Here is a 144,179-nt window from a genome sequence, read left to right on the forward strand (position 1 = left end):
AAAAATTTACCACCATGTTAAAGTAGAATATGTCACGAAAAAACAGTCTAGGAATCAGAATGATAACTAAAAGAATTCCAGAGTTATTAATGTTTAAAGTGACAGTGGTCAGATGTTCAAAAAAAACGCTCTGGTCCTAAGGTGTAAAATGGCCTGGTCCTTAAGGGGTTAAAGGGGTACTCCAGTGAAAAACTTTTTTTTAAATTTTTTTTTAAATCAACTGGTGCCAGAAAGTTAAACAGATTTGTGAAATATTTCTATTAAAAAAATCTTAATCCTTCATGTACTTATTAGCTGCTGAATACTACAGCGGAAATTCTTTTATTTTTGAAACACAGAGCTCTCTGCTGACATCACGAGCACAGTGCTCTCTGCTGACATCTCTGTCCATTTTATGAACTGTCCAGAACAGCATATGTTTGCTATGGGGATTTCCTTTTACGCTGGCAGTTCCTAAAATGGACAGAGATGTCAGCAGAGAGCACTGTGCTCATGATGTCAGCAGACAGCTCTATGTTTCAAACGGAAAAGAATTTCCATTGTAGTATTCAGCAGCTAATAAGTACAGGAAGGATTAAGATTTTTTAATAGAAGTAATTTACAAATCTGTTTAACTTTCTGGCACCAGTTGATTTAAAAAAAAAAGTTTTTCACCGGAGTACCCCTTTAACGACGAAGGATATATACGTATATGTATGTCCTCCGCCGGCTCCCGCGATATGTCGCGGGGTCACGCGGTGTCCCCGCGTCATATCGGGTCAGTCCCGGCGGCTATCAACGGCCGGGACCTGCGGCTAATACAGGACCTCACCGATCGCGGTGATGCCCTGTATTAACCCTTCAGACGCTGCGATCAAAGCTGACCGCCGCGTCTGAAATGAAAGTGAAAGTAACGCGGCTGCTCAGTCGGGCTGTTCGGGACCGCCACTGTGAAATCGTGGTGTCCCAACACAGCTTACAGGACACCGGGAGGGCCCTTACCTGCCTCCTCGGTGTCCGATCGACGAATGACTGAGATCCAGGCAGCAGTCGTCAAGCGCCGATAACACTGATCACAGGCGTGTTAATACACGCCAGTGATCGGCATGAGAGATCAGTGTGTGCAGTGTTATAGGTCCCTATGGGAGCTATAACACTGCAAAAAAAAAAAAGTAAAAAAAAAAAAGTGTTAAAGGTCATTTAACCCCTTCCCTAATAAAAGTTTGAATCACCCCCCTTTTCCCATAAAAAAATAAAACTTTAAATAAAAATAAACATATGTGGTCTCGCCGTGTGCGTAAATGTCCGAACTATAAAAATATATTGTTAATTAAACCTCACGGTCAATGGAGTTTATGTAAAAAAATTCCAAAGTCCAAAAAAGCGTATTTTTGGTCACTTTTCATACCATTAAATAATTAATAAAAAGTGATCAAAACAAAAATGGTACCGATAAAAACTTCCGATTACAGATGAGCGAACTTACAGTAAATCCGATTCGTCACGAACTTCTCGGCTCGGCAGTTGATGCCTTTTCCTACATAAATTAGTTCAGCTTTCAGTTGCTCCGGTGGGCTGGAAAAGGTGGATACAGTCCTAGGAGACTATTTCCTAGGAATGTATCCATCTTTTCCAGCCCACCGGAGCACCTGAAGGCTGAACTAATTTACGCAGGATAAGTCATCAACTGCAGAGCCGAGAAGTTCGTGACGAATCGAATTTACTGTAAGTTCGCTCATCTCTACTTCCGATCACGGCGCAAAAAATGAATCCTCATACCGCCCTGTACGTGGAAAAATAAAAAAGTTATAGGGGTCAAAAGAGGACATTTTTAAACGTATAAATTTTCCTGCATGTAGTTATGATTCTTTCCGAAGTACGACAATATCCAACCTATATAAGTAGGGTATCATTTTAACCGTATGGACCTACAGAATAATGATAAGGTGTCATTTTTGCAGAAATATGCACTGCGTAGAAACGGAAGCCCCCAAAAGTTACAAAATTGTGTTTTTTCTTTGATTTTGTCGCACAATTTTTTTTACTGTTTCGCCGTGAATTTTGGGGTAAAATGACTAATGTCACTGCAAAGTAGAATTGGTGACGCAAAAAATAAGCCATAATATGGATTTTTAGGTGGAAAATTTTAAGGGTTATGATTTTTAAAAGGTAAGGAGGAAAAAACGAAAGTGCAAAAACTGAAAAACCCTGCGTCCTTAAGGGGTTAAGCATTGATAACTCTGGGATGCTTTTACCTTTCTGATTCCGAGATAGTTTTTTCGTGACATATTCTACTTTATGTTAGTGGTAAAATGTTGTCGATACTTGCATAATTTCTTGGTGAAAAATTCCATACCATGATGAAAAAAATTTTGCATTTTTTTTTACTTTGAAGCTCTCTGCTTATAAGGAAATTAATATTCCAAATAAATTATACATTGATTCACATATACAATATGTCTACTTTATGTTTGCATCATAAAATTGACATGTTTTTACTTTTGGAAGACATCAGAGGGCTTCAAATTATAGCAGCAATTTTTCACAAAATTTTCAAAATCAAAATTTCTCGGTCGCTCTTCATTGGGGGACACCTTACTGATGGGTATATGCTCTTGCCACTAGGAGGCGCTGACACTAGGAAAAAAAAGTCGGCTCCTCCCTGGCAGGATATACCCGCCCACCTGCAGTGAAGTAATCAGTTTTAACTAGTGTCAGTTAGGAGGCCAGACATGGTCTTTGGGTCTACCCAGACCTTGTCTTTTTTCTCTTTGTTATTTTCCTAGTTTTAGGCTAAAAGTTTAGTTTTTCTCTCCTTTTTTATTTTTTCTAGCATGGGGTGACAGCAGCATGCTGCCGACTGATCCCCCACATGCGAGCTAGGGGCACAGTGCATTGGAATGGGAATGACCCGTTAACGCCTCCTCGCCAACAACCAGCGCTGGCGGTGTACCCTGGGTCCGGGTCCCCCATTCGCCATGTCGGCAAAAGGCAGGTGGCACTAGCTGGTCGAAGACTTCGAGGGAGAGTATGTGGCGGTTGAGGTAAGTACTCGCCCCCCCTCCCTTCTAAAGAGGGACTCTGTCCTTTATTGGGGTCCTTATGTGTGGGGGCTGTGTTCTGTACTCTGAGGGCAACCGCCGGCCCCATGCAGCGGCTCCCTCCAGCGGGTGTTGAGGGGATTATGGCTTCCCTGCTCATCTCCGCAGGTGTCTTTGGGGGTTGACTGTGGTATGGGGGTCAGGGCGGGACATGGCTCTGCCCTTCTTCTCCCCCGCGCCAGCGCGCGATCTCATGATGGCTGCGCTGACAGTGAGACCATGTCAGCGCCTCCCCTCCCAGGTTCCCTCTCGGAGGTACATTCTATCGACCGGCAGGCACTTCCCGCGGCCATTTCTCCTTTCTCTTTCAGGTACGAAATGCGGAGTTTAGCACCGCCCCTCCACCAAGCACGGGTCGGCCCCCGTAAGCCGCGGCCCGGCGGGAACTCCCCCCACCCGCCGCTCACTTACTTAACCCCTGAGCGGTGGGGCGGCTTAGCAGGCGCTTCTAAGCGCACTGCTTCGCTGTCGCTGCTCCCGGGGGCTGCCTTGTGATGGCTCACGGGTGCTTACCCGCAGCCTTCACTCTGCTCTCCTACAGCGGAGTATAGCTCTGCCCCTCCTCCTTGTGGGGGGGGGGGGGGGCGGCACCGCTCTTCATCAGAGCGGCTCCGTCAGCCTCCCTGAGATGCGGCCCGGCGGGAGCTTCTCCTATCTGGGCCGCTCTGTTTCCCTAGCCTTGGAGCTACTTGGCGGCTTAGCAGGCGCTCCTAAGCGTGCTGCTCAGAGCTGTCGCCGCTCCTGAGGCTACCCGCTGTGTGTGTGTGGTTTTCTTCTGCTTATATGGTTGGACTGCTCGTGGAGCAGTCATACTCCTCTGCCTCTTGTTACTACACATGGGGTGCAGAGTTCAAGTCCCCAGTGGACCAAACTGTAATAATGTATGCAAAATTTCATTTTCACATGCCTTGGAGAAAAAAACAAAAACAAAATCCACACACATTTCCTGGCTATGACAATTTGGTGTTCTTTGGCACCCTCTTGCGGCCAATTCTTGTATGGCACTCTAATTCTATTACAGCCTTGGCCGGGCAGCCATATCTTTTCTTCTCAATTTAATATCTGCAGTCCTTCCTAGGGTCTGTGTTGTGGGCTGCTTTGTTATTTTGGTCACCCTAGACTGTGACATGCTATACACTATAAATTAGCTTGGTCCCTTGGAAACTATGGGGGATATTTTCAAGCAAGCTATCCCTTCCCCACAGGCTACGGCATCTAGTGCTCTGGATCCTCACATCCAGCGCTAGGTCTCCAGGGAAATATCCCTGTGTGGGCATGGTTTGGCCCTGATACACTATGCCAAACAGTGATCTCGCCTGTCACTCATCTCACGGCCGCCGCATTGGCAGCTGGCACTCCGATACCCCACTGCTGAGTGCGAGGTGTCCCAAGGCATGCCCTGTTGTCTCTAAGGTCCTCTCCCAGTCAGTCAGACAGTGGTCTGCATGGTTTCCTCTGCCGCCTGTCACACAGATGTATTTTCCTGCGGCTGGAGTCCCGGAACCTCACTACTGTGTGAGGTGTCTGATGGAATGACTCGTCTGCTCTGGACCCATACCAGTCAGACAGTAGTCTGCATGATTTCCTCTGCCGCATGTCACACGGCTGAGGTGTCTGTGTATGGTGTTCTGATACCCCACAACTCTGTGCGATACACGTCAAACTGATCCAGTGTGTCCTAAGGACCTTATGACTTATCTACATGAACCCATACCAGTAAGCCAGACAGTGGTCTGCATGGTTTCCTACACTGCGTGTCACACATCACATGGCTGATGTATATGCGGCTAGAGTTACAGTACCTCATTACTGGGCGAGGTGCCGATTAAATCGTTGTCTACTATGGACCTGTACCAGTTAGACAGACAGTGGTCTGCATGGTTTCCTCTGCCGCCTGTCACACGTCTCACGGTTGATGTATCTGTGGCTGGAGTTCCTATACCCCACTGCTGGGTGTGGTATACGGTGACCTGACCCAGTGTGTCCTACGGACCCAATGATTCGTTGTCTACTACGGACCCATACCAGTACGCCAGGCAGTGGTCTGCATGGTTTACTACACCGCCTGTTATACATCACACGGCTAACGTATCTGCTGCTCGAGTTCCAGTCCCTCACTGCTGGGTGAGGTGACTGATGGGATGTCTCGTTGTCTACTATGGACCCATACCAGTAGGCCAGACAGTGGTCTGCAGGGTTATCTACACTGCCTGTCATACAACGATCGGCTAATGTATCGGCAGATGCAGTTTTGATACCTAACTTCCGACCGAATGACTCGTCGTCTGTGGACTCATACCTGTAAGCCAGATAGTGGTCTGATTGGTCCTCTACACCACCTACCTTACATCACATGGCTGGTGTATCTGTGTCTGGAGTTCCGGTGCTTCACTGTGGGGTGAGGTGTTCGACGGAATGATTCGCTGTCCATTCTGGTTCCATACTAGTAGACTGGACAGTGGTCTGCATGGTTTCCTACACTGCCTGTCACATCTCACGGATATTGTATCTGCTGCTGGAGTTCCGGTACCTCACTGCTGTGTGTGGTGCCGACGGAGTGTCTCGCGGTCCACTATAGATCCCTACCGGTAGGCCAGACAGTTGTCTGCATGTCTGCCGCACAACCTCTCCCATGGGGTGGGTTTCTATGCTTACCCGCCCTCCCACCTATGGCAAAGGGCACAGTTATCGCCTGTCCGCTTGTTCCCTTTTTCGCCATCCGCCTGGGGTTGTTCTTGTTCATCCTGGCTTCTGTCTTCACTGTTGCCGCCACCATCGGTCTTTGACCTCTGGGCTGCCACGGACATTGCCAGGTTTCCATTGCCTCACCGCTGGGTGGGGGTTCTGGAGCATATACCTGCAGGTATTCAGGATTTCTGCCAGTCGGACAATCCCTCGCCTGTTGGTTTTCTACAGCACCAGGGCGCCCCTTGGTTGGGCTGCACTCTAGTACCCCACCTTCTGGGGAAGGTTGACTGGAGTGACCCTGGGTGCTCAGGACTCATATGCCTTCCAGCCAGACGGTTTTTCCGCATGGCTTGCTACTGTGTCGGGTCACCTACCGTACACTTCCACCTGTGGATGGTAGTTCAGGTTACCCACTGCCATGAGATGGTTCCGGGTGTGTCTCCCCATCTCACCCCTTGGGCCTTATACAAGGCACACATACTAGGTTTGCAGGGTTACCTTCTTGGTCTACAGGCTGATATCTCACTCCACTGCTCCACACTCCTTCACCCCCTGGGTCTGCATCTGCAGCCTTGGTGTCTGACACCATTAGGAGATGGGGTGGTGGCTTCTTTTTTGCAGGTCCCAGGGACTTTCTCAGCAATGGCAGCATCACTCTGTTCTCCTTTCTTAAATTGCACTGTTGGTCTGCTAGAGGCATACCTCCCTGCCTGCTGGTTCCTTGGGTTTCTGTGGTCTAGTTCATGTCCGCAGTCTTAGTACCCCACCACTGTTGGAGGGTACCCATGTCTGTGTTCCTACGTATGCTAGTTTCACCCTGTTGGTGTGGAGCCCACCTTCCTTTTGTTCGGTGGGGTGTGCCTCGGGACTTCCGGTGGTTTTGTTCCGCAGTCCTGCGGCGCTTGTGCACTTCTGTTCTGTCATGGGGCCTGCTGAGGCGGCAGTCAGTTCAGCTCCTCCCTATGCCTCCAGGGGTGTTTCCCAGGATTTCTGTCCGGGATGGCTCAGGTACCTACTCATCACTATCTGGAATGGCTCTCCACACGTCTTGCACCTTTCGCACTGCTACAGTGTACTGGATTCCGATCCGGCTTGGAACATGAGGTGACTTCTCCTGACAGCGATGGGTTGCCGATGGAGCCTGGGGGGGGGGGGGGGGTCCGTCCTCCCAGTCCTTATTCCGTGGGGCAGAATTTCCCTGCTCCTCCTGCGCCTGGTGCGCTTGCCATTCCCCTTTCTATAAGGGGTACAGGGCTCAGGATGCTTGTCATGGGTCTGTACTTGAGTTTTCCTCTCGTCCTCTCTTGTTTTCCCTCTTCTGAAGGGACTATTTTGTTTATTCTTTTCTGCCACCCAGTCGTTGCCGTCTCGCCGTTCCCACTGTATTGGTGGAGTATCTGGCGGGGCCCTTGGTTTTTGCCGATTGCATTCCACAGGGTCCTTTTCCTGCCTATGCTCGTTGGCTTCCTGTCCACTATCGCAGCTTGGCTCTTCTTTGTTGGAGACGTTTGTACAATCTACATGGAAGAGGTGTGTTCTTCCTTCCCTTTTGTCCGTGTCGGTTGTGCTGCACTGCCACCGAAGTCGTCTGGAGTCAGCCTTCCTGTGCCCAGACCCTGAGATTTCCAGCTGGGTTCTCGTTTGGTTCTCCCTCCGTTCCCATTCTGGCGGGATGTCTCTTTATTGTGCTCTGGTCCGCCCAGACCACCGAGTCTAGGGCTGGTTGGTCTCCTTGGCTTGGACTCTGTCCTAGGATGCTGTGGCGTGCCTTCTTTTTAGGCGGCTCTTCCGGTTCCTTGGGCCTGGATGATTGTTCAGGTCTTGGGCATGTGTAGTGTTCCGGCCAAGACTTCTCCGCGATCCCATTGGTCAGGGCAGTCTTTCAGTTCTGCACTCCTTTGCTCCTTCATGAAATTTTTGTTGCTTGGGGATTTTTTAGCAGGTCTGTTTTTCTTACACTTCAGGAGATACCCCCCTTTTCTAGGTGTTTGTTGCTCCTTTCTTCCCTCGGGGTCCAGGTCCTCCCAAGTTGGAGCACGTTCAAGTTATCCGCCTTACCCCAGTACGGCTCTTTCGCCTTATGGGTGCCCATGGCGGGCCTCTGGGTCAGCGGTTTTGGGCCTGCTGCTGTTTTGGCCTTTGCTCTCATGCATTGGCCCTTTCCAGGACAGCTTTCAGTCTTTCCTGTGGTTCCTCGTCTCTTCAGAGGACAGCCTTTATCTTGGCGTCTTAGTCCATCTCCTTGGACGGGGGATCTGCCTGGAATTCCATTGATGGGCCTTGTGTGTCTCCGTCGGAGGGCTCGTCCGGAGGCCTTGTGTACAAGTGATGTCAGTCTCTGGACTGATTCCTTCTCTCTGGTGGTTGTATTTTTCCCACCCTAGGGGACTGCGTTGGTACGTCCCATCAGTAAGGTGTCCCCCAATGAAGAGCGACCGAGAAAAGGAGATTTTTTTCTACTCACCGTAAAATCTCTCTCTCGTAGCTTTCATTGGGGGGACACCGCACCCACCCATTTCTTCATCTTTTTCCGGACTATTCTTTCCGGTTCTTGGGTTGTTTATCCGGGATTCCTTTCTAGGGTCCTTCGGACGTATGTCTTTGTTGGCTTCTCCTACTGCTTTGTGACAAAACTGATTACTTCACTGCAGGTGGGCGGGTATATCCTGCCAGGGAGGAGCCGACTTTTTCCTAGTGTCAGCGCCTCCTAGTGGCAAGACCATATACCCATCAGTAAGGTGTCACCCCAATGAAAGCTACGAGAAAGGGACCAGTTCAGGTTTGAAGTGGATTTGAAGGGCCTTCTTAGTAGAAATACCCCATAAATGACCCCATTATAAAAACTGCACCCCTCAAAGTATCCAAACGGACATTCAAAAGGTTTGTTAACCCTTTAGGTGTTTCACAGGAATAGCAGCAAATTAAAGGAGAAAATTCAAAATCTTCATTTTTTACACTGGCATGTTCTTGCAGACCCAGTTTTTGAATTTTACAAGGGGTAAAAGGAGAGAAATCTTCCTAAAATGTGTAACCCAATTTCTCTCGAGTAAGGAAATACCTCAAATGTGTGTGTCAAGTGCTCTGTGGGTGCACTTGAGGGCTCAGAAGGGATGGAGTGACAGTTGGATATTGGAGAGAGTTTTTCTGAAAAAGTTTTTGGAAGGCATGTCACATTTAAGAAGCCATTTGGTAACAGAACAGCAAAAAAAAAAAAAAAAAAAAAAAAACACATGGCATATTATTTTGGAAACTACACCCCTCAAGGAACGTAACAAGGGGTACAGTGAGCCTTAACACTCCACAGGTGTTTCACAACTTTTCGTTAAAGTTGGATGTTTAAATTATTAATTTTTTTCACTAAAATGCTAGTTTTCCCCCAAATATTACATTTTTACAACGGGTATTAGGAGAAAATGCCCCCAAAAATTTGTAACCCCATCTCTTCTGAGTATGGAAATATCCATGTGTGGACATCAAGTGCTCTGCTGGCGCACTACAATGCTCAGAAGAGAAGGAATCACTTTTGGAAAGCAAATTTTGCTGAAATGGTTTTTGGGGGGGCATGTCGTATTCAGGAAGCCCCTATGGTGCCAGAACAGCAAAAAAAAAAAAAAAAAAAAACCTACATGGCATACTATTTTGGAAACTACACCCCTCAAGGCACGTAACAAGGGGTACAATGAGCCTTAACACCCCACAGGTGTTTGACGACGTTTTGTTAAATTTGGATGTGTAAATGAAAAAATAAATTCACTAAAATGCTGGTTTTTCCCAAAATTTACATTTTTCAAGGGGTAATAGGAGAAGATGACCCCCAAAATTTGTAACCCAATTTCATCTGAGTATGTAAATACCCCATGTGTGGGCGTCAAGTGCACTGCGGGTGCACTACAACGCTCAGAAGAGGAGGAGCGCCATTGAGCTTTTCGAGAGTGAATCTGTTTGGAATGGAAGGCAGGGGCCACGTGCGTTTACAAAGCCCTCCTGGTGCCAGAACAATGGACCCCCCCCCCCCCACGTGACCCCATTTTGGAAACGACACCCCTCATGTAATGTAATAAGGAGTACAGTGAGCATTTATGCCCCACAGGTGTCTGACAGATCTTTGGAACAGTGGGCTGTGCAAATGAAAAATTACATTTTTCATTTTCACGGACCACTGTTCCAAAAATCTTTCAGACACCTGTGGGGCGTAAATGCTCACTGTACCCCTTATTACATTACATGAGGGGTGTAGTTTCCAAAATGGGGTCACATGTGGGGGGGGTCCATTGTTCTGGCACCAGGAGGGCTTTTGTAAACGCACGTGGCCTTCAATTCAGGACAAATTTTCTCTTCAAAAGCCCAATGGCGCTCCTTCTCTTCTGAGCATTGTAGTACACCCGCAGAGCACTTTACATCCACATATAGGGTATGTTCTTACTCAAAAGAAATGGGGTTACAAATTTTGGTGGGCTTTCTTCCTATTTTCCCTTGTGAAAATGAAAAATTTAGGGTAACACCAGAATTTTAGTGAAAAAAATGTTTTTTTCATTTTCCCATCCAACTTTAACCCCTTAAGGACTGAGCCCTTTTTCACCTTAAGGACTCGGCCATTTTTTGCAAATCTGACCACTGTCACTTTAAACATTAATATTCTACTTTAACGTAGTGGTAAAATTTTTTGGTAACTTGCATCCTTTCTTGGTGAAAAATCCCAAAATTTGATGAAAAATTTGAAAATTTAGCATTTTTCTAACTTTGAAGCTCTCTGCTTGTAAGGAAAATGGATATTCCCAAATATTTTTTTTTTATTCACATATACAATATGTCTACTTTATATTTGCATCATAAAATTGATGAGTTTTTACTTTTGGAAGACACCAGAGGGCTTCAAAGTTCCACAGCAATTTTCCAATTTTTCACAAAATTTTGAAACTCGCTTTTTTTCAGGGACCAGTTCAGGTTTGAAGTGGATTTGAAGGGTCTTCATATTAGAAATACCCCATAAATGACCCCATTATAAAAACTGCACCCCCGAAAGTATTCAAAATGACATTCAGTAAGCGTTTTAACCCTTTACGGGTTTCACAGGAATAGCAGCAAAGTGAAGGAGAAAATTCACAATCTTCATTTTTTACACTCGCATGTTCTTGTAGACCCAATTTTTGAATTTTTGCAAGGAGTAAAAAGGAGAAAATTTTTACTTGTATTTGAAACCCAATTTCTCTCGAGTAAGCACATATGTCTTAAAACCACATATGTCTTTGTAAAGTGTTCGGCGGGCGCAGTAGAGGGCTCAGAAGGGAAGGAGCGTCAAATGGTTTTTGGGGGGCATGTCACCTTTAGGAAGCCCCTATGGTGCCAGAACAGAAAAAAAAAACACATGGCATACCATTTTGGAAACTAGACCCCTCGGGGAACGTAACAAGGGGTAATGTGAACCTTAATACCCCACAGGTGATTCACGACTTTTGCATATGTAAAAAAAAAAAAAAAAAATTTTTACCTAAAATGCTTGGTTTCCCTAAAGTTTTACATTTTTAAAAAGGGTAATAGCAGAAAATACCCCCCAAAATTTGAAGCCCAATTTCTCCCGATTCAGAAAACACCCAATATGGGGGTGAAAAGTGCTCTGCTGGCGCACTACAGGTCTCAGAAGAGAAGGAGTCACATTTGGCTTTTTTGAAGGAAATTTTGCTCTGGGGGCATGCCGCATTTAGGAAGCCCCTATGGTGCCAGGACAGCAAAAAAAAAAACACATGGCATACCATTTTGGAAACTAGACCCCTCGGGGAACGTAACAAGGGGTAAAGTGAACCTTAATACCCCACAGGCGTTTCACGACTTTTGCATATGTAAAAAAAAATAAAAAAAATGTACCTAAAATGCTTGGTTTCCCAAAAAATTTACATTTATACAAAGGGTTAAAGCAGAAAACACCCCAAAAATTTGAAGCCCAATTTCTCCCGAGTACGGCGATACCCCATATGTGACCCTTAACTGTTGCCTTGAAATACGACAGGGCTCCAAAGTGAGAGCGCCATGCGCATTTGATGCCTAAATTAGGGATTGCATAGGGGTGGACATAGGGGTATTCTACGCCAGTGATTCCCAAACAGGGTGCCTCCAGCTGTTGCAAAACTCCCAGCATGCCTGGACAGTCAACGGCTGTCCGACAATACTGGGAGTTGTTGTTTTGCAACAGCTGGAGGCTCCGTTTTGGAAACCGTGGCGTACCAGACGTTTTTCATTTTTATTGGGGAGGGGAGCGGGGCTGTGTAGGGGTATGTGTATACGTAGTGTTTTTTACTTTTTATTTTTTGTTAGTGTAGTGTAGTGTTTTTAGGGTACAGTCACACGGGCGGGGGTTCACAGTAGTTTCTCGCTGGCAGTTTGAGCTGTTGCAGAAAATTTGCCGCACCTCAAACTTGCAGCCAGATACTTACTGTAAGCCTCCGCCCATGTTAGTGTACCCTGTACATTCACATTGGGGGGGACATCCAGCTGTTGCAAAACTACAACTCCCAGCATGCGCTGACAGACTGTACATGCTGAGAGTTTTAGTTTTGCAACAGCTGTAGGCACACTGGTTATGTATCACGGAGTTTGTGACCTTACTCAGTGTTTCAAAACCAGTGTGCCTCCAGCTGTTGCAAAACTATAACTCCCAGCATGTACGGTGCATGGTGTAAGGTGACTGCTGGGAGTTGTAGTTTGCAACAGCTGGAGGCACACCGGTCGTGAAACACTGAGTTAGGTAAAAAAAAAACTCTAAGTTTCACAACCAGTGTGCCTTCAGCTGTTGCAAAACTACAACTCTCAGCAGTCACCGACAGCCAACGGGCATGCTGGGAGTTGTAGTTATGCAACCAGCAGATGCACCACTACAACTCCCAGCATGCACTTTAGCTGTTTGTGCAAGCTGGGAGTTGTAGTTATACAACAGCTGAAGGTACACTTTTCCATAGAAAAAATGTGCCTCCAGCTGTTGCAAAACCATAAGTCCCAGCATGCCCATAAGGGAATGCTGGGAGTTGTGGTGGTCTGCCTCCTGCTGTTGCATAACTACAGCTCCCAGCATGCCCTTTTTGCATGCTGGGAGCTGTTGCTAAGCAACAGCAGGAGGCTGTAACTCACCTCCTGCTGCTGCTCCATCGCAGGCTGTCCCTCGCCGCCGCCGTCGCTCCTGGGGCCCCGATCCCAACATGGACACCGGGGATCGGGGTCCCCAGCACCCGGGGTCGTCTTCCCGCACCCGCTCACGCACTCCGGAAGAGGGGCGGAGCGGGTGCGGGAGTGACGCCCGCAGCAGGCGCCCTGATTGGTCGGCCGGTAATCCGGCCGACGAATCAGGGCGATCGTGAGGTGGCACCAGTGCCACCTCACCCCTGCAGGCTCTGGCTGTTCGGGGCCGTCAGAGACGGCCCCGAACAGCCAGTAATTCCGGGTCACCGGGTCACTGGAGACCCGATTGACCCGGAATCGCCGCAGATCGCTGGACTGAATTGTCCAGCGATCTGCGGCGATCGCCGACATGGGGGGGCATAATGACCCCCCTGGGCGATATGCCGGGATGCCTGCTGAACGATTTCAGCAGGCATCCGGCTCCGGTCCCCAACCGGCTAGCGGTGGGGACCGGAATTCCCACGGGCGTATGGATACTTAAGGACTCGGGATGCAGGGCGTATCCATACGCCCTGCGTCCTTAAGAGGTTAATGAAAATTCTTCAAACACCTGTGGGGTGTTAAGGCTCACTATACCCCTTGTTACATTCCGTGAGGGCTGTAGTTTCCAAAATTGGGTCACATGTGGGTATTTATTTTTTTGCGTTTATGTCAGAACCGCTGTAAAATCTGCCACCCCTGTGCAAATCACCAATTTAGGCCTCAAATGTACATAGTGTGCTCTCACTCCTGAGCCTTGTTGTGCGCCCACAGAGCATTTTACGCCATCGTATGGGGTATTTCCGTACTCAGGAGAAATTGTGTTACAAATTTTGGGGGTCTTTTTTTTCCTTTTACCGCTTGTGAAAATAAAAAGTATGGGGCAACACCAGCATCTTAGTGTAAAATTTTTTATTTTTTTTTACACTAACAGGCTGGTGTAGCCCCCAACTTTTCCTTTTCATAAGGGGCAAAATTTGTAGTGCAATTTCTCCCGAGAACGGAAATACTTCATATGTGGTCCTAAACTGTTGCCTTGAAATACGACAGGGCTCCGTAGTGAGAGAGTGCCTTGTGCATTTGAGGACTGAATTTGGGATTGCATAGGGGTGGACATAGGGGTATTCTACGCCAGTGATTCCCAAACAGGGTGCCTCCAGCTGTTGCTAAACTCCAAGCATGCCTGGACAGTAAGTGGCTGTCCGGAAATGCTGGGAGTTGTTTTGCAACAGCTGGAGGCTCCATTTTGAAAACACTGCCGTACGATACGTTTTTCATTTTTATTGGGGGGCAGTGTAAGGGGGTGTATATGCAGTGTTTTACCCTCAATTATGTGTTGGTGTAGTGTTTTTAGGGTACATTCGCACTGGCGTTGGTTTACAGTGAGTTTCCCGCAAGAAGTTTGCGCTGCGGCGAAAAATTTGCAGCAGCTCAAACTTCAAGCAGGAAACTTACTGTAAATCCACTAGTGTGAATGTACCCTGTACATTCACATGGGGGGGGGGGGGGGCAAACCTCCAGCTGTTTCAAAACTACAACTCCCAGCATGTACTGACAGACCGTGCATGCTGGGAGTTGTACTTTTGCAACAGCTGGAGGCACACTGGTTGGAAAACCTTCAGTTAGGTTCTGTTACCTAAATCAGTTTTTTCCAACCAGTGTGCCTCCAGCTGTTGCAAAACTACAACTCCCAGCATGTAATGACCGCCGAAGTGCGTGCTGGGAGATATAGTTATGCAACAGCTGGAGGTACGCAACCACAACTCCCAGCATGCCGAGACAGCTGTTTGCTGTTTCGGCATGCTGGGAGTTGCAGTTTTGCAACATCTGGAGGGCTACAGTTTAGAGACCACTGTATAGTGGTCTCAAACTGTAGCCCTCCAGATGTTGCTAGGCAACTCACCGGCTTCCGTAGGATCCAGGGAGCCAGCCGCACGACATCGCCACCCTCCCGTCGTCTGATGGGTAAGTAGATCTTCGGTGCCGGTCCTCTGTCGGTTTCCCCGTTCTGCCCCGCCTAGTGTGGGTGGGCAGAACGGGGAAACCGATATTTAACCCTCCCCCCGCCCACGATCTGCTATTGGTCGTCGCTTCTTGACGACCATTAGCATGGATAGGAGGGATGGCCACCCTGCCATCTCGCTCCTATTCCTTCAGGGGGATCGTGGGTCTTTGACAACTCCGATCCCCCTTATTTTCCGGGTCACCATAGACCCGAATGACCCGGAATTGCGCAAATCGCAAGTGTGAATTCACTTGCGATTTGCGGCCCCCCTGGGCATTTGCACGGGATGCCTTTGTACGTCATGGGTCCTTAAGTACCTGGGTGCCATGACGTACGCGTACGTCAAGGGTCCTTAAGGGTTTAAGGTAGTCTAGTAGGTAAATGCTGCCAAAAAAAGCAGTTAGACAATATTGTTTGAAATCCATTTCATTTAAATATTTTTAAAATATAAAAAAAAAAAAATAATGATTTGTTGTAAAACTATACACAAAAGGATTTCTTTTCTGGTATAATTTCATCTCGAAGAACAAAGCCTTTTCCTGGTGACACTCCAGCTTTCAGTGCTTCCGGCCAGCTTCGTGTTTCATAATAAGTGTGTAAAATATCGAACACTGTGGAACAGAACAAACAAGGATTTAAATTTTGGAAAACATTGTTTTAAAGGCAGCTATGAAGGTGAAAATAACTCGGGGACATTTATCAAAACTTGTGTAGAGTGGTGCAGTTGCCCATAGCAACAAATCAGAGCTTTCATTTTTTTACTGTCCTTTTCGAAAATGAAAGCAATCTGATTGGTTGGTATAGGCAACTCAGCAACTTTTTCTCTGGATAGGTTTTGATAAATCTCCCCCCCCCAGTCCCTGCTCTTTAACTGAACCAAGCTTAGATCACCTTTTAGTGACCCAAGTTCAGCCCTCAATAGCCTAAGGCCCAATCCACACTGCGGACATTCACCCAATGGAATTATTAGTGGTAGGACCGTGTGGACGTGTGCCGTCTCATAGGCGGCAATGCAGTCCGTCACATTTCTGCCCAAAGAATGAACATGTTCATACTTTGGGTGGAAAACCAAAATTAGACTAAAATTTACACAAGGAATCAACAGAGGTAGGACAGGCTTTTAAATCACAGTGATGCCGTACGTGGAGTGATACTTCTTCTTTCAGATGAGGAGATGTAGCTGTCTCAATGCGTTTCCTCGCTTAAGTCGTCAGGAGACTGATGAAAGCATGATGCCGTGAGCACGCTATAGTCTTAAATGATGGTCCGGATGGTTCAGTGGCTGACTAAGACAGGTGGGGGCTGGTTTAAATACCAGGTGGAACGCACATACCTGTAGCTTATTCGTCGCCTAAGACCCGTATGATATCGTGAATACCGGAAGTGACGTGGCGGTGTAAACAAAGAATGATGCATGCCGAGATGCCGGAAGTGACGTGTTAAGCGTCATTGTCGGTCATCATGTTGCTAAGTAGCGCCTGTCACAACATAAATAGCTGGGAGGGGTCTACTCGTGTAGACGCCGGGCGGGAAGGCGTCTAAAACATATTGATAAATAATTTAATAGATGATAACCAAATGTCTTACATTGAAAATAACGAGGATTCCCAAAGTTGGCAGACATTAGGTTCAAAATATTCCACAAAGAAATAATTTTTACGACAATTTGGTTAAAGTTCTATTATATATAGGATATAGATAAATAAAGTATGCTAAACTTGTTAGGATGTAATATTGCTCAGCGGGTCCTATATGTTGTCCAATAAAATGATAAACATTATAAAGCAATTAGATTTGGAGAGTGTTGTAATTTATACAACAGGTATTACTCTCCTGGATAATCCCTAATAGACCATGGATTAGGGATAAATGTGGTGCTTTTATGCACCAACTGGCTAGGTTTCCAAAAATTATTTTATTTAACATCGAATGCCATAACTAGTATTACTATATTGGGACCGGTCAGGATTTAACTTCAGAGAATCTTAAAACAGCCAATAGATAGGACCTCGTTGAGGCCATATGGGGTATACGAGGAGTGCATACGATATATCCGCCTAAGTTCTCGCTGTAGCAATAACCTGTTGTAGTCACCCCCTCTTGGTGATGGTGTTACCACCTCAATTACCATGAATTTTATGCCACTCACATTGTCCTGATGTTTATCATGCATATGTCTGGCAATTGGAGTGTTGCACATATGCTTGATATCCCCCAAGTGTTCCCCCCACACATCTTCTCAATTCTCGGAACGTCTTTCCCACATAGTCCATGGGACATTGAAACTGGCATAGATATATCAAGCCTTTGGTTTTGCAGTTGGTCAAGTTCTTGAAAAGAACCTTTGCCCTGTAGTGGAACTAGTCCATTGGTTAGAACGCATAATATACGGGCATGTGACGCAGTCATTACATGTAAAATTTCCAAATGTAGTTCTTTTCTACCAGGTACCTTCCCCCTGGGGTCTAGTATAGTGACTGTGTACCAATCGGTCTTTTAGGCTTCTGCCCTTGCGATATGTGACCAATGGACGCTCCTATATCACATCACTGATCTGAGGGTCGGTTTGCAAAATATTCCAGTATTTTGAGATGATGTTGTATACTACAGAGGATTTATCATCATATGTCCCAATAATGCGGAAAGAACAGTCAGTATTTTTGGGTTCTCGGGGTGTGAGTAATTGGTTCCTATTTAGACTTTTAGAGAGTGTGTTAAACAGTACATAGGGTATCCCCTTGCTCTGAACCGATCTCGCAGATTCCTTGTCTGCTTGAGAAATTCAATATCGGACGAACAATTTCGCCGGACCCGCATATACTGGCCCTTGGGGATGCCACGTTTTAGTGAGGTGGGGTGATGGCTAGACCAGAGGAGCAAGGAGTTGGTGGCAGTGAATTTCCTATACAAAGTAGTGGATAATGTGACAGATTCATCTTTGGTTATTTTGACGTCAAGAAAAGATAATTCTTATCAATCGAGTGCAGAGCACACAGATCAATGGAGTTCTATGGAACCACATTGATCTGTATGAGGAATCTAATGATTCTCCTCCTAGAAGTCCCTAAGGGGACTAATAAATTGTTAAAAAAAAAAGTTATATAAAAGTTTAACCTCTTAAGGACGCAGGGCATACCAGATCGTTGTGCCGCGCACTATTAACTCTTCAGATGCGGTGATCAAAGTTGATCGCCGCGCTGAAAATGAAAGTAATCGTTTCCCGGCAGCTGTGTCGCGATGTCCCGATCAGCTAGGACGCGAGTGGAGGTCCCCTTCGTCGCGTCTGATCGGCGTTAGATTGCTCCAAGCCTGAGCTACAGGCTTGAGGAATCGATACCCTATCTCGCTGATCCATGCAAAGCTATGGCTTTGCAGGGATCAGGGTAAAAGATCAGTGTGTGCAGTGTTATAGCCCCCTATGGGAGCTATAACGCTGCAAAAAAAAGTGAAAAAAAAAGTTAGTAAAGGTCATTTAACCCCTTCCCTAATAAAAGTTTGAATCACCCCCCTTTACCAATAAAAAAAAAAATGTGTAAATAAAATTAAACATATCTGGTATCACCGTGTGCATAAATGTCCGAACTATAAAAATATATCATTAATTAAACCGCACGGTCAATGGCGTACATGTAAAAAAATTCCAAAGTCCAACATAGAGTATTTTTGGTCACTTTTTATATCATAAAAAAATGAATAAAAAGCGATCAAAAAGTCTGATCAATGCAAAAATGGTACCAATAAAAACTTCAGAACATGGCGCAAAAAATGAGCCCTCATAATGGCCCGTATGCAGAAAAATAAAAAAGTTATAGGGGTCAGAAGATGACAATTTTAAACGTATACATTTTCCTGCATGTAGTTATGATTTTTTTCAGAAGTACGACAAAATCAAACCTATATAAGTAGGGTATCATTTTAATCGTAGGACCTACAGAATAAAGATAAGGTGTCATTTTTACAAAAAAAATGCACTGCGAAGAAACGGAAGCCCCCCAAAAGTTACAAAATGAAATTTTTTCTTCAATTTTATCGCACAATTAATTTTCTTTTCCGTTTCGCCGTGGATTTTTTGGTAAAATTACTAATGTCACTGCAAAGTAGAATTGGTGGCGCAAAAAATAAGCCATCATATGGAATTTTATGTTCAAAACTCAAAGTGTTACGATTTTTAGAAGGTGATGAGGAAAAAATGAAAATGCAAAAACGGAAAAACGCCTTAAGGGGTTAAAAAAAGGGGTTAAGAGTCCTTAAGGGGTTAAAAAAAAAACACCCATTAACCCTTTTCATATAATTTTTTTTTAACTAAATTCAATATAAAAAATATGTAAGCATACTAAAAATAAACATATGTGGTATCTCCACGTGTGCAAATGTCAGAGCTATAAAAATATAACATTAATTAAACCGCATGGTAAATGGCGTTTACGTAAAAAATTATCAAAAATTGCGTATTTTTGGTCACTTTGTATACCCTAAATTTTTTTATTTTTTATAAAAAGTGATCAAAAAGTCCTATCAAAACAAACATGGTAGCAATATAAACTTCAGCCCAAAAAATGAGCCCCCATACATACCCGTATACGGAAAAATAAAAAAGTTATAGGGGTCAGAAGATGAGAATTTTAAAACATACTAATTGTGGTGCATGTAGTTATAATTTGTTTTATCTCGACCGAGTGCTGGACGATACTGCGCATGCACGGGATTTCCTACTATACCCGGAAGCTGTCTTCAGCGTTTGAAGCAACGATGAAGACAGCTTCCGGGTATAGTAGGAAATCCCGCGCATGCGCAGTATCGTCCAGGACTTGGCCGAGATGAGACGGAGAGTGTAAGACAACGTATGAATATTCCTTAGCCGGGCGGTGCTGCGGGCCGGGCGGCGGTTACGTCACAGTGCCAGTTGAAGGCAGTAACCCCGCCAGTGCCAGTTAGCAGCTAATTTGAATATACTGAAAACCAGCTATAATGGGCAAAACGGCGCAACGGATCCGGGCAAGGTAGGACTCAAAATGTTCAGCGTCTCCTGCACTATCCACAGGTACCCGTGGATAGTGCGGGACAAAACATATGACAGTTTTCCTTTAAATGGGCACAGTCATCAACCTTTTTTTTTGATATGTTGTAGTACTTATGTAATACAACATATTCCTAATATACTTAATTTTTTTATTATGTACTTTTTTTTCCCATTGAAAATCCGGTCACTAGAAGGTCTCCCTCCTAGTGACCGGCTGCAGAGCGGCTGAGTCACAGATGAATTCGGACTGATCCCGGCCGGACATCAGTCCTAATTTAGTCAGCCAGAACTCGCTTCCTCCCTGTCAATCAGACAGACGGGAGCAAGTGCTGTGAACGCCGAGGCGGCGCGCATTGTCTCCCTGGCCTTGCGTGCATTTGCTCCGCCCCCAGCATGTACAGTCTGGTGGCAGTGCGTGCACTGAATCTCAGTGTCGCACTGATGCTACAGGACTGCACATGTCCTGGTGCGTTAAGTACCACCTCACCAGGACATACATTTACGTCCTGCGTCATTAAGGGGTTAAAGACTTTTCTGACTCACCTTGATTGATAGCCAGTATCTGAGAGTGGAAGTTTTTTACATTGTCCTTCTTAACCATGTATTCCTGTATTGGAAGTCGAGCAGTTTGCAGGCCATTGTCTTTAGACTTCTGATACGTTACTTTCTAAAACATTGAAAAGTTATGTTTTGTTATAAGATGGAAAAAATATGTGGTAAAATAAGCACAGGTCAAAACTGTATGTTTATTCTGCTTCTTGTTTATAGATCTGGTCATTCTGGATAGAAAGACACTAAAGTCACCTAAAGTAAAAAGAGAATTCACTCCTTACTTAGTACCAGGTGTAAACTGGATCCTACCTGGTTTCTGCTAAGTAGCTGTGTAGACACTTTAATGAAGGATAATTCCAGAAAGTACAATCTCTTGATCTGTCATTAGTAAATCACAAGGTCATAGGTGAAATCTGTCATCTTGGACAATCGCTGCTTTACAGAATAAAACTGCTCTAAAAATTTGACATGTTCAAGAGGGCATTTTATGGAAACGCTTAGGCTAGTTTCTCCCTGGAAAAATTCGGTCTGGAGATCCCAAGTGCACCCATCACCGACTGAATAATCCAGCGCTACTATTGTGTGTATGTTGCCGTCCACATACATGGCGATGCATTCCAGGCAGATTTCACCGCTAAAATTTCGTAGTGTGCACTGTGGAGCAGAATCATACTGCCAGCAGGAATTTTCAAGTGGAATTTCACACAATAATTCTGTAGTGTGAACCTAGCCTTAGGGTATGTTCACACTGAGGAATTGGAGAGGAATTTCCATGAGTAATTCTGCTCGCTTTTTCTTGTTTCATGGTCTTTCTTTCAGGCGGAATCAGCGTTGTTCTCCCATAGAGATCAATGTTATTTTTTTTTCCAGTCAGAAGCATTTCCACGCGGAATTCGCGCGGAATTTCCGCATGAAAAAAAAAAAAGAAGAGTATTTATGAATAAAAAAAATACATATATTACGCACACTCTCCACCCACTTTTTATTCAGCAGCCATTTTGAGATTCTCATTTCTGATTCTGTGACTGTATTCAGAGTCTGTGAATAATCTCTCTCTGAGAAAAACACAAAATTTTCACCAAAAATGAGTGGAAACACCCCTGAAAATCAGTCTGTGGAAATGGCCGCTGGAACTCCTCCCACTCTTGATACTCCTCCTCTTTTCCTCCTCCGCATGAAACCTGCATTTCCGCGCGAAATTGCTGCTAATTCTGTGCGGAAAAAAAACTGTATTTTGGGGTGGAAATCTTCAGCGTGATTTCGGTCCCAATTCCTCAGTGTGAACATACCCTTAGGATCCATGCACACTGAGGAAATTTTGCTTTGAACGTTCAAGAGGAAATTCTGAGGGGAATCCACATACAGCAGGCTCCCATTCTTGTGTGTATATTATGCAGAATCGGGCACATGTACTTATGTTTTCAGTAGTATAAATTTATCATTAGAAGAAAAGCAAACAGTGAATTCTGGGTTAGTCATTATTTAGGATCCAGATAAAACAACAATACCACAAACTGCTGATATTTCTTTCATGAACACACCTTCTGAACGCTCTCATCTACGAGTCCTCCAAGGACATATACTTTTGCAGGATCAATGTTTTCCAGGACTTGAAAGAAAAAAAACATTAGACTTATTTTCCATTTCTAAGCAATTGTCTCATGCAAGGTGCATTAATACAATGTTAAACAACTTAAAAATAAATCCTTGAAAAGCAAAACCTGCATTAAAATAATTAAAAAAAAAGGAAAAAACCTATACACTAAGCCCAGTTTTCTAAGGTCTCTGGGGGAGATTTATCAATACCTGTGTAGAGGAAGAGTAGTGCAGTTGCCCATAGCAACCAATCAGCTCACTTTCATTTTTCACAGGCATCTTTAAAAATGAAAAAAGCGAGCTGATTGGTTGCTATGGGCAACTGCACTACTCTTGTTAAATCTCCCCCTCCATGCTTCTGTTCTTCTGCTAAAAATAACCCCCCCCCCCCCGTTATATCCTCCATGCCCCATATCATATAATAAATATTAAATGGTATGTAGTCTCCTGCCCCATTCACCTCCTACTTTGAATATATTTTGCTTTTTTCTTGCTTTTTACTTCTGATAAAAAAAAAACATTTTCCATGTAGGTCTTTATTAAAAAAAATTGTCTGACTTTCCCTTCTACAGCTTCCAAAAGGGTCTATAATAAAAAAAAATAAACAAAAAATAAAAAGTGTATACAGTTATTTTTTGGGTTCCAAAGCACTGGCTGCCAATTATTTTGATTGATAACAGTACGCTCTAAAATGAATAAAACGTAGTCACTAGTAGAATGTTTGGTTCATTGAACTCGCCTAAGCCGATTTATGTCACCATCAAAGCTGATCTGGTCATAATTCAGCTTAAAAAATTCCTTCAGAAAAGGAGACATTAGACTTCTGTGATGGACTTTGCTTTGAGTAGGACATGAAAGGAGGCTGTAAAAAGGAAAGTGAATAAAAATAAAATCTTAATATCGACATATTTTTCTGCACAGTATATACAATGCAAGAATAAAAAAAAAAAAAAAATTAATTTAAAAAAAAAAGCCTTTAACCCCTTAAGGACCCGGGGTTTTTCCGTTTTAATTTTTTCCTCCTTACCTTTAAAAAATCATAACTCTTTCAAATTTGCACCTAAAAATCCATATGATGGCTTAATTTTTGCGCCACCAATTCTACTTTGTAATGACATCAGTCATTTTACAAAAAAATCTATGGCGAAACGGAAAAAAAATCATTGTGAGACAAAATTGAAAAAAAAACGCCATTTTGTAACTTTTGGGGGCTTCCGTTTCTACGCCGTACATTTTTCGGTAAAACTGACACCTTATCTTTATTCTATAGGTCCATACGATTAAAATGATACCCTACTTATATAGGTTTGATTTTGTGGTACTACTGGAAAAAATCATAACTACATGCAGGAAAATGTAAACGTTTAAAATTGTCATCTTCTGACCCCTATAACTTTTTAATTTTTCCGTGTATGGGGCGGTATGAGGGCTCATTTTTTTGCGCCATGATCTGAAGTTTTAAGCGGTACCATATTTGAATTGATAGGACTTTTTCATAATATAAAAAGTGACCAAAAATGCACTATTTTGGAATTTGGAATTGTTTTGCGCGTACGCCATTGACCGTGCGGTTAAATTAACAATATATTTTTTATAATTCGGACATTTCCGCACACGCCGATACCACATATGTTTATTTTTATTTACACTGTTTTTTTGTTTTTGTTTTTTTTATGGGAAAGGGGGGGTGATTCAAACTTTTATTAGGGGAGGTGTTAATGATCTTTAGCCACTTTTTTTCACTTATTTTTTGCAGTGTTATAGCTCCCATAGGGACCTATAACTCTGCACACACTGATCTTTTACATTGATCACTGGTTTCTCATAAGAAACCACTGATCGATGATTCTACCGCTTGACTGCTCATGCCTGGATCTCAGGCACTGAGCACAGTGAGGAGGCAGGTAGGGATCCTCCGGCTGTCATGTAAGCTGTTCGGGATGCCGCGATCCCAAACAGCTCCCTGAGCTAACCGGCATGGTTTCACTTTCACTTTAGACACGGTGTTCAACTTTGAATGCAGCGTCTAAAGGGTTAATAGCGCATGGCACCGCGATCAATGGCGCGCGCTATTAGCGGCCGGGCCCGACACGCCGTGGCCCCGCATTATAGATCGGGAGCCTGAATTCAGACTGATGCTGGCCGGGCATCAGTCCTAATTCATTCAGCCTGCGCTCGCTCCCTGCCTGTCAATCAGACAGGCAGGGAGCGAGCGCATTGGCTTCCTGGCCGGCCGGCCACTCCTCCTGCACATGATGCCGCCACTGCTGCTGCCCCTGCACGTTGGTGTGAGGTGAAAAAATCAAACCCGTGGAAACATCGGACCGCTCTGCAGTATGTATGGATCTATTTTAGGGAGAGCGGGGGTTGGGGGAAAGCGGGGATCGGCATTTTAAACACCCGGGGGGGGGGGGGGGAAATCGGGGAACTGACAGAGGGAACGGAACGGGGTAGCGCCGCGCCCATGGCCCTAACTAACTGATTTCTGCACAGGGTGCCTCCAGCTGTTTCAACACCACAACTACAACTCCCAGCAAGGATGGTGGGAGCTACTCTTAAGAGGTTAAAGGGGTTATCCAGGAAAACACATTTTTTTTTAATATATCAACTGGCTCCAGAAAGTTAAACGGATTTGTAAATTACTTCTATTAAAAAATCTTAATCCTTTCAGTACTTATGAGCTGCTGAAGTTGAGTTGTTCTTTTCTGTTTAAGTGTTCTCTGATGACATGTGTCTCGGGAACTGCCCAGTTTAGCAGCAAATCCCCATAGCAAACCTCTTCTACTCTGTGCAGTTCCCGAGACAAGCAGGGATGTCAGCAGAGAGCACTGTTGCCAGACAGAAAAGAACAACTCTACTTCAGCAGCTGATAATTATTGAAAGGATTAAGATTTTTTAATAGAAGTAATTTACAAATCTGTTTAACTTTCTGGAGCCAGTTGATATAAGAAAAAAAGTTTTTTCCTGGAATACCCCTTTAAGGCTTAAATTTTGTTATTTCACTAAGGAGTTAAAATGCTAAAATGCACCAGCTTTATTTGAGACTTAAATTTAAGGAGAATCTGTCAGTTCTTTTGCCTACTATGAGCAGCAGCCATAAGTGAACAGGCATTGAGGCAAGAAAAGTCAGTTTTACCTGTGCTGCAGCTAATGGCCTTTTCATGAGTTATAAAATCCAGTATATGTCCCTGGCACAAAAGTCCGGGAAGGGCAGCAGCATTCCCTTCTGCATGACTGACAAACAGCGCTTGGCCAAGCCCTGTCTCCAGATAATGTGTTTGCACTATATTACTAATAGCAGTGTATGCATAGTGATGCCCTGAAGCCTTTCACCAAGTCCTGTATAGGAGTCATACAGAAGAGGAAAGGGAGGGGAGCAAGGAGACAAGCCATGCTGCAGACACCTGCACCCAGGACAACAACTGGATTTGATAACTTATGAAAAGACCATCTGCTGTGGCATAGGCCACAATATCTATTCACTCTGTAAAATCTACAATAAAGGCTCATTTTAAGAATTTCATTAATCAGGGGGTTAGGGGAAAATATTAAGTAATTACGACTGTCCTGTAAAGTCTTATTGTAAGTAAAGTGGGTCCTAGAAAAAGTCCTTCCTACTTACCACAGTCAGAATCTGGAGTGAGATAAATAATTGTCTCCAATGGAAACAGATCAAGAAAGCTATCTTCTGTGGATTCAACCTAAAAGTAGAAAATCCAATGTATTACTGTGTTACAAAAACTGAATCTAAATTCTCTGTGGTTAATAAAACCAGTACAGTGATCCCTCAACATACAATAGTTTCAACATACAATGCTCTTTTCTGGACCATTGTAACTTGAAACCAGACTCACTATACAATGCTACAGATCTGTGAAACGTGTCAATGACTGGAAGATCTGACCAATCAGAATGGGCATTCACTGTAAAACCCCTGTATTACTGAAGCGTATGCACTGACTGGTGTCTGGTAGCTCCTCCCTACAGTACAGGGAGGTATTACATGTTCTGTACTCTTTACCTGTGCTAGGGTTAGCTGCTCCTTCGGACACCAAGTAAGGGCGGCTCCATTTGACTTTTTTAGGACATTGTGTGTACTGTACAGGACCCTGAAGAAGTTCCTGTCCTCTACATAGACCAGGCATAGGCAACCTTCGTCACTGCAGATGTTTTGGACTACATCTCCCATGATGCTCTTACAGCCAAGATGCTGACAAAGCATCATGGGAGTTGTAGTCCTGTGCCTGACATAGACAGTGATTTACAGCTCCCAGCAGCTCTTTCTTACTTTTATATGTAAGGACTTACTTTATCTATATTAGTTATCTACTTATTTTTCTATAATCCTCACTTTTTCATAATTTTGGATCACATTTTAGGGCTTTAGAAAAAATTACCAGGTTTCCATAGAGTTTTGGTCTCAACATACAATGGTTTCAACCAGGGCCGGCCTTAGGTGTTCAGGCGCCCTGTGCGAGCTAACCTTGTGGCGCCCCCCCCCCCCCCCTATTACCCCATAAACATACACAAAGAGGAAAAAAATCTTTGTTAGGCTGGGTTCACACTACGGTTTGTCATTACGGTTCCCGTATACGGCTGGGAGGAGAAGTGGGCGGGGCTTAATCGAGGCACCCGCACTCAGCCGTATTCGGGAACCGTAGTTAATGTATGTCTATGAGCCGACCGGAGTGAACCGCAGCCCCCGGTCGGCTGCTTTTTCGGCCGTATGCGGTTTCCCGGCCGAAAAGCAGCCGACCGGAGGCTGCGGTTCACTCTGGTCGGCTCATAGACCTACATTAACTACGGTTCCCGAATTGGGCTGAGTGCGGGCGCCGCGATTAAGCCCCGCCCACCCCTCCTCCCAGCCGTATACGGGAACCGTAATGACAAACCGTAGTGTGAACCCAGCCTAACAAATGTTTTTTTTATATATTTAATCATTCCCCTACCCCCTTAATCAGTCCCATGTCCCCCTTAATCAGATGCAGTATAGTTCCCCCACATTAGGTGCAGTATCGTTCCCCCACATTAGGTGCAGTATAGTTCCCCCCATTAGGTGCAGTATAGTTCCCCCCATTAGGTGCAGTATAGTTCCCCCCCCCACATTAGGTGCAGTATAGTTCCCCCCCCACATTAGGTGCAGTATAGTTCCCCCCACATTAGGTGCAGTATAGTTCCCCCCACATTAGGTGCAGTATAGTTCCCCCCACATTAGGTGCAGTATAGTTCCCCCCACATTAGGTGCAGTATAGTTCCCCCCACATTAGGTGCAGTATAGTTCCCCCCACATTAGGTGCAGTATAGTTCCCCACATTAGGTGCAGTATAGTTCCCCACATTAGGTGCAGTATAGTTCCCCCACATTAGGTGCAGTATAGTTCCCCACATTAGGTGCAGTATAGCTCCCCCACAATAGGTGCAGTATAGCTCCCCCACATTAGGTGCAGAATAGTTCCCCACATTAGGTGCAGTATAGTACCCCACATTAGGTGCAGTATAGTTCCCCACATTAGGTGCAGTATAGTTCCCCACATTAGGTGCAGTATAGCTCCCCCACATTAGGTGCAGTATAGTTCCCCACATTAGGTGCAGTATAGTTCCCCACATTAGGTGCAGTATAGTTCCCCACATTAGGTGCTGTATAGCTCCCCACATTAGGTGCAGTATAGTTCCCCACATTAGGTGCAGTATAGCTCCCCACATTAGGTGCAGTATAGTTCCTCACATTAGGTGCAGTATAGCCCCACATTAGGAAGAAGCAGTTCCCCACATTAGGTAGTAGCAGGTTCCCCAAATTCAGTAGCATTGTCGTCGTCCCCCCCCCTCACCGACTCACACACACACACACACACACAGACAGGCAACCACACATGCACACACAGACAGACAGACACCCACACATGCACACACAGGTGCAGTATAGTTCCCCACATTAGGTGCAGTATAGTTCCCCACATTAGGTTGGCAGTATAGCTCTTCCACATTAGGTGCAGTATAGTTCCCCACATTAGGTGCAGTATAGCTCCCCCACATTAGGTGCAGTATAGCTCCCCTACATTAGGTGCAGTATAGTTCCCCACATTAGGTGCAGTATAGCTTCCCCACATTAGGTGCAGTATAGCTCCCCCACATTAGGTGCAGTATAGTTCCCCACATTAGGTGCAGTATAGTTCCCCACATTAGATGCAGTATAGTTCCCCACATTAGGTGCCGTATAGCTCCCCCACATTAGGTGCAGTATAGCCCCACATTAGGAAGAAGCAGGTTCCCCACATTAGGTAGTAGCAGGTTCCCCAAATTCGGTAGCATTGTCGTCGTCGTCCCCCTGTCCCCTCACCGACACACACACACACAGAGACAGGCAACCACACATGCACACACGCACACACACACACACACACAGACACACTTACCTGCCCTGCGCTTCTCTTCTCTCCAGCCTTGGCCTGACGAGTGACGTCACTGACGTCCTCCTGTGCGGGTCTGCGGAGGTACGTCACATGCGCGACGTCCCTCTTCAGACTCCGGCCGCCAGCCAACCAGAGACGCGGAGGAGGGCGGGGTAAGTGAAACCTCCCTGTGTAATGAAGAAAACTGTGCCCTGAAGCGGAATGTGACCCTCCGCATAGGGACACAGTTGAGGGAGCGGCCTGCAAAGCAGAAAATTGTGTCCCTGTGCGGAGGGTCACATTCCGCTACAGGGCACAGTTTTCTTCATTACACCGGCATACTTGGTGCGAGCTGTGTCGGCCGCCCGGCGGCCCTGTTGCTATGGCGCCCTGTGCGGCCGCACAGCTCGCACACCCCTAAGGCCGGCCCTGGTTTCAACATACAATGGTCATCCCTGAACCAATTAATATTGTAACTTGTGGGACCACTGTATTCTTTTGGAAGACAAAAAGGGTTAATATTCCAGGCAAAATGAGTCTCAGGCTAGGCTAACACAAAGGAGGAGATTTAAAAAGTGTCTTACGGCTTGTTCACATGCGCGTACTTCCTTTTTAAATTCGCAGCGTGTTTCCCACCAGCTCTCCGCGTGAAATTTTCGGCAGCAGAATATTCACCACAGACCCCATTAAACTCAATAGGGTCTGCAGCGGATTTTCAACAGCGTAAATCTGCTGCTGAAAATCTGCAGACAGCCAGCCCAGGGAGAGCCCGCCCCCTTTCAAACTTGCAGCGGTAAAAGGTAATACACTCGCGTGAAAGCACCCTTACAGTAAGATTCTCTGCTGCCAACAAGTGCTCAGCTTTTATTTTACCAGAACCATTTAAAAAAACAAAGCTGAGCTGAGCTGTGATTGGTTGCTATAGGGAACAAATAATATTACCATAAAGATAATGCAATAAATCTCCTCCATAGTAACTTGGTCAGTATTTTTTAAGCAAGACCAGGAATGGGTTAAATACACAGAATAAGCTGAAAATCTTTCCATTATTATTTTTTCACTGTCAGTTCCACTCTGGGTTTGACTAAAAATGTTGACTAACATGGTGTCTGGTTTATACGGATTTACCTTCTATTTGAAGGCAGACAACAATTAGTCTAATTAACTGTATGTGCATCTGCAGTAAACTTTAGGATAGCTTTCTGATGGTATTCGGATGTATACCCACGGCATACAAAATGTGATCAATGCCTTCCCCTATTAGGTATACAGGCTCAGCACTGTTTTTTTTTTAAGTTATTCAAACTTTTAGTGTCAATTTTTCAACATTTGGAGCCAATGACATTTTTTTTCTGATTTAGACATTTAGGTCCTCCCCCCCAGTGTAATATAGAGAGGGATTATCTGTTTTATATTATTGGATTAAGTATTATCAAGTATACAAGCTGTATGGGACATAGAGATAGTGTGTGATGTCTAAACACACTGCTGATTGACAGATTTACAAGCACAAGTCTGTATTCGGAAAGAGTAATGAAATAGTGTGCGGATGGAGAAGCAGGCCTCTCTAGAAGCCCAGGCAGCATTTCAACAGCTTTTAACATGAAAGTACTAAATCAAATCACAGAAGACAATATATATTTGAGATATACATCTTCTCATACATACTATGCTATCAATAAAGTGAACCTGTTCGCTCCATGATGAGCTAAAAGTTCTCCCCAGTACTTCATAGCTGTTGTGCCCAGAGTTTTAATGCTGCGTGTGGAGATCCACTATAGAGGTAGCCGGAGGACTTACCTCTGTTCCCTGCTGTCCCGCTCTGTCATTGATAGAGCCTGGCTGGACTAGGCTCTATCAATGGATCACAGAGCACACAGATCAATACAGTTCAATAGAACTGTATTGATCTGTATAAGGGATCTAATGATTCCTCCTAAAAGTCTAAAAAAAACGTTTTAATAAAAGTTTAAAAGACACACATTAACCCCTTCCATGTTAAAAGTTCAAATCACCCCTTTTTCCTATATAAACACATGTAAACATAATAAAAATAAATATACTTAGTTCACTGCGTGTGTAATTGTACGAACTATTAAAATCTAATATAATGTATCCTGTACAGTAAATGACGTAAATGCAAAAAAAAATAAAAAATACCAGACCACAGAATTGCAATTTTTATAATATGAAATATATGAATATAAAAGATGAGCCCTCATACAGCCTGGTATGTGCAACATATTTTTTTAAAAGGCTACAGGGGTCAAAAAATTGGAATTAAAAAAATTCAAAAAAGTTCAGATTTTTTTTTTAAATTAGTAAAACATGACGGAAACTATAGAAATCTGGTATTGCTGTAATCAGGCGACCTAAAGTATCAAAACAACATGTCATCTCAACCACAAGGTAAATGGTGTAGAAAAAAACCCCACCAAATTTGCTAAATTATCTATTACTATTTCAAATTCACCTCACCGATATATATATATATATATATATATATATATAGATATATATATATATACACACACACACACACATTTCTTTTGGGTTCGGAGAATATGTTATTGAAAAATTGAAAAGTATCATTATAGTAGGTAGTTATGGCTATTATAGGGCGAGGAGGAAAAAAATAAGAGAGTGTAAAAGCGAAAATTGTCCCAGACAAGTGGATCGTCATGAGGGACAAGTAGATTTTGCTCCGTTTTAGTCCCGTGGACAAGTAGATTTTTTAATTAAACTGTGTACCTGTGAATTGACCATTAAACAGCATTGCATAGATAACCCAACAGATCATCTTTAAAGGGGTACTCCCATGGAAAACTTTTTATTTTTACTTTTTAATCAACTGGTGCCAGAAAGTTAAACAGATTTGTAAATCTTAATCCTTCCAGTACTTCTTAGGGGCTGTATACTAAAGAGAAATCCAAAAAGAAATGCATTTCCTCTGATGTCATGATCACAGTGCTCTCTGCTGACCTCTGCTGTCCATTTCAGGAACTGTCCAGAGCAGGAGAAAATCCCCATAGCAAACATATGCTGCTCTGGACAGTTCCTAAAATGGACAGCAGAGGTCAGCAGAAAGCACTGTGGTTATGACATCAGAGGAAATGCATTTCTTTTTTGGATTTCTCTTTAGTATATAACACCTAAAAAGTACTGGAAGGATTAAGATTTTTTAAAAGAAGTGATTTACACATCTGTTTAACTTTCTGGCACAAGTTGATTTGACAGTAAGCAGAGATCATAAAATAGAGGCAAACTAAAAAAAATAAAAAATTAAATTAAAAAAACTCCCTTAAAAGGGGTTCTCAGGTGCTTACACATCTTTTCCCCTATCCAAAGGATAGGGGATAAGATGCCTGATCGCGGGAGTCTCACTGCTGGGGACCCCCGGGATCATGCACGCGGCACCCCGTTTGTCATCAGTCCCCGAAGCGTGTTCGCTCCGGATCTGATTACAGACGACCACCGGGCCGGTGGCGTGTGATGTCACGCCTCCGCCCCCGTGTGACGTCACGCTCCGCCCCTCAATGCAAGCCTACGGGAGGGGGCGTGACAGATCCCGGGGGTCCCCAGTGGCGGGATTCCCGCGATCAGGCATCTTATCCCCTATCCTTTGGATAGGGGAAAAGATGTGTAAGCACCGGAGAACCCTTATAAGTGCAGATCCAAAAGGCTTATAATTCAAGGGGAAGAACTTACAAGATAGTGGACAAATCCGTCATTCATTCTCACACATTCATAATATAATAGACTGTTTTCTACAAAACTTGTCAGGTATAGCCAAAACGGTTTTGCAGCTTTCTTGTTTGACCCATAAAGTCTTCTTATTTGTGCAGCAAGACGACTTAACTCCTAAAAAAACAAAAATTAACAAATAAATCTAAAACATATTCTTTCCCCACAAATTACACTTGTCTATTACAAATGAAAGTGTTGGTGATGGTGAAATGAATAAGGTCCACAAGCATTCTACAGGGTGGGCCATTTATATGGCTACACCTCAATAAAATGGGAATGGTTGGTGATATTAACTTCCTGTTTGTGGCACATTAGTATATGTGAGGAGGGAAACTTTTCAAGATGGGTGGTGACCATGGCGGCCATTTTGAATCCAACTTTTGTTTTTTCAATAGGAAGAGGGTCATGTGACACATCAAACTTTTTGGGAATTTCACAAAAAAAAAACAATGGTGTGCTTGGTTTTAACATAACTTTATTCTTTTCATGAGTTATTTACAAGTTTCTGACAACTTATAAAATGTGTAAAATGTGCTGCCCATTGTGTTGGATTGTCAATGCCACCCTCTTCTCCCCCTCTTCACACACTGATAGCAACACCGCAGGAGAAATGCTAGCACAGGCTTCCAGTATCCGTAGTTTCAGGTGCTGCCCATCTCGTATCTTCACAGCATAGACAATTGCCTTCAGATGACCCCAAAGATAAAAGTCTAAGGGGGTCAGATCGGGAGACCTTGGGGGCCATTCAACTGGACCATGATGACCAATCCACTTTCCAGGAAACTGTTCATGTAGGAATGCTCGGACCTGACACCCATAATGTGGTTGTGCACCATCTTGCTGGAAAAACTCAGGGAACGTGCCAGCTTCAGTGCATAAAGAGGGAAACACATCATCATGTAGCAATTTCGCATATCCAGTGGCCTTGAGGATTCCATTGATAAAGAATGGCCCCCTTAGACTTTTATCTTTGGGGTCATCTGAAGGCAATTGTCTATGCTGTGAAGATACAAGATGTGCAGCACCTGAAACTACGGATACTGGAAGCCTGTGCTAGCATTTCTCCTGCAGTGTTGCTATCAGTGTGTGAAGACTGGGAGAAGAGGGTTGCATTGACAATCCGACACAATGGGCAGCACATTGAACACATTTTATAAGTGGTCAGAAACTTTTAAATAACTCATGAAAGAATAAAGTTACGTTAAAACCAATCACATCATTGTTTTTCTTGTGAAATTCCCAATAAGTTTGATGTGTCACATGACCCTCTTCCTATTGAAAAAACAAAAGTTGGATTCAAAATGGGCGACTTCAAAATGGCCACCATGGTCACCACCCATCTTGAAAAGTTTCCCCCCTCACATATACTAATGTGCCACAAACAGGAAGTTAATATCACTAACCATTCCAATTTTATTAAGGTGTATCCATATAAATGGCCCACCCTGTATAATAGAGAAAACAATGTGCTGGTCTATAAAGGACCCTGAGATCTAATGTTGTCATCTCTGCTGAAAGTTCATGTTGCCGAGCAGCCTCCAGAAGGTTTTCAGAGTTCTTAGCTTATAACTACCAAAAAACTAAAGATTTCACTGTAGTTTCTTTGCAGATATTTCTGTATGTATGTATTGTTGAAAACATACTGGATTTTCTAAAGAGGTGTATCAGCGTGTGATAAAAATAATAAGCTGCAAAACAATGACAGTACAGTGAACATAAGACAAAAGACTTGGCACTCAAAGTTGCAGTTTAGATGATTTATTTCATATGCAATCCACAAGGTAAATAGATAACGTTTCGGTCAAACATTGACCTTCATCAGATCAAGGATTGCTGCGGAGTTTGAAGACGTCGGCCTAAAGCCGTGAAACTTGGTGCGACACTCGTATAGCGGCGGCTGTAGCACCAAGTTTCACGGCTTTAGGCCGACGTCTTCAAACTCCGCAGCAATCCTTGATCTGATGAAGGTCAATGTTTGACCGAAACGTTATCTATTTACCTTGTGGATTGCATATGAAATAAATCACCTAAACTGCAACTTTGAGTGCCAAGTCTTTTGTCTTATGAATTTAAGGAGTGGGGTCCTACTTGTGCACCTACACCGATCAAGAGTGCCATATTCTACTTCTAGAAGTACAGTGAACATAAATATAAAAGTGGTTTTACCTTCTTGCTCATGTGATCGGTCATACTCAAGTCAATACAAAGTCTAGGACCAGAATCTTTAGCTTCTATGAGACGTTCTTTGGTTAATGCTTTCACAAATTTTTTGCTGTGTTGTTGTTGGTTAGCACCTGGAACAAAGGGATGAGAAGATAGTTAAAGGGGGGGGGTTAACTGCTGGGACCAACATAAAGTTGCCCCCAAAAACAAACGTAGAGCACGATACATACATTGCCAGCACTCCAGTCAGTCAGAAAAAGAGTACATATCACCAAACTAAACTTTTAATATATTGTTCCTTATGTAATTATAAGACACTTTGCTATTTACTTGCTGTTAAAATTCTCAACCTTTATATATTTTTAATGTGATAGGTGGCTCTGTTCTGTTCCCTGCACAAGTTAAACAGTTAGTTTGGTCTCCACCCGGACATGCAGAAGTCCAGACCCAGGAAGTGCATGCAGGGCATGGAGAGGCACAGCTCCCGCAGGCTTCAGTGACGTTGCCCCTGCTGGGGAACACCCACTTTCTCCTGGCGGAAGCCCTGACAATGTAAGCAAATGGGATCTGTATGATACAGAGCTTTTTAGAGCTCGGAATTTTTTTTAGGCAGGAAGGGTGTTAGGAGTAGTTAGTGAATATTATCTGAGTTAGTTTAGAAAATATGGTTTGATGACAGGTACTCTTTGATGTTTCTAAGCACTAAACTCTGAAAAGTTCAGTGGCCTCATTAAAGGAGAACTATAATGCAGGACAACTTATCCTGTATCCAAAGGATAGGTGATAAGGGTCTGATCACAAGGGGTCCGACCGCTGGGACCCCCGCAAGGCACACTGGCTCTCCCAAGGAACAGGGCGTGTCAACCCCCCGAATGAAAAGGCGTCTGCCACACCCTCTCCATGTATCTCTATGGGAGAGTTGGAGATACAGCATTCAGATATCTCTGGCTCTCCCATAGAGATACATGGAGGGTGAGTGTCAGCCACTGCTTTGTTTGGGGGTAGACTCGCTCCGTTCCTGGAGACTGCGGGGGGGGGGGGGGGGGCTGTGCAGGAGTTCTCGGGGGTCCCAGCGATCAGACACTTATCCCCTAATCTATGGATAGGGGATAAGTTGTCCTGCATGATAGTTCTCCTTTAATCTTCTGGTCTACATTTTTACATGTAAAAATGCATTGTCAACCACACTTTTAAATACATAGGCATACTTCTTAAAATACATACCCTGCCGTACACAATATTTTACACTGGAAGTCAATGGGCCCGTAAGACAAATAGCAACATACCATCCAGCATATACATTGATGGAGGAATGGAGACTCATTTTAAACAAGGAATTTTTTTCCACTTCTTTCATTTTGTGCTGCCAAAGCAAGCGATGATCTTAGTACACCTCTATGGGCATGGCCACGTTTTTTTCACCACATCCTAAACATTTCCAATAGGACAGAAAACATAATGAAATTTACCTGCATTGACATCTCCACACCGGTTTGCTTTTCGTCTCTCTTTTTCCTGTCTTCTTTTATTTTTTTTGGCTGCAACTATTTTTTCCCAGTGTCTCTGTTTTCTCATTACATTTCTCTAAGGAGAATTTTAAACAAAAAGGATATTACTCATTATGTGTAACTAAACACCAACGTCCTAATGAATATTCTGAGTTCTGTTATAGAAGTACAGCTTCCAAAGAAAATATGTGTTTTAGGTAAAATTACTTTGCCTTGAACTGTCAGCATAAGCCAGTTAACCATTTAGTAAAGGGGTTCCCCCCAAAATCAAAACTTACCACCAATCCACAGGATAGGTGATAAGTGTAAAATCAATAGGAGCCTGACTGCTAGGACCCCCACTGATCACAAGAATGGAGGTCTAGCGTCACTTGTGTGACTGGAACAGCTGTCAAGCATACACACTGCTGCACCCTTCAAAGTCTAGGGGGGACATTTATCAAAGCATTTGGTAGTTTTTTTTGCTTAAAATTGTCGCACGTGTGCCTACGCTCTTTTTTGTGGGACTTTTTGCTTGTTCAGTGTCCTAAGCAAAAAATAAAAATCTTGCTTACCAAAGCAAAAAGTGATTTTTGACTTGCAGCGGTCAGAGATTTATCAAGTGCGAAAGTCGCAAAAAAGTTGCATCGCATGAAAAAAACCTCATAAATTTACTCCAGCTCAGACATGGAGCAGAAAAAGCCACTACCAAAGAAAGAAAATCCCACAGTTTGGAGCTCTATAGTTTTTTTTTCTATTATTATGCAATAACAGGCATCCAGACAACTAAAATGGCTCATTTTGACATTAAACTGCTTGCTGTAATGCGTTCTGCTGACCATTCTCCTATAAAATTGCCAGCATATTCTCCTATACAAGGGTTCTCAACCCCCCCCCCCCAAGGGAGGCTTGTATGTCTAGCGTATATGTCAGGAAAATCTACTGATGAATAGCTCCTATGTATGGCAAACTGTTGCATAAATTGCTCATTGGTTCAAGAAATGTATCTTAAAGGAGTACTCCAGGATGCTAAAATTGTGTCCCATACTGCCGGCAGTAAAAAATTAAAGGAGATCTGTAGTGCTGTGAACTTATCCCCTATCCGAAGGATAGGGGATAAGTTATAGATCGCAGGGGGTCCAAGCGCTGGGGCCCCCCGCGATCTAGTGTACGGGGCCGCGACAATATACAGGAAAGGGAGTGTTCCGTCCTCGCATGACGCAGCAGCCGGCACGTCCCTCCATGAATCCCACAGAGATACATGGAGGACGGCTGCTGCGTCATGCGGGGACGGAACACTCCATTTCCTGTACATTGTCACAGCACCGTACAGGAGATTGCGGGAGGCCGCAGTGCTCGGACACTCCTGCGATCCTCCATGACCCTCCTTCGGATAGGGGATAAGTTCACAGCACTACAGATCTCCTTTAAGAGACACATACATGCTGCTGCTCACCAAGTAACCCGTTTCGGCCTCCGCCACGATCCTCTTCCTGGTTGCCAGTGAGTAATAGTGCCAATCACCAGCCACAGCGAAGTCCCACCTCGGCCGGCTATAGGCTGAGCGGCAGTGTGACGTTTACGGTCCCCAAAAACTGGTGCCGGAGCCGAAAATGTCACAGTGCCGCTCAGCCTATCGCCAGCCGAGGTGGGACTTCACTGCGGCCAGTGATTGGCTGAGTGCACTATGACTCACCGACCACCGGCAACCAAGAAGAGGATCGCGGCCGAGGCCGAAATGGGTTACCAGGGGAGCGGCAGCAGGTATGTATCCCTTTATTTATTTATTTTTTACTGTCGGCAGTGTAGGATATCATTTTAACATCCCGGAATACTCCTTTAAGGGTATGTTACGCAAGCAGAGATTTCATTTGGAACACACAGCCCTCTGCTGTCACCATTGACGGCAATGTAGTGCGCACCCAATTTCGCCAAAAGAATGAGTATGCTCATTCTTTTGGAGGATCAATTTCAATGTCAACCGGTCTGTGGAAGACCCATTCACACAAATACAAAGGTTCACACCCCGGAATTTTGGAGAGCAATTCTGTGCATGGAAATTTCACAGGAATTCCGTAGTGTGAACATACCTTAATGTAGACTGTATTGGACATTTCCCACCATGATACTATATATGTTAAAAATAATATATATAACTACACAGCGCTTTTCATAGTAATAGATGCTCTATTTGCTGCTATGAGAATAATATATGGTTCCCTATTTACCATATAAAAGGTTGTAATTTGTATAAATAGTGTATTCAAAGCACAAAAATAGGGCGTCTCGACCTAAAACCTTTCCCGCTGAAGTCCGTGTGTTGGTTCGAGTGACGTCACTACTGTGAACCTGAAGGGTCAGAAAGCCTTTCTGACCCTTCAGGTTCACAGTAGTGACGTCACTGGAACCAAACACACAGACTTCAGCGGGAAAGGTTTTACATGGAGACCCCGCCTGGCGGGGCTGTTTCCCAAACCTCTCCAAACTCGGACTATCAAACATTACCTGCAAGGACATCGCTATATCCACATCATCTGGAGGACAGTAAATCGGTACATAGTCTTATTGGGTGGGATTCTCAAGATTGAATTTCTGAACACTAGCTCAGAACATCGCATCTTCATAGTAAGTTGTATTATATACATAACTTCACAAAGTCCCTATTTTTGCACTTCGAATATACTATATATATATATATATATATATATATATATATATATATATATATATATATATATATATATATATATATATATACATATACACACACACAGGAAAAAAGAAAGATAGCCGGCACAACAGCCTAATACACGGGTGCACACTGCCATGGCATCAGAGTATACAAAAAAAGAGGATTGCAGCAGCACACATTGGTCAAAAAAATTGAGGCTCTTAGCGCACTTTTTGATCAAAACGTGTCCCCCATCCACCACGGGGAATTGGCCTCATTTAGGATGGGAACCTAGCACAAATTCTGAGCCTAACACTCAACTATCCACTCACCTCTGCTGGGCATATAGCCTCTGACTGGGTGACATGCTGGATCCATTTAAAACTCCACCTGTGAGAAAGGGGGAGGGGTGCACAGCTAAACAGGGTGCCATTACCCCCTGAATTGTACACACAAGAAAAAAGAAAGATAGCCGGAACAACAGCCTAATACACAGGTGCACACTGCCATGGCATCAGAGTATACAAAAAAAGAGGATTGCAGCAGCACACATTGGTCAAAAAAATTGAGGCTCTTAGCGCACTTTTTGATCAAAACGTGTCCCCCATCCACCACGGGGAGGTGGCCTCATTTAGGATGGGAACCTAGCACAAATTCTGAGCCTAACACTCAACTATCCACTCACCTCTGCTGGGCATATAGCCTCTGACTGGGTGACATGCTGGATCCATTTAAAACTCCACCTGTGAAAAAGGGGGAAGGGTGCACAGCTAAACAGGGTGCCATTACCCCCTGAATTGTACACACAAGAAAAAAGAAAGATAGCCGGCACAACAGCCTAATACACGGGTGCACACTGCCATGGCATCAGAGTATACAAAAAAAGAGGATTGCAGCAGCACACATTGGTCAATTTTGACCAATGTGTGCTGCTGCAATCCTCTTTTTTTGTATACTCTGATGCCATGGCAGTGTGCACCCGTGTATTAGGCTGTTGTGCCGGCTATCTTTCTTTTTTCTTGTGTGTACAATTCAGGGGGTAATGGCACCCTGTTTAGCTGTGCACCCTTCCCCCTTTTTCACAGGTGGAGTTTTAAATGGATCCAGCATGTCACCCAGTCAGAGGCTATATGCCCAGCAGAGGTGAGTGGATAGTTGAGTGTTAGGCTCAGAATTTGTGCTAGGTTCCCATCCTAAATGAGGCCACCTCCCCGTGGTGGATGGGGGACACGTTTTGATCAAAAAGTGCGCTAAGAGCCTCAATTTTTTTGACCAATGTGTGCTGCTGCAATCCTCTTTTTTTGTATACTCTGATGCCATGGCAGTGTGCACCCGTGTATTAGGCTGTTGTGCCGGCTATCTTTCTTTTTTCTTGTGTGTACAATTCAGGGGGTAATGGCACCCTGTTTAGCTGTGCACCCCTCCCCCTTTCTCACAGGTGGAGTTTTAAATGGATCCAGCATGTCACCCAGTCAGAGGCTATATGCCCAGCAGAGGTGAGTGGATAGTTGAGTGTTAGGCTCAGAATTTGTGCTAGGTTCCCATCCTAAATGAGGCCACCTCCCCGTGGTGGATGGGGGACACGTTTTGATCAAAAAGTGCGCTAAGAGCCTCAATTTTTTTGACCAATGTGTGCTGCTGCAATCCTCTTTTTTTGTATACTCTGATGCCATGGCAGTGTGCACCCGTGTATTAGGCTGTTGTGCCGGCTATCTTTCTTTTTTCTTGTGTGTACAATTCAGGGGGTAATGGCACCCTGTTTAGCTGTGCACCCTTCCCCCTTTTTCACAGGTGGAGTTTTAAATGGATCCAGCATGTCACCCAGTCAGAGGCTATATGCCCAGCAGAGGTGAGTGGATAGTTGAGTGTTAGGCTCAGAATTTGTGCTAGGTTCCCATCCTAAATAAGGCCACCTCCCCGTGGTGGATGGGGAACACGTTTTGATCAAAAAGTGCGCTAAGAGCCTCAATTTTTTTGACCAATGTGTGCTGCTGCAATCCTCTTTTTTTGTATACTCTGATGCCATGGCAGTGTGCACCCGTGTATTAGGCTGTTGTGCCGGCTATCTTTCTTTTTTCTTGTGTGTACAATTCAGGGGGTAATGGCACCCTGTTTAGCTGTGCACCCCTCCCCCTTTCTCACAGGTGGAGTTTTAAATGGATCCAGCATGTCACCCAGTCAGAGGCTATATGCCCAGCAGAGGTGAGTGGATAGTTGAGTGTTAGGCTCAGAATTTGTGCTAGGTTCCCATCCTAAATGAGGCCACCTCCCCGTGGTGGATGGGGGACACGTTTTGATCAAAAAGTGCGCTAAGAGCCTCAATTTTTTTGACCAATGTGTGCTGCTGCAATCCTCTTTTTTTGTATACTCTGATGCCATGGCAGTGTGCACCCGTGTATTAGGCTGTTGTGCCGGCTATCTTTCTTTTTTCTTGTGTGTACAATTCAGGGGGTAATGGCACCCTGTTTAGCTGTGCACCCCTCCCCCTTTCTCACAGGTGGAGTTTTAAATGGATCCAGCATGTCACCCAGTCAGAGGCTATATGCCCAGCAGAGGTGAGTGGATAGTTGAGTGTTAGGCTCAGAATTTGTGCTAGGTTCCCATCCTAAATAAGGCCACCTCCCCGTGGTGGATGGGGAACACGTTTTGATCAAAAAGTGCGCTAAGAGCCTCAATTTTTTTGACCAATGTGTGCTGCTGCAATCCTCTTTTTTTGTATACTCTGATGCCATGGCAGTGTGCACCCGTGTATTAGGCTGTTGTGCCGGCTATCTTTCTTTTTTCTTGTATGTACAATTCAGGGGGATATGGCACCCTGTTTAGCTGTGCACCCTTCCCCCTTTTTCACAGGTGGAGTTTTAAATGGATCCAGCATGTCACCCAGTCAGAGGCTATATGCCCAGCAGAGGTGAGTGGATAGTTGAGTGTTAGGCTCAGAATTTGTGCTAGGTTCCCATCCTAAATAAGGCCACCTCCCCGTGGTGGATGGGGAACACGTTTTGATCAAAAAGTGCGCTAAGAGCCTCAATTTTTTTGACCAATGTGTGCTGCTGCAATCCTCTTTTTTTGTATACTCTGATGCCATGGCAGTGTGCACCTGTGTATTAGGCTGTTGTTCCGGCTATCTTTCTTTTTTCTTGTGTGTACAATTCAGGGGGTAATGGCACCCTGTTTAGCTGTGCACCCCTCCCCCTTTCTCACAGGTGGAGTTTTAAATGGATCCAGCATGTCACCCAGTCAGAGGCTATATGCCCAGCAGAGGTGAGTGGATAGTTGAGTGTTAGGCTCAGAATTTGTGCTAGGTTCCCATCCTAAATGAGGCCACCTCCCCGTGGTGGATGGGGGACACGTTTTGATCAAAAAGTGCGCTAAGAGCCTCAATTTTTTTGACCAATGTGTGCTGCTGCAATCCTCTTTTTTTGTATACTCTGATGCCATGGCAGTGTGCACCCGTGTATTAGGCTGTTGTGCCGGCTATCTTTCTTTTTTCTTGTGTGTACAATTCAGGGGGTAATGGCACCCTGTTTAGCTGTGCACCCTTCCCCCTTTTTCACAGGTGGAGTTTTAAATGGATCCAGCATGTCACCCAGTCAGAGGCTATATGCCCAGCAGAGGTGAGTGGATAGTTGAGTGTTAGGCTCAGAATTTGTGCTAGGTTCCCATCCTAAATGAGGCCACCTCCCCGTGGTGGATGGGGGACACGTTTTGATCAAAAAGTGCGCTAAGAGCCTCAATTTTTTTGACCAATGTGTGCTGCTGCAATCCTCTTTTTTTGTATACTCTGATGCCATGGCAGTGTGCACCCGTGTATTAGGCTGTTGTGCCGGCTATCTTTCTTTTTTCTTGTGTGTACAATTCAGGGGGTAATGGCACCCTGTTTAGCTGTGCACCCCTCCCCCTTTCTCACAGGTGGAGTTTTAAATGGATCCAGCATGTCACCCAGTCAGAGGCTATATGCCCAGCAGAGGTGAGTGGATAGTTGAGTGTTAGGCTCAGAATTTGTGCTAGGTTCCCATCCTAAATGAGGCCACCTCCCCGTGGTGGATGGGGGACACGTTTTGATCAAAAAGTGCGCTAAGAGCCTCAATTTTTTTGACCAATGTGTGCTGCTGCAATCCTCTTTTTTTGTATACTCTGATGCCATGGCAGTGTGCACCCGTGTATTAGGCTGTTGTGCCGGCTATCTTTCTTTTTTCTTGTGTGTACAATTCAGGGGGTAATGGCACCCTGTTTAGCTGTGCACCCCTCCCCCTTTCTCACAGGTGGAGTTTTAAATGGATCCAGCATGTCACCCAGTCAGAGGCTATATGCCCAGCAGAGGTGAGTGGATAGTTGAGTGTTAGGCTCAGAATTTGTGCTAGGTTCCCATCCTAAATGAGGCCACCTCCCCGTGGTGGATGGGGGACACGTTTTGATCAAAAAGTGCGCTAAGAGCCTCAATTTTTTTGACCAATGTGTGCTGCTGCAATCCTCTTTTTTTGTATACTCTGATGCCATGGCAGTGTGCACCCGTGTATTAGGCTGTTGTGCCGGCTATCTTTCTTTTTTCTTGTGTGTACAATTCAGGGGGTAATGGCACCCTGTTTAGCTGTGCACCCCTCCCCCTTTCTCACAGGTGGAGTTTTAAATGGATCCAGCATGTCACCCAGTCAGAGGCTATATGCCCAGCAGAGGTGAGTGGATAGTTGAGTGTTAGGCTCAGAATTTGTGCTAGGTTCCCATCCTAAATGAGGCCACCTCCCCGTGGTGGATGGGGGACACGTTTTGATCAAAAAGTGCGCTAAGAGCCTCAATTTTTTTGACCAATGTGTGCTGCTGCAATCCTCTTTTTTTGTATACTCTGATGCCATGGCAGTGTGCACCCGTGTATTAGGCTGTTGTGCCGGCTATCTTTCTTTTTTCTTGTGTGTACAATTCAGGGGGTAATGGCACCCTGTTTAGCTGTGCACCCTTCCCCCTTTTTCACAGGTGGAGTTTTAAATGGATCCAGCATGTCACCCAGTCAGAGGCTATATGCCCAGCAGAGGTGAGTGGATAGTTGAGTGTTAGGCTCAGAATTTGTGCTAGGTTCCCATCCTAAATAAGGCCACCTCCCCGTGGTGGATGGGGAACACGTTTTGATCAAAAAGTGCGCTAAGAGCCTCAATTTTTTTGACCAATGTGTGCTGCTGCAATCCTCTTTTTTTGTATACTCTGATGCCATGGCAGTGTGCACCTGTGTATTAGGCTGTTGTTCCGGCTATCTTTCTTTTTTCTTGTGTGTACAATTCAGGGGGTAATGGCACCCTGTTTAGCTGTGCACCCCTCCCCCTTTCTCACAGGTGGAGTTTTAAATGGATCCAGCATGTCACCCAGTCAGAGGCTATATGCCCAGCAGAGGTGAGTGGATAGTTGAGTGTTAGGCTCAGAATTTGTGCTAGGTTCCCATCCTAAATGAGGCCACCTCCCCGTGGTGGATGGGGGACACGTTTTGATCAAAAAGTGCGCTAAGAGCCTCAATTTTTTTGACCAATGTGTGCTGCTGCAATCCTCTTTTTTTGTATACTCTGATGCCATGGCAGTGTGCACCCGTGTATTAGGCTGTTGTGCCGGCTATCTTTCTTTTTTCTTGTGTGTACAATTCAGGGGGTAATGGCACCCTGTTTAGCTGTGCACCCTTCCCCCTTTTTCACAGGTGGAGTTTTAAATGGATCCAGCATGTCACCCAGTCAGAGGCTATATGCCCAGCAGAGGTGAGTGGATAGTTGAGTGTTAGGCTCAGAATTTGTGCTAGGTTCCCATCCTAAATGAGGCCACCTCCCCGTGGTGGATGGGGGACACGTTTTGATCAAAAAGTGCGCTAAGAGCCTCAATTTTTTTGACCAATGTGTGCTGCTGCAATCCTCTTTTTTTGTATACTCTGATGCCATGGCAGTGTGCACCCGTGTATTAGGCTGTTGTGCCGGCTATCTTTCTTTTTTCTTGTGTGTACAATTCAGGGGGTAATGGCACCCTGTTTAGCTGTGCACCCCTCCCCCTTTCTCACAGGTGGAGTTTTAAATGGATCCAGCATGTCACCCAGTCAGAGGCTATATGCCCAGCAGAGGTGAGTGGATAGTTGAGTGTTAGGCTCAGAATTTGTGCTAGGTTCCCATCCTAAATGAGGCCACCTCCCCGTGGTGGATGGGGGACACGTTTTGATCAAAAAGTGCGCTAAGAGCCTCAATTTTTTTGACCAATGTGTGCTGCTGCAATCCTCTTTTTTTGTATACTCTGATGCCATGGCAGTGTGCACCCGTGTATTAGGCTGTTGTGCCGGCTATCTTTCTTTTTTCTTGTGTGTACAATTCAGGGGGTAATGGCACCCTGTTTAGCTGTGCACCCTTCCCCCTTTTTCACAGGTGGAGTTTTAAATGGATCCAGCATGTCACCCAGTCAGAGGCTATATGCCCAGCAGAGGTGAGTGGATAGTTGAGTGTTAGGCTCAGAATTTGTGCTAGGTTCCCATCCTAAATAAGGCCACCTCCCCGTGGTGGATGGGGAACACGTTTTGATCAAAAAGTGCGCTAAGAGCCTCAATTTTTTTGACCAATGTGTGCTGCTGCAATCCTCTTTTTTTGTATACTCTGATGCCATGGCAGTGTGCACCCGTGTATTAGGCTGTTGTGCCGGCTATCTTTCTTTTTTCTTGTGTGTACAATTCAGGGGGTAATGGCACCCTGTTTAGCTGTGCACCCCTCCCCCTTTCTCACAGGTGGAGTTTTAAATGGATCCAGCATGTCACCCAGTCAGAGGCTATATGCCCAGCAGAGGTGAGTGGATAGTTGAGTGTTAGGCTCAGAATTTGTGCTAGGTTCCCATCCTAAATGAGGCCACCTCCCCGTGGTGGATGGGGGACACGTTTTGATCAAAAAGTGCGCTAAGAGCCTCAATTTTTTTGACCAATGTGTGCTGCTGCAATCCTCTTTTTTTGTATACTCTGATGCCATGGCAGTGTGCACCCGTGTATTAGGCTGTTGTGCCGGCTATCTTTCTTTTTTCTTGTGTGTACAATTCAGGGGGTAATGGCACCCTGTTTAGCTGTGCACCCCTCCCCCTTTCTCACAGGTGGAGTTTTAAATGGATCCAGCATGTCACCCAGTCAGAGGCTATATGCCCAGCAGAGGTGAGTGGATAGTTGAGTGTTAGGCTCAGAATTTGTGCTAGGTTCCCATCCTAAATAAGGCCACCTCCCCGTGGTGGATGGGGAACACGTTTTGATCAAAAAGTGCGCTAAGAGCCTCAATTTTTTTGACCAATGTGTGCTGCTGCAATCCTCTTTTTTTGTATACTCTGATGCCATGGCAGTGTGCACCCGTGTATTAGGCTGTTGTGCCGGCTATCTTTCTTTTTTCTTGTATGTACAATTCAGGGGGATATGGCACCCTGTTTAGCTGTGCACCCTTCCCCCTTTTTCACAGGTGGAGTTTTAAATGGATCCAGCATGTCACCCAGTCAGAGGCTATATGCCCAGCAGAGGTGAGTGGATAGTTGAGTGTTAGGCTCAGAATTTGTGCTAGGTTCCCATCCTAAATAAGGCCACCTCCCCGTGGTGGATGGGGAACACGTTTTGATCAAAAAGTGCGCTAAGAGCCTCAATTTTTTTGACCAATGTGTGCTGCTGCAATCCTCTTTTTTTGTATACTCTGATGCCATGGCAGTGTGCACCTGTGTATTAGGCTGTTGTTCCGGCTATCTTTCTTTTTTCTTGTGTGTACAATTCAGGGGGTAATGGCACCCTGTTTAGCTGTGCACCCCTCCCCCTTTCTCACAGGTGGAGTTTTAAATGGATCCAGCATGTCACCCAGTCAGAGGCTATATGCCCAGCAGAGGTGAGTGGATAGTTGAGTGTTAGGCTCAGAATTTGTGCTAGGTTCCCATCCTAAATGAGGCCACCTCCCCGTGGTGGATGGGGGACACGTTTTGATCAAAAAGTGCGCTAAGAGCCTCAATTTTTTTGACCAATGTGTGCTGCTGCAATCCTCTTTTTTTGTATACTCTGATGCCATGGCAGTGTGCACCCGTGTATTAGGCTGTTGTGCCGGCTATCTTTCTTTTTTCTTGTGTGTACAATTCAGGGGGTAATGGCACCCTGTTTAGCTGTGCACCCTTCCCCCTTTTTCACAGGTGGAGTTTTAAATGGATCCAGCATGTCACCCAGTCAGAGGCTATATGCCCAGCAGAGGTGAGTGGATAGTTGAGTGTTAGGCTCAGAATTTGTGCTAGGTTCCCATCCTAAATGAGGCCACCTCCCCGTGGTGGATGGGGGACACGTTTTGATCAAAAAGTGCGCTAAGAGCCTCAATTTTTTTGACCAATGTGTGCTGCTGCAATCCTCTTTTTTTGTATACTCTGATGCCATGGCAGTGTGCACCTGTGTATTAGGCTGTTGTTCCGGCTATCTTTCTTTTTTCTTGTGTGTACAATTCAGGGGGTAATGGCACCCTGTTTAGCTGTGCACCCCTCCCCCTTTCTCACAGGTGGAGTTTTAAATGGATCCAGCATGTCACCCAGTCAGAGGCTATATGCCCAGCAGAGGTGAGTGGATAGTTGAGTGTTAGGCTCAGAATTTGTGCTAGGTTCCCATCCTAAATGAGGCCACCTCCCCGTGGTGGATGGGGGACACGTTTTGATCAAAAAGTGCGCTAAGAGCCTCAATTTTTTTGACCAATGTGTGCTGCTGCAATCCTCTTTTTTTGTATACTCTGATGCCATGGCAGTGTGCACCCGTGTATTAGGCTGTTGTGCCGGCTATCTTTCTTTTTTCTTGTGTGTACAATTCAGGGGGTAATGGCACCCTGTTTAGCTGTGCACCCCTCCCCCTTTCTCACAGGTGGAGTTTTAAATGGATCCAGCATGTCACCCAGTCAGAGGCTATATGCCCAGCAGAGGTGAGTGGATAGTTGAGTGTTAGGCTCAGAATTTGTGCTAGGTTCCCATCCTAAATGAGGCCACCTCCCCGTGGTGGATGGGGGACACGTTTTGATCAAAAAGTGCGCTAAGAGCCTCAATTTTTTTGACCAATGTGTGCTGCTGCAATCCTCTTTTTTTGTATACTCTGATGCCATGGCAGTGTGCACCCGTGTATTAGGCTGTTGTGCCGGCTATCTTTCTTTTTTCTTGTGTGTACAATTCAGGGGGTAATGGCACCCTGTTTAGCTGTGCACCCCTCCCCCTTTCTCACAGGTGGAGTTTTAAATGGATCCAGCATGTCACCCAGTCAGAGGCTATATGCCCAGCAGAGGTGAGTGGATAGTTGAGTGTTAGGCTCAGAATTTGTGCTAGGTTCCCATCCTAAATGAGGCCACCTCCCCGTGGTGGATGGGGGACACGTTTTGATCAAAAAGTGCGCTAAGAGCCTCAATTTTTTTGACCAATGTGTGCTGCTGCAATCCTCTTTTTTTGTATACTCTGATGCCATGGCAGTGTGCACCCGTGTATTAGGCTGTTGTGCCGGCTATCTTTCTTTTTTCTTGTGTGTACAATTCAGGGGGTAATGGCACCCTGTTTAGCTGTGCACCCCTCCCCCTTTCTCACAGGTGGAGTTTTAAATGGATCCAGCATGTCACCCAGTCAGAGGCTATATGCCCAGCAGAGGTGAGTGGATAGTTGAGTGTTAGGCTCAGAATTTGTGCTAGGTTCCCATCCTAAATGAGGCCACCTCCCCGTGGTGGATGGGGGACACGTTTTGATCAAAAAGTGCGCTAAGAGCCTCAATTTTTTTGACCAATGTGTGCTGCTGCAATCCTCTTTTTTTGTATACTCTGATGCCATGGCAGTGTGCACCCGTGTATTAGGCTGTTGTGCCGGCTATCTTTCTTTTTTCTTGTGTGTACAATTCAGGGGGTAATGGCACCCTGTTTAGCTGTGCACCCTTCCCCCTTTTTCACAGGTGGAGTTTTAAATGGATCCAGCATGTCACCCAGTCAGAGGCTATATGCCCAGCAGAGGTGAGTGGATAGTTGAGTGTTAGGCTCAGAATTTGTGCTAGGTTCCCATCCTAAATAAGGCCACCTCCCCGTGGTGGATGGGGAACACGTTTTGATCAAAAAGTGCGCTAAGAGCCTCAATTTTTTTGACCAATGTGTGCTGCTGCAATCCTCTTTTTTTGTATACTCTGATGCCATGGCAGTGTGCACCTGTGTATTAGGCTGTTGTTCCGGCTATCTTTCTTTTTTCTTGTGTGTACAATTCAGGGGGTAATGGCACCCTGTTTAGCTGTGCACCCCTCCCCCTTTCTCACAGGTGGAGTTTTAAATGGATCCAGCATGTCACCCAGTCAGAGGCTATATGCCCAGCAGAGGTGAGTGGATAGTTGAGTGTTAGGCTCAGAATTTGTGCTAGGTTCCCATCCTAAATGAGGCCACCTCCCCGTGGTGGATGGGGGACACGTTTTGATCAAAAAGTGCGCTAAGAGCCTCAATTTTTTTGACCAATGTGTGCTGCTGCAATCCTCTTTTTTTGTATACTCTGATGCCATGGCAGTGTGCACCCGTGTATTAGGCTGTTGTGCCGGCTATCTTTCTTTTTTCTTGTGTGTACAATTCAGGGGGTAATGGCACCCTGTTTAGCTGTGCACCCTTCCCCCTTTTTCACAGGTGGAGTTTTAAATGGATCCAGCATGTCACCCAGTCAGAGGCTATATGCCCAGCAGAGGTGAGTGGATAGTTGAGTGTTAGGCTCAGAATTTGTGCTAGGTTCCCATCCTAAATGAGGCCACCTCCCCGTGGTGGATGGGGGACACGTTTTGATCAAAAAGTGCGCTAAGAGCCTCAATTTTTTTGACCAATGTGTGCTGCTGCAATCCTCTTTTTTTGTATACTCTGATGCCATGGCAGTGTGCACCTGTGTATTAGGCTGTTGTTCCGGCTATCTTTCTTTTTTCTTGTGTGTACAATTCAGGGGGTAATGGCACCCTGTTTAGCTGTGCACCCCTCCCCCTTTCTCACAGGTGGAGTTTTAAATGGATCCAGCATGTCACCCAGTCAGAGGCTATATGCCCAGCAGAGGTGAGTGGATAGTTGAGTGTTAGGCTCAGAATTTGTGCTAGGTTCCCATCCTAAATGAGGCCACCTCCCCGTGGTGGATGGGGGACACGTTTTGATCAAAAAGTGCGCTAAGAGCCTCAATTTTTTTGACCAATGTGTGCTGCTGCAATCCTCTTTTTTTGTATACTCTGATGCCATGGCAGTGTGCACCCGTGTATTAGGCTGTTGTGCCGGCTATCTTTCTTTTTTCTTGTGTGTACAATTCAGGGGGTAATGGCACCCTGTTTAGCTGTGCACCCCTCCCCCTTTCTCACAGGTGGAGTTTTAAATGGATCCAGCATGTCACCCAGTCAGAGGCTATATGCCCAGCAGAGGTGAGTGGATAGTTGAGTGTTAGGCTCAGAATTTGTGCTAGGTTCCCATCCTAAATGAGGCCACCTCCCCGTGGTGGATGGGGGACACGTTTTGATCAAAAAGTGCGCTAAGAGCCTCAATTTTTTTGACCAATGTGTGCTGCTGCAATCCTCTTTTTTTGTATACTCTGATGCCATGGCAGTGTGCACCCGTGTATTAGGCTGTTGTGCCGGCTATCTTTCTTTTTTCTTGTGTGTACAATTCAGGGGGTAATGGCACCCTGTTTAGCTGTGCACCCCTCCCCCTTTCTCACAGGTGGAGTTTTAAATGGATCCAGCATGTCACCCAGTCAGAGGCTATATGCCCAGCAGAGGTGAGTGGATAGTTGAGTGTTAGGCTCAGAATTTGTGCTAGGTTCCCATCCTAAATGAGGCCACCTCCCCGTGGTGGATGGGGGACACGTTTTGATCAAAAAGTGCGCTAAGAGCCTCAATTTTTTTGACCAATGTGTGCTGCTGCAATCCTCTTTTTTTGTATACTCTGATGCCATGGCAGTGTGCACCCGTGTATTAGGCTGTTGTGCCGGCTATCTTTCTTTTTTCTTGTGTGTACAATTCAGGGGGTAATGGCACCCTGTTTAGCTGTGCACCCCTCCCCCTTTCTCACAGGTGGAGTTTTAAATGGATCCAGCATGTCACCCAGTCAGAGGCTATATGCCCAGCAGAGGTGAGTGGATAGTTGAGTGTTAGGCTCAGAATTTGTGCTAGGTTCCCATCCTAAATGAGGCCACCTCCCCGTGGTGGATGGGGGACACGTTTTGATCAAAAAGTGCGCTAAGAGCCTCAATTTTTTTGACCAATGTGTGCTGCTGCAATCCTCTTTTTTTGTATACTCTGATGCCATGGCAGTGTGCACCCGTGTATTAGGCTGTTGTGCCGGCTATCTTTCTTTTTTCTTGTGTGTACAATTCAGGGGGTAATGGCACCCTGTTTAGCTGTGCACCCCTCCCCCTTTCTCACAGGTGGAGTTTTAAATGGATCCAGCATGTCACCCAGTCAGAGGCTATATGCCCAGCAGAGGTGAGTGGATAGTTGAGTGTTAGGCTCAGAATTTGTGCTAGGTTCCCATCCTAAATGAGGCCACCTCCCCGTGGTGGATGGGGGACACGTTTTGATCAAAAAGTGCGCTAAGAGCCTCAATTTTTTTGACCAATGTGTGCTGCTGCAATCCTCTTTTTTTGTATACTCTGATGCCATGGCAGTGTGCACCCGTGTATTAGGCTGTTGTGCCGGCTATCTTTCTTTTTTCTTGTGTGTACAATTCAGGGGGTAATGGCACCCTGTTTAGCTGTGCACCCCTCCCCCTTTCTCACAGGTGGAGTTTTAAATGGATCCAGCATGTCACCCAGTCAGAGGCTATATGCCCAGCAGAGGTGAGTGGATAGTTGAGTGTTAGGCTCAGAATTTGTGCTAGGTTCCCATCCTAAATGAGGCCACCTCCCCGTGGTGGATGGGGGACACGTTTTGATCAAAAAGTGCGCTAAGAGCCTCAATTTTTTTGACCAATGTGTGCTGCTGCAATCCTCTTTTTTTGTATACTCTGATGCCATGGCAGTGTGCACCCGTGTATTAGGCTGTTGTGCCGGCTATCTTTCTTTTTTCTTGTGTGTACAATTCAGGGGGTAATGGCACCCTGTTTAGCTGTGCACCCCTCCCCCTTTCTCACAGGTGGAGTTTTAAATGGATCCAGCATGTCACCCAGTCAGAGGCTATATGCCCAGCAGAGGTGAGTGGATAGTTGAGTGTTAGGCTCAGAATTTGTGCTAGGTTCCCATCCTAAATGAGGCCACCTCCCCGTGGTGGATGGGGGACACGTTTTGATCAAAAAGTGCGCTAAGAGCCTCAATTTTTTTGACCAATGTGTGCTGCTGCAATCCTCTTTTTTTGTGTGTGTATATATATAAAATATATATATATATATATGCACACACACACACACACACCATATTTTTCGCCGTATAAGACGCACTTTTTCTTCGCCAAAACTGGGAGGGAAAATTTGCTGCGTCTTATACGGCGAATACACCCCTATCGGGTCGGTCCCTGCGGCTATCAACGGCCGGGACCCGCCGCTAATACAGGATATCACAGATCACGGGGATGCCCTGTATAAACCCTTCAGATGCGGCGATCAAAGCTGACCGCCGCATCTGAAGCGAAAGTCGGGCTGTTTGGGCCGGCCGCGGTGAAATCGCGGCGTCCTGAACAGCTTACAGGACACCGGGAGGGACCTTACCTGCCTCCTCGGTGTCTGCTCCGTGCCGGGATCCCCTGCATGGCCGGCGCTCTCCTTCGACGTCATCACGACTTCGCGCACGCTGTCCAGTCATCCAATAGGAGCGGCGTGCGTAGCGACGTGATGACGGCGACGGAGAGCGTGGATCCCAGGGAAGAAGACATCTGGAGCGTCGGGACGTGGCGACAGCGATGGAGCGACATCCAGGGCAGCGGTGACGGGTCCGGAGCGGCGGGGACACGTGAGTATTACCTCCTATCCAGTGGTCTTCAACCTGCGGACCTCCAGATGTTGCAAAACTACAACTCCTGGCATGCACGAACAGCCAACGGCTGTCCGGGCATGCTGGGAGTTGTAGTTTTGCAACATCTGGAGGTCCGCAGGTTGAAGATCACTGTTGGGTGCAGAATCTTTTTTTCTAGATTTTGCACCTTTAAAATTGGGTGCGTCTTATATGCCGGTACGTCCTATAGGGCGAAAAATATGGTATGATGTTGTTCCATAAAAAGATTAGATATGGCTGACCACAGAGATAGCTAAGCCTGTAAACCAAAAACATTATTTACTGGAATAATGAAATAATTATTACTTTACACCATATGTACTCCCATGGTCCCAGCACACTTACCGAACAACAAGCTTCATTTTCGTGAGAGCGTAACCCAGACTGGGTATCATCCCCATCAATATGAATTAAAGTGAGATGATCCAATAAAGGGTTAATATCTTCTGGTGTTTCATTCTGGCTATCTGCTCCATCATGATCTCCTCCAGCTTCTTCCACTGAATTTACTGTGTGACTGCAAATATTGGTTTCAGCCCACTTCATCATGTCAACCTCCATCGCTCCTAGATACTGTCACTTGTCTGTTAAGGTAACACAAGGTAGAGATCAAAATGTCAGTTATCACAGAAGGTAAAAGTTATATCATATATATATATATATATATATATATATATACACACACACACACACATACACACACACACTGCTTGAGTACAATGTAGTGGTGTCATGTGACAACCTTTTCTAATGTGGAAGCTATTGGCCGTGTGTTTGGTTTGATCTTTAATAGGCAGCAACATATAGTGTAGGGCGGTCACCGAGCTCACACACTCAAGGCTTCTCAATGATTGCCAACCTGTTATACCTGTAATAACTGCAAAGTCTGCTGTTATACAATCAACACAGGCCCAAGTAGAAGTCAGGAAGATAGAGTACTTAAAAAATTTACCTGTCATTAACCCCTTAAGGCCAAGCCCATTTTGGCCTTACAAACGCAGCCAATTTTATTTTTGCATTTTCGTTTTTTCCTCCTCACCTTGTAAAAATCATAACTCTTATATTTTCATCTACAGACTAGTATGAGGGCTTGTTTTTTGCGCTACCAGTTGTCCTTTGTAATGACCTAACTCACTTTACCATAAAATGTATGGCGCAACCAAAAAAATACTATTTGTGTGGGGAAATTGAAAAGAAAACCCAATTTAGCAAATTTTGGAAGGTTTCGTTTTCACGCTGAACACTTTATGGTAAAAATGACGTTTTCTAAAGATGAGCGAAGTTACAGTAATTCGATTCGTCACGAACTTCTCGTCTCGGCAGTTGCTGACTGTAGCCTGCATAAATGAGTTCAGTTTCAGGTGCTCCGGTGGCTGGAGACTCTCTTCTAGGACTGTATCCACCTTTTCCAGCCCACCGGAGCACCTGAAAGCTGAACTCATTTATGCAGGCTAAAGTCAGCAAATGCCGAGCCGCGAGGTTCGTGACGAATCAAATCACTGTAACTTCGCTCATCTCTAATGTTTTCTTTATTCTTTGGGTCAATACAATTATAATGATACCCATAATAATACTTTTCTATTACTGTTGCACTCAAACTTTTTAACCAAATTAGCACGTTTAAAATCCTTCTATTTTGACAACCTATAACTTTTTCATTTTTCCGTATAAGCGGCGGTATGAGGGCTCATTTGTTGTGCAGTGATCTGTACTTTTTATTGATACCATATTTGCATATATGAAACTTTGAATACATTTTTTTGGGGGGGAATATTAAATGACAAAAAAAGCAGCAATTGTGGAAATTTTTTTACACTTACGCCGTTCACAGTACCGGATCAATAACATTATATTTTAATAGTTCGGACATTTACGCATGCGGCTATACCAAATAGGTTTATTAATTTTTTTCACACTTTCTGGATGTAAAATGGGATGATTTTTTTTTGTTTGTTTTTATTGGGGGAGGGGATTTTTCACGTTTTATTGAATTTTTTTTTTTTTTTTTACACTTTAATAGTCCCCATATGGGACTATTTATAGCAATCACTTGATTGCTATTACTGTTCAGTGCTATGCATAGGATAAGCATTATCGGCGATCTTCTGCTCTAGTCTGCTCCTTCTCAGACCAGAGCAGAAGACCCGTCGTGATGGACGGAGGCAGGTGAGGGGATCTCCGTCCGCTATTGTGGATGATCGGATTCCCGCGGCTGTGCAGCGGGCGATCCGATCATCCATTTTACTGACCGCACTGCCACAGATGCCATAATCTGTATTGATCACGGCATCTGAGGTGTTAATGGTGCACATCAGCGCAATCGCTGATGTCCGCCATTACCGTCAGGTCCCTGGCTGCTGATAGCAGCCGGGACCTGACGCGAATGACATGTGCGCCAATCTAAATCCTTCCAGTACTTATCAGCTGCTGTATGCTCCAAAGGGTTGTTCTTTTTTTGTCTGACCACAGTGCTCTCTGCTGTCCATGTCAGAAACTGTCAATATTTTTGGACTTTGGTGTTTTTTTGTTTTTGTTTACGCCGTTCACCATACAGGATCATTAACATAATAGATTGGACACTTCCGCACCCAGCGATACAGAGTATGTTGATTTATGACTTTTATAGTCCCCACAAGGGAACAATATATTGAAATCCTTATATTGCAGATACTGATCAGTGCTATGCATAGCTTGATGGCAGACCAGAGAAGAAGACCCCGTGATGGCAGCAGGAGGCAGGTAAACAGACCTCCGGCCGCCATCTTAGCTGAGCTGATCCCTGCAGCCATGCTGCGGGCGATCAGATCAGCCACCGGAACCGCCACATAGCCATAATACTAATACTGTTCAGTGCTATGCATAGGATAAGCATTATCGGCGATCTTCTGCTCTAGTCTGCTCCTTCTCAGACCAGAGCAGAAGACCCGTCGAGATGGACGGAGGCAGGTGAGGGGATCTACGTCCGCCATTATGGATGATCGGATTCCCGCGGCTGTGCAGCGGGCGATCCGATCATCCATTTTACCGACCGCACTGCCACAGATGCCATAATCTGTATTGATCACAGCATCTGAGGTGTTAATGGTGCATATCAGCACGATCGCTGATGTCCGCCATTACCGTCCGGTCCCTGGACGATTTTCGGTGGTCGAGATTTCAATGGAGCCCACTGAGTTTAATAGGTTTCCTTGGGTTTTGGCATTTTGCTGACAAAATAACATAGCAAGCTGTGCTGCTTAGGCTTAGTTCTCACCATGTTCATGGCATACAGTCATAGCCGTAAATGTTGGCACCCCTGAAATTTTTTTAGAAAATAAAGTATTTCTCACAGAAAATGATTGCAGTAACACATGTTTTGCTATACACGTTTATTCCCTTAGTGTGTATTGGAACAAAATCAAAAAAGGGAGGAAAAAAAGCAAATTGGACATAATGTCACACCAAACTCCAAAAATGGGCTGTACAAAATTATTGTCACCCTTAATTTAATATTTAGTTGCACACCCTTTGGAAAAAATAACTGAAATCAGTCGCTTCCTATAACCATCAATAAGCTTCTTACACCTCTCAGCCGGAATGTTGGACCACTCTTCCTTTGCAAACTGCTCCAGGTCTCTCTTATTAGAACGGCGCCTTTTCCCAACAGCAATTTTAAGATCTCTCCACAGGTGTTCAATGGGATTTAGATCTGGACTCATTGCTGCCACTTCAGAACTTTCCAGCGCTTTGTTGCCATCCATTTCAGGGTGCTTTTTGACTTATGTTTAGGGTCATTGTCCTGCTGGAAGACCCAAGATCTCGGACGCAAACCCAGCTTTCTGACACTGGGCTGTACAGTGGGACCCAAAATCCGTTGGTAATCCTCAGATTTCATGATGCCTTGCACACATTCAAGGCCCCCAGTGCCAGAGGCAGCAAAACAACCCCAAAACATCATTGAACCTCCACCATATTTCACTGTAGGTACTGTGTTCTTTTCTTTGTAGGCCTCATTCTGTTTTCGGTAAACAGTAGAATGATGTGCTTTACCAAAAAGCTCTATCTTGGTCTCATCTGTCCACAAGATGTTCTCCCAGATCATTTTGGCAAAATGTAGTCTTGCTTTTCTGTGTCGGCAGGGTCCTCATGGGTCTCTTCCCATAGCATTTCATTTAATTTAAAGGGTAGCTCCCACCATCCTATTTTTTTTTCTGTCCCTGCCTATTGCCAATCTATCCCTAACCCCCTCCCTGCTTTTAATTTTTTTTTTTACTATATTAAAAATGCCTTTTGTCTGCCTGGCAGCGTGCTCACTACCAGGCAGACTTCCCCAGCAGGCACCACGTCACTGATGCCTGCTGGGGGGGGGACTTCCGCCCTTAGTTCCTCTACACAGGGTGCCTCCAGCTGTTTCACCACTACAACTCCCAGCTTGCCCCGACATCTATTGGCTGTCAGGGCATGCTGGGAGTTGTAGTATTGAAACAGCTGGAGGCACCCTGTGTAGATAAACTATTAGCTAGTTACATGCGGCGCTAGCCCGTCCCCTCCGTCTCCCTCCCCCAGCGCCATACCCTGTTCCCTCCATCACAAACCCCACCCCCCGCATACCCAGTTCCCTCATTACACTTACTGCAGAGTCCGGCAGCGGGCATGCAGGGACAGCGGCGGCGGCGATGTGCGGGAGGAGTGGCCTCCCAGCCAGTGGCCGGGGAGCCAATGTGCTCGCTCCCTGCCTGTCTGATTGACAGGCAGGCAGGGAGCGAGCGCAGGCTGAATGAAAAAGGACCGATGCCCGGTCGCATCAGTCCTTTTAAAGGCGTGACGTCACGCCAGGCTGCAGCCGGCCACTAGGAGGGAGACCCCTAGTGGCCGGTTTTCAAATGTAAATTAAAGCATTTTAACCCCTTAAGGACCGAGCCCTTTTTCACCTTAAGGACCAGAGCATTTTTTGCACATCTGACCACTGTCACTTTAAACATTAATAACTCTGGAATGCTTTTAGTTATCATTCTGATTCCGAGACAGTTTTTTCGTGACATATTCTACTTTAACTTAGTGGTAAAATTTTGTGGTAACTTGCATCCTTTCTTGGTGAAAAATCCCAAAATTTTATGGAAAAAAAATGAAAATTTTGCATTTTTCTAACTTTGAAGCTCTCTGCTTGTAAGGAAAATGGATATTCCAAATATTATTTTATTTTATTCACATATACAATATGTGTACTTTATATTTGCATCATAAAATTGACGAGTTTTTACTTTTGGAAGACACCAGAGGGCTTCAAAGTTCAGCAGCAATTTTCCAATTTTTCACAAAATTTCCAAAATCACAATTTTTCAGGGACCAGTTCAGGTTTGAAGTGGATTTGAAGGGTCTTCATATTAGAAATACCCCACAAATGACCCCATTATAAAAACTGCACCCCCCAAAATATTCAAAATGACATTCAGACAGCATTTTAACCCTTTAGGTGTTTCACAGGAATAGCAGCAAAGTGAAGGAGAAAATTCACAATTTCCATTTTTTACACTCGCATGTTCTTGTAGACCGAATTTTTGAATTTTTACAAGGGGTAAAAGGAGAAAATGTATACTTCTATTTGTAGCCCAATTTCTCTCGACTAAGCACATACCTCATATGTCTATGTAAAGTGTTTGGCGGGCGCAGTAGAGGGCTCAGAAGGGAAGGAGCGACAAGGGGATTTTGGAGCGTACGTTTTATTGAAATGGTTTTTGGGGGGCATGTTGCATTTAGGAAGCCCCTATGGTGCCAGAACAGCAAAAAAAAAACACATGGCATACCATTTTGGAAACTAGACCCCTTGAGGAACGTAACAAGGGGTACAGTGAGCATTTACTCCCCACTGGTGTCTGTCAGATCTTTGGTACAGTGGGCTGTACAAAATTTTTAATTTGCGCAGCCCACTGTTCCAAAGATCTGTCAGACACCTGTGGGGTGTAAATTCTCACTGCATCCCTCATTACATTCCGTGAGGGGTGTAGTTTCCGAAATGGGGTCACATGTGGGGGTTTTTTTTTTTTGCGTTTGTCAAAACCGCTGTAACAATCAGCCACCCCTGTGCAAATCACCTCAAATGTACATGGTGCACTCTCCCTTCTGAGCCTTGTTGTGCGCCCCCAGAGCACTTTGCGCCCACATATGGGGTATCTCCGTAGTCGGGAGAAGTTGCATTACTAATTTTGGGGGGCTTTGTTTTCCCTTTTACCTCTTGTCATAATGAAAAGTATAGGACAACACCAGCATGTTAGTGTAAAAAATTTATTTTTTTACACTAACATGCTGGTGTAGACCACAATTTCACCTTTTCATAAGGGGTGAAAGAAGAAAAAGCCCCCCAACATTTGTAAGGCAATTTCTCCCGAGTACGGCGATACCCCATATGTGGCCCTAAACTGTTGCCTTGAAATACGACAGGGCTCCAAAGTGAGAGCGCCATGCGCATTTGAGGCCTGAATTAGGGATTTGCATAGGGGTGGACATAGGGGTATTCTACGCCAGTGATTCCCAAACAGGGTGCCTCCAGCTGTTGCAAAACTCCCAACATGCCTGGACAATGGCTGTTCGGCAATACTGGGAGTTGTTGTTTTGCAACAGCTGGAGGCTCCATTTTGGAAACAGTGGCGTACCAGACGTTTTTCATTTTTATTGGGGAGTGGGGCTGTGTAGGGGTATGTGTATATGTACTGTTTTTTACTTTTTATTTTATTTTGTGTTAGTGTAGTGTAGTGTTTTTAGGGTACAGTCACACAGGCGGGGGTTACAGCGTTTTTTCCGCTGCGAGTTTGAGCTGCCGCGCAAAATTAGCTGCATCGCAAACTGCAGCCTGATACTCACTGTAAGCCCCCTGCCCATGTGAATGTACCCTGTACATTCACAAGGGGGGGACCTCCAGCTGTTGCAAAACTACAACTCCCAGCATGCACAGTCTATCAGTGCATGCTGGTAGTTATAGTTTTGCAACAGCTGGAGGCACACGGGTTGGGAAACACTGAGTTAGGAAACAGACAATGTTTCCCAACCAGTGTGCCTCCTGTTGTTGCAAAACCACAACTCCCAAACATTCTCAGGCATGCTGGGAGTAGTAGTTCGGCAACATCTTTAGAGCCAGATGTTGCCGAACTACAACTCCCAGCATGCTGGGAGTTGTAGTTTTGCAACATCTGGAGGACTACAGTTTGCAGACCACTAATACAGTGGTTCCCAATCTGTGCCCTTCCAGATGTTGCAAAACTACAACTCCCAGTATGCCAAAACTGTCCAGGCATGCTGGGAGTTGTAGTTCTGCAACATCTGAAGGGCCAGATGTTACAGAACTACAACTCCCAGCATGCCTGGACAGTAAGGGCATGTTGAAAATGTGTAGTTTTGCAACATCTGGAAGGGCACAGTGGTCTCCAAACTGTGGACCTCCAGATGTTGCAAAACTGCAACTCCCAGCATGCCCAGATGCCAAGGGCTGTCTGGGCATGCTGGGAGTTGTAGTATATAGGGTCCCAATACAGCAATGCATGTCGCTTTACAGCGAAGTGCATTGCTGTAAAGGGCCCGACCGCGGCTGAAGATCTACTCACCTGTCGCCACCGCCATCTTCCTCGCCGGGATCCGGGTCTTCAGGAACGAGGTAAGTATCGGGGCCGGTCCCCAGCACTCCCCCGTCCCCCGCCGCGTCCTCCGGTCTTCCTCCCGTCCTCTCTGGACTTCAAGGGGCCGGGCAGGACGGGAGGAAGTAACCGCCCCCCCTCCTGCGATTGGTCGGTTAACTAACCGACAGATCGCAGGGAATAGGAGGAGGTGGCAGGCTTGCCACCTCGCTCCTAGTCTTCAGCATGGTCCTGGCTGTCTGTGACAGCCGGGATCATGCAAAATTACCGGGCGGTCGGGTCCCAGAGACCCGATCAGCCCGGTATCGCCGCAGATCGCAAGGGCGATTTCCCTTGCGATTTGCGGCGATCGCCGACATGGGGGGCATACATGGCCCCCCTCGGCGTTTGCCCTGGATCCCTGCTGAAGGATTTCAGCAGGGATCCGCTTCCGATCTCTGCCGGGTGAGCGGCGGAGACCAGGAAAAGACATGACGTATGCATACGTCATGGGTCCTTAAGACCCAGGGTGTGAAGACGTATGCATACGTCATGGGTCCTGAAGAGGTTAAAAGGGTGCCAATAATTTTGTCCAGACCATTTTTGGAGTTTGGTGTGACATTATGTCCAATTTGCTTTTTTGGTTTAGTTCCAATACACACAAAAGGAAGAAACATGTGTATAGCAAAACATGTGTTACTGCAATCCTGTTCTGTGAGAAATACTTCATTTTCTAGAAAAAATTCAGGGGTGCCAACATTTACGGCCATGACTGTATGTCACAGGTATCAATCTGCATCCTGCCAAAAATGGGATGCCCAATGTATACTGTGGTTTACTGCAGCATGTGCCATTCATTTCAATGGACTGACCTTAGTTAAAATCAACTTATCCTGTATCCACAGGATAGTACAGTGTTACCCCAAACAGGGAGCCTCCAGCTGTTGCAAAACTACACCTCCCAGCATGTCCAGACAGCCTTTGACTGTACGAACTTGCAACAGTTGGGGACTCCCTGTTTGGTAAACCCTAGGACAGGGTTTTCCAACCAGGGTGCCTCCAACTGTTGCAAAACTACAACTCCCAGCATGCCCGTACAGCCAAAGGCTGTCCGGGCATGCTGTGAGTTGTAGTTTTGCAACAGCTGGAGGCACCCTGGTTGGAAAACACTGCTCTACGATAAAGGAAAAGTATCTGAATGCCGCCCGCTGCAGTATATGTCGGCATCCCATATTTGATCCATGCCATAAACACAGTATAAATACAATACTCACAGATCACACTATTCAATAAGCCGGGATAAAAGCATGTCGCTTCACGTGAAGTCATCACTAAGCGCAAAGTAAGTGCCAGGAACCAACGGGAGGCGGAGCACGGGTAATGTGGCGTAAAAAACACGTGCCGTCGGATCGTCACGTGACTCCTGTCCAGCGTCAGGCTGCAGATAGAGGCGGCTGAACATAGAAATCGCCCGTGGTGCATGGCGTGTGCTTCCATTCCCATTCTGCCTTGTCTGCTCCTCCAAATGCAGTGTTTCCCTAGCAGTGCGTCTCCAGCTTTTGCAAAACTACAACTCCCAGCATGCCCGGACAGCCAACGGCTGTCCCGGCATGCTGGGAGTTGTAGTTTTGCAATAGCTGAAGGAACACCGGTTGGGAAACCCTGTCCCAGTGTATTGAGTGTCAGGCGCTCACAATGGAGGCGAGAGGAGTCTGGAGCACTGTATTCAGTGGGCTTCCATGTCCCTACCCAAGGTGGCAGCCATTTTTGCGTTTACCGTTTCTTCCTCCTCGACTTTCTAAAAGCCTTTTATATTTCCATATACAGACGCATACCAGGGTTTGTTTTTTTGCGCGACCAATTGTACTTTGAAACCTTTCAGTTTACCATAAAAGTTACGGCACAACCAAAAAAATATTATTTATATTCATGGTGGGAAATTTAAAAGACAACCGCAATTCTGCAACTTTTTTTAGTGTGGTGTTTTTATGCAGTGTACTTTACTGTAAAAAACGTTATGTTGACTAAAATGATGCCCATCTTACATGCTTTTCTATTTTTATACTACTTATTATACAAAAAAAAAAAAAACAACTAATCTTTTTTACTAAAGAAGTCTGTTTAAAATTGCCCTATTCTGCCCCCTATAATTTTCTTATTTTCCGTATATGGGGCTGTATGATGGCTCATTTTTTGCGCTTTGATCTGTAGATTTCTTTGGTACCGCTTGTGCATATATGTGACTTTTTGATAACTTTTTATTGTTTTTTTTCTGATATGTAATATAACCGAAAATCAGCAGCTTTGGACTTTGGTATTTTTTTTTACGTTTATGCCGTTCACTGTACAGGATCATTAACACTATATTTTAACCCCTTAAGGACCAGGGGTTTTTCTGTTTTTGCACTTTCGTTTTTTCCTCCTCACCTTTAAAAAATCATAACTCTTTCAATTTTGCACCTAAGAATCCATATTATGGCTTAAAAAATCATTGTGAGACAAAAGTGAAAAAAAAAAAAAAACGCCATTTTGTAACTTTTGGGGGCTTCCGTTTCTACGTAGTACATTTTTCGGTAAAAATTACACATTCTTTTTATTCTGTAGGTCCAGACGATTAAAATGATACCCTACTTATATAGGTTTGATTTTGTCGGACTTCTGGAAAAAATCATAACTACATGCAGGAAAATGTATACGTTTAAAATTGTCATTTTCTGACCCCTATAACTTTTTGATTGTACCGCCTATGGGGCGGTATGAGGGCTCATTTTTTGCGCCGTGATCTGAAGTTTTTAGCGGTACAATTTTTTTATTGATCGGAATTGTTGATCACTTTTTATTCATTTTTTCATGATATAAAAAGTGACCAAAAATACACGTGCGGTTTAAGTAACGATATACTTTTATAATTCGGACATTTCCGCACGCGGCGATACCATATATGTTTATTTTTATTTACTGTTTTTTTTATGGGAAAAGGGGCCCCCCCCTTTTCAAACTTTTAATAGGGGAGGGGTTAAATGATCTTTATTCACTTTTTTTTTTTTGCAGTGTTATAGCTCCCATAGGGACCTATAACACTGCACACACTGATTTATTACATTGATCACTGGTTTCTCATAGGAAACCAGTGATCGATGATTCTGCCGCTTGACTGCTCATGCCTGGATCTCAGGCACTGAGCAGTCATTCGGCGATCGGACACCAGGAGGCAAGGTAGGAGACCCTCCTCGTGTCCTACAGCTGTCTGGGATGCCGCGATTTGGCTGCGGCGATCCCGAACAGCTCCCTGAGCTAACCGGCATGGTTTCACTTTAGATGTGGTGTTCAACTTTGAACACAGCGTCTAAAGGGTTAATAGCGGGCGGCACTGCGATCACTGCCGCGCGCTATTAGCCTCGGGTCCCGGCCTCGTTGTTAGAGACCGGGCCCGTCGTGGCCCCGTGTTATGGAAAGTGAAAGGACTCGGGACGTACCAGTACGTCCTTTGGTCCTTAACAGGTTAATGACCACGGACGTAAATTTACGTCCGTAGCCGGCTCCTGATCTGTGAAGTGCGCTCAGAAGCTGAGCGCGCTTCGTATTTGCGGGATCAGTGGAGCTGTTCAGGACCGCCGTGGTGAAATAACGGTGTCCTGAACAGCTGAGAGTTAGGTGTCTTACCTTCTTCCCGGCTGTCTGAGTGGTTTCTCATTGCTCCAAGCCTGAAATCCAGGCTTGAGCAATCAAGTGAAGAAAACACTGATCAATTCATTCCTATGGCAATGCATTGATCAGTGTCTGCAATCAGTGTATGCAATGTTATAGCCCCTAGAGGGAGCTATAACACTGCATAAAAAAAAGAAGAAAAAAAAAGTTAATAAATGTAATTTAACCCCTTCCCTAATAAAAATCAGAATCACCCCCTTTTCCCATTTAAAAAAAAAAAGTGTGTAAATAAAAACAAACATGTGGTATTGCCGCATGCGTAAATGTCCGAACCATAAAAATATATTGTTGTTTAAATTGCACGGTCAATGGCGTACACGCAAAAAAATTCCAAAGTCCAAAATAGTGTATTTTTGGTCACTTTTTATACCATAAAAAAATTAATAAAAAGTGATCATAAAGTCCGATCAATACAAAAATGGTACCGATAAAAACTACAGGTCACAGCGCAAAAAATTAGCCCTCATACCGCCCTGTACGTGGAAAAATAAAAAAAGTTATAGGGGTCAGAAGATGACAATTTTAAACGTATACATTTTCCTGCATGTAGTTATGATTTTTTCCAGAAGTACAACAAAATCAAACCTATACAAGTAGGGTATCATTTTAATCGTATGGACCTACAGAATAAGGTGTAATTTTTACCGAAAAATTTACTGTGTAAAAACGGGAGCCCCCAAAAGTTACAAAATGGCGTCTTGTCGCTCAATGATTTTTTATTTTTTCCGTTTTGCTGAAGATTTTTGTGAAAAATGACTGATGTCATTACAGAGTAGAATTGGTGGTGCAAAAAAAAAAAGTCATCATATGGATTTTTTGGTGCAAAATTGAAAGAGTTATGATTTTTAAAATGTAAGGAGGAAAAATGAAAGTGCAACAAATGAAAAACATGTTTGGTCCTTAAGGGGTTAATAGATTTGACAATTTCGCACACGGCGATACCGCGAAGTATGTAGTTTTATTTTGTTACATCTTTTTTCTGTAAAATGAAAAAAAGAGGGGATTTTCATTTTTTATCGGGGCAGGTGCCTATTCACTTTCATTAAAACTTCTTTTTTTTTTTTTTTTTTTTTAACACTTTTTTAAGTCCCCATCCTGGACTATTTAGTGTAATCTTTGGATTGCTAATACTGATCAATGTTATCTGCAATCTACTTCTCTGGTCTTCTAGAGATTAGACCAGAGAAGAAGATTTCAGCAGACGGCCAGGAGCAGTGAGTGGAGCTCCGGTGGCCATCTTTACTGATGGCATGATTGTGATTTTACTGTGGTCCATCAGTCTCTGTTCGACCATCACATAATTCAGATCCTGGGATTAGTATTGATCACTGTATCTGAAGGGTTAATGGCAGTCATCAGTGTGATCGCTCCTGTTCTGGCTTCATAGCCAGGACGTGACAGGCAGCCAGGGTGTACAGGTAACCTCTGTGTCCTCTAGAGGGTAAAGCAGGGTTTACCAAACAGTGTTCCACCAGCTATTGCAAAACTACAACTCTCAGCATGCCCAAAACCGTTGACTGGGAGTTGTAGTTTTGCTGGAGACACACTATTTGGAAAACACTGCTTGAAAGGGAACCTGTGATCAGTTTTATGCTGTCCGAATCAAGTAAAACCTAAAAAATAGAGCGGGCAGCACGATGCTGGGGCACTATGATTTACCCCGATTTACTCTGGCATTTCATAGCAATAATAGTTTATAAATGCTGCCAGGACTTGTGTAACTAATCATGAGGGACTGTGTATAGAGAAGGACACCTCACTGAAGCTGGCTGGGCAGGGAGCAGCCGCCGGGCCCACCCAGAGGACTAGTTGCCTGAGTCCTGGCGATTACAAACTATGCTTTTTGATCTGTAGTTTTTATTGTTACCATTTTGGGGTAGATGGAACTTTTCAATTGCTTTTTTTTCTCTCCAACCACTGTGCCCTTTGGCTGTCCAGGCATTCTGGGAGTTCTAGCTTTACAACAGCTGGAGGCACCTAACATCTTTCCAACCATGTCTGCAGCTCCATCAGCTTTCCACCATGTCCATCATACAAGTGACCGCTGTGTGTGAAACCAGCCCTGAAAACAGAATTTAAAGAATATGCAATGCCCTGATTATTACACCAGATGGCGATAAAGATTAAAAGGCGAATAGAAATAAACTGCAATGTAAGCAGAAACAATCTAAAATAAAATGATCCATTGTGAAAGCAAATGTGCCTGTGGTCTAGATTTCAAGTGCTTAATCTAACAGAAAATGGAATAGTGTGTGTATTTTTTTTTTTTTTTTTTTTACTGTTCTAATTGTTAATAATGCAAAATGGAATGTAAGAGAAATAACATTTTCAGGCTATACATATAAAATCCTTTTTGAACACAGTACAGGCCCATAGGGGGAGATTTATCAAAACCTGTGCAGAGACAAAGTTGCCCAGTTGCCTATAGCAACCAATCAGATCGCTTCTTTCATTCTTAACAAGGCCTTTGAAAAATGAAAGAGGCGATCTGATTGGTTGCTATGGGCAACTGGGCAACTTTGCCTCTGCACAGGTTTTGATAAATCTCCCCCTATGTCCCTATTTGCTCACCAACCTCTGTATCTAAAACAATGGCAATGAAATTAGAGTTCAGTAGAACACAGTATTTTAGTCCCAAATGAGTGATCACTCTATTTATAGACATTTATGTAACTACACATTAGGAAATGCTAGGATTCACTGTTCTAATAGATTTTTTTTTTTTTTATGTTCTCGGCTTCTTTAACCCCTTCATGACCCAGCTAGTTTTGGGCTTTATGACCCAGTCCGTTTTTTAAAATCTGACACGTGTCTCTTTACATAATTCACATCCACAACATGTCTACTTTATGCTGGCATCATTTGTTAAACATTCTTTTACTTTTTTAGGACATTAGAAGAGTTATACTATTGTGAGCAATTTTTCAAATTTTCTACGAAAGTGCAAAATCACATATATATACATATATTTTAATTTATTTATTTATACTTGACTAGCTGATAGTAGCGATTACAATGGTGGTGGTGGTGGGGGGGGGGGGCAACGAAACCCCCCTAGGTCCTGAGGCAAGATGGCTGGCTATTAGTGATAGCCCCCATCATACCGGGTGCGACGGGATGCCGTGAGTAGCGGCCAGTATCTGCATGACGTACTTGTATGTCATAGGTCGGGAAAACCTTCCCAGTCATGACGTACATGTATGTCATGGGTCGGGAAGGGGTAAAGTGTACCAGTCGTTAATATAATGTAGATAATACAATTTGTAATATACATTGGTTAAAAAAATGCGTATATTTTTGTCCCTACAGCTATTGTCTGTGAGGAGTCCAAATACAGGAAGTGTGGGAGGACAAGCAGGGCTCTGTGCACTGAGGACAAGCAGGGCTCTGTACACTGAGGACAAGCAGGGCTCTGTGCACTGAGGACAAGCGGGGCCCTGTACAGTGAGGACAAGTGGGGCTCTGTACACTGAGGACAATCAGAGCTCTTTATACTGAGGACAATCAGGGCTCTGTACACTGAGGACAAGCAGGGCTCTGTGCACTGAGGACAAGCAGGGCTCTGTGCACTGAGGACAAGCAGGGCTCTGTGCACTGAGGACAAGCAGGGCTCTGTGCACTGAGGACAAGCAGGGCTCTGTGCACTGAGGACAAGCAGGGCTCTGTGCACTGAGGACAAGCAGGGCTCTGTACACTGGACAAGCAGGGTTTTGTGCAGTGAGGACATGCAGGGCTCTGTGCACTGAGAACAAGCAGGGCTCTGTGCACTGAGGACAAGGCCAAAATGGGCTGAGTCCTTAAGAGGTTAAAGTTAACAACATTTAGAAGATTCCAGAATATGTGTCTTAGAGACACCTGAAGCTAAAAAAGGCTACAAAGGCATTACTGAAGAACTGGGTATACACCAAGCCACAGCTTACCATATTGTCTACAAATGTAAATGATTTGGGGCTGTTGCTACCATTGTCAAGATATGGCATTCTGTTAAGATCACTCCAAGAACACAAGACATCCTAAATAAGATAAAAAAGAAACAAAATGTAACATGAAAAACCCTACAGAAGAGTGCCATAGGTGGGCAAAGCTTCCGGCTGCCATGTGTGAAAGAGTCAAAAGAGTTACCTGGGAGTGTGATAGGTTAAATGTACAGTCCAGTTAAGTTTTCTTTACATACTCAGGTTTGTCACATGAACTTGCCCTAAATAATAATTTGCATAAAATAATTTCTTACAATCTTTACATTAGGCTGGACATCGCTGCAGCTAGCAAAAAGCTGAGTGCTGTGAGACATGTCAGGCTTCAGGATGCTGAAGGACAGCAATATTAGGGGATCGGCGGAAGGTGAGTTACAGTTTGTTATTTTATTTTTACAGCCTGGGCACAATGGATAGAAAAAAACGTTTCAGCAAAGTAGTCTTCTAATGGGATACCTGCTTGAAATAAGTTTTTTTTTTTCCCCACCCCATGCCATTAAGAGAACCAATATCTACAAACTTGCAGTGATGTTCATGTAGAGGACTGGCTACAGCATTTATGTAAGATCCCACAAAGTGTTACAGTGTTATTTGATGTCAGTAAATCAATGGAATGTAGAGCACTTTAGATTTGATGGCTGCTGTCATAAAGCAATGTGTAGGTGCTGTACTGTAGAAACAGTAATCCGTGGAGACGACTCTTGTCACTTAGATGATCTGAAGTCTTTTGACTGTTCTGCTGTGCAGGAAGCACAAGCAGGGAAAAAGGTCAAAAGTGTTTCTCTTTAGACAAATGATAAGGAATAAACAGGATAAAGTTTCATCTGAGCACCTATGTTATGGATCTATGATGTACAGATCTATATGTGATACCCATAGAATTATAAGAAAGAAATGCCCCTTGGTATGCCTCTCTGAAGAAAACAAAAACCTAGAAGGTTTCATCACATGCTGGAGTAGATTTCTTGTATTTCCCCTAAAGGCATTGAAAAGCGCTGACTTTGCTGTATGCACGAGGAGGAAAGCATTGAGGGTAATTATAATCATAAAGGTCTAAAAGAAATGTGTCCTCCTCTGCATCTCATTGTAGAGCATTTGAGAGGAATAAAATGTCCCTACGTTTTTGAATGATCATCCCTCACTGGTTATATAGCCAGCCAAACAGGGCATTGATGCCAAGGCAGAATACCATTGGCCAGATGTTCAAAGCTCCTGATTGGCCCGGTCGTATGATGCTTTAGCCATACACCGGAAAACTTCAAGCGGAACCAGGTCAAGTCATTACAGTCATTTTCTTAAACATAGGTAAATATATGGTGAGGTTAATAATATTATTAAAAAAAAGATCTGCAGTCAGTATAACCAACACTAGCATTGGTTGTACTGTACTGATTTTATTACATTTTTATATTGTTGCATATGCACCCCCCCCCCTTGCTCCCAAGATATATTACTTTTACTATTTGATTAACTACTGTATGTGCACATTTCTCTGAATATTCAAGTGTGTGTGAACTTAATTTAAAAATTAAGGATGAAGGGGCAAATCAGGTTCACAGTACATGGACGCTGACTGGGGGGGGGGCAAATTAGGCTCAATGGGGTGTGAATATGAGGTTGAGGGTGGCAAATCTGGTATAGAGAGATTAAAGTTTGAGGCTGAGCAAATGTGAGTCTGGCTCAGGTATAGGGGGATGTGACTATGAGGCTTTTAGGGGATGTTAATATGAGGCAGAGGGGATTTGAGTTGGGCTCATAGGGTGTGAATATATGGATAAGGTGGGCAAATCAGGCTTAGGGGGATGTGAATATGAGGGTGAGGGGATGTGAGGATGAGGCGGGTGAATCAAGCTTAGGGGGATGGGACTATGAGGCTCAGGGCCGGATCATCATTAGCGCTCATGGAACGCCTGCTCCGGGCCCCAGGCTCGCAGGGGGCTCCAGGCCCCGGGCCCGCAGGGGGCCCCCGTCACATTCGGGACATCCCTGTGTCCCGAAAAATCTTTTCAGGACACAAGGGTGTCCCGGCGGTTACCTCTTTGCGGCAGTTAACTTTAAAAATGCAGGGGCCGCCGGTAAGTAGCGCACGCAGGGACATCACTGACGTCCCATGCCTGCGCCCATAGAAGAGCGGAGCAGTGAGGAGGGCGCGCGCGCGCATGGTAAGGGACCAGCGGCACATCATCTTCAGTATTCCAACCACCGCTCCTCCGTTCCCTGGACCTACTGGTATGGTATATAGGCCATGGCAGTAGATTGTGACCCCGGACCGGTGGAGCGGTGGTTGGAATACTGAAGTGGGACAGTAAACAGGCATACAGCCTCCAGCCATACACTGTATATGGCTGAAGGCTGTATGTCTGTGGGGGAACTGTACTGCACCTACTGTGGGGGACTATACTTCACCTAATGTGGGGGAATTATACTGCACCTAATGTGGAGGAACTATACTGCACCTAATGTGGGGAACTATACTGCACCTAATGGGGGGGAATTATACTGCACCTAATGTGGGGGGAACTATACTGCACCTAATGTGGGGGGAATTATACTGCACCTAATGTGGGGGAATTATACTGCACCTAATGTGGGGAACTATACTGCACCTAATGTGGGGGAACTATACTCCACCTAATGTGGGGGAACTATACTGCACCTTATGTGGGGAGCTATACTGCACCTAATGTGGGGCAACTAAACTGCACCTAATGTGGGGAGATATACTGCACCAAATGTGGGGCAACTATACTGCACCTAATGTGGGGAGCTATACTGCACCTAATGTGGGGCAACTATACTGCACCTAATGTGGGGGAACTATACTGCACCTAATGTGGGGAGCAATACTGCACCTAATGTGGGGCAACTATACTGCACCTAATGTGGGGAGCTATACTGCACTTAATGTGGGGGAACTATACTGCACCTAATGTGGGGCAACTATACTGCACCTAATGTGGGGAGCTATACTGCACCTAATGTGGGGGAACTATACTGTACCTAATGTGGAGGAACTGTATTGCACCTAATGTGGGGAACTATACTGCACCTAATGTGGGGGAACTATACTGCACCTAATGTGGGGGAACTATACTGCACCTAATGTGGAGGAACTGTACTGCACCTAATGTGGAGGAACTGTATTGCACCTAATGTGGGGGAACTGTACTGACAACGAAATGTGGGGGAACTGTACTGCCAACCTAATGTGCGGGGACTTTTACTGCCAACCTAATGTGGGGGAACTACAACCTTATGCAGGGGAACTATACAGCCAACCTAATGTAGGGGAACTATACTGCACCTAATATGGGGGAACTGTCGGGGGAGGGGGGGGTCATCATAATGAAGTGCTCCGTCTTCCAGGCAGCCTTAATCTGGCCCTGATGAGGCTTAGGGGATGTGAGTTGGCTCCCACCTACTTATGCTAGCAGATATACAACAAAATTGTAAAAAATATTCCTATATCTTGGGAACGGGAAAGGGCCATAACAACAAAACAAAAATAAGATTTGGAATCGGGTCACCAGAGGTTTAAAAAAATAAAAAAATATATAAAAAAAAACTACTTTTTTATACTTACCACTCATTTATGATGTCATTGTTGTATTATTAATTGCTAAAGTTCCGCTGTATATGATTATGGATGTCTGATGTCCCTTTGTTCCATTCACAGCAGCCCACACTGGCTTTTTCTGCTGCTCAAGACTTGTGGCCAAAATCTTTTACTGGAGGTGCAACCTACCATGCCCACTTCTAGAGAGCGGATTGTCCACACAATTTAACATCTAAAGTCCTATTTACACATGTTATATTTAATATGGATTTTGGGCACAGATTTCGTGAAGAAATCAATGTCACTTCAGAAAACACACAACCATCAGATGCCATGGAAAATGTTTATTTGAATTTTTGCCACCACTTCAGAAAAGAATCCACTGTGGCAATAAGCGGGATTGCCTTTTTTTTTTTTTTTTAGATGGACAACAAGAAAAGTGATCATGACGTCACAGCTGAATTCGGAATGATCCCCGACGGGCATTTGGTCCGAATTCAGCCAGCCTGCGCTCGCTCCCTGCCTGTTAATCAGACAAGTGGGAGCAAGCACTGTGAGTGCCTGGGCTGTGCGCATTAGCTGCCTGGCCTCGCACACCGGCTGTCCCCGCCCCTGGCATGTACAGTCTGGAGGCATCGCGGCACTGAATCTCAGTGCTGTGCTGATGCTCCAGGACTGTACATGTCCTGTACGGGTAAGTGAGGTCTTACTTCACTTACCCGTACTTCGTTTCGGTCCTGGCAGTGTAGAATAGCACGGCACGTGGGCGATGCTCCTATACTCCTCCTCCCGGATAACACTACACTGCTAAACGGGGAGGAGGAGACCATGGCGCAACCTGCCGTGCTATTGGGCAGAAGTCGCCCCCCCCCCCCCCCAGCAGGCATCAGTGACGCAGCGCCTGCTGGGGAAGTGAGCACACTACCAGGTAGTCAAAAATATATTTCTAAGTTTTTCTAAGGTTGTAAAAACATTATTAAAGGCAGGGATGGGGTTAGGATAGATAGGCAAAAGACAGGGACAAAAAAAATATTTTTTCACATGGTGGGAGCTACTCTTTAACTTTTATTTTGACTGAAATAATAGTAGATATAAAGATAGACCCGTGATTGAATGGACTGTTAAAGGCCCATGTCACTGGGTCATAGTGAATACAGTATTCCGTGGATGTACATCCACAGTCACATAATTGATAGTGAGGTTATGTAGAAACTCCTCCACATAAGTCGATAACTATCCACCACTGTATAAGAACCAGGCACTAAGTGACACAATGTTAAAACATAAACACAAATATCCCCCTCTACATGTTTCGCTGACAAATCACCGTCATCAGGAGTAAATGAGGCAAGCATCTTGCCATATGCAGGTTGGTGGTATTTGTGGACTATGGGATGATGCATCATCACCTCACATCATAGCTACAGCCTATTAAGATTCAAGACCAAGATCCACCTACTAGGATGTACATCACATCCAACTTAATATGAAAATCCAAATAATACCCAATCCAATTTAAGGATACAAATGAACATACTCACATGACAGTAGTTTCTCACTTCCTTGTATCATAACATTGTGCCCAGCACCAGTCTCACAGTACTATGCAAACTCTTACTGCGCTCCAGAGAGACATTCTCTCCTGCGCCTGTGTTTGCCTGTCAAGGTGATTTGTGCATGCGGCCAAACTTAGAAGTGTACGGTATCATACTAGCCAATCCAGGCTTGCTAGGGAAAATTATCAGTGAGTATATCATTGATATCTCACCAACGAGACCAAGTAAAACCCACAGCATATCTATCCTAGTATGTAATAGTGAATAAAGGCTATACTAATACAAGATAATTGTATGTATGATTATTGTTGTCAATAGCACTCACAAGAGGGGTTATTTTGATGTTAACCCCTTAAGGACCATAGGTTTTTCCTTTTTTGCACTTTCGTTTTTCCTCCTCACTTTTAAAAATCATAACCCTTTCAATTTTGCACCTAAAAATCCATATGATGGCTTATTATTTGTGCTACCAATTCTACTTTGCAGTGACATCAGTAATTTTACCCAAAATTTTTTGCCCAAATGGAAAAAAAATCATTGTGCATTAAAATTGAAGAAAAAACACCATTTTGTAAATTTTGGGGGCTTCCTTTTCTACGCAGTAAATTTTTCTGTAAAAATGACACCTAATCTTTATTCTATAGGTCCATACAATTAAAATGATACCCTACTTATATAGGTTTGATTTTGTCGTACTTCTTGAAAAAATCATAACTACATGAAACTGCAGGAAAATTTATGCGTTTAAAATTGTCATCTTCTGACCCCTATAACTTTTTTATTTTTCCGTGTATGGGGTGTTATGAGGGCTTATTTTTTTGCGCCATGATATGAAGTTTTTATCGGTACCATTTTTATATTGATTGGACTTTTTGATCGCTTTTTATTCATTTTTTCATTATATAAAAAGTGACCAAAAATATGCTATTTTGGACTCTGGAATTTTTTTGCACATGCGCCTTTGATCCTGCGGTTTAATTAATGATATTTTTTATAGTGCGGACATTTACGCATGCGGTGATACCACATATGTTTATATTTATTTTTATTTACATGTTTTTTTTTATGGGATAAGGGGGGTGATTTGGATTTTTATTAGGGAAAGGGTTAAATCACATTTATTAACTTTTTTTTTGCAATGTTATAGCCCCCATAGGAGGCTATAACATTGCATACACTGGTTGCCGGCACTGTTCATTGCAAAGCCATAGCTTTGCATTGATCAGTGTTATCGGCAGTCGATTGCTCAAGCCTGAATCTCAGGCTTGGAGCAATCAATCGCCGATCGGACGCGCCGGAGCAAGGTGAGTGACCCTCCCCTCGCATCCTAGCTGATCAGGACACCACATTTTCACTGCGGTGGTCCCGATCAGCCCCACTGAGCAGCCGGGAAGGTTGTACTTTCGCTTTAGACGCGGCGTTCAACTTTGAACGCCGTGTCTAAAGGGTTAATAGCGCTCGGCATCGCGACCGCTGCCGCGTGCTATTAGCCCCGGGTCCCAGCTTCAGTTACATCCCGAGACCGACCCGATATGACACGCGGTCACCAATAATGGGGTATGTCCACAAAATAAAGTGAATCCATATTGGTTAGACATATTAATTCACTAGAACCAGGGATCACTGTAATGTCCAAAAACCATTACATTGGACATTAGAGTGATCCTTGTTTCTAGTGAATTAATAAACTAGTAAACTGATATACAAATATCCAAATTTGGTATTATTGGAATCATACTACGAAAAAAATGATTGCCCCACAAAATGTCACTCTTCCAAGGGTGGCAAACACACATATTAATTTATTTATTTTCTTTAAAATTGTTAATTCATTTTTGGTACCATATGGAAATGATGGCAAGAGATAGAAAAAGTTACACAATGACAATGGCACTTTATTTTATTCGAATAACAGTTCATGAATATATAATAATTTAATAATTTCTCTTCTCTTTTCAACCTAGTAATAAAAAAAAATCCTTGTGCTTGAGGGGACTGTAATCGAATTTGATCTGTCTTTCAATGTTCCATAACCAATTTAGCCGCCTCTAGTCCTTAATGCCTTTAATGTTTAAAATGAACAATAAACAGATTATCAACAACAAAGGAAGCATAAATCTTTATCTTTCTTCAAGGATATCTGCCAATTTTTTGTGTGATATTGTTTAACCGAAGTGTCACTTGAGTTCTGAATGTATACTAGAGATTTTTTTGTGGCAGTATAAAAAAATATATTACACAGATAAAAAAACAAAACCACTTACATTGGCTACATTCATTTTACTCTGGGATTCAGCCTTGGTCAATTTTTAATCACAGCAATTCAAGAATTCAAGAAAAAAGAAATACCGTATTTATCGGCGTATAACACGCACTTTTTAGGCTAAAATTTTTAGCCTAAAGTCTATGTGCGTGTTATACGCCGATACACCCCCAGGAAAGGCAGGGGGAGAGAGGCCGTCGCTGCCCGCTTCTCTCCCCCTGCCTTTCCTGGGGTCTAGAGCCCTGCTGCCGTCCCTTCTCTCCCCCTGGATATCGGCGCCGCTGCCTGTTCTGTCCCCCTGACTATCGGTGCCGGCGCCCCATTGCCGGCGCCGATAGCCAGGGGGAGAGAAGCGGCGCCGACAGCCAGGGGGATAGAAGGGGCGCCGACAGCCAGGGGGGGAGAAGGGGCAGCGGCACCCATTGCCGGCGCCGCTGCCCCGTTGCCTCCCCCCCATCCCCGGTGGCATAATTACCTGTTGCCGGGGTCGGGTCCGGCGTGCGCCCCCTGCGTCGTTGCTATGCGCTGCACGGCGCGGCGCATGACGTCAGTGCGCCGCGCCGTGCAGTGCATAGCAACGACGCAGGGGACGCACGCCGGAGGCCTGAAGCAGCGCGGACCCAACCCCGGCAACAGGTAATTATGCCACCGGGGATGGGGGGAGGCAACGGGGCAGTGGCGCCGGCAATGGGTGCCGCTGTCCCTTCTCTCCCCCTGGCTGTCGGCGCCGCTTCTCTCCCCCTGGCTATCGGCGCCGGCACCGATAGTCAGGGGGACAGAACGGGCAGCGGTGCCGATAGCCAGGGGGAGAGAAGGGCCGGCAGCAGGGCTCTAGACCCCAGGAAAGGTAGGGGGAGAGAAGCCGGCAGCGACGGCCTCTCTCCCCCTGCCTTTCCTGGGGGTGTATCGGGGTATACATGCACACACACGCACCCTCATTTTACCATGGATATTTGGGTAAAAAACTTTTTTTACCCAAATATCCTTGGTAAAATGAGGGTGCGTGTTATAGGCCGGTGAGTGGTATACCCCGATAAATATGGTAACTATTGGTACGAGGGAGGAAATATACACTGCTCAAAAAATAAAGGGAACACTAAGATAACACATCCTAGCTCTGAATGAATGAACTAATCGTATGAAATACTTTCTTCTTTACATAGTTGAATGTGCTGACAACAAAATCACACAAAAATTATCAATGGAAATCAAATTTATCAACCTATGGAGGTCTGGATATGGAGTCACACTCAAAATCAAAGTGGAAAACAACACTACAGTTTTTTTTTTTTTTTTTTTAAGCAGGCAAAACAGATTTCTTCTATTTCTTATTGGATTCTTATCCAACTGTAGGTTATAAAAGAATAGCACAGTTTTTTTTTTTCCTGTTTTTTTTTTTAGTTTTTCTCTTCAAAATACAAAAAAAAACAAATAAAACCAAATCATCACATCCAACTTTGTCAAAAGAAAACCTTACCCCCCCCCCCAGTCCTACATACATTAATCAATTAGATGGCAGGGAGTCCGGAAGTCAGGAAACAACCACACAATATCCTCTTATCATTAATTCCCCCACCCTATATAAATCCCCCTAACTGTTTGTTTGTTATCTTTTAATAATTTATCTATTAATAATCAAATAGATACCCTTTCAATTTTACTATTCTCTTTTTCAACCTGTCCTCCTGATTCCCCGCTTCTTCACATATTCTAATGTCTATAACAGTGACAACCCCCAATTAGGGAAGTAGAAAAAAAAACACCTCTCACCTCTATAACTTAACGATCTCAGGGCAACTCCATAGTATATCTATTTGACCGGCCTTCTCTATATTACATCTATTACTCTTCTTATACCTATCCTTTCCAAAAAGCGTGGTGTATAATAGAGTCTATACACAATATTGAACTGCGTTATCCTATAATTTAAATTTGGAGATACCAAGTTAAAGGATAGGGGATAAGATGTCAGATCACCAAGGTCCCGCTGCTGGGGACCCCGGGGATCACTGCTGCAGCACCCCGCTATCATTACTGCGCAGAGCGAGATCGCTCTGCACGTAATGATGGGCAATACAGGGGCCGGAGCATCGTTACGTCACGGCTTCGCCCCTCGTGACGTCACGGCCCGCCCCCGTCAATACAAGTCTATGGGAGGGGGCGTGGCGGTCGTCATGCCCCCTGCCATAGACTTGCATTAAGGGGACGGGCCGTGATGTCATGAGGGGCGGAGCCATGGCATCACGCTGCTCCGGCCCCTGTATTGCCCGTCATTACGCACAGAGCGAACTCGCTCTGTGCAGTAATGATGGCGGGGTGCCGCAGCGGCGATCCCCAGGCTCCCCAGCAGCGGGACCGCGGCGATCTAACATCTTATCCCCTATCCTTTGGATAGGGGATAAGATGCCAGGGGCGGAGTACCCCTTTAATAGTTTTCCTATAATATCCCATTTTATCTCTCTAATGGGTCCGATCTCTACCTCCCATTGCTGAAAACTCTTATGAAATTGTTTATTTTTGGATATCCTTACCAGGGCTATATTTACATACAAAATATGTTTGTTCTTTTTTATTTTACCTCCTATTACCTTATTTATTGTCTCAGGATATACTGAATGTATATTACCCCCATTATCAATACATTCAAGAAAATCTCTTTTTATACTACTCTATTCCAACCATCCACCCTCCTTTATATTAAATTCTTCTTTCAATTCTGTCCAGTCCTTGAATTTACCTCTAATCCATACATCTTTTATCCTAACACATCCCTTATCCCTAAACAAACTTATTTTCCCTAACTTGCTCACCTCCGATATATTTAAATTGTCCAGCAGTGGTGCCTCATCCATTATTCCTTTTATATCCATCTCTTTCCTAAATACCTTCCATGTTTTAACCAAACTTTTTACCATCAGAACTTTCCTTCATTTACCCTCTTCTAACTTCCTTGATTCCAATAATTGGTAAATATCCGTAAACATCACACCACTACTGGACAACAAAAAAGAGAGCAAATTTTTTCCAATCAGTCAAAAAATAGATTTGTCCTGCCAAAAAATTATTGTATATATCTGGGAAGTCCATTGCACCATTCTCCTTCGTTTGACATATATATTCTAATTTGATTCTCGTTCTTTTATTTACCCCAGATCAGTGAGTTAAAAATTGAAATTATTTTTTTAAACAATTTTGTCTCACACCAAATTGGTGCTGACCCAAATACATACAGAATTTTTGGCCTCAAAACTGACTTAATTAATGTTATCTTTTCTGCTTTTGACAAATTTAAGTAATTCCAAATATTCACCTTCTTTTCTATTTCCTTAATTAATTTTAGGGTATTTATCTGATGGATAAGTATATCCCTAATTTTTAAAATTTTTCTCCCTTGTTTATTACCCTTAGCCCATATGTTTGCCCTACACTTTCTTCTCCCAATGGCGTGATGACCTATTTCGACCAGTTAATTGCCAGTCCAAAAAATCTACCATAATTATTTATTATTTCTATTACTCTTGACAGAGATTTTTTAGGCTCATCGAGAAACAACAGAATATCGTTCCAAATCCCACTATTGATGCATCCTCTCTTATATTACTTGCCAATGGTTCTATAACCATCGCAAATAGCAGGGGAGAGAGGGGACAATCCTACCTGGTGCCTCTAGATAACATAAATCCTTTCAAACTCATGCCATCTATATTTATCTTTCCCGTGGCCTTTGAATACATCAGCTTAATTATTTTGATCAAATCTCCTCCCAGATCATACTTTCCCAACCACACTACAGGCTGATCCAACTTTGATGTAATGGCCTTAAAACAAGTCAAAATTAGGCTCAGTAGTGTTTGTGGCCTCCACGTGCCTGTATGACCTCCCTACAACACTTGGGCATGCTCCTGATGAGGTGGCTGATGGTCTCTTGAGGGATGTCCTCCCAAACCTGGACTAAAGCATCCGCCAACTCCTGGACAGTCTGTGGTGCAACGTGGCTTTGGTGGATGGAGTGAGACATGATGTCCCAGATGTGTCATATTCAGGTCTGAGGAATAGGCAGGCCAGTCCATAGCATTAATGCCTTCCTCTTGCAGGGGCTGCTGATGCACTCAGGCCACAAGAGTTCTAGCATTGTCTTTCATTAGGAGGAACCCAGGGCCAACCGCACCAGCATATGGTCTCACAAGGAGTCTGAGGATCTCATCTTGGTACCTAATGGCAGTCAGGTGACCTCTGGCAAGCACATGGAAGGCTATGCAGCCCCCCAAAAGAAATGCCACCCCACATTATTTCTGACCCACCGCCAAACCGGTCACGTTGGAGGATGTTGCAGACAGAAGAACGTTCTCCATGGCGTCTCCAGACTCTGTCACATCTGTCACATGTGCTCAGTGTGAACCTGCTTTCATCTGTGAATAGCACAGGGCGCCAGTGACGAATTTGCCAATCTTGGTGTTCTCTGGCAAATGCCAAACGTCCTGCATGGTGTTGGGCTGTAAGCACAACCCCCACCTGTGAACATCGGGCCCTCATACCACCCGCATGGAGTCTGTTTCTGACTTTTTGAGTGGACACATGCAAGGCAAGGGTAGTGGTCCTGCTGCTGGATTATTGCCCTCCTACGGCCTCCTTCATGTCTCCTGATGTACTGGCCTGTCTCCTGGTAGTGCCTCCATGCTCTGGACACTACGCTGACAGACAGAGAAAACCTTCTTATCACAGCACGTATTGATGTGCCATCCTGGATGAGCTGCACTACCTGAGCCACTTGTGTGAGTTGTAGACTCCATCTCATGCTACCACTAGAGTGAAACCACCTCCAGCATTCAAAAGTGACCAAAACATCAGCCAGGAAGCATAGGAACTGAAAAAGTGGTAAACAAAAAATAGATATTGTTCTGGGGCGGAGCCTGACCGCTGAGCTGGATGGCCGCTTAACTGCGCTGCTCTCCACGACTGAGACCTGAACCGACCTCATACAGCTCCTCATCTCACACCAAAATGGGCAGAACGGATCGAGATTGTGCTTGTGCCACCCCTGGTCCACCGAAATCTAACAAGAACCAGGCGGACATGGCAAAATACCTGAGGGCAAAGTCCCAGCAGAGCCCGGCGCGGTCTTCCAAGATGGCGCTGGCTCCCGCCGCCGCTGCTGACGGAGACGAGGCATCAGAAGACGAGAGTTACGGTGGTAGCCAGGTGGACTCAGGTGGGGAAGACCCGAAACTTCACCTAACCAAAGCCTTTCTGAGAAAGACTGTGCAACAAGCGGTTGCTAAAGCGATCCAAGCGGCCTTCGTACCGGTGCTACAGGAGCTGGCGGATATTAAGTCGGAAGTCCGCCATGCGGCCTCCCGCACCGAGCACTTAGAAACTGCATTGACTGACACAGTGTCCTTCTGCGACTCAACTGGGCACCAGCTCCAGCACCATGAGAACCAACTCAATAAAGCCTTCTTGATGTTAGAAGACCAGGAAAACCGGAGTCGGAGGAAAAACGTGAGGATTAAAGGCGTTCCCGAGACATACGCTTCGGAAGCCCTCCGTGGCGTCACCATGCAGATTTTCGCCTCCTTGCTAGGAGATGAAAGAGCGGCAGCCATTGTTATAGAACGGGTCCACAGGGCGCTTAAGCCTAAGCCTCAACCGAACGAACCTCCCAGAGACTTGGTCTGCGGGCTGCTCAGCTATCTGGACACCGCTGCGGTCCTCAGGGCTAATAGAGAAACCGAGGACTTGAGATTTGAAGGTACGCAGATTCAGATCTACCAAGATATCGCTCCATCCACGCTGGCTAAGCGACGTCTCCTTAACCCCCTGCTGCAGAAACTCAGAGAACACCACTTACCTTACATGTGGTTGTTCCCTTTCGGCATCTCCATACTGAAGGGTGGAAAAAGGATCTCTATCAGGTCTCCAGATGAGCTCGATAAAGCCTGGGCGCTGCTGGAAATTGACCCAATTGCCATCCCCTCCTGGCTGCCAGTGAATATGTGCCACACACTGCCGTCGCTCCCGAAGCAGATTGGAGGCCCGCGAGCAGAAAAGCCTAAACCTTCTAAAGCCCGCAGACATGCCGCTAAGCTACAGAAGGACTATGACACCACCTGATCTCCACCGGCCTCCTGTCCGATAAGTATATTGCCTTCATTTAAGATTTAAGTTTTCTAGTTACTATACTGCCCGCCTTGGCCGTTATAGCCCGATTGCAGAGCGCCTGACTTATTGTTGCTTGCCTGGAACTACTCAGCACTTGCGGAACGACCCTGCTGTGTTCTAACTGTCGGTGGACTTCCATTGTTCCACAGCCTGACAGCCTTTGTGTTACTCTACAGCTTGACCTGTCAGTTCTTAATGTTGTGGGGCTGCGATGCAAAGTTTCCCCTGTAGCGCTGCATATGGCATTTCCCCTGGCCTTTCCCCCCCCATCTCCTGGCCCTATACCGTAGATCACGGCATCTCTCGCTGCCACCACCCCCCCCCTCCTTTCAATGCATAGTACCTGCTCCTGACTGCCACCACCCACAACCTGCTAGCCGAGAGCTACCCCCTTGCCACCCACATGATTTGGGTCCTGGACTTCCCTGCTCCCATGGCCCCTTCCCTAACCCTTTCTTGGCCCCCCGGGGACACCTGGAGGCATGGGATCCACCGGTCGAACGGGCCACTGCTGTATGCTCCACTCGGTCATCTGAGGTATAGCTGGACTGTTGGCATCCCATGGACTGGCACGAGGGACACGCCTTGATACCTACCAAGTAGACGGGATGAGCCACTGCTGAGCTCCCTCGGCCTTGCTTTGATACCTTATTTTTCTAAGGGGTCCGTGTGTGGTCTAACCGACTGGCGGGGGTGGGGGTGGCTGGCTGGCTGGCTGAGTGGCTGGGAAGGGGGGGTCATGTCATGTCATGTCATGCTGTGTCATGTTGTTTCATTTAATTTCATTTTATCTGCTTTAACCTAATTTGCTGTGCATACGAGTCTGGGATTCTTACAGCTAGCTACCTATTACAGTGGGTCCGTACTTAGCCTGCTATTTGTTCCATGCGGGATGTTCTGCACATATGTTACTCTGAGGGCTGTATTTCTTAACATTTACCTATTTTAGAGTTTTAAGGTTCTAATAATGGTCGATTTGGTCGTCGGTTCAGGAATTTATCCGTAACCCTACTTTCTACACCCACCTTTTTCCTTCTCTCTTTGTAGAAAGGCTATCCCCTCTTCATTTCCCCCCTCACCTGTACGCCTTAGTACTTCACCATCCCATTGGCTGCTTTATCACCTATAGTGAACTGTTTCCCCCTTTTTTCACTATCTGACCCTCTCATTCTTTCCCCTTTCTGCTTCTACTCCTTCCCTCCGTCTCCCCCCCCCCTCCCGCTTGGTGCCTTGTTCGGTCTACCCCCGGCCCTAGTGCGTCTCCCACCAGTCTCGTCTTGTTTGTTGTGTCTCCCCTGTCTTGTCAACCCCTTGTTCGCGCCTGCTACATCCAGCTGCTACCCTGTGTGCCATGGCCACTCTCCAGTTTATGACGTACAATGTACATGGCTTTAATTCTCCATGTAAGAGACATAATGTATTGTCTTTATTGCAGAAAGAGAAAGTGTCTGTACTGTTCTTACAGGAAACACATTTTAAGAAGCATAGGATTCCCAAACTACCTTCTAACTACTTTTCTCTTTGGTTTCATAGTGGGAGCTCGAACTCCTCCTCCAGAGGGGTATCTATTGCACTGCAGAGGGAGGTCCCCTTCCAACTCCTTGACTCTTACGACTCAGCTGACGGGAGGGCGCTGTTCATAAAAGGTAGGATCGGAGCCGTGACATACACTTTAGCCTCCCTTTACGCCCCAAACAAGAAACAGATTCCCTGGCTGTTGGGTACATTGGAGAGATTGAGGGCCTTCGCGGAGGGTCCTATTATCATAGGAGCTGACTTGAACGTCGCTCTAGAACCCCTACTGGACTCCTCTACGCGGAGGTCGGCAGTCCGACCGGTTGACCTGCGCACCCTGAGGAACAAACTACAGGAGTTGGGTCTTGCTGACATCTGGCGTCTGCACAACCCAGGTGACCACTCCTACACTTTCTTCTCCACCCCCCATCAGTCTGCTCAGCGCCTGGATTACCTCCTCTGCCATGAAAGTCTCCTACCATCGTTCCACCACTCCACAATAGCACCTAGGACTTTGTCAGACCACTCACCCGTCACTGCCGCGTCCACTCTCACGCACCTCCCCAGGCGGGACTGGACATGGCGCCTAAATGACTCCTTACTGTCACATCCAGAAACGGTTTCTAACCTCTCATATCAAATTCAAGCCTTCTTTGATATAAATCTCACTCCAGACGTTTCCTGGCCAACGGTATGGGAGACGCATAAAGCATACATGCGAGGCATCTTAATTGCCTTAGGCTCTAAAGTCAAGAAAGAGAGGGCACGAGAGGTCTCTTCCCTATTGGAGCGACTTACCGAGCTCGAGAGACGATTCAGAGCTCCGTTCTCCCCATCCGTTGCCCGGGAACTCACTTCTGTTCGGGAACAGCTGCGAGATATACTCACCCAGAAACATGCGGACTCTGTAATCCGCTTCCGTCAAAAGTTATTCCAACACGGGGACAAGGGGGGGCGATTGATGTCGGCTATGATTAAGAAGCGGAAGGAGAAAACATTTATCCCTGCCATCAAAACAGACGCACATCAACTAACCACAGACACTAAGAAAATAGCCTCGGCTTTCACGGATTATTATACTACCTTATACAATATCTCCCCCCATGTCCCTGACCACACACAACGATCTCAAGCTATAACATCCTTTCTGCGCTCGCTGGCATTACCTACCTTGACTGCAGAGGAGGGTGCATCCCTCTTGGAGCCTTGCACCATTGAAGAGGTACAGAAAGTACTACAATCCTTCCCTAACGGCAAAAGCCCGGGCCCAGATGGACTTAGCTTGACTTACTATAAGACATTTCAGGAGGTCCTGGCCCCCAAGTTGATGCACTGGTGCAACGCTCTATTGGAGGGGGGTAGCCTGCCTGCTCAAGCGCTCGAAGCACATATTACTATCCTTCCTAAAGAAGGCAAGGATCATCTCTTATGTTCCAGCTACAGGCCCATATCCTTACTCAATATTGACGTGAAGGTGTGGGCCAAGGTGCTAACGCTTAGACTGGGGCGATATCTACCACACCTCATACATCCGGATCAAACGGGTTTCGTGCGCGGCAGGGAGGGCAGACACAACGCCCTTAGGGTGATGCACGCAATGCATTATGCTAGGTCCACACACACTCCGCTTATCCTCCTCGGCACAGACGCCGAGAAGGCATTCGACAGAGTTTCCTGGCAGTACTTACAACACACATTGGCCTCCTTTGGAGTGCCCCAGGCATTCACAGCAGCCGTCATGTCGCTTTACTCGAGCCCGAGCGCGCGCGTTAGGGTCAATGGCACTTTGTCCCCCTCCTTCCAGATCAGAAATGGTACCCGTCAGGGGTGCCCCCTGTCCCCGTCATTGTACATCACAGTCATGGAGACGCTATTGCAGGCTTTACGGAGGGAGAAGTTGATTGAAGGCTTGGTGGTGGGTGAGCATGAACATAAAGCCGCTGCTTTCGCGGACGATCTGCTCCTTCTCATCACGAACCCGGAGACCGCCTTACCAAAAGTACAAGACTTGCTAGACCATTTCGGCTCGCTTTCCAACTTCAAGGTCAATTACACTAAGTCGGAAATATTGAATGTTTCCCTGCCCAACACTAGAGCCGTACTCTTACAAAACTCCTCCCCTTACCGATGGCCGTCAGACCACATTACTTACCTAGGCATTGCCTTGCCCCCATCGCTGTCCGACCTGTTTACAGCCAACTACGTGCCTATGTTTGCAAAACTGAAACGACAGTTAGAGTCTTACCAGCTGCCCTTCCTGTCGTGGATGGGTAGGCGGAATCTACTACAGACGTACATTATGCCCTCCATCCTGTATTTGCTCAGAATGGTACCTATTGCCTTACCGACCAAGCATTTGCTTCAATGGAAGCGATTGTTCTCCTCCTTCCTCTGGTCAGGCAAGAAGCCACGCTTGCCGTACAAACTCCTGCTCAGGCGTAAATCACACGGGGGCATAGCTCTCCCGGATGTCGAGCAATGGTACCGGGTGGTGCATTTGCAGAGATGGACGGAGATTTTCTCTCGCACTAGCCTTCTGCAGGGCACTTCTTTAGAATCACTACAACTAGCGGTACCTGATACCTCACGCGAGAGAACACTCTGGCTCCCTTCGACAGACATACTCACCCAGATAGCTAACCCATTGCTGCGGGGCACACTCCTGCTTTAAAAGGCTTTTGATAGGTCGGGCAGACGTATGGTGGGAGGCAGACCTACCCTGTCCCCAGCTTTACCGAGCTCACTGATTCCGCACATCCTGACGCCCCACGCCTCGGAGGTGGATGGTGTTTGGAGACATCTTAGATCCGTACCACTGAAGCTTTTGTGTAGGGATGGCCACCCACCGTCTCAGGAGGTAATCCAGGAGCTGATCCCGACTACGACTCTAAATTTCATGCAAAGCTACATTATACGGCGCACATGTGCCTCCTTATTGAGGCAATATGCCATCGGCTCCGACCTATCCTGGGTAGACAGACTAGCTTTCGCTACCACAGACATTGACACTAAGCCGCGGCTTTCTGTCTTCCACTCACATTATATGGACGAGGATGGTGCTACTCCCCCGCTTTTCCTTACCTCTTGGGAAAAGGAATTGAAGGTTATCCTCACTGACGCTGACAAGAAGAAGATTCTAGATAGCTCTCATGGGTTCTCTAGATGCGTTAGGTTACAGGAAGGACATTACAAGCTGCTAGTTAGGTGGTATAGGACACCAGAGCTGCTCAGACATTGGGGCCTCACACAGACATCGGAGTGCTGGAGATGTGGGGGTGACATTGGCTCCCTATCACACATATGGTGGCACTGCCCCCTCCTAACAGACTTCTGGAAGGGTGTGGGGGAGACTATGACTGAGGTGACTGGCACTAGGGTTGACCTTACACCACTTCAGATCTTCCTAGGGCTCCCGGGCTCGGGGTGCCCCCTGCATCCCAAATCCCTGACAGCGCATCTACTCACGGCGGCTAAGGCCCTTATCCCGCTACACTGGCGTCAGACCACTCCGCCAACTGTTGATGAGTGGAAGGGCAGAGTCTCACAGATATGCCGCTTGGAGGAATTGTCGAGCTGGGGGACTCACACACATGACCGTTTTCTGCAGACGTGGACCCCGTGGAGGAGGTACCTAGCCTCCCCTGGAACTCCCTAATTACTGCTCGCTGTTTCCTTTGTTTCTTCTGACCTTTCCCCACATACCACGCACTCTGGTTTGGATGTACCGATTGAACTCCATCAGTACTGCACTTTACCCACATTCGCGTCTGCCCTTGTCCTCATGTTCTCCTATGCCCCTCACCTCTTTTTCCTCTCCCTATTGTGTCCTTCCTCACCCCCATCTCATCCATTACCCTCCCATTGTGGTCGCCCTCCTTCCTCCACCTTCTCACCCCACCTTTCTCTTCCATCACTTTCTAATTCCCGACCACTTACTTTATGTTCTTCACCCCCTACTCTTTCTCTCCATCTCAATTTCTCTCCATGCTACCATGTAAGTTGAATCGTCTTGCCTGAGACAGACTATCCATGGTACACGGGTGCAGCTGGCCTCGCTCGTGGACAGTGGGTCCTCTCTCACATCCTTGCATATGTGTCATGTCCCTGGCCCGCAATGTCTCTTTTGTGGGTTTTTCAGGGGTCTTGTACATACTTAGGACTCATTGTGCAGACACCTAACGTTTATTAGTCTGTCGAATGTCGTAGGCGCTATGTACTTGTGAACTTACATAATTATTGTTGTATTCCTTGGTTGACTCAACTGTCGTGTCTTGAAAATTCATAAATAAAGAATTGATTAAAAAAAAAAAAAATAGATATTGTTCTGTTCTCACTATATGTTACTCAGTGTATGTAGTTTGACAGGCAGATAAACCCTACTCTTCAATACACAAGACTATATGGTGAAGTCTGTACATTTATTGAATTATAGGATATGTGATGAAACAAGAAAACAATAGAACAAAAAACATGAATCAATAAGTGTTCCTATACAGCTAACATGACAGCATACTATGGCTAAAACACAACCTGTACAATAATAAAATGGGATGAAATGTGGAGAGTTGATCTGCCAGTCACAACTTAAGACAAATGCATCTTCTGCTCCCGAGCATCCTGTGGAGCTGGTGGCACCTGTGGCTGTGAATTCGTGTGAGCCAAGTCCATAAGCTTGCCAGTGATGCCACATGTGAGAATGGAAAATACAGAGGGATTTTAAAGATTGTCTTTGGTGTGTAATTTTTCAGTAATTTTTATTTAGTTTTTTTTCCTCATGTGACAAATTTCTAAAAAAAAATAAAAAATATGCAATCTGGTTGCTATGGGCAACTGCACCACTCTTTCTCTACACAGGTTTTGTTAAATCTCCCCCAAAAGGTAAAACTTTGTGTGCTTTTTAAAAGTACTTTTCAAAGGCAGTTTTGTATGACAGGGCTGACTTGGCTTACAGTGGGGCAAAAAAGTATTTAGTCAGCCACCAATTGTGCAAGTTCTCCCACTCAAAAAGATGAGAGAGGCCTGTCATTTTCATCATAGGTATACCCCAACTATGAGAGGCATAATGAGAAAAAAATCCATAAAATCACATTGTCTGATTTTTTAAGAATGTATTTGCAAATTGTGGTGGAAAATAAGAATTCGGTCACCTACAAACGAGCAAGATTTCTCGTTCTCACGGACCAGTAACAACTTATTTAAGAGTCTCCTCTGTCCTCCCCTCGTTACCTGTATTAATGGCACCTGTTTGAACTTGTTATCAGTATAAAAAAAACACCTGTCCACAACCTCAAACTGTCACACTCCAAACTCCACTATGGCATAGACCAAAGAGCTGTCGAAGGACACCAGAAACACAATTGTAGACCTGCACCAGGCTGGGAAGACTGAATCTGCAATAGACAAGCAGCTTGGTGTGAAGAAATCAACTGTGGGAGCAATTATTAGAAAATGGAAGACATACAAGACCACTGATAATCTCCCTCAATCTGGGGATCCATGCAAGATCTCACCTTGTGGTGTCAAAATGATCACAAGAACGGTGAGCAAAAATCCCAGAACCACACAGGGGGACCTAGTGAATGACCTGCAGAGAGCTAAGACCAAAGTAACAAAGGCTACCATCAGTAACACACTACACCGCCAGGGACTCAAATCATGCAGTACCAGACGTGTCCCCCTGCTTAAGCCAGTACATGTCCTGGACCGTCTGAAGTTTGCTAGAGAGCACTTGGGTGATCCAGAAGAGCATTGGGAGAATGTCATATGGTCACATGAAACCAAACTTTTTGGTAAAAACTCAACTCGTTGTGTTTGGAGGAGAAAGAATGCTGAGTTGCATCCAAAGAACACCATACTGTGAAGCATGGGGGTGGAACCATCATGCTTTGAGGCTGTTTTTCTGCTAAGGGACCAGGACGACTGATCTGTGTAAAGGAAAGAATGAATGGTGCCATGTATCATGAGATATTGAGTGAAAACCTCCTTCTATCAGCAAGGGCATTGAAAATGAAACATGGCTGGGTCTTTCAGCATGACAATGATCCCAAACACACCGCCCGGGCAATGAAGGAGTGGCTTCGTAAGAAGCATATTAAGGTCCTGGAGTGGCCTAGACAGTCTCCAGGTCTCAACCTATTAGAAAACCTTTAGAGGGAGTTGAAAGTCCGTGTTGCTCAGTGACAGCCCCAAAACATCACTGCTCTAGAGGAGATCTGCATGGAGGAATGGGCCAAAATACCAGAAACAGTGTGTGAAAACCTTGTGAAGACTTACAAACATCATTTGACCTTTGTCATTGCCAACAAAGGGTATATAACAAAGTATTGAGATTAACTTTTGTTATTGACCAAATACTTATTTTCCACCATAATTTGCAAATAAATGCTTTAAAAATCAGACAATGGGATTTTACAGATTTTTTTCTCATTCTGTCTCTCATAGTTGAGGTATACCTATGATTAAAATTACAGGCCTCTCTCATCTTTTGAAGTGGGAGAACTTGCACGATTGGTGGCTGACTAAATACTTTTTTGTTCCACTGTACAAGCAAACTCGGGTAGAGAAACAAATCTAACTCATTCCTAGTTAGACAGATAGCACAAGGCTCAATAATTCTACCCTAGAAGATCCAAGATCAAACAAGGTAAAAACAGGACTGACAAAACGTACAGAGTCAATACGGACTAAGGAAACGCAAAACAGAACTAACCATACAAGAATACTAAAACTCGATAAAGTACTCAAACAGGGCAAGCTAAAATCTATATATCAAACAGTTATATGAGAGGGGTACCAAAATTGATGGTTACCCCCCAAGTGGGATGACTCCGATACTGCTTCCCTTGGTGAAGAGTACTCGACATGCAATATAGAAAAAATTCTACCAATAAGGCAATAAATAAAATATAACTTTTACTGGATTCTTATAAAAAATGCAGGGTACACAATACACATAGAATATCATGACACAAATATGGCCCAAGCTGATGACAAACAGTCTTGTTTATCACGCATAGCCTGACAGGGAGGGAGAAGAGGATACAGGTGAGTACCTATCAAAGCTAGTCCCTACCTGTTCTAAACTCAACCTAAGGGTGGAAAGGGAAAAGGGATAACTTACATATAAAAAAAGGGGCTGCCACTGGAGTAGATACAAACAAAAGTGCTAGCTTGGTGTAACACATTTCTCATGCTCCATATTCCAACTCATTTCTCCCAGGTGTTGACAGTGGGTTCATCAGGGGGGGGGGGGGGTAGGAAAAGTAGAGACACATAAACAATACATCCAATAATAAAGTATGCAACAATAGACATGAGCCAAAGAAAAGGGTTAAAAAAAATGACTGAATAAATCACATCATGATGAATAGGGAGAAGCAGTCACCGTCAAAGAAATAGTCACTAGGGCTGTCAGTGATTGTCAGTTTTAGATGTTAGTGTGAAGTTAGAGCTGACAGAGGTAGATTATATAGAGAAACACTAATAAATAATACTGGATATACCTAGGGTCCATTAAGTCAATATGAAATAGCCACATGTGGTACACTTATGCATAACACAGTTTACAGATGTTAGTAATACATTGATATACCACAAAGAAAATTTTACATAAGCACAAGTTACACAAAAGACAGTGGGGAAGATTTATCAAAACCTGCCTAGAGGAAAACTTGCCCAGTTGCCCATAGCAACCAATCAGATTGCTTCTTTCATTCTTAGGAAGGCTGGTTTAAAATGAAAGACGCAATCTGATTGGTTGCTATGGGCAACTGGACAACTTTTCCTTTGTGCAAGTTTTGATAAATCTCCCCCAGTGTGTGTATATAGCTAGAAAATGATGGTACAATAATAACACAACAGGTCATTGGTGCTGCAGGTGATTGATGCTGTGTAATGATGAACACTTCTTTAAATAGCCTTGAGCTCTAATAGATACGAACAAGGCAGCCACCATTCTTGCTGCATCATCAATATCATGTCTTGAAGCCCGGCATTGGTTTGCAAAGTCCAGCTTTGTCGTGGCCTTATCGTGCTTTTACATGCAGGACTGCGGCACATCTTCCATATCTATACATTGAGAAGCAGCATTACACAAGGGCCTATGAATTTGATCTATTTGAGCTCAAGGCTATTTAAAGGGGATCTCCACTATCCAGCATTCGGAAGTAAATATCAGGGGGGTGTAGGGTTGGGAGGGGCATCCCTGAGACACGCCCCCTCCCATAGACATGAATGGAGTGTCGTGACGTCACGGCCTCCCATTATAGGGATAAGATGCCTAGAGGCAGAGTACCCCTTTAACATTTCCAGACAGGCAGTGAGAAAAATGAATATGAATGTAAGTTGCGAGTCATCAGTACAACCTCAAGGATACATGACTGATTCCGACTGTCCAAACACAGTCATTCTCTTCATCATCTGACAAACATTATCCCGTCCCTGACCTGCGAAGTGTTACAGATATATACAGAAGACATGAAAACAAAGGTGCAGCTAATGCTTTTTGTACTCACTAATTGCTTTCCAAGTAACAAAACAGCTGAGAAGCATTAAAAGAGTGGGGCTGGAGAGGTAGCGCTAGAAACTGTTGTCATGGAAACTACAAAAGGAGAGACGACTGAAGGAATTACTAATACAGGCATATAAATGTTCCTGACATTGAATAATGCACAATGGCTTCAATTTCATCCTTAACATGTCCGTAAATATACAACTAGGAAATCATACAGTCATCTCAACTTTATTATTTATGATATGGAATTTTGGATGGATGTGTATATGTAGGCTAAATCACTGGGGATCTGACTAGTTTCAGCACAATGACAAATCAATACTTCTTTATTATGTACAATTATGCAGCAATGAATGACACTGGAATTGTATCCCTCATTACGTATGATGGTGTTACCCTCAGAACACCTGATCCCATACAGCCGTCCACCTCTGCCACAATCTGACTGCTATGAAATCTGTATATGTCCATTAAATAAAGAATACCATATATATATATATATATATATATATATATATATATATATATATATATATATCTAGTATTATGTAACCCAAATTGCCTCAAACCAAATGTATTAGGGCCATTCATGATCAGCTTCTCTGTTTTCAGTCACACCTAAAGGGCTTATGACGTTCCACACTTTCCATGTAATTTAATTGCTTTTAAGATCTGTTTTAGTATAGAATACCCCATAAAGATTAACTCCTTATTGATTGATCTTTGGGTGTGTACATTTCATTGCCTCCTTTTTCTTATGTAGTGTCTTTCTCTATTTGAATTGGTGTGGCACCCCATAAATCTAATGCTATGATGATTACACACCCCAAAAAAAAAAAAATTCCTTGAAATTACAAATGGAGTCTTTTGTGTTTTTCATCATTTAAAAAAATTATTTTTTTTGCCTTTTTTTGTGCTGAAGAGAAAGCTATATCCCCCAAATAGCTATTTTCATTTGTGACATACTCTAAGCCATAAACAGCCTGCCAAAATGCAGCTGAAAAAATTTGCATATTTTATATAATGAACTGCCCCAGACTTTTATGCCTGTAAAATTAATGTGTGTTCAAACAAAAGATCAATAGAACTCAATATTAATAAACAAAAAAGTCAGCATTTTTTCAACTATAAAATGGACATTTTAAACGGCTATTCTGCAGTTACTAAAAGAGCCCATGTACTGAATGGAAACATGGGCTAACATATGCCATCTTTCCTTTTTTCTTCTATTCCAATACAGCATATTGCCTACATACTGCCTAGGTAAGCTCTACCCTAACATAGATTTTTTATAAAATGAAAAATTTACCATTTAAGGTTTAACCATTTAAGAAGACAGGTATGGCCTTTTTTTCCCCATAGACCTTAAAGGGGTACTCCGGTGCTAAGACATCTTATCCCCTATCCAGCTGGCATGCCCCCTCCCATAGGCTTGCATTGAGGGGGCGGAGCGTGACGTCACACAGGGGCAGAGCCGTGACATTACAATACTCCGGCCCCGTGATTGGCAGTCATCAGACCCGGAGCGAACATGCTCCAGGCACTGATGGTAACGGGGTGCTCCGTGAAAGATCACAGGGGTCCCCAGCGGCAGGGCCCCCATGATCAGGCATCTTATCCCCTATCCTTTGGATAGGGGATAAGATGTCTTAGCGCCGGAGTACCCCTTTAAGGCACAACGACATACCTGTACACCCTGACATGTTAAGTAACTTTGAACTGAGCGCAGGAGCTGCACTTGCTTCAGAGCAGTGAGTGTTGGCTACTATCAGTAGCCAGACACTCACTGCAAATGACGGGCAGTGACAATTGCGCTGCTGCCCATAATTAACCCTTACCGATCACTGCATTGAACCAAAACTAATAGTTGCCAGTTAGCTCAGTGGAGCTTATCATACCCCTGCAACTCACTGATGCAGCTTGGCTTAGCAAGGGTATATCAGTGGATCACTGATCACACTGTGGAATGCTATGCTGTAGGCATAGCATTATACGGTGAAGGCAATCTAATGATTGCATATAAAAGTCCCCTATGTGTTAAAAAAAAGTCTCTAAAATTATTTAAAAAATCCCATCCACTAGCAAAAAAATAAAATCACCCTCATTTTGGTATTTGGCATCACCCCAATGCATAAATGTCAAAACTAATGAAATATAATGTTCATGATTCTGCATGGTAAACGGCGTAAGCGTAAAAAATATCAAAGTACGTTTTTTTAATCACATTATAAATCAGAAAATAAATTATATAAAGCAATCAAAAAGTCCAATCAAAGCAAAATTGGTACTGATAAAAACTACAGATCACGGTGCAATACATCCCCATATGCAGAAAAATAAAATAGTTATAAGAGTTAGAAAAAAGATAATTTTATTCATACCAATTTTATAAAAAAAAACAAAAAATTAAGTTGTACAATAAGAGAAAAACAATATAAATTGGGTATCGTTTTAATCTCATTTATCTACAGAATAAACATAATGGATTATTTATACCATAAAGTGCACTGCGTAAAAACTAAACTCCCTAAGGCTAAGTTTCCACTTTTTTCTGGCAGTTTTTGGAATGCTGCCACTGCAGTTTTTGAGCCAAAGCCAGAAATGTATTCAAAAGGAATATGAAGGAAGGACTTACACTTCTCCTCCGTTATGGATCCACTTCTTACTTTGGCTCAAAAACTGCAGTGGCAGTTTTTCAAAAACTGCCAGAAAAAAAGTGGAAACTTAGCCCAAGAGTTGCAAAATGGCAGTTTCCTAATACATTTCAGAGTTATGCCTCTTTTAAGGAGAGGAGAAAAAAAAATGAAAATTAGCCCGGTCCTTAAAGTTGGAAAAAACAAATGTTTTCAAATTAACAGGTGCCAGAAAGTTAAACAGATTTGTAAATTACTTCTATTTAAAAATCTAAGAGGAAGTTGTGTAGTTCTTTCCAGTCTGACCACAGTGCTCTCTGCTGACACCTTTGTCCGTGTCAGGAACTGTCCAGAGTAGAAGCAAAACCCTATGGCAAACCTCTACTACTCTGGACAGTTTCTGACATGGACAGAGTTGTCAGCAGAGAGCACTGTAGTCAGTTTGGAAAGAACTACACGATTTCCTCTGTAGCATACAGCAGCTGATAAGTACTAGAAAAATTTAGATTTTTAAATGGAAGTCTTTTACCAATCTGTATAACTTTCTGGCACCAGTCGATTTAAAAATATTTGTTTTCCACCAGAGCACCACTTTAAGTCCTTAAGGAGTTAAATAACCTGAAAAGCTGTTGAAATTAAAATAGGATAACAGAATAGTTGTGGAAATGAAAATTATTTATAAAAGTTATTTGAGTTTCTCCTTTAATCCATTTAGAGATAATAAAAAAAGGTAAGTGATATTGAGTCTGGGTATAAGTGCTGTACTACAGATTAAATATTGTCTTTCAGAGTGTAATGAGGGATGGCTAGCAGTGCCCTGTTGGCATGAAGCTCTAATCAATGCCTGTATCATCACGTGGCCTTAGCACATTCACTACGGTCTCAGCTAAAGTTGATGTGACATGTCTGAGTATAGAGGTGCTGGGGGAGGAATGGTGAAATAGCTTCCTAATGGACTGTGCTGCAATTGTTAAGTGCGAGTGCAATGATTTTTTTTGACATCTTTATAAATTGGACATATCTCTTTTGACTCTTTAGCGTTTACGTTGTATTGGTCTGAGTAACGCATCAGCAGAGATAGAGTGTATAGAGCTAGTGTTTGGTCAACACCGGAAAATCAGGAAAATTATCACATTTTAGAGTAATAAATGATATTGCAGTTAAGTAATTGCAGTTATACTACTGCAGTTATAACACTTTACACCTCTCTCTTCAAGTGACATTTTATCTTTTATCATTATTTGGTTTTTATATTGTTAAATGGATATAAAAATAGATGTAAAAACTTTTTATATGTTGTACATCTTGGCAAAACAAAAGTTTTTCTAATGTACTTCTTTAAAAAAAATGTTCATTTTATTGAAGAAAACTGCCTTTGAAAATCCCACCACTAGGGGTCCCCTCTGGCACAATGATGAGTCCCACAGCAGCCTGAGGGTGTCCAAAGGTCATGGAGGAACACAGCCTGCAGCAACAATGCTTAAGGGTGGTTTCACACCACGTTTTGTACTTACTGTTCCTGTATACGGCTGGGAGGAGGGGGGGCGGGGCTAAATCGCGGCGCCCGCACTCAGCCGTATAGGGGAACCGTATTTAATGCATGTCTATGAGCCGACGGAAGTGAACCGCAGCCTCCGGTCGGCTTCGTTTTCGGCCGTATGCGGTTTCCCGATCGTAGGTAAAAACCACGTTTTTGCCTGCGGTCGGGAAACCGCATACGGCTGCATACGGCCGAAAACGCAGCCAACTGGAGGCTGCGGTTCACTCCGGTCGGCTCATAGACATGCATTAAATATGGTTCCCCTATACGGGAAACGTGGTGTGAAACCACCCTAACACAGAGTTTTACCAAACAAGTGCCTCTAGTTGTTGCACAACTACAACTCCCAGCATGCCTGGAAAGTTTAAGGATGTCTGGGCATGCTGGGAGTTGTAGTTTTGCAAAAGCTGTAGGCACACAGCTGAAAGCAACACTGCTGCAAACACTGTACCTCCAACTATTCCAAAACTAAAAGTCCCAGCATTACAACTGCCTAAGGATGACTCACATGAATCACATAGGAAGATGTAAGTTATACACTCACTATATTGTCTTGGTAGAGTACAGGCACTCTCCAATAATCATAATGAGTGTGTGAGAATCTGTGTGTGTACAGTATAAAACCAGAGAGGAAAGGGATACAGAGCAGGGCTGCCAGGCTCACTCCCCTGAGCAAAGAGTCAGCAGAGTGAGGGAGGGGGAGGAGTCATCACAGTGTAGGCAAGAGAGGACATGCCCCCTCCCTTTGACAAGATGAAAAAGACATTGAGCAGCTATAATATGCAATTTTTTAGTGAAATATAGGTTATAGATACATAAAAATTACATGTACATGATAAGGATGAGGTAGTGAGTAGCATATACTGTAACAGTCTTGTTTTTTGTGGGATCTGACAGGTACGCTTTAAGGACTCATGCACAAAATGCTTCCATATGGTGTCTTCATACAGAATATTCCCTTAAAGGGGTACTCCGGTGCTTACACATCTTATCCCCTATCCAAAGGATAGGGGATAAGATGCCTGATCGCGGGAGTCCCGCATCTGGGGACGCCTGTGATCATGCACGCGGCACCCTGTTTGTAATCAGTCCCTGAAGCGTGTTCGCTCCAGGTCTGATTACGGTCGACCGCAGGGCCAGCGGCGTGTGATGTTACGCCTCCGCCCCGTGTGACATCATGCTCCGCCCCTCAATGCAAGCCTACGGGAGGGTGCGTGATAGCTATCTAGTCAAATGGATTGTCCTTTTTAACTTCGGCTGTTATTTTTTATTTTATTTATTTTTGCTTTTTTTTATTTAAGTGCTTTGCTTTCCTGACCCTGTGTGGCCATGTCCGTTGATGGCTCCACAGAGGGTGAAGGTCCCTCAGAGGCCAGCATGAGTAAAATAGTGAAAGGGCTAGCTAAGCTTACAATTTTAGAGGACAAGTTTCAAGGGAAAAGGTGGCTTATATTGCTAATGACATGTCAAGCTACAACATCAACAAGTAAAAACATAAAAGAAAAGAGTGACACCTTTAAAAATTGGGCCAAACAGACACCTACAATGGGAGGAGGGGTGTGTGGGAAAATGATAACCCAAAATGATCCTAAACATGAACACACTTTTGCAAATTCTGCACATTCTGAAGCAAACATCCTAGCCACAATAGAAACAGGTGCAACCTGCAAAACATTCCAAGCCATTCCAAACAGAACAAAAAAAACAAAAACAAATTAATAAATAAAAGCCAGCAAAATGCCCAATAAAAGAGGAAGTAAAGGTGATGAATATGGATCATGATGGAGAATTGCATTATAAAAACTAAAGGCAAACTATTATATACCAAAGCCACTGAAAATAAGCATTGTACGAGTAAATGATTGTGGAAAGATGCGATCATGTTAAAAGCAGAAACATTTTTAATAGTAGGATTGCACCTTACCATATTCTTCCTTTGGTATGTGTGTTTTCCATGTCAGAATATTGTTGGTGGTGATTTGCATCAAACATGCGTCAAAAAAAGGCAAATTAAACATACAATTGACGCAATTGATAAATAGTGATGAGCGGCATTGCCCATATTCGAATTTGCGATATTTTGCAAATATATAGACAAGTATTCGTCCTATATTTGCGAATTTTGCGTATTCGTTATATTCGCATATGCGAATATTCGCATATTTGAGGAAGAAAACAGTGAGGGGGTGGGCAACTTTACTGTTGGCTGCTAGGGATGTTGTTGATAACCTCTGACAAGTGTATTTGCATCATTCTAATTGGCCACAAGTGAAAACAAGGAATATGCGAATATTCACATATGCGGAAAAAAGTGAATATTCGTATTTTCAAATATATATCGAATATATTCACAATATTCGCAAATTTGCGATATTCGCAATAAAAATTTGAAATGCGAATATTCGCGCCCAACACTATTGATAAATTACTGACCACTGCAAAAATCAAACACAGGACCGTCAAAATCCTAGCAAGTTTACAATTTGACAAAGGTCAGAATGCGGCAAATATTGGCACAAAAAGACACTGCGCCAAAGAAACACAAAAAATACCCCCGATTTACCCTAACTGAGGAGGCAAGTGATGTCTGCAGTTCTTTAGCTATCGTTGTGGGTTCTTTTGTGACCTCTTGAACAAGTCTCAGTGTGCTCTTGGTTTAATTTTGGTAGGGCTTAATTTTGGTTTAATTCTGTGAAGGTTCTCCACTGTTCCAGATTTTCTCAATCTGTGGATAATGGCTTTCACGATGGTTCACTTGATTCTAAAAGCCTTCAAAATGGCTTTGTAACCCTTTCAAGACTGATAGATGTCAGTTACTTTGTTTCACAGCCAACCAACATATGGTACCCGTTACTTTGTTTCACAGCCAACCAACATATGGTACCTCAAATCAAATGTAAAGGTAGGTAAAGTATGGCCCTGCTGACTTTTACAGGTACTGCAATATGTTATACACCATCTTGTATAAAATGGCTGTTTTGTTATTTATTAGTTACTTAGTTTATTTAGGGAACCTAACTTTCTTTTGAATGTCCTAAAAACTTATTTAGACCTCTTAATTTTTAGTTCTACAAATAATGTAAGTGCATTGATGCTTTAAAGCTTGCATATTTCAGAGTCAGATTTCCATACTTTAGACATTAAAATTCTTAAAGCAACTTATATATTTATTTATATTCTCTTTCTTGTTTTTTCTTTTTTTCCATATGGGAATGGGCTTGCATTCAGCCCTTTGCATATGTTTGTATGCCACCAAATGATAATATTGACTTCCATACCCCGATTGGCTGTACACCAATAAGGTCTATCTTACTGTAATTGAAGGTTTATATAAATAATTTATAAGCAAGAAAAGGGCTTTATTTAGTTACATAGATGGAGCATTTTATAGTGGGAGTAGAAAAACCCCTGACTTAAAAATGTGATTGACAGGTCCATTATCAACATTTTTGCATATACACAGGATATGCCACTAACCCCTTAAGGACATAGCGTTTTTCCATTTTTGCACTTTCGTATTTTCCTCCTTACATTTTAAAAATCATAACCCTTTAAATTTTGTACCTAAAAATCCATATGATGGCTTATTTTTTGCACCACCAATTTTACTTTGTAAGGACATCAGTTATTTTACCCAAAAATCTATGGCGAAACAGAAAAAAATAATTGTGTGACAAAATGGAAGAAAAACGCCATTTTGTAAATTTTTGGTTTCCGTTTCTACGCAGTACATTTTTCGGTAAAAATGACACCTTATCTTTATTCTGTAGGTCCATATGATTAAAATGATACCCTACTTATATAGGTTTGATTTTGTCGTACTTCTGAAAAATAAATCATAACTACATGCAGGAAAATTTATACATTTAAAATTGTCCTCTTCTGGCCCCTATAACTTTTTTTTCATTTTTTGCGCTGTGATCTGAAGTTTTTATTGTACCATTTTTGTTTTGATCGACCTTTTTGATCGCTTTTTATTCATTTTTATATGGTATAAAACGTGACCAAAATACGCTTTTGGGACTTTGGAATTTTTTTGCACGTACGCCATTGACCGTGCGGTTTTATTAACAATATATTTTCATGGTTCGGACATTTATGCACGCGGTGATAACACATATGTTTATTTTTATTTCTATTTACACAGTTAGTTTTTTGTTATGGGAAAAGGGGGGTGATTCAAACTTTTATTAGGGAAGGGGTTAAATCATCTTTATTAACTTTTTTCCCTTTTTTTGCAATGTTATAGCCCTCATAGGAGACTATAATATGCAGTACATTGATTAATTACACTGATCACTGCCATTGCATTGCAAGGCATTGCTCAGTGTTATCGGCAGTTGATTGCTCAAGCCTGGATTTCAGGCTTGGAGCAATCAATCTCCGATCGGACGCGCAGGAGGCAGGTAAAGCACCCTCCTGCTGCGTCCTAGCTGATTGGGACATCCGGGAAGCTTTCACTTTCACTTTAGATGCGGCGATCAACTTTGATCACCGCATCTAAAGAGTTAATGCTGGACATCTGCCAGAACGGCGATGTCCAGCATTAGCCACAGGTCCTGGCTGCTGATAGCAGCCGAGACCATGCGGGTATGATGCGAGCTCAGCTTCTGAGCTCACTTCATAACTCTCTTCCGTGCCGCAGCACCATATTAACCTGGCATTTTGCGGCAAGGGGTTAATGTCTAATAGATTGGTAGTCCTTCTTACCATCAGAAATCTTTTTTATTTTTCTGCTTTTTTTGTGTCCTTCTTACTTTAAAAAAACCATTTCAATATTTTAACTTTTTTAACACTACAGCCAGGGACTGTCTAGAGCAAGACAGTATAGAGCGGCTGATAAATACTGGAAGATTAAGATAGAAGTAATTTACAAATCTGTATAACTTTCTGGCACCAGTTGATTTTAAAATAATTGTTTTCCAATGGAGTACCCCTTTAATCTTGCACTTACCTTCTCATTTGCAAAAGATAGTATTGTATTTTGGATGTGTGTTTTACAGTGGAAGGTGACAAAGTGGCAGTGTCCCCTTACAGAAAGGAAACGGCAGGCAGTTCAATTTTTTTGTACTCTTTTTTCCACACTAACCACATCATTTGCAACATTCCTTATAGAGAATGGTGTAGGCTGAATAACAGACAAAGAAAAAGGAAAATATGCTTAAGTACAATAAACCAAATTGCAAAATCACATCAGTCATAGAAACAGAACATGTCTTAAATCAAAGAGCAAGGCAATGCAAACATAGGAAGAAAACATCAGTAGGAGAAAAACACATAATACCAATGCGACCAACAAGAGCATAGTCAAAACCAACTCGGGGTGGTAGTCTAGCCAAACCCCAGCAAGAGTAAGTCGAAGGTAACAGAATAAGACACTAGCAATCATAGCAGAGGGGCAAGCCCCAAAAAGTGGCTTGGAGACAGGAACAACATAGAACATAGAAGACACCACTAGAAACACAATGTGGGGAGCACAATATGAAGGGAAAGGGCAATAGAGGGGAGGGGGGAATCAAGGAGGTGAAGTGGTCCCAGGGTTCCAATATGATGGAAGTAAATACAGACATAGAATTATTCAAAGAAGCAGTAAGGGATTCCAGGGACCAAATCTCTCTAACACGGGTAAATAGGGTTTGTGCCATGTTGGAGGTGCCATAATCTTCCAAATTTCACAATCAGGGCCTTAGCAGCCAGTAAGATATGTAGGGGAAGTTTTGTTTGTTTCTTTCCCGGGGACTGGGGACAGGGTTTTAGAAGGTAGACCAGGAGGTCGGGAGGAACACGGATGGCCAAACCATCAGATATTAAACCTTTAAATTCTGACTGATAACTGGTAATCAATGAGCAGGTCCAGAAAATGTGATAGGCTGATCCAGCCTTCTTCCCACAACCCCATAGGGGGATTAAACTTGTGGAGCAACTCAGGAGTATGATACCAGACCATTAATAGGTTAAATTGGGTTAAATTAAAGCTTTAGAGGCCCATTCCCATATATTTTCAATTACTCTAGGGAAATTAGGATATTCAGAACCCTTCTCCCAACTGCTCATATATTTGTGAAAAGGAGAACCATCGTCCACAATAGTAACCAAGATAGAGTAGAAAAAAACAAAAGACCCTTGGTCATGGGGCCCTGACAACATAGTTACTCAAATTTCGTAGGCAAAGACACAACAGTCTGTTCAGAGGAGGGAAACCGACATTTGATCATCAGTTGATCAAAAGAAAAGGATGGAGGGAAAAAAAAACATTGAACACATCTGCATAACAGAAAATCCCCCTGTATCCCAAGTGCCCTATCATACTGGAGGTTATGCAAACTGAAAGGTCAGGGTGGTAAAGAAAGGACTACAGTGGAGAAGAAGATTAGTATACCCTATATTTCCCAGAACTGTATCCCCAGACATTCTTAGAGAAGACCATGGGACCTAAGAGAGGACCCACCTGTGTTGGTCAGAGAAGAGGTATTCCAGAGCAAAGAATTTGGATGGATCGGGGCTGCTTTCTTATAGACTTTTAGAGAGAGGTTACCCTCCTGATGTCCTGCGGGATGCAAAAAATAAAATCAGTGTGATAGATTGTTCCACATTATTATCTCACCATCAAACGGTGGGGACTGAAGAGACAGGAGAAGCAAGTAGATTCAATACATAAGACAGACCCTTATTTTGTTACCTCTTTCAGTTAACAGTTTAATGCTATTGGTCGTGTTATGAGGAAATATTTATCGATTTTGAAAAAGACCCTGTACTAAAATATATGATATCACAAAGTTTTAAAATGGTATCTAAACGGGGTCCATCTTTGAGATAAATGTTATAGTTTGTTTAGAAAACACAATGGACAAAAGGAAAATGTATTACATGCAAATATGACAGTATATTATCAGTATTAGTCCTTTACTACAGACAACATTTATTTTACCAGAAATAACATTAATTGTAATACCAAATCAATCATTTACTTGGCTTCATGTTGCATTTGTAGATGCCAATATGTAGGATGTATTTCTACTGCACTTAAAGTTAGATTCTGTAGACACCTACCCAACACTAAGAACAGTGTAATATTTCTGCACTCTCCAGACATTTTCTGGAGATACATAGTGCTGATTTATCTACATTAGGTATAATTGGTGTTACGCCGAGAGCTCCGGGTCCCTGCTCCTCCCCGGAGCGCTCGCGGCGTTCTTCTGTGTGCAGCGCCCCGGTCAGATCCGCTGACCGGGAGCGCTGCACTGTTATCACCCGCGGGGATGCGATCCGCGTAGCGGGACGCGCCCGCCCGCGGGTCGCATCCCAATCACCTCACCTACTCCGTCCTCCTGCTGTTTTGTCCCGGCGCGCGTGGCCCCGCTCTCTAGGGTGCGCGCGCCGGCTCTCTGAAATTTAAAGGGCCAGTCACCATTAATTGGTGCCTGGCCCAATCAGTATCTACACCTTCAATACATATAGAAAAAAAAACCACTTCCCCTTCCTATCCTTGCCGGATCTTGTTGCCTTGTGCCCTGAGAAAGCGTTCCTGTGTGTTCCATAGCCTGTGTATCCAGACCCTTGCCGTTGCCCCTGACTACGAACCATTGCTGCCTGCCCAGACCTTCTGCTACATCCGACCTTGCTCTTGCCTTGTCCCTGTGTACCGCGCCTGACTCAGCTGTCAGTGAGGTTGAGTCGCTATCGGGTGGACCTGGGGGTTACCATCCCGCTTTGCGGCGGGCTCTGGGGAAAACCAGTAACCCCTTAGATTCCGTTCCCCTGGCACGTCCCACGCCATCACCTCACTGACACAGAGGATCCACCACCTGTGTCCTCTCTGCATTCCAGTCCGGATCCTGACAGTAGATCAGGCCATGAATCCCGCTGAGGTCCCGCTGCCCAGTGTCGCTGACCTAACCTCCGTGGTCGCCCAGCAGTCACAACAGATCGCGCTACAAGGACAGCATTTGACTCAGTTGTCCGCTATGCTACAACAGCTTCTGCCGCAACCATCTCCTCCGCCAGCTCCTGCATCTCCTCCGCAGCGAGTGGCTGTTCCCAGATTCCGCCTGTCGCTACCTGACAAGTTTGATGGTGACTCTAAACAGTGCCGTTGATTCCTGTCCCAGTGTCCCCTACACCTGGAGATGATGTCGGACCAATCTCCTACTGAACGGTCTAAGGTGGCGTTCGTGGTCAGCCTCCTGTCTGGAAAGGCCTTGTCATGGGCCATACCGCTTTGGGACCGCAACGATCCTGCCACAGCTACAATCCAGTCCTTCTTCTCAGAAGTACGTAGTGTCTTTGAGGAGCCAGTCCAGGCTTCCTCAGCCGAGACTGCTTTGCTGAATCTTGTCCAAGGGAGTTCTTCTGTGGGCGAATACGCCATCCAGTTCCGCACCCTCGCCTGGAATAATGAAGCCCTCTGCGCGACCTTCAAGAAAGGCTTATCCAGTCATGTCAAATATGTCCTGGCCGCACGAGAAATTCCTCCTAACTTGCCTGAACTCATCCATTTGGCCACCCGCATCGACATGCGTTTCTCGGAAAGACGCCAGGAGCTTCGTCAGGAAAAGGATCTTGTTCATACCAGGCGGTTTTCCTCCCAGGCTCCTCTCTTCCAACGTCCTCTGCAATCTGTTCCTGTGCCTCCTGCAGAGGAGGCTAAGCAAATGGATCGGTCTCGCCTGACCCAACAAGAGAGGACTCGCCGTAGGAATGAAAACCTATGTCTATACTGTGCTAGCACCAAACATTTCCTAAAAAACTGTCCTATTCGTCCTCCGCGTCTGAGAAACACACCCACTTACCTAGTCAACGTAGGAGAGTCGTTGCTAGGAGTGAATTCTACCTCTCCACGATTGACTTTACCTGTGCGGATTGCTATACCCGCTAATGCTACTTCCTTCTCCGTTGTGGGCTTCTTGGACTCGGGTTCAGCAGGAAGTTTCATTGAAGACTCTCTAGTAAACAGATTCAACATTCCAGTTACCCGTCTCGTCAAGCCTCTCTTCATCTCATCCGTCAATGGAGAGAGACTGGTCTGCACCGTGCGTTACCGCACTCAACCGCTACTCATGTCTGTTGGAGTTCACCATCATGAACATATTGAATTTTTTGTGCTACCCAACTGCACTTCTGAAATTCTTCTGGGCTTGCCCTGGCTCCAACATCATTCGCCTAGCCTCGACTGGGTCACCGGGGACATTAAGAGCTGGGGGTCTTCTTGCCACAAGCGATGTCTTCACCCAGTTTCTTCCTGCCAAGTCTCCATGGCTACTCCTTTGACTGGTCTTACCAAGACCTATCAGGACTTTTCAGATGTTTTCTGTAAAAAGCAGGTAGAGGTCTTACCACCACATAGACCCTATGACTGTCCTATCGACCTCCTCCCTGGTACCACACCGCCCCGTGGTAGGATCTGCCCATTATCTGCCCCGGAAACCCAAGCTATGTCGGAGTATATTCAAGAAAACCTCAAAAGAGGTTTTATCTGGAAATCATCTTCACCAGCTGGAGCTGGATTTTTCTTTGTCGCTAAAAAAGATGGATCTCTCCGCCCCTGTATTGATTACCGCGGCCTCAATAAAATTACCGTAAAAAAATCGCTATCCTCTGCCCCTCATCTCTGAACTCTTCGACCGACTGCGAGGTGCCAATATTTTCACCAAACTAGACCTAAGGGGCGCTTATAACCTCATCCGTATTCGTGCAGGTGATGAATGGAAGACCGCCTTCAATACCAGAGATGGTGAATTCCTAGTTATGCCTTTTGGCCTATGCAACGCCCCAGCAGTCTTTCAGGATTTTGTTAATGACATTTTTTGGGATATGCTGTACTCTTGTGTGGTAGTCTATATTGACGACATCCTCATTTTTTCCTCCAACCTAGAGGAACATCGCCTTCATGTTCGTCAAGTGCTCCAGCGACTACGCCAAAATCAACTTTACGCCAAAATCGAGAAGTGTCTAATTGAACGCAGCAGTCTTCCCTTCTTGGGTTACATTGTGTCCGGACAAGGTCTTCAAATGGACCCTGATAAACTTTCTGCGGTAATGGATTGGCCTCGCCTCACTGGCCTGCGAGCAATCCAAAGATTTCTCGGATTTGCAAATTACTACTGTCAATTCATTCCCCACTTCTCCACCATCGTTGCTCCTATTGTAGCACTGACTAAGAAAAATGCTAATCCAAAATCCTGGCTGCCACAGGCGGAGGAAGCCTTCAACCACCTCAAAGCCGCCTTCTCCTCTGCTCCAGTCTTGTCCAGACCTGATCCTCAGAAGCCCTTCTTCCTCGAGGTTGACACCTCCTCTGTTGGAGCCGGAGCTGTTCTCCTACAAAAATCCGCTAAAGGAAAAAATGTCACCTGCGGATTTTTCTCCAAAACCTTTTCACCTCCAGAAAAAAATTATTCCATCGGAGACTGTGAACTGTTGGCAATTAAGTTGGCCCTTGAGGAGTGGAGACATCTTTTGGAAGGATCCCTACACCCCATCACCATTTATGCTGATCACAAAAATTTGTCTTATCTCCAATCTGCCCAGCGGCTAAATCCTCGCCAAGCTAGGTGGTCGTTGTTTTTTGCCCGTTTCAACTTTCTGATCCATTTTCGTCCCGCAGACAAGAATGTCAGAGCCGATGCTCTATCTCATACCACTGATGCCTCTGAAGCTGAGACCCTTCCTCAGCACATCATTCCCCCTGAGTACCTGATCTCTTCTGCTCCTGCTTCTCTGGTACCTGTCCCTCCAGGAAAGACATATGTTCCTCCACGTCTTCGGCTCCGGATCCTCAAATGGGGCCATTCCTCCCTTCTGGCTGTTCACGCTGGAATCAAAAAGACCTTACAATTGATTGCCAGACACTATTGGTGGTCCTCCTTGGAAAAGGATGTGACCGATTTTGTACGAGCCTGTACTGTATGTGCACGTGACAAGGTCTTCTTTTGCCGGTGCCTGAACAGCCTTGGTCCCACATAGCCATGGACTTCATCACGGATCTTCCTGTATCCCATGGCAACACTGTCACCTGGGTGGTCGTTGATCGTTTTTCCAAAATGGCTCACTTTATCCGCTTCCAGGCCTTCCTTCTGCGCCACAGTTGGCGAAGCAATTTTTTCTGCAGATCTTTCGTCTTCACGGGCTTCCCACGCATATCGTCTCAGATAGAGGCGTTAAATTTGTGTCAAAATTTTGGAGAGCTATCTGTAATCAAAGATCAAATTAAATTTCTTGTCCTCCTATCACCCCCAATCCAATGGACAAGTGGAAAGAGTAAACCAGATTCTTGGTGACTACTTGCAACATTTTGTCTCCTCCCGCCAAGATGATTGGGTCAACCTTCTGCCCTGGGCTGAATTCTCGTACAATTTCAAAAATTCTGAATCTTCTGCCAAATCCCCATTTTTTGTGGTGTACGGCCGTCAACCTCTGCCCCCCTCGCCATTCCCACTTCTTCTGGAGTTCCCGCCGTGGATGAAGTAACCCGGGACTTCTCCGCTATCTGGAAGGAGACTCAAAAGTCGCTCCTACTGGCCTCGTCTCGAATGAAGAGACATGCAGATAAAAAGAGAAGAACTCCTCCTGTCTTTCTCTCTGGGGACAAAGTGTGGCTCTCTGCCAAATACATACACTTTTGTGTCCCTAGCTACAAGTTGGGTCCTCGCTACCTCGGCCCTTTTAAAATCAAGAATCAAATTAATTCTGTCTCTAACAAGTTTCATCTTCCCTCTTCTCTTCGCATTCCTAACTCTTTCCATGTGTCTCTTCTCAAACCTCTTGTGCTTAACCGCTTTTCTCCCAAGGTTACTGTTCCTGCTCCTGTTTCTGGCTCCTCTGATGTCTTCGCTGTCAAAGAGATACTTGCCTCCAAGATCGTCCGAGGTAAAAGATTTTTTTTAATTGATTGGGAGAATTTTGGCCCGAATGAGAGGTCCTGGGAACCTGAGGCCAACATTTTTGACAAGGAGCTTGTCCGCAGATTCCCGGGCTCCAAAAAGAGGGGGAGACCAAAGGGGGGGTACTGTTACGCCGAGTGCTCCAGGTCCCTGCTCCTCCCCGGAGCGCTCGCGGTGTTCTTCTGTGTGCAGCACCCCGGTCAAACCCGCTGACCGGGAGCGCTGCACTGTTATCACCGGCAGGGATGCGATCCGCGTAGCAGGACGCACCCGCCCGCGGGTCGCATCCCAATCACCTCCCCTGCTCCGTCCTCCTGCTGTTTTGTCCCGGCGCGCGCGGCCCCACTCTCCAGGGCGCGCGCGCGCCGGCTCTCTAAAATTTAAAGGGCCAGTGCACCATTAGTTGGTGCCTGGCCCAATCAGTACCTACACCTTCAATACATATAAAAACCTACTTCCCCTTCCTGTCCTTGCCGGATCTTGTTGCCTTGGGCCCTGAGAAAGCGTTTCTGTGTGTTCCATAGCCTGTGTATCCAGACCCTTGCCGTTGCCCCTGACTACGAACCATTGCTGCCTGCCCAGACCTTCTGCTACATCCGACCTTGCTCTTGCCTTGTCCCTGTGTACCGCGCCGGATTCAGCTGTCCTGTGAGGTTGAGTTGCTATCGGGTGGAACGACCTGGGGGTTACCTGCCGCTGCAAGTCCATCCCGCTTTGCGGCGGGCTCTGGTCAAAACCAGTAACCCCTTAGATTCCGTTCCCCTGGTACGGCCCACGCCATCACCTCACTGACACAGAGGATCCACCACCTGTGTCCTCTCCGCATTCCAGTCCGGATCCTGACAATTGGGATAGAAAAGGTTAGGGAATCCTACTAGATGTTGTTGTTAGATACTAGACAACCACAAGGTATGACCCATTGGCAAGACCTTAGTCTGACATATTATAGGTTGTTTGTGCATATTTGTATTTTCTTCTCTTTTTTTTTTTTTCTTTTTTAATGATCTATTATAGGTCTGTTCCTGACTAACAGTGTTGGGTAATGCCTTTGGTACCTTTCTTAAAGAGTTTATCTGTATTTATTCAGATATTTGTACTGGACTGCATTATCCACTACAGGTTTTATATGTGTTTTAGTTTTCTGTTAATGTCACTTGCACATGACTATCTGTGGATAATTTTTAAATCAGTACATGTATGAAGTTTTATATATCATGACTAAGGGTTACCTAACCCAAAACGTGTAGGATTTTTGCTCTGTATTTTGCATATTTTAGATAATTAAAGAATCAAGTTTTAATTGCACACCTTGATGCTTAACATGCTTTCTTTGAATTATCCTGGATGTTGGTGTAGCAGTATGTTTCTTTTTTGTCTCAATGTGCATATATGTATGATAAACAGGTGTCAATGTATAGTCAGGTAAATATCAATTGAAATGGTTTATATGCGCATACTCATATGCTAGAGATCAAGCCGTCAAACAGCTTTTCTGACAGATTTCATTCTGAATGAGACAGAGCAGTCTGCACTATATGTAAACACATATAAGGTGTAGAAAATACACTGTAAACACTTTTTAATAAAGACTATAGATGAGGGAATTTATTTGGCATGAATTCTATTCAGTCTATATTTTCCCCCAAAAAATTTGACTTGTTTTGTGATTCATGTTGGATTACTTTCGCCCCTAAATCTGTATACTGAGTATCCTTGAGGTAAGTGGCAAAGCTATTGCAGCTTACACTAACTAAATCTGCAGGGTCGGATGCTCTGCACCACTGAGATATCTGGGGCAATTGAAGCACTTCTTAATCTAACAAATCTGAAAGTCAGAATTGCTGAATCGGACCCAATATCTATTATTTGTAATAAGGAAATTATTACCACCAATGCAAAAATTGGAAAGTTGTCCATAGTCTTTCAACAAACTATTTTATTTCTTTAACTCTTAAACTTTATCATGGTTTAGAACACATTTTTTTCCCCTGCATATAAAAAAGGATGTATGTTATGGGTTGGCCTACTAAATCTAAAACCTATTTTTTGAAGCATTTAAAAAAATGTTTTTTTTACAATTAAATGTTATCATTTATAATCATTTTTTCTCTTTCTTATTTATAGAAATCTTTCATTGTACAGAATTTTATTTACTGACTAGAATAGCTAGTCTGTTTATTCAATAATTCTCACTGGCATTTCACATATTAATAGAACCTGAAGGATGGAAATTGAAGTGGAATGGAATTCTAAAATAGGAGCACACGTCAGGGGAATTCACTAACAAAATGAGGTCTGCATTTTGAACTGAAAATACCTTTTGTTTGTGCATAAATTATGAATGTTCCTATGGTGACTCAAAAGAACACAAAAATAATGGAAAGGGGATCATATACTTCAAAACAAATGTGTCTTCTCAGTTTGAAGTTTCGGGCAATTTGCCAATATTTGTGTCTTTTTAGAAGTAAAGTATTCCCAGTACCGTACTACAGCTCAGTAAAAGTAGTTTGTATGTTATAGTTTGGGCTTAAATCAATAATATTTGTAGTTAACTGCTTTAACCAATGCCCATACGGAGGTTGCCTTATAGGAAAGAAGCGGGTCCTCTATTATCATGCTAGGTTGTGTCAATCAGGAAAAAGGGCACCTTTGTCCTTTTTACATAGCCCTTGGGACATTTTCCAACCTTTTGTTGGCTAACTAGAGTTTTTCTGTCATGACCAACCTAAGCGATGGATGGACAACTTTGACCGGGTCCCTCCCTGCGCTACAGTGCAGTGGCGTAAAAACAAATAATAAGGCTCCTTTCACACTATGAAAAGGACCCATTATATAACACCCGTTATAAAATCGCGGGCGATCACAGGCTAAAATGGCCATTAGAAAAGCCCTAACTTACGTTAGTAAATCCCATTATAGTCTATGGGATTGTTCTAATACACGTTTTACCCCATTCTCGCCCGTCATTCATAACGGATGTTATTTTGGGACGGGAGATAGTAGCGGGAGAAATAGTGCAAGAAAAAACTAAATTTTGTAACTTTTGGGGGCTTCCGTTTCTACGCAGTGCATTTTTCGGTAAAAATGACACCTTATCTTTATTCTGTAGGTCCATACAATTAAAATGATACCCTACTTATATAGGTTTGTTTTTGTCGTACTTCTGGAAAAAATCATAACTACATGCACAAAAATTAATACGTATGAAATTGTCATCTTCTGACCCCTATAACTTTTTTATTGTTCCTTGTGAGGGCTGATTTTTTGCGCTGTGATCTTAAGTTTTTATTGGTACCATTTTTGTTTTGATCAGACTATTTGATCAATTTTATTAATTTTTTTATGGTATAAAAAGTGACCAAAAATACGCTATTTTGGACTTTGGAATTTTTTTGCACGTACACCATTGACCGTGCGGTTTATTTAACCATTGGTTCTGACATTTACACATGCAGCGATACCACATGTTTAGTTTTATTTTTATCTACACACTTTTTTTTATGGGAAAAGGGGGGGGGATTCTGATTTTTATTAGGGAAGGGCTTTATTAACATTTATTAACCTCTAGGGGCTGTAACATTGCATACACTGATTGCAGACACTGTTCAATGCATTGACATAGGAATGCATTGATCAGTGTTTTCTGCGCTTGATTGCTCAAACCTGGATTTCAGGCTTGGAGCAATCAAATGACGATTGGACAGCTGGGAAGAAGGTAAGACACCTCCCGCTGTCCTCTCAGCTGTTAGGGATGCCGCAATGTCACAGTGGCGGTCCCAAACAGCTCCGCTGAGCTAACCATCAGTGTATTCTCCCGTTTTAGATGCCGCAATCAACTTTGATCACAGCGTCCAAAGAGTTAATACTGGACATCAGCTCAATGTCCGGTATTAGCCTCAGGTCCTGGTTGCTGATGGCAACCGGGACCCCGCAGAGACGAACATAGGCTTCACAGATAGGGAGCCGGCCACAGGACGTAAATTTACGTCCGTGGTCGTAAAGGAGTTAATAAAATTTCGTAGGGTACCATTAAAAAAAATATATAAAAAAACCCAGTAGTGATTGAAAAAATTTCATTTAACGAAATTTATCTTTATTATAACAAAATTTTTATACATTTTTAAACAGGGATCAATTTATGTGGGCAGGCAGGGCAATGAAAATGTAGCCGACAATAATAAAAATGTGTGTGTGTTTTTAATTTTTTTTTTTAAACATTTTTTAGGTAGTACTTCTACTCCCAGCATGGAACAGACTGTTCCATATGGGAGTAGTAGTACCAGTACTAATTGACAGATCACCCGTGTCACTTCTAACACCCGTTGCGATCCTCCTTTATAATGTATAGATGTGGCCGGCCGCTCTTCTATGTTCCCCTGCACTGCCGTATATACACCTATTTATATTTCCTGCAGAGAGCTGTGATTGGCCAGATGGTTCCAGCCAATCACAACTTTCTGTGGGGAATATGAATAGGTGTATGTATATAGATATATATATATATATATATATATATATATATACAGGCCCGTCGCTACCGCAATTGCTTGGGGCCCCGAGCTGGCTGGGGGCCCCGAGCAGAGCCAGTGCTTACCCGTCCTGTAGCGACGGGGCACTTCGGGGGGCCCGCGCCCTACAAAAAGGTAATTGAAATGTGCGGGCCCCCCCGAAGTGCAGGGCCGGCCCCCCCTTAAGAAAAGAAGCAGGGTCGGCACCGGACAGGTCAGGGGCTGATGGGAGTAGAGACGTCACGTGCCCCGCACAGGCACGCACATCTACGCCAATCACCTGACCTGTCCCTGCTTACGTCCCCACGCGAACCTGCAGCATCCTCCGTACAGTGACAGGAGCAGCAGCAGACTCACACCGCTGCAACGATCCCTGGCAGGGTAAGTAAACTGGCGCGGGGGGGGGGGGGATTGTATGGTGGTTAGGGGACTGCAATGGTGATAAGAGGTGTGTGTGTGTGTGGGGGGGGGGTGTTATGGGGGTCATGAGAGATGCAGGGGAGGTGTTATGGGGGTGATGAGAGATGTAGGGGTGTTATGGGGGTCATGAGAGATGCAGGGGGGGTGTTATGGGGGTCATGAGAGATGCAGGGAGGGTGTTATGGGGGTCATGAGAGATGCAAGGGGGGTGTTATGGGGGTCATGAGAGGTGCAGGGGGGGTGTTATGGGGGTCATGAGAGGTGCAGGGGGGGGTGTTATGGGGGTCATGAGAGATGTAGGGGGGGTGTTATGGGGGTCATGAGAGATGCAGGGGGGGTGTTATGGGGGTCATGAGAGATGCAGGGGAGGGTGTTATGGGGGTCATGAAAGATGCAGGGGGGGTGTTATGGGGGTCATGAAAGATGCAGGGGGGGTGTTATGGGGTCATGAGAGATGCAGGGGGGTGTTATGGGGGTCATGAGAGATGCAGGGGGGGTGTTATGGGGGTCATGAGAGGTGCAGGGGGGGTGTTATGGGGGTCATGAGAGATGCAGGGGTGTTATGGGGGTCATGAGAGATGTAGGGGGGGTGTTATGGGGGTCATGAGAGATGCAAGGGGGGTGTTATGGGGGTCATGAGAGATGCAGGGGGGGTGTTATGGGGGTCATGAGAGGTGCAGGGGTGTGTAATGGGGTCATGAGAGGTGCAGGGGGGTGTTATGGGGGTGATGAGAGGTGCAGGGGGGTGTTATGGGGGTGATGAGAGATGCAGGGGGTGTTATGGGGGTGAGGAGAGGTGCCCCCCCTGCACCTCTCCTCATCACCCTCCCATAAGCCCCCCCCCCTGGTTATAATAGTGATGAGGAGAGATGGGGGGGGGAGTTATTGTAATGATGAGGAGAGGTTTAGCGGGGGGTTATGGGGGTGATGAGGACACAGGTAAAGAGGGGTGCTTATGTATATATGTTGTGTATGCATGTGTGGCGGTATTGTATTCAGTGGATACAGTCTGAGCAGCATTATATTCAGGGTACAGTGTGGGGCAGTATTATATTCAGGGTACAGTGTGGGGCAGTATTTTATTTAGGGTACAGTGTGGGGCAGAATTATATTCAGGGTACAGTGTGTGTCAGGATTATATTCAGGGCAGTATTTTATTTAGGGTACACTTTCTGGCAAGGTTATAATGATTACTGTCTTCATGCAGAGGATGAGGATCTACTGACAATGTGAGGAGCCAATGATGTCTGGATGTCAGACTCTGCAGAGAAGATGGAGCTGGGGGAAGACCTGGTCTCTGGACCAGATGAAGAAGAAAAGATAACAGAGAAGACGTCACTCAGGTCAGAAGACATCACTCAGGTCACTGATATCATTGTGTATCTTGACTGTCCCACCAGAGCTGTAGTCACTTGTAAGTTCTGCAGTGATGATGGGTAAAACTGTGTCCAATCTGTGTCTCTCCAGCTGTTACAAAACTACAACTCTCATTGCCAGAGGCTCTCCAGACATGATGGGAGTTTTAGCTTTCCAACAGCTGGAGAACCACTTTAACCGAGGTGATCGGTGGGGGTCTCAGCAGTCAAACCCCCACCAAAAAAATGGCCCGGGGGGGGGGTCTGGACAGGGGGTATGGGTAGGGAACACTGCTGCACCTAATGTGGGGGGAACACTGCCTACCTAATGTGGGGGGAACTCTGCTGCACCTAATGTGGGGGGAACTCTGCTGCACCTAATGTGCGTCGTATCGACGTTCGCTCACGTTGCGCTCCCAGAATTCAAGGGCCGGCGTTACTATGTCCTGACGCAGGCCCTAGAGTGTGACGCGCGTGAACATCAAAGGGGGGGGGGGCTCCATGTCCATTTTGCTTGGGGCCCCCAAATTCCTTCAAACGGCCCTGTATATATATATATATATATATATATATATATATATATATCAGTGCAGGGGACCATAGAAGAGTGGCCGCCAGCATCTATACATTATACAGGAGGATCACAGCGGGTGTCGGAAGTGACACTTGCTGCGATCTGTCTATTAATGCAGGTACTACAGCTCCCAGCATGGTGCAGAGTGTGCTCCAGTAGTACCTGCAGTTAAGGACAGATGTCAATCCTGACACCCGCTGCGATCATCCTTCATCCCTGAGATGCGGAGCGGCTTTCTCCTACACTCGCATCTCTGGTCTGTACTCCAGCCGGCCACTCACCATTCATATTTCCCGCTGAGAGCGGGGATTGACTGCCATTATCCGGCCAATCCCCACTCTGGGTGGAAAATATGAATGAGTGATGTGAATTTCTATTCACATCACTGGCCTGCCCGGAGTATAGTGCAGAGATGTGAGCGCTGTATACAGCCGCTCCGCATTTCTGAAATATTATAGATGACACCCGGGGCGATTTGTCTATTAGTACAGGAACTACTACTCCCATCATGAAACAGTGTGTTCCATGCTGGGAGTCGTAGTACTACGTAAAAAAATATAAAAAAATAAAGGAAAAAAAAGTGAAAAAAACACACACACTACATTTTTATTATTGTCGGCTGCCCACCCACATAAATTGATCCCTGTTTAAAAATTTATAAAAATTTTGTTGTAAAAATACATAAATTTCATTAAATACATTTTTTCTATCACTATTGCATCATTTTTATTTTTTTTGGTACCCAATAAATTTTGAAAACAAAAGCCAAAGGGGCCAAAATGCAATTTCCACTCAAGTGCAAAAACACCAGAAAAACGTCAGACGCAAGAAATTGCACTGGCATTTTTTAAGGCGTTTTTTTCACACAAAAGAAAACACAGAAAAAATAAAAAAGGGGAAACTTAGCCTTAAAGGGGTGCTTCGGGAAAATAAAAAAATGTCCCAAAGCCGCCACAATACCTGTTCTGTGTCCCCTGTAGTTATCAGGTCCTGTGGCCTGTTGTGCCTTGCTTGCAGCCCAGACTACAACTCCCAGCAGTCAGCGCGGCTTTGTGTAATGGCTGCCAGCCAATTGCTCTTACTATCTGTGTGCATGCTGTGTTGTTGTAAACACAGTGTGCAGCACACACTGTGCAAGTCTTTTCTTTCAAACTATCCTTCCCCCCAGCAATAAATCATGCAATGCTCTGAATGGCAGCAGTCAGTGATTAGATCTACAGCAGTCAAAGAGCAGCATTATGTGCTGAGTTGTGACTGAGAATCTTCACAGGAGACCCTGGGATTCTCTGCCAGCAAGATCCTCACACGGGAAGGGAAGGGGAGGTGTGGCTGTGAAGCCAGAGCCCTAGACAAGAGAGAAATCACGTGGTGTTTGTCTTCTAGGGTGGGGGCTAGTCTTGTGAGGGCTTTGAACAAAGACAAGGTGGATCTCATAATGCTGTCTTACTCTCACTCCCTGCATGTACTGTAAGTGACAAAAGAGGAAAACTGCTATATATAGCTAATGAATGACATTTAGACAAATAAATAGGTTGTTGAGAGGGAAAGGGTTGGCTATGGGTTTAGTTCCCCTGAGTACCTCTTTAATGTTTGGGAAAGCTGAATGCTATTGTGCTTTAAATAAAACAAAAAGGAGTGTGTTGCTGCTAAAACTTCTGTAGTGGTGGCTTATTTCTCCAAAACCAAAAGGAATGAGCAGTTTAAATGCAACATCCCAGTTGCCAGTTGGCCCATCCCTTAGAAACCAGCCAGTACAGCCAAATGTGTATGGATAGGGTTACACAAAACAGATCCACAACTTATTTTACTGGAGGCACAATATAGGGTCATCGGCAGATCTGCAGCGTAAAATACCCTAAAGGGGGCCAGAGGGTCAATAAAAGAAATTTGATTTTTTTGCATTTTGGAGCCTCAGGTGGCTTCTGTTATGTGTTGTACTTAATTATTGTTCATAATTAATATGATGCAACAACATTGGTTTATGTCTTTTACTGGTCAAACTAAATGTAGACTGAACAAGAAACCAAAGAGATTTTTACATATGAGACAAACAAGACAAAATAACAAGACATTGTTATACTACTTTAGAACCTCTCAGCTACAGAGCCATCTAGAGGCACCAGACATACATAAACATTGCTTGTATTTAGTTGCTGTTCCCCTTCCTGATATATAGGGACATTACTATTTTGTTGTGTATCTTCACTTTTTTACTAAATAGACAGCGGTGTGCGGTTTGGCTCTAGATACCGCCATGATGAACGGCTCGAACATCGGAAACTCCTCGTCACACAATAAATCAAAGGACGACTAGGTGGTCAGTGGACATGACGAGAACAAGAACAACCCATTCGCAGAATACATGTGGATTGAAAACAAATAGGATTTAAAGGGGTTATGTGCTGCCCTGCCTTTCGGAGCTCCGCTCGCAGCGTCCGGAAGTTCATTACTCCGAATGCTGTGTGCGGGGTTCCGTGTTCACGGCCGCCCCCTTGTGACGTCACGCTCGGCCCCTCGTGACGTCACGCCCGCCCCCTCATCAAAAGTCTATGGGAAGGGGGCGCAACCGCTGTCACGCCCCCTTCCCATAGACTTTGGTTGACTGGGTTGGCGTGACGTCACGAGGGGGCGGGTGTGACGTCACAAGGGGGCGGTCACGAACACGGAAGTTCCGGACGCTGCGAACGGAGCTCTGAAAGGCAGGGCAGCGCACAACCCCTTTTAACAGGCAGGTAGAGGAAGAGTTACAAGAACAGGAGTTCCTCAACTGCTGTTTCCAGGAGGTGTTGGATGAAGAGGATCAGGATTGGTTCATTCCCTCATGTGATTTCTGCAGGGGGTAGGGAAGTTGCAGCAGCAGTTAAATGGTCTCACAGTGAATGATGTTCCCAGTTCAGAAGACAACCTGAACCTGAGCAAAAGCAACCTGAACCCTGATGCAAAGGAGTTTGTCGCTGGACTGAAGTATTGAACATTTACATTCAACTTTTTAAAAAGAAAAACAGACATAAAAAGACAAAAAAATAAATAAAATGGGTGTGAATTCCAGGGGGTGTGAGTGTGATAAATATTTACACCCCTGGAAACTGATGCATATCGCGTCAGCCTTATATTCACTGTGCAGAGCAGGCTAGGTTTTTTATGGGGAAAGTTCCTAAAATGGACAGAGGTGTCAGCAGAGAGCACTGTGGTCAGACAGAAAGAAAGAACTTCCTGTGGATCATAACAGCAGCTGATAAGTACTGGAAGGATTAAGATTTTTTAATAGAAGTAATTTACAAATCGGTTTAACTTTCTGGCACCAGTTGATTTAAAAAAAATTTTTTCCAGTGGAGAACACATTTAAGGCTAGGTTCACACTATAATTTGTGCCTCTGAGACACAGATACATCAGGAAAATATCAATATGACATGCAAAGGTGACATGCCAAGGTGTCTACGCCATTTCAATGGCACGAGCATAGTAGAGTTTTGCCTGGGATTGAAAATTGCTGCAAGCCGTGATTCTCTGTCCAAGCCAAACTTGTAAACCCTTGGGAAATGACAAGAGCCTAGTCACTAGCTGACTACACTCGGGCCATTAAAATGAATGGGACCCTTGTCTGTCCGAGCATGGATACGTCATCTTGTGACATCTTTTGTGATTTTCCTGACATCTTTTGTGATTTTCCTGACATTTCTATATCTCAGAGGCACAAATCGTGGTATGAACAAGGCCTAAGGACCTGTCCACACTGCTGAATTTCTAGGTGGACATTCTATCAGCAGTGGGCTCCGCAGAAATTTCTCTAGAACCCCATGAACATGTGGCAATGCAGTCTGGATGGAAGGAACGATGACCATGTTTTGGCAGATTCTAAAGCTTGAATTTCTGCTGCAGAAAATTTCAGCCACATAAATTCTGCATTGTAAACGGCACAGTAAAATGCTACTGTGCAACTCTGTTGCAAGTTGAATTCCGAAGTGTTAATATTAGGGCAGAAATTCACGGGCCCTTAGAAAGTTGTAATACATAATTGCTGTTTAGAGAGCTAATTAGCAAGCAAGGCATGTTTAAATTTTAGACATGTTGTTTTACATGTCTGGCCATGTCTGTTCTATAAAGACTATAAATCTAAAAATATGATTTCACAATTATTCAGTATGGTATGACTAAGGCCCTGTGGGCCAAAATGCGTCACATTGCTTGAGTTTCTGTTGTTTCCCATGGCAACCTAATAAAGAAGTTCCTTGCACGAGTCTGGCGCTGGACATTCTCTTCTTTCTATGTGCTAAGTGGACTAGTCCTGGTCCAGTCCGACTGCAATCCCGAGGGTGAGCTGGATATAACTCTTTTGCTGTTTCCACAATTATACAGTAGGAACATGACATGATTTTTATGTCACACAACGCAAGTTCAGAATTTTTTATTCGATTTTATATGCATTATTTCCTAAACATTTTTAAAGGGGTTATCCAGGAATAGAAAAACAGAGCTAATTTCTTTCAAAAACCGCTCCCTGCCTGTCTGGGGAAAGATGTGGACTATGTTGTGAGATTACCATAACACTGTGGCTAGCTTTTTGTGAACTTTTATTTCCTGTTTGACTTTTCTTTTTTTTTGACTACAAATTCCACAATTCCATTTTCCTCCCTCCCACACATCAGCCACCCCACCCATTGAAACATAAATGAGCTACATCCATTCAAAAGACCTGTGGTTTTCAATCAGGGTGCCTACAGCTGTTGCATTAGTTGCAGATTGATCTCTCTCCCACCAAGTGATCGCTCCACTCATTGAAGCAGACAGGCTCCCTGTCATCAGCTGACTAGTAAGTCAGGTCTCGGCCACATTGCAAGCTGGGAAAAATCTGAGACAACAGTCATTTTGTATGCTGATAAAAATAAATATTTAAGTGAAAATCACAGAAGAATTGTGAGAAAACCGTCACACACAGGTACAGACACTATATTATGATCTACACTAACTTTACAGCCCCTGTAGCATTGTCAAAAAAAATTCCTGGAATACCCCTTTAATTGATCCTGCCAAGGATATTGAATAATGTAACAAAAAAACAAAACAAAAAAAAACTAAACAAATGTTGCTGGTAAGAGGCCAGAAGTGCTCGGCACATTGAATCAAATTGCCACCGGTTCTATTAGAGGGTTAAATGTCCAGGATTGAAGTTATTTCTGGTCCTGGTCACTGATAGTGGGTATCGGCTGCATTTAGCAGCTTGCCTCCACCTTGAATGAAGAGGACTAATCTTCCAAGTCCACTCTATACTCCTTAGAGGAGGAACTTCCAGCATTAAAGTTATCTCTAATCTCAACCATTTACAATGCGTGTTAGCTCCATTAAATAGCTGGCACCCACCTTGAATAAGGAGGGCTCAACCTCTGAGCCCACTCTATACCTCCCTGGGGGAGATTTATTAAAATTTGTTCAGAGGAAAAGTGGTGCAGTTGCCTGTAACAGTCAGATTGCTTCTTTTATTTTTCAAAGGCCTTTAAAAAAAAAAAAAAAAAAAAGAATCAATCTGGTTGCTAAGGATAACTGGTCAACTTGTCTTCTGCACATATTTTGATAACTCTTTCCTCTTGACCCGACATTTGACAGATAAGTTTGTGGTGTTTCCCAGACTAGTTAATTTTAAAAGCCCTTCCTAATGAAAAAGCTGCAGCAATATTGAATGTAAACAGTTAACTCTAAGCAAGTGGCGCATTGTAAAATTAATAGTCGGACATTTTTTGATAATATAATTACAAGGTCCCAAATTAGTTTCAGAAAAGAGCATTTGTTCCTGACAATAATTGCCATGCTCCACTGAAGCTGTCCAAGAGTTAAATGCACCCTTGAGATTTACTTACAAAACATTCAAATTAATGCAAACCTAGAATACCGATGAATTTGCATAAATCATTCAGTGAAAATGATGATTCACACGTAATATTTTAATTCTTTTACAAGAAAAGGGATGAAAACACGGTACAAAAAAAGCTACTGTATTGTAAGAAGCTGACATACCGTGAAATTTTCTTTTTTTTAGAAAATAACGAAAACAACAGTCAATTGCTTACATATGTATTTGCACTAATTTACTTACATTCTAATGAGACTTGCAAGTTCTCTGTAAGCATAGCAAACCCTAAACTCATGTTGTTACTTATAAATAGATGCCATATTGCAGCATATTTGAAAATTGAGGGATGGGGCTGAAATACCAAAAGTACAGTTCATCTTTTAAAGGGGTGCTCTGCTACTCAGCGTTTGGAACAAACTGTTCCGAACACTGGAGCCGGCACCAGGAGCTTGTGATGTCATAGCCCCACCCCCTCATGACATCACGTCCGACCCCCTCCATGCAAGTCTATGGCAGGGGGCATGACGGCTGTATACTGTACATACACACACAAACGGGTGGCCTGCTTCTAATAGGGTAGTGGCAGCCATGCCTCCAGGGGAATTTTAGCATGTAAGTGTCCAAAATGCAGAAAAACAGTCAGCCTTACAAATACTGATGCAGAATGACAAAAATACTGAAATGGAAAGCTGTAATAATGGAAATTTGATGCCAGTGTGACAAAAACCTGTGTGGATGCCTTTCCACAGGTATTGTAGACTTAAAGGGGTATTCCTCTCTAGACATCTTATCCCCTATCCAAACAATAGGGGATAACATGCCTGATCGCGGTGGTGGGACCCCCGCGATCTCCATGCTATACCCAGAGTTCATATAGAGCATTGGGTGCAGCACTGGAGGCGCGTGACGTCACGGCCACGCCCCGCTCATGACGTCACGGTTACGCCCCTTCAATGCAAGTCTATGGGAGGGGGCATGATGGAAGTCATGCCCCCTCCCATAGACTTGCATTGGGGGGGCATGGCTGTGACATGACGAGTGGGGCTTGACTTTGACGTCCCGAGCCTTCGCCCCCGCATCGCCAGTTATACGTAGCCGAGATCGCGGGGGTCCCCAGCGGCTAAACCCCCGCAATCAGACATCTTATAGGGTATAAGATGTCTAAGGGCGGAGTACCCATTTAACATCAATTTTGTAGGGGGCACTTTGTATAATTATAATAATATTAAAGGGAAAATAATAAGGATTATTCTGATCAAGTGTTACTGTCACAAAGACAAGCCAAAAGTTTGAGACCCCACAATCTTTAGACATAGCCAGAAGTGTGCAGCTATGTGCATCACTCCATGGCTCACCATCCCGTTCGACTGCAATCAGCCAGGGAGTGAAGTGCACAGGCCTACACTTCTTGGTATACATTGCGACCGATAGGGGTCTGACTGTTCAAAACTTTTGATATATATGTGTGACATGTAAAAAAAAAATTCTTAAATTACAGTATCAATTTAGGGGCAAAACAATTTACCTTGTTACATGAACCTTCATCTATTTCAAAGGAAATATGCTGGTATATCAGATATTTCTATACATTGCACATTTATGATAAACTACAATTTAAATGGGCACTGTCAGATATAAAAACTTTTGACATGTTGTAAAGCATGCAAAACCAACAGGTTTTGCAATTGCTTTCATTAGAAAATTTTCAGTATTTCATACTGAAAAAGCCATTCAAACAACTTCCCCCCCCTGCCTGCTTGGACACATACTAGTCCTGCTGTGTCCATGCGTCATCACCTATGTCATGGACACAATTCCTTGATTGACAGCTGTGAGCGAAGGGGTCACAGCTGGAGGAAAAATCCAGCTTGTGTCCCGCTACTGTCAGTGAGGACAAGCTGGGAATTGTAGTTTTGCTAATGCTAGGGGAGATGTGAGCAGACAGCATACTGAGGGAGGGGGGCGGAGACCTGTACAGTGAGGCCACGCCCCCTCCCTTTGAGAGGAATTCAGACTAGTGAGCTAAATTAAAAGTGTAATAAAAAAATAAATAAAGGTGCTAGACACAATTATATGTACATGGTCAGGTCAGGATTAGGTACTGAGTGATGTATAAAAAAAATTGTTGGATCTGACGGTTACGCTTTAAAGTTTAGAGTCATATTTAAGATTTTTATTTTCAAAAGTTTGCTGTAATCTTGTCAAAATTGTACAGTTTATCACCAGCTGCTCTAATCTGTTCCGGTGTTTACTATTTCCCTATTTGTTCTGTACTCTGCAATTATAATGACTCATTCCTCTTTAGAAAGTGAGACTTGTAAACGTAGCCATTAACGATGCTTTGAAAAAATACTGCACATAGCACAAAAGAAAGAAAATTTATCATGTTTAAGTCATTTATAACACAAAAATAAACTATCGGCATAGTGAACATAGTGCAGACATTTTGAAAAATAGCTATGCTTGCTTCTCACTCTTTCAGCCAACAAAATAACAAACAGTGCATTCAGAAAGCTTTGAGACCCTTTTACTTCTCTCAAACTTTCTCATGTTAAAGGGGTACTCCGGTGGGGAACACATTTTTTAAAATCAACCGGTGCCAAAGAAATAAACAGATTTGTAGGTTACTTCTATTTGAAAATCTTAATCCTTCCAGTACTTACCAGCTACTGTATGTTCCACAGGAAGTTTTGTAGTTCTTTTCTGTCTGACCACAGTGCTCTCTGCTGACGCCTATGTCTTTGTCAGGAACTGTCCAGAGCAGGAGAGGTTTGCTATTGGGATTTGCACATTCTCTGGACAGCTCCTGACACTGGCAGTTTTTTTCTGGAAAAATATAATATTAGAGGTTATGGATTCTAGATGTATGAGGATAGAACATTGATCCAGGGATTTCTTCGAGAAGGCATTTTACCTCACATGGGGCCATTGGCATCAGCCTCATAGGGATTTTTTTTTATCTTCCACCTGATCAACACAGTAGGGCTTTAGGTTGAACTTGATGCACTCTTCTTTATTTTCAGCCTTATAAACTATGTAACAAGCTGCCGCTTCATGTGCTGTTACTCCCAGATGAAAGGATAAAATAATTTCTTTAACTACAGGTTAAGACATGACACTGCTATGTACCTTGAACCTGTTCATTTAGAGAGGACACCTTGTAGGTGTAACACTAAAAATAGTTATTTGTACGGCACAAACTAGGGATAGCTATAGAACTGTTCGTTCAGTAATGAATGATCACGAACTTCAGATAAAATATAAAAATAATAGTAATAGCTTTATTCTATTTACAGATAATTTGCTTCAAGGGACTCAATTCCTCTTAGTCAGGTCTAATATAAATACAGACGGGAACAATAATTGACTCTCGGGTCATCAGGAAACGGTAGACACTGAACACATAGTAAAAGTTAGTCACTTGATAAAAGGTCCTGCTGTATGTATATTATTTATCAGAAACATATATATATATATATATATATATATATATATATATATGTTACCGCAGTGCTCTCTGCTGACACCTCTGTCCATGTCAGGAACTGTCCAGAGCAGAATAGGTTTGCTATGGGAATATGCTCCTATACTGGACAGTTCTTGACATGGACAGAGGTGTCAGCAAAGAGCACTGTGGTCACTTCCTTTGTAGCATACAGCAGTTGATAAGTACTGGAAGGATTAAGATTTTTAAGTAGAAGTAATTTGCAACTTTCTGACACCGGTTGATTTAAAAAAATAATAATTCTTCCACCAGAGTATCCCTTTAAAATGGCCCTCTAATGTACTGCACATTTTTAATTTTAAGTGTGCCTGTCTTTTTGACATATCCTAGGGATGTTTTTATATAGTTCAGTGTTCAGAGCCCGACCAATCAGTAGAACCTGCGGGAAGAGAGGCGCTTGGCCAACTTTTATTCAGATGTTTCTATGATCTTTTGCCAGACGTTTCTGAGGTATATTGCAATACAACTATAAGCATCTCATTCATTTTTAAACTTTTATTGACAAATACATCAAGTTTATGCAAAGTCTCAATATTTACAGTGCAATTCGCCCTGACATTCTGAATATCAGCGTCTAGGCCAAATCCTGACTGATGGTGAAACATTCTTGTCTAATCATTGCTTGGAATTTGTCACAATTTCAGTGTTTTTGTTTGTCCACCTGCTTTTTTTTTATTACAGATTGACTATAGGATCTCAATGGGAGGGACATCTGGGGAGTCTCCTGGCCATGTAATTTACAGTCCCATGTAAATAACATCACCCCCATCCAATACATAGTTCCACACTGAAATGGAGGTCATAGCTACCAAGAGCAGAAGACCCGATGGTGGGTGACCCTCATCTTGTAACAGCCTGCCAACACACAAAGCACAGCTGTTCTATGTAACTGATAAAGCCTTTGTATGTGGAGCCTGGAAGAACAAGGAGGCCTTCCCCCAGAGACTCGGTACAGACAATGGCATTCCCTACTGGCAGTTGCTTCTTTAAACTGCAAAACCTTCTTCTGGAATAGTTATAGGAACATGACAAAAAGTTCAGTGTGTTGACTTGGCATCGACATTCCCCATTGGGTATTGAAATTCAGTGTGTCTAATTCTTCTTCCATCATCATTATCTATTAGAGGAGAGTTTGGAGGCCCTCCATATTCAGGACAGTCAGCCTGGCTGAACGCGCTGATTTCATTGGGTACTTAAAGCATAAAAAGTATAAACATTTTTAAAAGGCAGTCTCTGCTTTGGACAATGCCTATTTGTATGAAGTGATTCTCAGTAATAAGCTGTTCTCAGGGTCTCCTGCTGGTGGGACTTCCAGCTATTAGACTTAATCTCCGGGGAAACTTGGCAGCAATTCTTCAAATGGTTTTCCAACACCAGCGGAAGGGAAATGAAGTATTATTCAGTTACAATTAAAGAGCTGTCCATGTAATGTATAGACAGGGTTCTTATTAGTTACAGACTCTTTGTAGCCACTTTGTGACTAATAGATGATGATCTTGTTATGTATTACAGAATTTCTTTTGCCATATTGTCTAAATTTACTGTTGTGTTTATTTACTGCCCATCAGGTTGGGACAGAATGGCTGTGAGCTATACCTGAAAATATGTCATGACTTAGTCTAGTGTCTTTTCTGCAACTCTGGCCGTACTTATTGTTTCCACCATCAGCTGGGTCTTTTTCACTCAATTGTTTTATCTTTGATATGCAATGTTCAACTCTTTTATACTTTGTATTGCTGTCATCTGTAAGTAAAAGGTTTAGTAATTTCTTAACAAACCTACGTATCACGGGGGAAATGTGTCTGAATTTATTTAGTATAGTTTAATACACTTTTCTTACTAGGTGTTACTACATTGTTTTTACACTTAAACACCATAGAAAAAAAGAGTTCAAACAGCACAGAGTAAAAACAATTAAATACCACAGTTCTAGTTTATTGCAAAAATATCTCCCTTGTGTCATATTGGCACCCATAAGGGAGTGCAGAAAAAATCCTGTCATTAACAGGGGAACTCAATAATATAATTAAACACCATAGAAAAAAAGAGTTCAAACAGCACATATATAAAAAGTATATACATCTTTATTAAACACATATTCAATTAAAAACATGTATCATGCAGCAATGGAGAAGTAACAAGGATGGGTATCCAATACAACAAAAGGGGCAATAGGTTGCTCAGAAAGATATATTATTGTAACCGCTCATGGTCCAACGAAAAAATTAATAACACGTATAAACATGCAGAATCTCAAGTACAACAAAGGTATTTCCTTTATAATATACATACATTGAATATGGGCTTATGTCAGTATAGTATATCTATGGGGAGAACCATTAGTTATTCCCACCCAGAGCTCAACTTCCTGGATATTCAGATGCAACGACAACCTGATGGACATCTGGCTACTGACATATACAGAAAGGAGACTTCCACAAACTCACTGCTACACGCAAGCTCCTCACATATGCCATCAACAATCAACACTGTGCCTATTGGCCAGTATTTACATCTAAAACGAACTTGCTCCTCTATGGAGACATTTGAGGAATCAGGGTACAGTAAAAGATCTATAAAACGAGCCTATAGGAGAGCTAAGCACACTCCCAGGGAAGAACTCTTAGTAACCAAAAGACATAGCAAAGAGGTAAGAGGAGAGGAACAAACACGTTTTATTACCACCTATAATTATGAATGACAGAATATGCAGAATGCGATACAAAAACATATAGGTATCCTTAAAATGGATCCTGTACTATCTAAAAATATTGCAGATCGGGTCCCTATGACCGCACGACGTAGCCAGAATTTAAGGGATCTATTAGTTAGAAGTCACTATGTGCCTAAGATCCCTCATCCACTTACTGACACAACACCGAGAGTGGGATTCTATCCCTGTGGAGATTGCTTGGCTTGTTCCAATATGGTTCGAACTAAAATGTTTATGTCAACTGGAGGTTTGCGAGAATATCACATTCGACAGTATATCTCGTGCAGTAGCACACATGTCGTATACTATGCAACGTGCGAGTGCTCCAAAATCTATATAGGTTTAACAACGCGACAATTACGTATTCATGTGCGGGAACATGCACGGGATATACTGTCAGCAAAAAACTGTACTGATGTTTCCACCTTGAAAACTTTACCCCGACATTTTAGAGATAAACACGGATGTGACCCTAAAGGGCTTAAAGTGAGGGGCATTGAGAAAATTCAGGGAGGAATGCGAGGAGGGAATCTTAAACGAATATTGGCACAGAAAGAGTTGCCGTTGGATCATTGTGTTAAATACAATGATTCCCAACGGATTAAACAAACAGCTCTCCTTCTCCCCCTTTTTGTAGGTTGAAGCATATAGTGAGGGCTGAATTAGGTTATTATCATAAGACTTAGGGATTTGGTTCTCTTTAGCTGTGGGTAGATCAGGATGTTCTCTCTCTTGGCCGGCAGCTTTCCATTGAACACTTATATGATGTTCTTTAAGTCTTTGCAGACCCCTTGTGAGATCCCCATTATCATTGGTCTTTTTGTTTCTGATATCATATGATCTTTATAAGCGTTATGTTTAGGGACATATGAGGGCTTTATTGTTATATTGCCCCTTTATCTTGTTTTTTCTCCTCTCTCTTTCTTTTTTTCTCTTCTCTTTCCCCCCTTCTCTTTTTTTCCCCTCCCCTCTCCCATATATATATTTTTAATATTTTAAATTTTGCTCTTCCTATTTTCTTCCTCAGTTTTCCTTTTTCCTAGTGCAGTTTATCCCTATAGGAGATATAGAGAAATGTCCCACATACATTGATCCATTGGTCCCCGATTTCTATTACCATGTGTAGTATATAGCTTTTTAACAGTTGTTATGTTCTAACGTATGTCTTAGTTGTCTTTTAGGAGTCGAATCCACATGGTTGTAGGTCGGCCATTTTATCGGAATTTTTTTGGTCTGGGAATATTTATGGGGATCTTCTGATATATCATCTAACTTAATATTATATTGGATACATACCTAATGGGTCAGTGTTTAGTTGGTCACATGTCACAGTAGGTGCATCTAGGTTTATCGGTGTTTTTTTTTATCATATTATTCACAATTAATAATCGGGATTGCTATTGAATGAATGGCAATGACACCGTTATATATATATATTTGCTGCACATTTTCTTGCATATATAATAGAGTTATATCACACATATGGGATTTACACATAGACACATTCACAGTATTGTTTACTAATTACAAAAAATATATATATTATAAAAAAAAACTTTCATGTGACTTGGATGTCACATAACACCATATATTTTGATTTGTGTTTAATATTTATTTTATTGTTTCTGGATTGATATATATTGTCATATGCATTGTAATTGTGGTGTTTTTTTTCTTATTTTTTTCACTATTTTCACATACACTAAATGTCACTTACATGTTATCATGTGAACCGCTTACTGTGTATGGGCATTGGGTCACTCTAATACAGCAGTGTTCTTCAGTGCGCCTGCGCTAGGCTTCCCCGTCCGTGACGTGGCTCCCCGACGCGACAGAAGTCCTTGTGCGCGAGCCTGCGCACTGGGATGGAGACGCTGGAAGTGGGGCTCACAGATAGTTCCGGCGGAGTAGTACGCAGGTGCCAGCGTGATGACACACTGCTGTAAGTAATTTAGTTTATTGATTCACCATATAAATTCCGATAGTGACTGTTACTATTAGTGCCTCTTGAGAAAGGGAAACCGAAACGATCGTAGGGGTCGGGGCGGTGGCTGCTCTCCCACATGGGTAAGGTTATTTTAGTATGCTGATGTGATCGCTCATTTTCTTAAGTATGGACTATGTCTGCATTTACCCAATGCCTATCTTATATATGTGATGCATTTGCACTTTATGGTTAAATATACCTTGAGCTCTGGGTGGGAATAACTAATGGTTATTCCCATAGATATACTATACTGACATAAGCCCATATTCAATGTATGTATATTATAAAGGAAATACCTTTGTTGTACTTGAGATTCTGCATGTTTATACATGTTATTAATTTTTTTGTTGGACCATGAGCGGTTACAATAATATATCTTTCTGAGCAACCTATTGTCCCTTTTGTTGTATTGGATACCCATCCTTGTTACTTCTCCATTGCTGCATGATACATGTTTTTAATTGAATATGTTTTTAATAAAGATGTATATACTTTTTATATAGGTGCTGTTTGAACTCTTTTTTTTTCTATGGTGTTTAATTATATTATTGAGTTCCCCTGTTGATGACAGGATTTTTTCTGCACTCCCTTGTGGGTGTCAATATGACACAAGGGAGATATTTTTGCAATAAACTAGAACTGTGGTATTTAATTGTTTTTACACGTTGTATACATAGGGGTAAATTATCATTGTTGGTGTTGGTGAATGCTTAAGCCCATCTATCCATCTATTTTGTGTGGTGCTAATGGTCATAAGGCATTTCTACACAAACACACCGAAAAGCTAAACCATTCCTGGGCTGATGTAAATTTGTGACTTTTTGGAGATCTTTGCTCAAAAATCTGTAATAATGAATACAGTAAAAAGAAAACACAAAAAAATCATATTCAGTACAGTGTTTTTTTTTAAGAATGTAAGTCAATGTAAAATGTCATACAGCAGCATCTATCTGAAAATATATGTTTTTATTCTTTTCAATTGGAAAAAAATATACGTTAATGTTAAGAAAAATGCAGTGTGAACCCAGTCTACTTTAGCATCACTTTTATGCCCTTTATAGTTTGACCCATTCTACATAGTGTCACACTAGGATGCTACTAGAGACAGGTTGGAAGGTTACGTTTATTAGGCTTTGTTGTGTTTGGAATAAGCAATTTTTTAGGCTTTATAATTCACTATTGGTATTTTAAATCTATTATTGAAAGGGAATGCATTTCTTTTATTTCTGATTAGCAGTCTGTTTCCTATAAATACATACAGACAGATATTATAACCAGAATAGGACTTTTCCTGATATAAGTATTTATGTACAGTATAATAAGTCACCCTGTCCTGTATAACATTAATTGACGCTCATTTTTTCCCATTGAGACAGTCAGACAAAGGTGTCCTGTGATTTTAGATTCATCCTGGGCGTGTAGCTGTCATTCATGAGAATGTATAGTTGTGTGTTATGATAAGTGGTCCTTTCCGCTGGGTGTGATTAATGGCGGAGATATTAGATGTGTCAGACCCAAAGCTAACACAGTTCTGTGCCTTCCAGATCATCCATTTGTTAACAAAGAAATAGTGCGGCACTGTCTGATTATAATTTATTATCTCACTCCCCTAATCTTGTTTTATGCTTTGTGTCAACTTGGTGTATGAATACTTAGAAAGAAGAATAGATTGAGGTTAAATATTCAAAACATAACTTTGGCAATGTCAAAAACCCAGTGTTATAAGAGTTTACATTTTGTATCTCTTAAAACTTAAAAAGTTCATGTAGCGTAAGTAAGTGAAATGTAAGTGATGCTATCTACTAAAATATAAATTAGTAGGGTAAATATGTGAAGATATCTTAATACCTGGCAATAGTTAACAAAGTTATACTTCTTATTAATGCTAATGTTTATATCACTGTTAATCCAATCATGAAAGAGGGCAATGACCTTGAAGAAGGTGAGACAACCCCTTTAAATCACACAGATCATTATTACAGTTTTTCTATGTAAATCAAGCTCACTTACATAAGTGCATTTCTGCAAGTGGCTATAGCTCCTTCTGATGCTTCTCTTCCTCTGTGAGCTGGTCCTGCTTTGCTAGTTTGGGCAAAGGTTCTAATGCTTGTACCATACTCCATCATCTGGTTGCCAGATCACAATATTAGGTGGCCTATTTAAAGAGCCATCTACCTGCCACACATTGCCTGGTGCCATTTTGTTCCTTGTACATTTGTTTTCTAGATCCAGCATTTTAGTTGTATGTACCAATATTTGAAAAGTCCACATACACAACATCCACATTCTTACTCTGGTCCAGTCTAGAACTAACTCTCCTCTCTAAATCTCCACAATCTAACTCTGTTCCAGTCTAGAACTAAATCTTCTCTCTAAATCCTCTCATGATCAGATTGGTCTGACAGGACTAATCCCTTAAAACCTATTATGATGTTGATGCTGATCAATAATCACGCAATGTTATAACCTTCAATCTGTGATTATTCTGGAGGACATGAGAATGCTTTTGCATCAAAATCAACAAAAACTTGCATGGGTTAAAGGGGTTGTCTGGCAAAATGCTGTTTTCTACAAAAAATATCCAGGCTGCTTGCTTAAAAAAATAAATAAAATAGATACCCACACTCCTCCACTGCCTCGGGTATCACTGTTCTTTCTGATTCTGGTTCACATTCCTGCTCAATTAGTCATGTGACATATTCGGGCCAGCACCAGGAAGAAGACTGTAGGTGAGACTGGGGCTAGTGCCCAATGTGTCACATTGACTCTGATACAATCATTGGCTAAAGCAGGACACAGTTGGGGCATATTATTGAGTGGCAATGTGACATATGGGCCCAGCATCAGTAAGAAGACTGCGGGTAAAACGGGTGCTGGGGCCCAATACATTACATTGCCGCTCAGGCAATAACTGGCTGAATTTGGACACTGCTACAGCCAGTGATCGGCTGGGTGCAATGTGATACATCAACCCCCAGAACCAGGAAGAGGGGAGCACCAGACTGGAGCAGCGATATCAGAGGCAGCAAGGGAGTGCAGGGGGTGTAAACATCTTTTTTTTTTTTTGATCAAGCAGTCTAGGCATATTTGTAGAAAACACCTTTTGACAGATGATCTTTTTTTAGGGTGAAGATGTAAAGACTAGTGATAAGCGGCATAGGCCATATTCGAATTTGTGATACTTCATGAATATTTGGACAAATATTCATCCTAAATTCGCGAATTTCGCATATTCGCTCACTTTTTTTCCATGCAAAATTCCTAATAAATTTTGTACATGCGCATGCGCGATTATAACTTTCAACTAACTACTTTTCCTATTGGTTGCTAGGGATGTTGCTAACCTCTGAAAACTGTATTAGCATCCTTCTCATTGGCCCACAAGCTTAAAGAAGGGAGGGATCAGTGTCCTCTGGAAGTGCCGATATTCGCATATTTTTCGCATTAAATTCGCATTCGCCTATTTGCTTTCTTTGGACCACAAGCTGGAAGTAGGGAGGGATGATCATTGTGATGTTGAAACTGTGATGTACTGTGAAAAAAAGAAAAAGAAAACGAAATGAACATTCATCATATCTAATATAATTTTTTTTCGATATTCTAAATATTCTCAAAATCGCAAAGCGCTGATATTTGCAAAAAAAATTGCTATTCGAATATTTACGCTCAACACTAGTAAAGACTAAGTAAGTCCTTATACTCTGCTTCCCAGTCAAGCTGGCATCAAATGGATTGCGGCTTATGATGCCGATATGAATTTTTTTGGTCATATGTCCAGAATTATTTCTTTTGTTTTTTAAATGTATTTACTGAGCACAGATAATCCCAACAGAAAGGACAAAGTAATATCTATATATCTATATATGTAATAAGTCATAGGTACAAGAAGCATCCGAACTACAGTATCTAATTCATCATAAGTGAGTGCCCCCCTCACATTTTTGTAAATATTTTATTATGCAAAAAATTAAATAAATATTTTATTATAAAAATTGTATAATAAAATATTTACAATTAAGTAGCCAATAAGTACACTTTTTGCATAATAACTTTGCATAGGAAATAACCAGAAACAAAATAAAAATTACTGTTTTGATAAGTAAACTTAAGATATATCAAGTGAGTTAGGGCACTACATCACTAGTCAGGTGTTGAAAGGGAGCCTGTCTGGGTAAAGCGATCCCTGGGGAGATCATTCTCCACAGCGCTGAAGCTGTACTACAGTTATTTGGAATGGCTGATGTGTGGAAGGGAAAAAAGGACCTCACACTTACAAACAAGGGATACTTGGACTTGTAGTTGGAAAGAAAGAAAGTCCAACAGAAAATAACCATTTCACAAAAAAAAAAGAAAGAAAAAAAGAAAAAGAAAAAAAGAAAAAGAAAGAAATCAGCAGCATTGTAATGGACTCAAAACACAGCCATTTGGCCCCTGTACAAGCATGGATCCTTCCTAAGCATGCCCATTACTGTCTGGCAGGTAAGTTCTAAAGTTACCTTATGGTGGATAACCCCTTTAAATACATCACTGTTGGCCAATTATTGGAAACAAGTGTTCCTATGAATGCTAATTTGCCAAATATTTTACCTGTGTAAAAGGGCCCTTAGACAGTCATGAAACTCTTGTCTTGGAGCGCTGCTCAAGATACAACCTTCATCAGTAAAACATTGAAAGGCTGTATTTGTATTTATTTATTTTTTACTGTACTGAACATACTTCTTGTACTAAATACGAGGTTGTGTATTTCTAGAGATGTCGCAAATTGTTCGCCGGCGAAAAGTTCCCGGCGAATTTCGCATGTTCGCGTTCGCATCGCTAGGCGAACATATGTGAAGTTCGATCCGCCCCCTATACTTTAACATTGCAGTAAACTTTGACCCTGTGAGTCAGAGTCAGCAGACACATTACAGCCAATCAGCATCAGTCCCTCCCTTCCAGACCCTCCTACCTCTTGCATTGACGCCATTTTAGCCTCATTCAGCATGCTGCAGGCTAAGGAAGTGGAGGGTTAGAGAAGCTGCTCCTGCTGTATAGGGAAAGCGATAGCTAGGTTGCTGCTAGGTGGTGTATTCAGGGTCCAGTTTACTCCTAAAGCACTAGTGTAACATCTGCTTTAAGGACAGCACCCAAAAAAGCCCTTTTTAGGGCTGAAAGATATCAGTCCTGGTTGGGAGGGAACCGCTGGTTAAAAGGGGTACTCCAGAATCAAACTTAAGTTCCTTCAAGCAACTAACTACTACAGTATTCAAAGGGCTGAAAGATATCAGTCCGTGTGTTTTGCAACAGCTGTAGGTACCCTGGTTGGGGACCACTGCTTAAAAGGGGAACTCCGCTGGCAAGCTTTTTTTCTGTAAAGCAACTAACTACTACAGTATTCAAAGGGCTGAAATATATCAGTCCGTGTGTTTTGCAACAGCTGGATGCCAGCGGAGTTCCCCTTTTATGCAGTGGTCCCCAACCAGGGTGGTTAGGGACCACTGCATAAAAGAGGAACTCCGCTGGCAAGTTTTTTTGCTCATTGTCACACTAGTGCAAATCACATTAGGTGTGACAGTTGCGCAAATTAAAAAAAAATACCTTTTTTTGGCTGTTAAATAAAATGAGCCGTCACTGTTAGTTCACGTCACAGTTGCCATTTTTCCTGCCTGCAGGGCAAATTGTGTCACCCTAGTGCAAATCACATTAGGTGTGACAGTTGTGCAAATAAAAAAAAAATATGTTTTTTGGCTGTTAATTAAAATCAGCCGTCAAGGTTAGTTCATGTCACAGTTGCCATTTTTCCTGCCTGCAGGGCAAATTGTGTCACCCTAGTGCAAATCACATTAGGTGTGACACTTGTGTAAATTTAACCAAAAAAATTACAGGCAGAGGAAGGCCACCCCGCAGGGGCCGTCGTGGTGCTGAGATTCCCTTTGGCCCTAGAATGGCCAGTGTTCAGAGGCCATGTACCCTGAACCCCCAAAGTTCTGAGAACTTAGTTGACTGGCTATCACAAGAAACCCAATCTACTACTAAAGCTTCCACTCGGAACCTTGACGCACAGTCCTTCCCTCCTCTAGCTTAGCTTCGGGCACCTCTCATACTACCACTTGCCCGCCTGCCGCCACCACCAACACTAGCACCACAGCAGCTTTACTTGATCCGTCAGAGGAGTTATTTACACATCAGTTTGAAGACATGAGTGATGCACAACCATTATTGCCAGAGGATGTAGTTAACCCCTTAAGGACTTAGGGTTTTTCCGTTTTTGTACTTTCGTTTTTTCCTCCTTTCCTTTTAAAAATCATAACCCTTTCAATTTTCCACCTAAAAATCCATATTATGGCTTATTTTTTGCATCACCAATTCTACTTTGCAGTGACATCAGTCATTTTACCCAAAAATTCACGCCGAAACGGAAAAAAAAATAAAATTGTGAGTCAAAATCGAAGAAAAAACGCCATATTGTAACTTTTGGGGGCTTCCGTTTCTATGCGGTGCATATTTCGGTAAAAATTACACCTTATCTTTATTATGTAGGTCCATACAATTAAAATGATACCCTACTTATATAGGTTTGATTTTGTCGTACTTCTGGAGAGGAGACGAGTTGGAAGCAGGGGGAGGTCGTCTCAAGGAGCTAGTGGCACAGTCAGACAGCATGCATCGGCACCCGAGGTCAGCCAGACGGTACGCCAATCAATGCATGCTGTTGCCACCACCAGAATGCCGTCATCGGAGAGCTCAGCAGTGTGGCATTTTTTTTGTGTGTCTGCCTTTGACAACAGCAAGGCCATTTGCAACCTGTGCCAGAAGAAACTGAGTCATGGGAAGTCTAACACCCACCTAGGCACAACTGCTTTGTGAAGGCACATGATGTCACATCACAAACGCCTATGGGATCAACACGTCAGTACAAGCAGCACACAAAGTGAAAGCCGCCATCCTCCTCCTGGTCCAGCATCTTCAGCCAGATCAACCACGGCTGCCCTCCTTGCCCCCTCTCAACCATCCGCCTCTCCGTCTCTCTACTTGAGAAGTTCCTGCTCATCTGCCCCCAGTCAGGTGTCTGTCAAGGAGATGTTTGAGCGCAAGAAGACAATGTCTCAAAGTCACCCCCTAGCCCGGCGTCTGACAGCTGGCTTGTCGGAACTGCTAGCCCACCTGCTTTTACCATACAAGCTGGTGGAGTCTGAGGCCTTTAAAAAAATTTGTAGCCATTGGGACACCGCAGTGGAAGGTACCCAGACGAAATATTTTTTGCAAAAAAGGCAATCCCCAACCTTTACTCCATTGTGCAAAAGGAAATTATGGCATGTCTGGCACACAGTGTAGGGGCAAGGGTCCATCTGTCCACTGATACCTGGTCTGCAAAGCATGGTCAGGGCAGGTATATCACCTACACTGCTCATTGGGAAAACCTGGTGACGGCTGCCAAGCATGGAATGCTTGACTCTGCAGAGGAGTTGGTGACACTGCCACAACTTGCAGGCAGGCCTGCTGCCACCTCCTCTACTCCTCCTACTCCATCCTCTTCCATAACATCCTCGGCTGAGTCCTCTTCCACTGCTGCGTCTTGCTCCGGAAGAGGAATAGCACCCCCGCAGCTCCCCAGGTGCTATTCCACATCCCGGATATGGCAGTGTCACGCCATCTTGGGGTTGACTTGCCTCAAAGTGGAGAGTCACACTGCACCAGCGCTCCTGTCGGCCCTGAACGCAGAGGTGGACCAGTGGCTGACTCCACACCAACTGGAGATCGGCAAGGTGGTTTGTGACAACGGAACAAATTTGTTGGCGGCATTGAGGTTGGGCAAGTTCACTCATGTGCCGTGCATGGCACATGTGTGTAATCTGATTGTACAATGCTTTGTGCTCACTCAAGTACCCAGGCTTACAGGATGTCCTGAAGCAGTCCAGGAAGGTGTGTGGCCATTTCAGGCGTTCCTACACGGCCATGGTGCACTTGTCAGATATCCAGCGACGAAACAACATGCCAGTGAGGCGCTTGATTTACGACAGCCCGACACGTTGGAATTCAACACTCCTAGTGTTCGACCGCCTACTCCATCAAGAAAAAGCCGTCAATGAATATTTGTATGACCGGGGTGCTAGGACATAATCTGTGGAGATGGGAATTTTTTTGCCACGTTACTGGAGGCTCATGCGTCCTTTTTAGGAGGTGACAAACCTGGTCAGTTGCACCATAGGCACCATCAGCGACATCATACCGTTTGTTTTCTTCCTGGAGCGTGCCCTGCGAAGAGTGCTGGATCAGGCAGTAGATGAGCGTGAAGAGGAAGAGTTGCGGACACCATCACCACCAGAAACAGCCTTATCAGCATCGCTTGCTGGACCTGCGGCAACGCTGGAAGAGGATTGTGATGAAGAGGAGTCAGAGGAGGAATGTGGCTTTGAAGAGGAGGAGAAAAACCAACCACAGCAGGCATCCCAGGGTGCTCCTTGTCACCTATCTGGTTCCCGTGGTGTTGTACGTGGCTGGGGGGAAGAAGATGATACCTTCCCTGACATCACTGAGGACGAGGAACGGGACATGAGTAGCTCGGCATCCGTCCTTGTGCAAATGGGGTCTTTCATGCTGTCGTGCCTGTTGAAGGACCCTTGTATAAAAGGGATGAAGGAGAACGACCTCTACTGGGTGTCCACGCTACTAGACCCCCGGTATAAACATAAAGTGCCTGACATGTTACTGCATTACAGCAAGGCAGAAAGGATTCAGCAGGTCCAAAATAAATTAAGAAGTATGCTGTACACAGCGTATAAGGGTCATATCACAGCACAACAGGGATCTAACAGGGGAAGAGGTGAAAGTAATCCTCCTCCTCCTCCCACGAACACGCCGGCAAGGACAGGAAGCTGTATAGACATGCTGTTGATGAAGGACATACGGCGCTTTTTAAGTCCTTTGCACCGCCACAGCCCTCCGGGGTCCACCATCAGAGAATGACTTGACCGACAGGTAGCAGACTACCTGGCCTTAACCGCAGATATCGACACTCTGAGGAGCAATGAACTCCTTGACTACTGGGTGTGCCGGCTTGACCTGTGGCCTGAGCTATCCCAATTTGCGCTCAAACTTCTGGCCTGTCCTGCTTCAAGTGTCCTGTCAGAAAGGACCTTCAGTGCAGCAGGAGGTATTGTCACTGAGAATAGGAGTCTCCTTGGTCAAAAAAGTCTAGATTACCTCACCTTTCTTAAGATGAATGAGGGATGGATCCCGAAGGGACTGACACTGGTCGATATATATTTGACTGAACAAGGCCTGATCAGATGACCTGCCTTGGCCTAAAAATGGTCCACACACTGCTGTATTTGAACTCTGAATGCCGGTTGACTTGCGTGACTTATCCGCCACCAACTAGGGTTCAACCACAATGTTTTAGGGCACTTTCTGCCTGGAAAAACAAACAGAAATTTTTCAGGCCGCTGCTACAGTAGCGGCTGCGACAATACCACATTTTCCAGCCAGGTGTACATGCCTAATTTTTCTGGCCTCTGCTGCTGCACTTGTTATGGTGCTGCAATTTTTATGGCCGCTGCTACAGCTGCAACAATACCAAATTTTCCTGCCAGGTGTACATGCCTAATTTTTCTGGCCTCTGCTGCTGCACTTGTTATGGTGCTGCAATTTTTCTGGCTGCTGCTACAGCTGCGGCTGCGACAATACCCAATTTTTCATCCATGTGTACATGCCTAATTTTTCAGGTACTCTCTGCTGACATCTCTGTCCATTTTTCCAACCGTGGATATTAGATGTATGCTATGGGTAGCATGGTGGCTCAGAGGTTAGCACTGCTGCCTTGCAGCGCTGGGGCCTTGTGTTCAAATCCCACTATGTGCTGCCTCAAGGGGGCTCTAACTATGTGCTGCCTAATATGGGGGAATCTATGTGCTGCCTAAAGGGGAGGCTTAACTATGTGCTGCCTAATATGGGGCAATCTATGTGCTGTCTAAAGGGGGGAATCTAACTATGTGATGCCTAAAGGGGGGCTCTATGTTCTGCCTAAAGGGGGCTAAAGCACGTTATTCCAAACCATTTAGGAATTATAGGTGATTTATGCCCTTTATGGATTAAAACCAGACTCTGCATCAACTATGTAATTTTCCATGGCAGTTTTGCCATGGATCCCACTCCGACACGCCACAGTCCAGGTATTAGTCCCCTTGAAACAACTGTTAAATCACTATTGTGGCCAGAAAGAGTCCCTGTGGGTTTTAAAATTTGCCTGCCCATTGAAGTCAATGGCAGTTCGCCCGATTTGCAAACTTTTGCGGACGTTCGCGGTTAACAAACCGAAAATTTTATTTTCGCGACATCACTATGTATTTCCTGAATAAAAGTTAAATGTAGTTATAGAGAAAATTATCCCAACATAGCAGCTGCTTTATGTCCAAATATATTTGTATGCAAATAGATTGAGGCAACGGAAAATGTTATTTTCCACAGTGAATTGCTCTGAATTTACCATGCACAGCGTCTCTTTAAAGCTTCTTCATATTGACTTAAATCTCACAATTTAGATTGGCAGTTTTACAAAGCTTGAAGTGCATTTTGGAATTGGCTTTATTCAGATGGTTAGTAGGTGATAATATAAGTCTCTAGGATAAAATAAAATGACAAACAGAAATATTTGAAGGTCATCTTAGAGCTCTCTGACTAAAAATGGGGATTACAAATTATGTTCCCTGGGAAAATTTGTATGTTTTATTTTTATACATGTCTTCTTAAGAAAGAGTTAAAAAAAAATAAAAAATAAAAATATATATATTGCAAGAAAAAGTATGTGAACCCTTTGGAATTATAAGGGTTTTTGCACAAATTGATCATAAAATGTGATTTGGTCTTCATCTAAGTCACAACAATATACATTCACAGTCTGATTTAGCTAATAACACAAAGAATTAAATGTTCCCATGTTTTTATTGAACACACCATGTAAACATTCACAGTGCAGGTGGAAAAAGTATGTGAACCTGTGGATTTAATAACTGGTTGAACCTCCTTTGGCAGCAATAACTTCAACCAAACGTTTCCTGTAGTTGCAGATCAGACGTGCACAATGGTCAGGAGTGATTCTTGACCATTCCTCTTTACAGAACAGTTTCAGTTCAGCAATATTCTTGGGATGTCTGGTGTGAATCGCTTTCTTGAGGTCATGCCACAGCATCTCAATTGGGTTTAGCTCAGGACTCTGACTGGGCCAATACAGAATGGCTTATTTTCTTCTGTTTAAGCCATTCTGTTGTTGATTTATTTCTATGCTTTGGGTCGTTGTCCTGTTGCAATACCCATCTTCGGTTGAGCTTCAGCTGGTGGACAGATGGCATTAAGTTCTCCTGCAAAATGTCTTGATAAACTTGGGAATTCATTTTTGCCTTGATGATAGCAATCCGTCCAGGCCCTGGCGCAGCAAAGCAGCCCCAAACCATGATGCCCCCACCACCATACTTCACAGCTGGGATGAGGTTTTGATGTTGGTGTGCTGTGCCTCTTTTTCTCCACACATAGTGTTGTGTGTTTCTTCCAAACAACTCAACTTTGGTTTCATCTGGCCACAGAATATTTTGCCAGTACTGCTGTGGAACATCCTGGTGCTCTTGTGCAAACTGTAAGCGGGCAGCAATGTTTTTTTTTGGACAGCACTGGCTTCCTCTGTGGTATCCTCCCATGAAATCCATTCTTGTTTAGTGTTTTACATATCGTAGATTCGCTAACAGGGATGTTAGCATATGCAAGAGACTTTTGTAAGTCTTTAGCAGACACTCTAGGATTCTTCTTCACCTTATTGAGCAGTCTGCACTGTGCTCTTGCAGTCATCTTTACAGGATGACCACTCCTATGGAGAGTAGCAGCAGTGCTGGACTTTCTCCATTTATAGACAATTTGTCTTACCGTTGACTGATGAACAGCAAGGCTTTTGGAGATACATTTATAACCCTTTCTAGCTTTATGCAAGTCAACAATCCTTAATCGTAGATCTTCTGAGAGCTCTTTTGTGCGAGGCATCATTCACATCAGACAATGCTTCTTGTGAAAAGCAAACCCAGAACTGGTGGGTGTTTTTTATAGGGCAGGACAGCTGTAACCAACACCTCCAATCTCATCTCATTGACTGGACTCCAGTTTGATGGCACCTCACTCCAATTAGCTCTTGGAGATGTCATTAGTCAAGGGGTTCACATACTTTTTCCACCTGCACTGTGAATGTTTACATGGTCTGTTCAATAAAAACAGACTTATTATGTGTCTTATTAGTTTAAGCAGACTGTGATTGTCTATTGTTGTGACTTAGATGAAGATCAGACCACATTTTATGACCAACTTGTGCAGAAATCCATATAATTCCAAAGGTTTACATACTTTTTCTTGCAAATATATATCTATATATATTTATATATTTATTAGGCTCTGTTGGAAAAGTACATATGCTAGTCAAACACATAGGGGCATATGCAGATACACCAGAATTCTGGTATAATCTTTGCAAAAAAGTATTTTTAATTACTTGAGGCACATTTATTATTAATGCTTTTTTTTTTGCCCAAAATTTGCCACATGATTCTGATGTAAACTAAGCCAACTATATAGTTAGTTATAGTCAGTCTAGATTTACACAGGGCAGTGAGTATGTTTTTTTTTCCCTTTCAATCCCTGTTCCTTGTGTCATTGTAAAAAGAATGGAAAGAATTTTAAAGATTAGAAATTACATGATTTAACTGCCGCAAACTTTTTTTAAAGACGTTTTTGGAAAAACAATTTTAAAGAAAGTCTTTATGTTTATAGCACCAACATATTTTTAAGCAATGTATAGATCTTGTCATCACATAAAACTCCGATAGTGAACTTATTAACTTATTACTCAAACACATGGTGGGCATACAAACTCTATGCAGATATTGTTCATGGTTGGACTTGATCCCACGACCACAGCACTAAGAGGCTGTGCTGCCTATTTACTACAGCTAGCCATAGACATGAAATATTTCTCTACTGATCATAGACAGATCCAGAAAAACATGATGATGGTGATCTGATGTCTCTGGTGGTTATATACATAGCAAGTGATACCTCTGTTTAAAATTGTTCAATTTTTCCATACAAATTCCAGAAGAATTACTGAGACAGCAAAGTCTAGACAGAATACCCCTTTAACCAGACAATACATTTAAAAGAGGAGGTTAGCTATTTAGAATTGTTAAAGAACATAACCTTTACTAAGCTATTTCCAGGACTAGCATATCACTCAGCATGCCAGATTTATTCATAATCCTCAGGCTGCCATCACACACTGCTGTTTTTATTTTTTATTTTTTATTTTTTTTTAGAAAAGTTCCACTTCAGTTTATGAGTCAAAACTAAGAGTACAGGGTGGGCCATTTCTATGGATACACCTTAATAAAATGGGAATGGATGGTGATATTAACTTCCTGTTTGTGGCACATTAGTATATGTGAGGGGGGAAACTTTTCAAGATGGGTGGTGACCATGGTGACCATTTTTCAATAGGAAAAGGGTCATGTGACACATCAAACTATTTGGAATTTCACAAGAATAACAATGATGTACTTGGTTTTAATGTAACTTTATTCTTTCATGAGTTATTTAAAAGTTTCTGACCACTTATAAAATATGTTCAATGTGCTGCCCATTGTGCTGGATTGTCAATGCAACCCTCTTCTCCCACTCTTCACACACTGATAGCAACATCGCAGGAGAAATGCTAGCACAGGCGTCCAGTATCCATAGTTTCAGGTGCTGCACATCTCGTATCTTCACAGCTTAGACAATTGCCTTCAGATGACCCCAAAGATAAAAGTCTAAGGGGGTCAGATCGGGAGACCTTGGGGTCATTCAACTGGCCCATGATGACCAATCCGCTTTCCAGGAAACTGTTCATCTAGGAATGCTTGGACCTGACACCCATAATGTGGTGGTGCACCATCTTGCTGGAAAAACTCAGGGAACGTGTCATCTTCAGGGCATAAAGAGGGAAACACATCATCATGTAGGAATTTTGCATATCCAGTGGCCTTGAGGTTTCCATTGATGAAGAATGGCCCCACTATCTTTGTACCCCATATACCACACCATACCATCAATTTTTGTGTTCCAACAGTCTTGGAGGGATCTATTCAATGTGGGTGTGTGTCAGACCAATAGCAGTGGTTTTGTTTGTTAACTTCATCATTCACATAAAAGTTTGCCTCATCACTGAACAAAATCTTCTGCGTAAAATGAGGGTCCTGTTCCAATTTTAGTTTTGCCCATTCTGCAGCACCTGAAACTATGGATACTGGAAGCCTGTGCTCGCATTTCTCCTGCGGTGTTGCTATCAGTGTGTGAAGAGTGGGAGAAGAGGGTTGCATTGACAATCCAACACAATGGGCAGCACATTGAACACATTTTATAAGTGGTCAGAAACGTGTAAATAATTCATGAAAGAATAAAGTTACATTAAAACCAAGCACATCATTGTTTTTCTGGTGAAATTCCCAATAAGTTTGATGTGTCACATGACCCTCATCCTATTGAAAAAACAAAAGTTGGATTCAAAATGTCCGCCATGGTCACCACCCATCTTGAAAAGTCCCCCCCCCCCCTCACATATACTAATGTGCCACAAACAGGAAGTTAATATCACCAAGCATTCCCATTTTATTAGGGTGTATCCATATAAATGGCCCACCCTGTAGATTGGAATATATAAGGGAAGGACTTCTCCTTCCTGCTAAATCCACATCTGGCTTTGGCTCAAAAGCTGTAGTACCAGTTAAAAACAAAACAAAAACTGCCATGTGTGATGAAAGCCTTAAAGGTCTTAAATATTAAAGTCTTTTAATTGTGTCAATTGTGTAATTATTCATTTAAAAACAGCATAGGGTTTTAATTTTTGCAGGTTGGTCCCAGGGGTTGGACCCCCCCCCTCTGGTGATCAATCTCCAAAATGTGCCCAAATCTCTCTTCTGAAGATGCATTAAATGCTTGCCAACCACACTCTCGATACAGCGGGGAGATTTTGGGTGATGTTCTGGAGATGACGGGGGGGGGGGGGAGGTGGATCGGCGGTTAGGCCCCTGTGATCAGACACTTATCCCATATCCTGTGCATAGGGGATATGCTTTTAAATGATGGAGCACCCTCTTAAAAGTAAGGGTAGATTGATTGGATCCATTGGTGTCTGTTGTGCAATGGACCATCTAATGTTTTTATGCATTAAATGAAATCTGAAATGGAGGACCTGAATGAAGCCTCCAATGCTGACACGTACTAATCCTAAGTGTGACTCATTTGCAAAAAGTCTGCAATTTTTTTTCATACGTGTAATGGGTATTGCGAATTCTAAATCGCAAGTTACTCATAGGCAATTTGGATATTAAGCCCTAGAAGACTCAAGACGTGCATGTAGACCCTTACTGCCTAGTACTTAGCGCACCAGGACTGACATGTATGTTCTGCAGTGTGTATGATCTAAAAAGCTGCACTCGCTTCATAGACCGCACGTCGGATAGCAGCCTGGGACCAAATGCTAATGGAGAACATCAGCGTTCACGTTGATGCCTGCCATTAACACTTCAGATGCCATGATCAATACTAATCTTGGCATCTAGTAAAAAGGGGGCTTTATAAGACTCATCAGACTACCCGCAGCGCGGGATACGATGAGTCAAGAAAATGGCCTGGGCTCTCCTTACCTGCCAATGCATAACACATAACTGTAATAGATATAAAAAGATTGCTAGAAATAGTTTCCCATGGGGTCATAAAAATGTAAAAGAAAAATAATAAAAGAGTTTTATAAAATGTGAATAATCCCTTCCCCAATAAAAATTATGTAACCCTTTTTTTCCCGTTTTTACAAACCAAAAAATGGTACAGAAAATAAATAAAGGAAATATGCGAACTGAATGTTAT

The 144,179-nt window shown here is 43.8% G+C and overlaps 1 protein-coding gene and 1 pseudogene across 2 annotated transcripts; one reads left to right on the top strand and one right to left on the bottom strand.

The window, feature by feature from the left end:
- Positions 1-15,333: 15,333 nt before the first annotated feature.
- On the bottom strand, positions 15,334-61,610 carry TRMT10B (tRNA methyltransferase 10B). Of its 2 annotated transcripts, XM_056519250.1 has the most exons (9): positions 61,339-61,603; positions 52,827-53,065; positions 35,855-35,969; positions 34,389-34,516; positions 32,184-32,336; positions 25,710-25,788; positions 22,033-22,100; positions 20,483-20,606; positions 15,334-15,530 (listed from the first exon to the last, which is right to left on the bottom strand). In XM_056519250.1, the coding sequence occupies exons 2-9, from the start codon at positions 53,040-53,042 to the stop codon at positions 15,400-15,402; spliced, it is 1,014 nt and encodes a 337-aa protein (XP_056375225.1). In that variant the 5' UTR covers positions 53,043-53,065; positions 61,339-61,603; the 3' UTR covers positions 15,334-15,399. The 2 variants fall into 2 exon arrangements, with proteins under 2 accessions (XP_056375225.1, XP_056375233.1); XM_056519258.1 differs by lacking the exon at positions 20,483-20,606 and having other exon boundaries at positions 15,336-15,530; positions 61,339-61,610.
- Positions 61,611-116,470: 54,860 nt separating this feature from the next.
- On the top strand, positions 116,471-117,187 carry LOC130306623 (polyadenylate-binding protein-interacting protein 2B-like; annotated as a pseudogene).
- Positions 117,188-144,179: the final 26,992 nt, after the last annotated feature.

This window comes from Hyla sarda, chromosome 1 (genome assembly GCF_029499605.1).
Source record: "Hyla sarda isolate aHylSar1 chromosome 1, aHylSar1.hap1, whole genome shotgun sequence".
Classification (NCBI taxonomy): domain Eukaryota; kingdom Metazoa; phylum Chordata; class Amphibia; order Anura; family Hylidae; genus Hyla; species Hyla sarda.

Bases quoted from the DNA above. Each gene is read 5' to 3' on its own strand.
- TRMT10B (XM_056519250.1), bottom strand. From the start codon at position 53,042: ATGGAGGTTGACATGATGAAGTGGGCTGAAACCAATATTTGCAGTCAC. The intron at 35,970-52,826 runs GTAAGTGTGCTG...AATTCTCCTTAG, and splicing joins AAAATGAAGCTTGTTGTTCG to AGAAATGTAATGAGAAAACA. The intron at 32,337-34,388 runs GTAAAACCACTT...TTGTTTTTTTAG, and splicing joins CCGATCACATGAGCAAGAAG to GAGTTAAGTCGTCTTGCTGC.